The sequence below is a fragment of the Rhinolophus hipposideros genome, assembly GCF_964194185.1.
Source record: "Rhinolophus hipposideros genome assembly, chromosome: 11".
Lineage (NCBI taxonomy): Eukaryota > Metazoa > Chordata > Mammalia > Chiroptera > Rhinolophidae > Rhinolophus > Rhinolophus hipposideros.
In genome coordinates, this window is record NC_138057.1 from 53,333,319 (window position 1) to 53,455,214 (window position 121,896).

Sequence of the window (121,896 nt, forward strand, 5' to 3'; positions counted from 1 at the left end):
GTTGGCATACTTTTGATAAAGAGATGTTTCCCTTCCCTGACTACTGTTTTACTCAGAGATATAGTCAGCCAGCTTATGAGAGCCAATCTCTTGCCAACCTCATATTCACTGATGTCACATTGGTAGCTTGAAATTGACCATGGTAGGGGTATTTACACCATAAAAATTGGCAAATGATACTAATCAGGGCATTCCCCCCAGAAAGCCCCTTGTTAAACATTCACAAGCACACCACTGGGTCTGGTTCATATAGGAAAGACAGGAGAAATATTTTAATTCTTCCTCATTATTTACCAGCTTTCAAGATAATGAATTGGTTCCCTAGCATCCTCCAAAAGGGACCAAATAGGTTTTTCTTAATACGTCATTATGAATTCATGGATTTAAACATGTTGGATGAGTTTCAATCAAGTGCCCTTGTTGTTATTGAGGCTCAGATTGTCTAATCTTGGGCCAATGTGGGGATATGATAGTTGGGGCTCTAGCAGATAGTGACGTTCATCATTTATCTGAGTGTATAGCCACCATCTTCCTATTTGTTTTCCATTGTCCCCCCGTTGTAATATTCTTTTTCCTATCATCATTTACCTTATTTTGAATTAATGAACTGTTTTTTATTCTATTTTTCCCCATTTGAACTTCTTAATTACACATCTTTTATTATTATTTCAGTGGCTACTCTAGCAATTACAACATATATTCTTTATTTCTTACCGATTGATTGCTTTTTACCATTTTTGTTCCACAGTGTTTAGCATAGTTTTCCATCTTCAAGGTCACCTCTTGGTCCCAATGGCTGCTAAAGCTCCAGCTATCATAATCCCATCCCAGGCATAGGAAGAAGGAAAGGGCAAAAAGAAGCACTCCATTAAAGCGCTTTCCTGGGAATCTCTTCCCATGACTTCTTCTTAATTCCTAATGGGCACCTTTATCTGAGTCCAGGCAGGCTAAGAAATGTAGTTTCAGTAGGGCATAATGCCTGGGCTGTGCCAGTAAAGAGGACGTGCAGAATGGGTACTGGGTAGGCGATGAGCAGGTGCTGCCTTACTTCTCTCTTCAGACCTCATCTAAAAAAGCAGGCAGCTGGATTGGATGACACCTAAGGCAGTTCAAGATTCCTAAGTATAGTCAAAAATACTTTTATGTCTCTGCCTTCTCACTAATTTAAAGACAAACAAGCAAACGCTTTTTTCCTTAATGAAAATTTTGTTACTTTTGTGAACCTTTCTAAAACTCTTTTTTTTTTTTTTATGTTGGGAAGAAAATTCAGTGTCAAAATCTAATAGAAAAGTGAACAATTGAACAAAACTCTCCATCTGTCTCTAGGAAAGAAAAATGTCGTATACCCTCTCTCCCCATCTCAAAAAATATCTGAGGCAAGAGATTCTTTGCATAATTTGGACAAAGATTATTAGAGCAGTATTGTTCAAGTGTCTCAGGAATGTGGCAGTCTGAGCAAGTGTGAGCAAGCTGTCTGTGGAGGGAATGGATGGTGTAGGTACAAGTACACAGCATTGTAGGGCCCAGAGGAACCTCGCACATCATATTATCAAATCCTTTCATTTCACAGGTGGATAAACTGAAGCATGAACTGGGCTATGGGGTTATTCTAGAAGACATTATTTAAAAAAAAAAATTTGTGGGTATGATCTTATCAGGTACTTCTTAAAACTCAATCTGGCTGCAGTTTAACTGGGATTTCACTAAGATTGCCAATGGCTCAGGGAAACCTATCTCAGGCAGCGCTGCACTGGATTCTTCACAGGAGAAAGCTAATGAAAGTGAGCATTGTCTTTAGAGCACTGTGCTGGCAAGCAGACCAAGAGAGACAGCGCCCTCTGACCTTCTCCCACACCATCTGACCTTCTCCCACGCCATCTGCTCTCCTAGCTCTACAAATCCTTCACAGGTATCACACAGTTGTTGTTGCTTCAGGGTTCCCTTCCGTGGAGCTGACCTGGCTCTGGGTCTTGGAATGGGTAATGATGGTGGTGAAGACCATCCTTTGAATTGTATAGAGTGCTTCCTTATAAGGTATTTCTACACAGCCGACTTGTGAAGCAGGCAAAGCAGATAGAAAATATTCATATTTTGGGGAGTGAGCCACTTTACATGCATGCAGGTCAAATCCCCTTATTTTACAAATGTGGATAGAGGCCTCATGAATTTAACAAACATTCCTAAAATCTCCAAGTTAGCTAGAGGAAGAGCAAAGCCTGGAATTCAAGGTTTCTAAGTTGGTCTCAGATAAACATCTGAACTGAAGGGCATGCTATATAAATGTTATAGATAAAATCCATTGAGTTTGCTTTAACTCTAATCTCTTAAGAACAAATTGGCTTTTATCATTTATGTTTCCCAGAGGTATGTTACTCATGTGAAGGAAAATAATCTCACTTCTTACTGAAGTGAATAGGTAATGAAATAGAAATTGTTTTAGAAATTGTCACTCTGGGGGCTGTCCCCTAGCCAGCCGTTCCTGGCTAATGTTAACATCATTTATATCTTGTACTTCAGTTGGTCTGGACCACTGTGTCCAAGTAACACACTATACTTGAAATCGCAGCGCTTCCTCGAATGAGATATTAAATGGCCGATCAAAACGAAGATATTAAAAAGAATACAGAAATAGTTAAGAAATTATTTTATCACGGTAAAGGAGATTTGAGATATGTGCTTGACTGGTAAACTTGCATCTCTGAGAGTTTAAAGCTCACTTATGGTTCTGAGCATGGGTAAGTGATACAGAATAATTAGAAGTCATCAGGAGAGAAGAGTCACTTCATGTCTCTGAAGCACAGCTGCCTCACCTGTGAGATGAAGGTGTTCTGATTTTCTGGGCCTGTGTCACAAACCACCCCAGGACATAGTGGCTTCAAACAGTGACTATCAACGTTTTGTTTCCATGTCTGCCATTCAGAGGGAGCTCAGCAGGAAAGGCTCATGAGCTCCACGTGGCATCAGCGAGGTGACTCAATTGAGGACTAGAGGATCCACTTTCAAGATCGCTGGCAAGTTGGTGCTGGCTGTTGCCTGGGAGTTTAGGCAAGTTGAGGACTAAGGGCCTCAATGTCTCTCCATGTGGCCTGAGGTTTCTCACAGCGTAGTGGCTTAGTTCCAAGGACAAATGTCCAAGAATAAGAGAGAGAGAGAGAGACAGACAGACAGACAGACAGACAGACAGACAGAGGTGGAAGCTACATTGCTTTTTATGACCTACCTTTAAAAGTTACATAGTATTACTAGTAGAGTAAAATTCCTGTACCTATCCGATCTGCCACTCACTTTCTCAGGTTCAGAAGAAGCCCCCTTTCCAATGTTTGCAGAGAACATTGCCTCCATGAGGTGCTTCCTTAGATGTCATTTGGAGTGCACAGATGAGAGGAGAGGGAGGCAAAATAAACCAAATATGGAGTCTAAAATGCACAGGTGCTTGGACCCTCAGGCCCAGTTCAGCTGCTATGGACTCTGACCTTCCAGAGCCTCGGCCTAGGAGGTGCTGCCCATGTGGACTTCACAAGTGAACACCTTAAATGCCAGAGGATGGGTATGATAAAGAACTGTGGGAGTCAGTGAAGAAGGAGATTATGTCCACCCTGGTTGGGGAAAGGCATAGAGAAAATCAAGGAAGACTTCATGGAAAATGTTGTGTTACCGCCGGCCCTGAAAGATGGATAAGACTTAGGCATATGTGACACAGGGAGGGAGACAGAGACTAAAGAGAGGTCCCATCACTGACCTGGGCAGGGAGACAGGAATGTGTGGGCCACATTCGAGATACTGCGTGGTTTGGTCTGTCCAGAGCCCAAGGCACAGGAGGCAATAGGTGAGAAGATTAGAATGGTGGTTTGGGCCGTACTGTGGAGAATCATGAATGCCAGACAGAATTCAGTGGACAACATATGGTAAACATCATGAAATCAGAGCAATATCTGCTATATTTACCATTGTATTCCCAATGCTGAGCACACAGAGTTGGTAATCAGCCTATTTGTTGAATGAATGAATGTGAATGAATGAATGAGTGAGTTACTAAAAGGTTTTGGGGAGGGGAGTGGTAAAATTAGAGCTGTGTTTTGGTAAGCACTCCAGCAGCAGTATGGTAGATGGCCCAGGACAGGTAAGATGGGAGGTGGGGAAGCCAGCTAGGACGTTGTACTAGAGCTTCAGGTAAGCAGGAATGAGGACCTTTATCAGGGTAGTGGCAGTGTGATGGAAAAGGGGGAATGGCTGCAAGGCATATTTTAGGGGTAGAGTTGATAAAACTAGTGATTGGCTGTATAAGGCAAGGAAACAGAGGAGTCAAGGATTCTTGGGGACTCAGGTTTGTGTAGAACTGGATACTGATCAAGTCGCTCCACTCTACAGAAAATACTGTGTTGTGTCTACTACTCCACATTTGATGGGGGTCAGTTTTGCTCTCATTGGCTGTAAAGTCAGGCACTAGCACCCAGTCTAGGAGAGGAGGAACCCTAGCGAAGCCCACACCCTCAGAGCCTGGCCATGAGTGTCTGAGATCAAGGCTCAGGAAGCAAGAGGTGACTTTTTCTATGTGTCCCATCATGGAACGGGCACTGGGGAACACAGAAGCCTGACTTAAGTCCTAAAGTTCTTGTTTCTGTTCATTCCAGAGCTGCTTCCCAGCCATCTTGCTGCAGTGATTATGGCTTTGCCTGGTGAGGTACATAGAACAAACCTAATTTGTCTTGTACCACATGCGCCTCCAGTGAGTTGAAAACCGCCGTCATTTTCCCTCACGTGTCTGACTTTTCCCCTCTGAAATAATGCCGTTCTGGACCAGAGGACAGCTGCAGTTCACTGCAGAATGAAACAGCCTCTGGAGTGTTTGATATAAAGCTGTCGCTTCACACGCCACCTAGGAGCATGTCCTCATGAATGGAGGGGGCTAATGTTGCAGTAGCCCCTGCAGAAGCTGAAGGCCCATGGAAGGAGGGTCCCCATACTTTTCTGGGTTTGCTGGACAGGCTCCTTTTGCTGATTTGGGTCTAGATTCTTAAAGTTGCAAGGCGGTTTGTGAGCAATCTTAAAATGCTTACCATAAACTGTGAGGGAGGCACACCAGGAGACAAGCAGAAACTTGCTTGCATTTGTTTTTCTGATAATGGTGAGTAGCTGCATCCAACCATCCACAGACTAGCTGCTCCAGAGACTATAGTCTGTGAAATCTTGCCTTCCCATCAGTGACTCACAGAGTAGCAAGGAGCCATATGTTGCTTTCTGTACAAAGATGTTCATCATAGCATTATTTAGGGAAATTGGAAATAAAATGTTTAAAAATGCGAATGATTAAGTAAATTACAATGCATCTTCATGAAAGAGTATTTTGAAGCATTACCAATCATGCTTTTGAAAAGAGTTAACCTGGAAAAGCATGAGGCTATAATAATCAGTCAAAAGAACAAAATACGAAATTGTATGTCAGGCAGTCAGTTGTGTAAGAAACAAAATAAATGTAAATAGAAAAAAATGGTGGTATGTGGTAAGACTATGGGTTTTCTTTTCTAAACTTTTCCATATTTTCTAAATTTTATACCATGGATGTATATCATTTTTATAATCGGGGGGGGGAGGGGAGGAAAGGCAATATATTTGAAAAGAAAAGAAAGGCCCAAAAAGGGCTAAGGCCCAAGAAGGGCTAAATTCATGCTGGTATCCAGAGTAGAAGTGCTGAGAGAGGCCGTGGAGGGCCACCTGGACCTTCCCAGAGCTGCTCGAAGACTTCCTTAGAAAGCAAGCAGGGCCACAATGGGTAAGAAAAGTTGAGTGTGTGTGAGCACGTCTAGCCAGTTGCGGATCCACCTTGTTCTTCCCCAACACCACATGGGGTTGCTCTCATGAACATAGTCCCTCACCACCGAACCACTATGGCATTTCTCACATTCTTAAGTGTTTCCTGAATTCATGTTTTCAAGCGGGTTACCTTGTGTCCTAAACCACCCCCTCCTGCAGCCACTCTGAATCCAGATTCTGCTGCAGGTAGAAGTAAACAAGATGACCACTGCCCCCTCCCAGAAGAAAGGAAAACCATTTGGCCAGTCTCGCCTCAGTAGTCAGGAGGCAGAGGCACCTCGCAGATGATGTGATCCTGCCATTTCAACTGGCTTAACTCTCCCCCATCCATGGTAGAAACCCCAGAAGGAAGAAGGTCGCAGCAGCAGTGGAGGGATGACAGCAACCTCTACATTGCACGAAAAGCAGTGCTCAGCTTTGGGTAATGCTCTTTCCAAGAAATCCCAGGACCCAAAAGGGTGCAAAGATGGAGACCGGGATGAGGAAGGACCTCTCCTACCACAAATAATGTGGGGCTCTGAGGGAGGTTGGCCGGAGAGGTGAAGACTCAGAGTATTCAAATATCTCAAGAGCACCTAGTAGGAGAGGGGTTAAATCTAGTTTATGTGTGACCCTATAGATAGAACCTGAATCAACAGGCAGAACCCACAGGGAGGCAAATTTCAACTCAATACAGAAAGTCCCCACCCGTGTTTCCCCCAAAATAAGACCTAACCGGACAATCAGCTCTAATGTGTCTTTTGGAGCAAAAATTAATGTAAGACCTGGTCGTATTTTACTATAACACTGGGATAATATAATATAATTTAATATGATGTGATATGATATGATATGATATGATATGATATGATATGATATAATATAATACTGGATCTTATATTAATTTTTGCTTCAAAAGACACATTAGAGCTGATTGTCCAACTAAGTCTTATTTTTGGGGAAACGGTATTTTTTAACATAATGTGTTTAAAATTTTTTGTTGATTAGGTAATATTTGCACATAGTAAAACATTCAAAAGCTACAGAGGGATATACAGTGAAAAGGAAGTTGTCTTCCCATGTGTATCTCTCCCCCAGTCTCTCTGCCCACCCCACCCCCAGCAACCAATATTAGCAGTTTCTTGTATATTTTTCCTGAAATGGTTTATAGTTTTCTATAGGCTATGTACAAGCATACTATAAGCACATGAGACAGACTATTCCACATGTAGTCTTTTTCCATTCAAAACTGTTTAAGATTATTCTATATTACTCCATATAGTGCTACCAACTTATATTTTTCCTTATTCTTTTTAACGAATGTATGCAACTCTTTGTATGTCTGTCTGTACTATAATTTATTAAGCTCTTCTCTATCAGTGAGCATTTAGGATGTCTCCATTCTTTGCTGTTGTAAACACTGCATTGAACATCTTTGTACATATGGAACACATATACAAATATATCTGTAGAGTTAATTCCTAGAATTGGAATTTCTGTGCTAAAAGATATTTTCAACATTAAAGTTAAAAAATATTTAATACCATTACCCAATTCAAAATTCAGAAGACACTAAAGGTACATGGGTTAAGTCACACTTTCATTCTTGTCTTTCAACTTTTTAGTTCTAGTTCCCAAATCAAGCAGTTATCAGTTTCATGGATATTCTTCAAGAACTACTTCCTTCCTTTTTTTAAAAATACAACTGGCAGCACATAATATTCATGATTCTGTGCCTTGTTTTAAAAATAATTTAACAATATACAGTATCATGAAAACTGTTCTCAATCAGTATTACCCATTTTTCTTTTTTATTTTTTACGGTTACATGGCCTTCCATTAAGTGGATGTGCTATAATTTCTCTGTTCTTCAATGATGGACATTTAGGTTGTTTAAAATGTTTTGCCATTGGTACACATTTAAAAATTTTTCATAGATATTGCCAAATTGCTTTTCACAGCGATTGTACCAATTTATAAGAGTTTCTTTCTCCACATCTTCAACAACACAGTGTAGTATAAACCTTTTGATTTTTGCCATTATGATGGGCAACACATAATAGCTCAGTGTTGCCTTTATTTGAATTTCTCTTATGAATGAGGTTGAACATTTCTATAAATGTGGAGAGTCATTTATAATTGCTTTACTATAAATTATCTATTCCTATCTTTTGCTCATTTTTCTATTCAGTGGTTGGTCTTTTAATCATTAATTTTTAGAAACCATATAGAATATTATCCCCTTGTTTGTCATATATATAGCAAATTTCCCCCCTCGCTTTCATGTATCTTTTGACTATGTACATAGTGTTTCCTCCCATTAAGGTTTTTTTATTTTTATGTAATAATATCTACTCATCTTCTATCTAATGCTTATGACTTTCTCTGTGCCAAGATTATCTCATATTCTCTTCTAGTACTTTCATGGTTTTATCACTTAAATATTTGATTAATTTGGATTTTATTTAGGAATAAATAGTAAGATACAGGAAGTAAGATAGGGATTCAGCTCTTTTATTTTTTTCAGATGGTCATATAATTTATTTAAATTTTAGACTCTTTTAAGGGTCAGAACTATGCCTGATGCATCTCTGTGTCCCACATAGCACTTCTCACTAATAATAACTATCACTTGATGAACACTTAGTAGGACCAGGATGTTCATACATGCATGTGCTGCATGACTCCGAAGCCCTTACACTTCCCAGGGTACTACCTTCCTCCTAGCACAGTGCCTTTCCCATAGGATCCCAGTCAATGTTACCTGAATGAATAAATTTGCATATACCTAATTTGGGCCACATCTTGATTAGGGCGAGCAAAAAGCATTTCGTGAAACCCAATCAGGCCAAATAAATGCCTCTACACATCCAGCATGGGGTTGAGAAATTGTATTGGACTAAGCATAGCTCTGCCATTTACCTCTGACCTCCAAACAAATAATTTAATTATTGTATTCTTATGTTTTCCTCATCTGTGAAATGGGATAATTATACCTATCTCAGAGAAGTATTGTGAGTGTCAAATGAGAGGTTGTCTGGCTTTGAAGGACATCAAGGTATTGTACCTTAAGGGATTATGGTTCAAGTGTGGATAGTGCAGATGCCATTAATGAATGGCACACCCCTGATTATACATCTCTTCTTATTAGAACTGAAAGAAGAGGGGAAGGCTGAAGAGGAGACAGAATTGTGGGAGAGGTGAGGGATATACGTAGCTATTTCTGTTGCCCAAGTGTCCGTTCTCTAGGCATAGACTTCAATTCCCTCTGGATCCACACTAATGGACACATTAGTATCAGTTGACAAAAGTACCATATGCTCTGAAATGTTCCCCCATTAAGCTTCATGGGAAGTGGCAGGAATTCACAGTCCATTATAAGAAATCTTCCATGACTTTGGCCTCTAGTAAAGCACACTCTTAGATCTCCTAGGCCCTGGCAGGTCAGCTACATGATGATGCACAAGACATCACTTATTTTAAGACAGAGCGTCTGTAAAGTCAGGTTACATCCTTGCCTGTCAGGATCATAAAAGCATCTTTTATTTTTGAAAAAATAATGTATGTTTTCATAATGGATTATTTTGGTGAATGCTCTTGTTGTTTGGTTTCAAGGTAATCAGCATGTGTAACAGCCATCCATCAGGGTCCAGACTAAGAAAATATGTCATATCTCCAGTGTCATTAATAAGTATGTGGTTTTTCATAATTCACCACCTTAAATTTACAGTACCTGCAGCATTCCTTTGCAAAAAGTGTCATCTCTTTACATGTCAATAAATCTGCATAAAAAAGGGGGAAAAAGAATTAAGACACAAGCTCCATAAATGGTGAAAGAAAAGGCAAACTTAACCAGTCAAGGTCTGGGAGTTCCAAAGTGCATAGTAACAGCTGTCTTTTACAGAAAGTCTAAAATACCCCTGATCATGTACTAGGTACTTCGTCTTTATGATTCAATCGAATCCTTACAACACCCTTCAAGGTCAGTATTATCTTTTTGTTATGATGAGAAAACGGGAAGGTTACATTAGTTGTCCAAGGTCACAAAGCGAGCAAGGGCTAGAACTGGGATTCAAGCCACGTCTGACTCCACAGCCCAGCTCCTTCCCAGAACATCCCTCTGATTCAAAGACAAGACTGAACACAACGTCGCAGTTCACAGTACATAGTAACAAAACATGAATAAAGCCTTGTTTTTTAAAGAAAATCTAGGTCATCCATCTCTCTCCCTAGCCTGCACTGAAGATGGGAGAGAATGCTTCCAAGATTCCTGTCCCTGGGGATGCTTCATGTACTATTTCCAGAATTTAGCATCGCAAAGGAGTGTTTTAACTGAAGAGGGTCCAGGCTAGCTCCGTCCCTACAATCCCCCAGTCCCCTCCAGTGAGACTGGCTCTGCCTTGACCTGTCTTCTAGATTGGGCTTCTGTTTAATAGGATGTGAATGGAATAAAAGTTTCCACTGGTCTCCCCTCTGCCAAAGTTAGAAAAACACTGATATAGCCCAATTCTCCATTTTATAGATGAAGACACTCAGACTCAGGGCTGGCTTGATCAAACGCACACAGAAAGCTGGGACAGATCCTTTTCTCTTTAAGGTTTTAATTGCTGTGTCACCTACAGGGAAACTATTGGGGTGACAAAGGCAACCACCATGAGAAATAGGTTCTAAAAGTCTTTCCAGCCTGTTGGTCTAATAGTGGATGGTGGCTGACCCAGATTTCAATTCTGGCTCCATCACCTACTAGCTGGATTATTTTGAGAAAGTTACTTAAACTTGCTGAGTCTTTTAATCTATAAAACGGCCACCTTATTACCTGCTTGTTGGAGTTCTACTATGATAATTAATAGTATATATTAAAAACCCAGCATATAATAGGTATTGCTTCCTATCCTCAGAACCTTTCCCTGGGCTGCTCGCTCTGTCTGGGAGCTCTGTCTTCCCTCTCCTATTCAGGTAGCTAACTTGTACTCATTCTTTAGCTTCTTTCATTAGGCAACGTAGGTTCAAATCTAAGCTCTGGCACTTACTAATTAAGTGATCTTGAAGAATTTAACCTTAGTTTCATTACCTATAAAATAGAAATACTAATGATACATACCTCCTAGAATTGTTAAAATGAGAACATAAACTGCTTACAGCAATGCCTGGCAAATATCAGGGCTCAATAAATTTTAAAAAGGACAGTTTGTGGGGTCCACAAAATAATTAAGGAGGTTCTCTTTCCTTCATAAGTAAGCAATTCACATTGCCTGGAAGCTCATAACACTTTCTCTTTATTCTTGGAATATAGAAATTTCACCAGGATATGTTTTTAGAAATCCATTCTGCCAATATCAGTTTTTTAATTGGTGTATTTAGACTACTTAGATTTAATGTAATTATTGAAATGTTAGGTCTTAAGCCTGACATTTTATTATTTATTTTCTCTTTGTTTCCTATTTTCCATTCCTCTCTTTCTTTTTTCCACCTTTACCCTGTGAATTACTTGAGTATTTTTTTAGAATTCCAATTTGAATGGCCTATAGTGTTTTTGAGTGTATCTCTTTGTATAGTTTTTTAGTGGTTGGTCAAGTATTAAACTATACATACATAAATTATTATAGCCTACTGATGTTGACATTTTACAACTTCAAGTAAAATGTGCATTTAGGTTCCCTTTACCCTTTCTCTTTTTTAATATACTTGTCTTGAATATCACCTTTACATACATTGAGAACATCTAACAATATTATGATTTTTACTTCCACTACCAAACATACAATTAAAAACTCAAGAGGAAAATGATAATATATTAACTAATATTTTTACCCTTTCGGTTATTCTTTCTTCATTGCTGATATTCCAAGTTTTCCAAGGTTTATCTAAAGAAAGTGGTGACGGAGAGAAGGTGGCATCTGTCCCTCAGGCTGTGGGGACAAGAGCAGTGGTATGAAGCTGCAGTCACCCTGCAGATTCAGAGCAGAATCGAGCCTGTGGGAATTAGAGCAGACATAGTGGTAAAACCAAGACAGGGCCACTCAAGACACTGGCCACAACCTCAAGGGTATGTCTTTGGAGCCGATCTCCCCAAAGCTGAACCAACAGCGGAAAAGAGAATTTTAAAAAGCGATAAAAGGAAAGAGTAAAAAACGCTAAAGCTACTCCTATAATTTCAAAACTGCTCCTCAGAACACTGAAAGATTTATCACCTGAGGAAGGAGATAATTCAAAAAAACTTGTGTGATGGGAGACATAAAGAGCTCAAATATTTTATAAAAATTGTGATAACCATTCCCAAATCTATGCGAATATCCCATCCTTTCCCACTGCTTCCAACCAGGTCATTAAGTTCATTGCGTTAGCAATATTGGAATACCAGTTTTATCAAGGAGCGGAGAATGTGTTTAGGAGCAGGAAAAGAAGTTTAAGCAGACAAGGCTTATATGAGAGCTAAAGAAGCAATCCAGAAAGGAGACATGTTTTCCAAACTTCCACCCTTCCCCCAAAACTAAAATGAGGTCATTGGGAGAATGACTGTAATAAGGGATCAAACAAGACTTGGAGAGTACTGAGAGACTGAGGTGTCTTTACTAATATTCAGATAATGAACTTTCTAGCCCAACTCCCTATTCTTAGTATTGTATAGTGAGTGAACTGGACAGGTGAGCAGTGACATTCTGCTTGTGTATCCTAGAAACTTGGGAGTAAGAACATGCTGTTTTTGTGTCATCATTTCTCTCTGTAAAGCAACACTTTACTTGTCCTCAAAAGGTAATATAATCCTCATGATAAGCACACAGTTTCGTTTGCAGACAACAGGAGAACCTCTCTTTCTGACTACATAATACGCTAGCTTCCTTAATCTCCAAGAATCATTCTGTTTAGAGCTCAAGAAACCTTGGTTGTCATGAGGTCTCATTCTTCCTTTTACAGAAGAGTAACCTATAGCCCAGAGAGGGGATGTGACTTTCCCATAGCCACGCAGAAAGGTAGGGTCAGAACTAGATCCTGCAACTCTAGGGCACAGCTTTTCTATAAGCAGCTGGCATGCATCTCAGACAGGGTTATTCCTAAAGGTCTTCCTAGAATACTCCAGTGGTCCATGAGTCGTGGCTCACCAGAGTCTCAATAAAACTGCCTTTATTGTACTTCAGTATTAAGTAGATCATAAATATTAAAAACATGTAATCAGCTTATGTGGTATAATATACTCTCTTAACCAAACTACTCCATACTCCCCATCCAGTCTGGATTTATATTTAAATCACTACACTTCAAAAGGCATAAGCCCATGGTAGGTACTCACACAACAATGTCGAATGAAGGACCAATGTTGAATGGGGGACCATTAAGGAATCATGTCATTTTATTTCTGAAAGAGACCTTGAAGTTCATTCTGTCCCATTCCTCCTTTCTTCTGTGGCCTGAAGAGTGAGGGGACTTGGACAAGTGACAGAACAGTATTAGAACCCCACCCCCTCACCCCCACCCCCCACCCCGTTTCTCAGACCAGTGTTCTTTTTTTCACCTGCACTGCTTCTCATTAATTTGATGTGAAGGCATTAAAATTGCCAACTTACTTGTGTTCTTGTATACACAATAAATATTTCTAACATCTAATTTAAAAACACTACATACAAAATGACAGGGTCAGGGTTTGGGGTTTTTTTAGCCTATGGAATTTGATCATTTTGAAGAAGAGCAGAAATGTGTCCTTAAATCACTGCAGACAGTAAAACTGAAATTTGAAGCAGTAAACTATTCTATTTTGGGAACAATAGATATGAAGTTCAGGAAGAGTTTGGCATTCTAAGAAGGAAATTGTATAGAAAAGCTAACTATTAAGTCAGCTCTCAGAAGTATTTGAATGCAAAGGAGATTAATACAGATAAGGAGAAGGTATGGGCACTTAGCAAATGACAAATGGCACACTCATGCCATAGAGAAAGCAAACTTTTAGCTGAAATGGTACTTATGGGAAATAAATTCAAACCTCAGATGTTTTAGTCAGGAAGTCTCATTAGGATGTAACACAGCTTCTCATTATGGGTTATTACATAGTGTCACTAAAAAAGGAGACACATCTGAGAGGAACAAGGCATGACCAGATAGCAATATGAGAAATTTTTGGCTTGCTGTATCTTGCTCTCTATTAATATTGGATCATTTGATGCTTTCCACTCACCAAAAAATGACTTCAGAATGACAAAAACAGAGATTAAAAGTGATCTACATTGAAATGACAGCTGCTAGGGTAAAACTCTTTTGAGAATCTTATATATATTTTATTCATTGATTTATTCATTCATTCAACAAATATCTATAGAGTTCTAGGAAGACAAAAATAAATTAGATATGGCCTTTCTCAAGGAGATCTCAAGAAGACAAACATGTAAATAAATCATTATGATGTGATGTGCTTGGTGCTTTATTTGAAGAATAAACCCAGTACAGCACAGGCACAAAGAAGGGACTGGGACGACCTCATAGAGGTGAAGACATTTTTGATCAGGATTTAAATGAGGAACAAGCGTTGTGGTATAGGTGAGGAAATAAGGAAGGCTCTCAGAGCAAGGTAAAAGCTTATGCAAACTATTTGGCAGTATGGGATTTAGAATCCCAGTGCAGTTCCTTTAACACTGTGGAATATTAGATAAATGACTACTTTTTGGAGCCTCAGTTTCCTTCTTTGTAAAAGGAACTTACAGATCCTCACTGCATATACTGATTATAAGTAGGACTCACCGTGCTGGCTAGCAGGTAAAGAACACTGCTGGTAGATAATGAGTACTAGAGTTATTCTAGTAACTCTTTTTAGAACATCCCTGTTTTTATTATATACCCTTTGCAGAGGAAGAAACCTGGAATTGAGAGGTTATGGAACTTTCCCAAGATTACGCAAGTTAACAAGTGGCTGCACTGGGATTTGAACCCAGGCAGGTTGGCTCAAGAGCGTATTTTTTTAGTGCTATGCTCTGTACATTTCATTACATGAAATATTGTGTGTAGAGCACTTAACACAGCGCCTGACAGACAGTAATAAGTTAATAGATTATAGCTATTTTCACTATTGTAAAATATGACGGTGCCCTAGGAACATAAGGTATTTGGTGTGCAGGTATGGGGTGAGGTAGAGATGGAGCTGCAGCAGTAATAGAGGGACAGGTCGGATCCCTCAGGGCTTCATACCATGCTAAGGACTTAGGACTTTATCACAAGGTCAGGAAAGAACAATGGAGTTATCTTCAGCAGAAAGTGACTTGTCAGATTTGTGTTTTAAAAAGATCGCTGGCAGCATGTGGCAGATGAATTGCAAATAGGCAAGATTGGAGGTGTTTATTACAGCTGCACCAAGAAATGATGAGGCTCCAACTAAGGTAAGGACAGCAGGATGAAGAGGAGGGGACGTGTATATGAGATGTTGCAGAGACAGAGTTGACAGGTCTTAATGACCAGTAGAGTATGACGGAAGAGTCTAGAATGTCCCGTTGGTTTCTGGTTTAAGTGCCACTACCAGTTAAGATATGGAAGCAATGTGGAGGGGTAAGATAAAAGAAAGATATCAGTTTGGTTTTGGCTCTCTTGAGACTAGGCCACTGAGGTGCATTCAGGAGATGTCCAGCAGGCAGTTATGTCTCTGGGTTTAGAGAACAGAAGAAGTCTGGGTTGAAGCCGTGCAACCGATAGAATCACTAAGTGAGGATAGGATGAAGAGAGAAAAGAGACCAAGAGAGGGACATGAGGAACCTCGGCATTTAAATAGCCAGCCAGACAAGGATGGCTGAAGGAAAAGAGCAATCAAAATGAGAAAGTGGCCAGCGTGGGCACCCAGAAGCCAAAGATGAAATTATTTACGCAAAAATACTTAAACCACCTGAAGGGGCAGATGCTTCTTGCATGGGCAGCTAGAAAATTGAAAGGAACAGACAAAATTCCATGAGCTAAATTTGTACTCACTGGACAAGAGAGTTGAGTTTTTAATTTTCCTTTCTGAGAAGTGCCCTCTTCTGTCTTTCATCTGCATTAGGGAGAGCAATTTGGTTAATAATCTTTATGTACAACACAACTTTTAAAATTAGACTTTAGAGATAATTGTAGATGTGCATGCAGTTGTAAGAAATAGGGTGGAGAGGCACAACACTTAATTTTTTGAGAAGCTTACTTTATTTCCATCATGGCTTCAGCATTTTCCATTTTGTCCACTTGTAATGATGTTTATCATGGAGCAGAACTTTGTACACTCTATCTAGAGTGGAGACAGGGGAGGGAAGCAGACGGAAAGGAGTGATGGACTAACTCACTAAGTTAGGGGGTTTGGGTGGAAGAGGGGCTGGGACATTGAGAGAAAAAGTGCTTTTGGGGACGGATACCTAGGAGGCCTTTCAAAGACGGAGCCTCTCAGGAGAGTTTTGGGACAGAGGCGTGGATTTGGGAATGAAGGCTACAGGGGCAGTAGGTGCTGGAGCACCTTCCTTCATCGAGGTCAGGTGGGCTGCAATCAATGTTGTTTGTTTGGTTTGTAAATCAAGAACAGGCTTATGCTTGTGCTCCATTTCGTCACCAGAATGATCTAACATGCCCCTTCCCTACTCAAAACTCCTTCCATGGCCCCTGCTGACTCTCAGGCTTCAGCTCTCAGCTCCTGCCCCTTCCTCACTGGGATGCCTGTATCTTTGCTCCTGTGGCCTCTACCTGGAAAGTCTTTCTCCACTCTCCTCCCGTTCATTGGCCAACCCCGTTAGGCTGTCAGGTTTCTGTTTACAGAGCCTCCTCTCCAGGAAGCATCTTCCCTCATTCAGCCAATGCGGGCACCTGCCATGGCCCCCGTGGCACCCCAGGCTCACACTACCTTTACAGGAACTGTGCTGTATTAACAGTCCACTAAACAGCATATTCCATCCCAGCAGGGGTTGGGCTTTATTCGGGACTGTGTCTCTAGTGTTTAACACAGGGCAGGGACCTACTGTGTTTCCCCAAAAATAACACCTAACCGGAAAATATGCCCCAGCATGATTTTTCAGGATGACATCCCCTGAACATAAGCCTTAATGTGTTTTTTGGAGCAAAAATTAATATAAAACCCGGTCCTATTTTCGGAGAAACACGGTTAAGTACTGAATAGATATCTCAGCCATAAAAAGAGTTCTTGGACAGAGGCATGCATGGGGCTATAGAGAGGTGGTCCGAAGGAAACCAGAGAAGTGGGTGAGATAGCCCAGGGAGTCAGAAGAAGGCAGAGTGCACGGTCCTAGGACACTCCAGCATTGTAGGGTTTGGGGTCTGAGGAGCACTCAAAGAGACCCAAAAAAGAGTGGTTAGAGGGGCCAGAGAAAGCCTAAAGAGCCCCAGGTCCCAGCACCGAAGGAGTTTGCAAAGGCAGGGGAGGTGGTCTGTAGTGCCAAATTGGGGCCCACCTCTTTCATCTCCCCTCAGCCCAGGCGCCTGGGGTGGCGGCGGGGGGCCAGTCGGGCTCATCTGCGTCCCCCGGAGTCCCGCGGAGCTGGGTGCTCCTGGAAAGGCCTTGGAAGTAGGACAGCCAGGGGAAGGGAGGCGTGAGAAGGGGTTCCTTTTGGGGGACTATTCTGGGTTCCAGTTCTGGCCCTACCGCCGCGGGTCTGGGTGACCTTGGGGAGCCTCCTTCCTCTCCTGGCCTCAGTCTCCCTGTGGGTACTCGGCGGGCGCTGCGTGCTCAGGCGGGAAGGCCGGCAGAGGCAGGGCCCGGGTGGGAGCAGGACCGCCCACTGCGGCGGGCCGGGACCTCCCGGGCCCGCGGAGGCGGCGCGCGGGGCTCCTCCCCCGGGGCGGGGGTCGCGGCGCCGGCAGCTGGCGGCTCCGCAGCTGCAGCCTCAGCACCTGCCGCGGCCAGACGGCGCGGGCGCGGCCCGGCCCTGCGCCCCCCCTCGGGCTGCAGCCGCGGCGTGGGAGGCGGAGCCCCAGCCGAGCCCAAGCCGAGCCGCTGCCGGAGCCTTGCCCGCGTACGAGCCCGCCGCCCGGTGGGGCAGCCCCTCACCAAGAGCGCCAGGTCCGCGTCCGCGCGGGCGGCGCCTCCTATGCAGGTAAGGGCGAGGTCCCCGCGCCGCAAAGTTTTGGGGGGACTCCCCGTCCCCACGCCCCGGGCCTGCGCGAGCTGCATCCTGCCTGCCGCTTGGCTTCCTCCGGGCCGCCCTCCGCCGTGCGCTCGGCTTGCACCACCAACCCCGGGGGACCCGCGACCGCCTCCAGTGCTGGTGTCCCCACTTCTGGCGGGGCGGTGGTGGCGTCCGCGGGCTCGCTCAGGGTCTGCAACAGTTAAATCTTCACACAGTATCAATGTGTTGCTTAAGTTTTGGAGACCTGCATGGTGTAGTGCAAAGAGCGGCAAACCGGGAGGCAGGAGGTGTGGGTTCAGGTGCGACCTCGGCCAGCGCCAACTTTCTGAGTGACCTCTGACCAGCTTGCCCTGCGGGTCTCAACGGCCACACCGGGACCTGGAGGAATTCACCAGCAACCATCCCCTGAAACGCCATGCCTGTATTGCCATTTTGTGAGTTGAGGGGCACCCCTGGGTGTCCTCAGCTCCAGGGTTCCTTGGGGGTGGAGGGGAATGTTGGGACCCACAGAAGTCAATCTCGGGGGTCATGTCGCTAACCAGCTGCAGCTTTTGACTGAACTTTGGCAGGGGTATTGAGTCAGCCTATGGGGATAGAGGATTCTCCCCTGGCTCCTGGTGGCTCCCCTGCCAGCCACTGACTGTGTGACCTTGGGCAAGTCCCCTCACTGATTTGCAGCCTATAAAATGGAAGGTGTGTGCACTAGGTGATGGCTGGGGTCCTTCCACTGTAAACTCTGGAGAAGTGGAATCTCCAGGTCAATATAGTTAGAGTCAGTGTGGGTAGAGGCAATATTTCACGAAGAACCCACCCAGCACTTACAAATGGGTGTTTAGAAAATAAAGGAGGCATTTGCAGTTTGCTTTGAGAATCCTGAAATAGGCATGGCAAGGATTGGTGAATGCTCGCTTTCCCTCCTTCAGCGCTTTGGACCATCATAAAATATTCAACGGTGTAATGATTTGTTTCCAACGTGGCTTATATATCAGGAAGCCTTTCTGTTTGTAAGTCAGTTATTTTTGTAAAAACCTCAAAATAGTTGTTTGGGGAAAAATAAATGCCCAGTTCTAGGCAGCATCTTTTTGTTTCTAGAGGCCAGCATCTTTTTGTTTCTAGTCTAACGCAATGGTTGACCTGTTTTCCAATCAAGACGATATAAAATCACTCAAGAGCAGGCATCCTTTGGTGGGTGTTCAACATAGGTGTGATTGGAGAGGCCTATCGTTTGCCAAGTGCATATTTTCCAGGAGAGGTGAATTCTGGTGCCGCTATAGCAGAATAAGCAGGAGATAATTAACGGTGACGTCCTAGAAAGTGAACTTTGTTCTTTTGCCCAATCTCTTGTCCCCCTCATGCTGCAATTATGGTTTCCCCAGGGTATGGGCGAAATCCATTACTATGAAAGGATTCTTATGGAAGTGATTTTATTATTTTATTTTCTTCCTTGACTTCCTGGTTTTAAATTTCAAGCTTTATGACATCAGAGGACTAGTGAGAGTGTGCTTCGTTACTGGAGCAGGAAAACAACAGAACTGCAGTACCCAAGTGTGCCTTTCCTGCCTGGGGCTCTGTAGTTGAAAGGTAATTTATCCAGAACCTTTGGTCTCTCAGGTGCCTTCTTTCCCTTCTTCCTTCTTCAGTGGTTCAGCACAAGCACTTTCTCACCACGCATTCCGGAGGAAACAAACAGGGAAACTACTGATAGACTCTACCCTCACCTTGCTCAGGTTCTAGTGAGAGATAAAGAGGATCAGACTGCGGGCCATCCTGGGAGTTACCACCTGAGACCTCTGGGAACACCAAGGAGGGCAAATTCTAACTGGGGAGGTTGAGGAAGCCTGCAGCATGGAAGGCAGAAGGAAGAAGGGGATTTCAACAGGTGGTGAAAAGTGGAAAGGCCGTTTTAGGTAAAGGAACTGATCTGAGGAAAGGTACAGAGACAGGAAAGTGTAGGGCCCAGTTGGAGAACGACACATCTGGTGGAAGCACAGGAGAAGGAGGACACTTCAGAGCAGAGGACAGTGGGCAGAGGTTCAGGAGGCTCTGAACCTGGCCTTGAATCCATACTGGCTTTGGATATTGGGCCTCTGAACCTCACTTTTCTCATTCATGAAAGGGGAATAATAATAATTCCAAACTCACAAGGTTAAATGAGATCATGTGTAAAAGTGCCTAACTGAGTGTTTGCACACAATACGTATTTGATAACAGTTAGTTCCTTTTATTAGTGTGTAAGCTCCATAAATGGTGCTAGACACGCTGAAGTATCTAAATGGTGTTTTTTGTTTAGGCTTGTGTATTGACTTAGAACCTCACCACCAGGATGGCATTTCTGTGACAATGTCATTTGTATTCAGGGTGCCTCCTGATTCAAAGGGCAGGGACTTTTTGTTATCAGATCAGGCACTGACATCAACAGCAGCCAGTGCCCTGCAAATGCTATTCAGTGGTGGGAGCCCAGAGAGGGGCTGATCAGAAGACACAGTCCCTGCCTTATCACTAGATGCTCAAGGACCCAGGTGCAGGGATTCGACTGTGAGATACAGTCATAAATATATCAGCGTTGTCCATATACACTGGGAAATGGGCACTGGCTCCCATGTGTCTTAGTGCAGGTTTCTGGGGACTTGCAGCAGGCAAAGAAGGAGCATAGGACAGGATGTAAAGAACAGTGGTGCAATACTGTATGGCCCTATGTATCACCTCATGGCATCCACGATACTGTCCTTCACTTGTTCATTCAACAGTTATTCATAGAACACCTACTCTGTGCCTGAGAATTGTTCTAGCTCCAGGAATAAAACGGAACAAAAGGGAAGATCCCTGCCTTCTGGATTGATAGTCTAGGTGGAGAAACATAATAAATAATAAGAGAGATAAATAAGATAATTACAGGTTGTGCTCAGCGTGGGAAGGAAATAAGCAGGGTAAGGTGAGAGAAGGTAATGGGGGGGTGCTCCCTCTGAGAGCGGGCAGGGGCGGCATATCTGAGTCACTGAGAGCTAAAGGAGAGGAGCCACTCATGACTAGAGCTGCGGGAGGGGCAGTCCAGCTCTGCAAGAGGCAGCCTTTCTTCGTGAATGAGAAGGCAATGAGGGGCAACACCACCAGGATTTGAAGACTGGCCCCTCCCAACAACTAAATATATTCCATGGTCAGGTTGTTTAATCTTCTGTGCTTCAATTTCTTCATCGGTAAACTGGGGATAACAACCCTACCTAATAGGGTTGTTGTGAGGATTAAATGAGTTGATGTATGTAAAGTACTTAGAATAGTGCCAAGTATGTAAGAAGCACCAAATAAAAGTTAAATTAAGGGGGTGGGAGAACTGTTCCAGGCACAGGGAACAGCACGTGCGAAGGCCTGGAGACCTGAAAGGGCTTGGTGTGTTCTAGAACTAGACAGGCTGTCTGCACAGATAGTATCCCTATGGTTATTGAGGAGACTCCAGAGCAGGTTCTCTGGAGTCTCCCCTTCAATACAACACCGGGGCTTGGGAATTTTGAAAAGAGGAACACCCAGCCTCAGCAATCTCACCTGCGAGATCAGGCCCGAGTAGAGGGGTGAGCTGCTGCTGCTGCTGCTGCGAGGGCATTCCACTGTAGACCCACTTCTTCAGGACCTCTCCCTCCCTCCCTCCATCTCTCTTTCCATCTCCAGCCCCTCCTCCTTCCCTGTCTGTCCTCCTCCCTCCATTCCCCTCCCCTTCCCTCTCTCATTGGCAAGTCCTGAAGAGTACTGCCCCTGGAGGTGTCCATCCACATGCAAAGGGGAAGCATGGGTGGGCTGAGCCCATGGAGCCACCAGAGCGAGCCTTGTACACTGGCTGTGGGATACCTGATGGCCAGTGTCCCCCTCCCACTCCCAGGCTGGAAACTCCATGGCAGAGCAGCAGAGTCGTCTATGACCTTACCCTCTCTCTGAATCCCTCCTTACTGAAATCTTGTCACTCTCTAAGTTCTGTCATTTTTGCTCCCCAAATCTCTCTGAAACATGTCTGCATCTTTCCATTCTCTCTCTGAACCTCAGGCTTCTGCTTTCTCTCAAGTACAGTCCAGAGACCTTCAGGGGGCCCCTTGTGTATGGATAATGAAGTCTGGAGTCCTCAGAGGGGCGGACATGACGGGCTGTCTCCATCTCTTCTCTTCCTCGCCCTCCTCCCTCACCCTGTCCTCCACATAAATCCCTCCTACCCCCAGGTCTCTCGGCCTTTGCTCTTCCATTTGTTCCCTCTGCATAGCCTGTGCCCTGCTGGTCTTGCTCATGCCTGAAGGCCCAGCTTAAATCCTATCTGCCCTAGGAACTGTCTTCTGCATTCCCTTGTACAGGGTTTTCATCTTCCCCTCACCTCCCACTGCACTTAATACCTTTCACAGAGATGCCATCACTGTCAACCTTGAAGAATTTTGTGTGTGGTCACTTGTGTGTGTGTGACCATGACCTTGAGAAGTCCCTGGGAGGGTGGGCACAATGTCTGTCTTACCCTCACCCTCTAACCCTCCTTCCAGAGCCTAGCCCTACTGCAAGCTTAATATGTGTCCGCTGCACTGGATTGATAAAAGCCTGTAATTTTCCCAAGATCTGATTTGAGTCAAACCAGAAACGCTATGCTGATGCTCAGGGAGGGTAATTCTCAGCTGAACTGACTTGCGGCTTGTGGACCCTGAAATGGAGGTCCGTCATCTGATGAAAAGTTGAGGTCACCTCAAAGATGAGTCTGAATTTGAATGTAGCTTTCTAATATGGCCTATTTTAATAAATATTCTGTGTAAAATTTGAAGCTGCAAGCTTGATACACTTGGCCATAATTGTTTATATCATAAAAGGATTCTTTACCAAAAGGTCTGGTATGGAAAGCTTTCAAATACCAAACATGCCTGTGTACTTAACACCCGTCAGTATATAAAATGTTGATTTATGTACAGCTGTTGTAGCTGTCCTTCTACTATGGTCTAAGATATACACCAAACTTAATATATATTCATGGAAGCAGGATAACGTGGTCTTAAATTTGTTTTGGTAACTATAGATTACATTACGTATCTCTGCAGATATCAGTGTTAAAATAAATTAACTATCTGCCTGAAGGACAGTGGGAAGCCCAGTTTGGTGCTTGGCTGATTGATATGAAGGCAGTAAGCCATTATTTGCACTGAAGTGACACTATTTTCAGGGACCCACCTGATGTTTGGAGACCTTTTTGCCATTGGTTAGAAATAGTTCAGGCTTCCAATCTTTTCACAAGCTGGCTGCTAATTGATATGTGCGCTTAATGTTGGTTCTTTGGGTGCGGGGGATGAGGGGGGGAAAAACCCTAATTATAGTCTAGAAAAGATATGGTGGTAAATGTAAAATTATGAAGTATGTTCTTTTGACCTCTCTTGAGGAATGATCTGAGAAGTTCAGACATCTGTAAAAGGGTAACACGGCAAATTTTCAAAATCCTAAACAGAAAGAGCTTCAGAGTAATTCATCCGGATGCAACAGTGCTTAGTTCTTTGAGATTTTGACTTAAGAGAAGAGAGATGTGCAGGCAGGTGAGAAATGCTGCACTTCCTGTTCTCTGAGTATCCAGAACGTAAGGTGTAGTCTGTACCTTGTCACAACCAGCGATAGCAATAACCTTCCCCCCAAACGCCCCCCAAAAGACCTCTCCAAGGCTAACTTGTGAGGATCAATGTCGTTAAGCTTCTGAGCTACTGCTTTGTTTTTTCCTTTGTTCCAAATGTAGAATTCAGAAGGGTGCAAAAGGAACAGCAATTATTAAGATTGAAATGAGGGTGCTATTTATTTGTTCTTATGAGAACACTTCCATTGGTAGCTGGAGCCTGTGTTCTCCGGCTTTCCTTGGAAAACGACGTCAAGCCCAGGCTGTCAAAGGCTTCCCTGCTCCTGGTGCATGTGCTGTTGGTCTGGTTGGACGTCCATATGGAGATATATGCTTTTCCTCTTTCTTCCTTCCTCAGAGCGGGGTACATTTTGAATATAGGAGCAAGAAGGGATGATTTCTTTTCTGAGCTCATTCCTGGGTAATTGCAGTACTTCGTTCTTCACGAAAACTGTGTAGTAAGTTCCTTAGAGAGAACATTCCCTGCCGAAAGTCTAGATTCATGCAGGATATTATACAGGATATTTTTGCCAACAGTCATGGACCTTCAAACAGGGTTGCCAACTCCGGAGATGACCAAGTGCCGCTTTGTCTGGGGCAGGAATTCCCCTAGCATAGCTAGCCTCTCTCTGTTAGACCTGCCAATCCCTGAGGCACTCCTGTTCCATTGTCAGTTGGCTCTGATTATTAGAAAGTTCTTCATTATGCTGAACCAAACTCTTCCTTCAGGCTATGGCTGTCTCATTGGCCTTGATTTTGCCCTTTGAAGCCCCACACAAAAATCCATTTCTTTTTCCCTATGACAGCCGTTTAAGCCACTTGGACATGCAAAGGGCGATCAGGTCCCCAAGTCTTCACTTCTTCAGTCAGAATGCCCTAGTTTATTCAGTCCCCTGAAAAGGACAGAGCTAAGAATGGACACAGCTGTGCAGATGAGACCTGCTCACCATGGATGATCAGTCTGTCTTTTTATTAGCGTAACCGGAGGCCCAGTTAGTCTCTGCAGACCCCCTAGACTTTACTGTCAGGCCCTCTTCTGGGCTCTGCTCAGGGCCCCTGGGGAACCGCATGCATTTTGGTGTCAGAGAGGCCTGGTGGGCTGTGGAAGAGGGTGTCCTGAACCAGTGGCTGATGTGGAGTGACTCTGGCTGAGTCAGCCCCCTCTCTGGGAATCAGATCCTTCATCAGTCCAATTACTTCTAAGACGCTGTATTAGTTTCCTGCGGCTGCTGTAACAAATCACCACAACTTTGGCTTACAATAACAGAATTTTATTCTCCCACTTCTGGAGACCAGACGTCTGAAATCAGGGTGTTGGCAGGACCGTACTCCCTCTGGAGGCTCTAAGGGAGAATCCTTTCGTTGCCTCTCCCAGATTCTGATGGCTGTTGGAATTTCTTGACTTGCGGACACATCATTCCAATCTCTGCCTCCTTGGTAACGTTGCCTCCTTCTCTTCTGTCTGTGTCAAACCTCCCTCCGCCTCACTCATAAAGAACACTTGTCATTGGGTTTAGGGCCTACCTGGATAATCTAGGATAAATGCTGTCTGATAATCCTTAACTTAATTACATTTGCAAATACCCTTTTGCCAAATAAGGTAACATTTACCGGTTCCTGGAATTAGTGCACGGACATGCTTTTTACAGGCCGCCATTCAGCCTTTGGCTGTCTACTTTCTCTACTTATGTGATCGTCTTTCCTCTAAGTTGTCTTTGAAACCAGCTCTCAGGGTCACCGGCCTCAGGTCTTCATTCTGCATGTGTCATGTGCCTTTTTTCCTGCAGGATCATGGCTGAGTGTCCAGAATGTGAGGGTATGGGGCTGCTCTAATCATCCCTATCCCACAGACGTGGGTGGGGCTCGGGGGTTAAGCTGCCCAGGAAAACGCAGGTCTTTCTGGTCCATTCCCCCATTTTTATTAGCTAGCTCTGACTAGTGAGTGGAGTTTTTATCAATGGGAAGGAGAAGCTGGCTCTTAAAATATTCATTAACAGTGCTTAGACTTAGGGGAGATCCACAGTGACTGTGCTCCGGGTAAAGAAGGGACACACAGAGGAAGGCTTCAAGTCTTTGTGTTTTCCCTCTAACTTAGTCCAAGATTGGCTCATTGAACTTGAGGGAAATTATTTATATTCTCAGTGTCCAAGTACATATCTCTTTCAGTAAAAAAAAAAAAAAAAAAATCAGGAAATGTGCTTTGCAGCCTTGAAAGTGCGTTGTAGTATGATCTTCTTGCTCTTTAGCTAGCGTGTTTCAGAAGTCCCGTGGTCCTTTAAGTGGGGTCTTTAGTCTGCTGCTGGCTAATGGGCTTTCCAAATGCAATGCCCAATAAAATGTGCTTTTTCTCCAAAAGGTGTCTGCAGCACTTGGTTTGCAGTTGATATTCCAGAGTGCCTGAAAGGCCTGGGGCAGCAGGAGTGCTGGGTCTGGGGAAGCCGGCAGGAGAGTGTTGGGAAGCAGAGGACGGACAGTGGCCTGAGAGGGTGTGCCACCAAACAGCTACATACTCTGTCATGGTTGTCACTGCTGCTCCAGGATTCCCGCTCACAATTTGCTTTGCTAAAAAAGGCCAGAGAGGGATGGGGGCGGGAGGGGTTGGGAAAAAGGCCGAAGACAGGTGAATCAGACACTCCCTGCCTTACCTGCAGCTGGCAGCAAGTCAGTGCAGGTCAGGGTGCTGCATGTTACAGAGACCCCTGGGAGCCCTGCAGAGGGCTGGCCACGCCTTGGGCGAGATCCAGGAAGGCTTCCAGGAGGGACTGGCATTTGCACGGAGCCCTAATGAGTGAGTAAGAAGAGAGAAAGAGGGGAAAGGTGGATAGAACAGTACATCCCAAAGGACCCTCAGTTGTATCCCTCCCAGGATCCCATGTTGCCCCCTTCCTGATCATGCAACCAGAGTGGAACTGTAAGAAACTCAGCTTTGAAAGATACCTTAAGGATCGTCTAGTAAGGCAGGTATTTCAACTGTACTCCTTGGAGCCCTGAGGACAGGGGAGGAGGAGCCGTTCAGAGATCTCGGCTTCTGCTTTTGCTTCTGGGTTTAAAGAACAGTGTTTTTCCACTTGACAAAGCGTGTTTGATGCTTGGAACTATCCCCACGTCAAAATGTCCTGCTTTGTCTGAGAAGTCTATTCCAGGCTGGGGAAGCTCTCCCACTCCTGCCTCCTTATCCCTCCAAGATAACACTCCCCAGATTATGTGGGCACAGGGTTTTCCATGTAACCTGCCACACTGGACTGTGAGCTTCTCCCGGGCAGGGGCTGCGCCCTGCTGCTCGCCCAATCCGGAGCCCGGAAGAGGCTTGGCAACCAGTGTTGACAGATGAAATGAAGGACTGTGATTCTGATGGATGCCTTACCTGCAGCTGGCTCCCAGCTGCCCTCATTGCTCTTTACTGTCACCAGTGGTCTCCTACCTAAGCGAAGGGCCAATGCAGGCCTCTGTGTTTCTCCATCTTACACCTGCTCCCGAAGTGGGTCTGGCCTATCAGCCTAGTACTAGCGAGGGGTGGTACCTGCTCTCTGTACTTTTAGAGGTTTGGGGAGGCTGCAGACTTAATACTCAGCCTCTGGAGCTGCTGCTTGTTGTCCTGGGACATGGCCAAGCCCACCTGTGATCTTGCTCACTAGGTCGAGTGGCTCTTCCTTGGTATCCTGTAGCCTCAGAGCTAGAGGAAGTGGGGTGCCTCTAGCGGCAGAGCTAGGGTCAGAGAGGCAGTGGGGTGCAGGCAAAGGTGCCTGGGCTTTTGACTCAGTCTGACCCAGTTCACCAGCTGCATGACCTGAGGCACATTATTTACTTGCTTATTTAATTGATTATCTGTGAGTGTTAAACTTACAGAAAAGAAGACACAGGGAGGACACGATCGCTGTTTTCCACCTACACATGGTAAATATTCAATAAATGTTAGTTTCCTTTTTATATGATCTGAAGGACTGTCATGGAGGAGAGAAAAAATGGGTCCCATGCATTAGAGGCTGTGCAGAACCAAACTTAGTTTACCCGACGTGGTCATCCTTTCCAAATGCCACCAAACCCCTCAGCTTCCTAATTCCTCAAGCATTGCTGCCCTTCTTGATTTCTTTCTTTTTTCCACCTATTAATTACCACCAGCCTTCTGTGTGTATTTGGAGAGGCTGCTTCCCCTGTCAGCCTCAGTTTCCTATCTGTGGGCTGGGTTGTTTCTAAGGTCCTTTATAACCCTGGCACTACATTTAATCCCACAATATAGATTGATCATCCACTATGTGGAGGGTGATATTCTAGGCCCCAGAGCAATAAGGACAGAGAAACAGCCCTCAGCCTTGTAGCAGTCACAGCCCAGTGTGGGGACAAACAATCAAAGCAGTGTGATGAATGCTGTGGTAGGGGATGAATCCAGAGCTGGGGGAATCCGAACCAGAACAGGGGAGACTAGCCACTTGGGGCATGTATAGGCTCTCTGCCTTCAGGGAAGAATTTATCTAAAAATGTTTGTTGCCTGCATGAGAGCGTGAATGATGGAGATTGGTTCCTCCCAGGTGGCATTAGGATTTTTGCTTTGAATTGGAATTAGCAGTATGGAAAATCCCAGCAGAGACAGCATGTACTACATTGGGGGCTTTGTTTCCTTTTTGCTCCTCCTTCTTCCTGCAAAGAAAAGAAAAACCCAAATCTCCAGAACATATTGACCTTTATTCACAGAAGCTCTTGGGATGTGCAGCACAGTTTTAACAAGTACTGTTTGGGTGCCTAACTGAGAAATGTCTAGGTAGGTACAGAATTACATGCCTAAAGGGAATTGATCTATTTTTTGCCATGATTGTGTTCAGAATCTAATTTTCAAAGACAGTTTCAATTTTCCCAGTTGTCTGAGTGATAGTTAGATGCTTATACACTGGGCACTCTCGTCCCTTCTCTTGTATTTATTTTGCCCAATTTAATTTGGTTAGATTCTGTAAGCTTTTATTGATTGCCTATTATAAGTTAGCCCAGTGTGGAGAGGCTATGAGAGAATGTATCATTATCTGGAAGTTTCTTCTCTAGCTGGACTGATAAAATGCATACCCAGGAATCAGGGAACGGAGCCATCTATTCATTGGGGTTTGCTGAGTAGATTGGTGTGAGTGCCAAGACTTCTGGCCCAGGCGGAGAAGTGTGGAGAGATGGATGGTAAGAATGGTTCTCCAGAAGGCTTTTTGGAGGAGTCTGCGTTGGAGATGGGCCAGGGCTTGCAAGCAGAGTGGAGGTGCAGGGAAGAGAGCAGAACAGCAGGTGAATTCAGCATGAGCTAACTTTTCAGTCTCATCTTCAGCCCTTCATTCTCATGCCTCCATAATGAAAATATTCCTTCAACACACGACACGTTACACGTTAGCCTGCGTTAGGACCTTTGCTCATGTGGTCCCCTTTGCCTAGCTGTTCTGTCCTTTCACCTACCCGTAAACCTCCAGCTTATCCTGTAATTCTCATGTACTTTTGCTGTTTGAGCTTCATTGATTCTCCCTCTCTAGGATTTTCATAGTGTCATGTTTATGCTTCTCTCTTACTATAGTGCCTGGAGCATTACAGACCCCCAAGAGCTATCAGGTAAATAACAGGATGAGCAAATACATGACTGATTATTGGGTTCTGAGCCTGACTTACTGATGAAACTGTGAAATTGCGAAAGGGATGGAGGGCACCAACGTGAAAATGTGGGTGGCTGATGCTGAGCAGGGGGGTCACTGGGCTGCCCTTGGAGGTGGCAGGCTGGGGGCGGGGGCGGGAAATACCCTTTGGAGAAGGAATAGGATGTTGGCTTTCCAATGAATAGCACACATTAAAAAAAATACTCTGAAAAACATACCGTAGGAACTAAACATATGGGGGGACATCTGCCTCCAGAGTGACCAAAGGACTGCAAATAAAAGCAGCAGCACCCCCCTTTATTCCTAAATTAGGGGTCAGTGAGCACTTGGGGGAAATAGTTTTCCTACTGGCTGAGGGAGTGAGCCTGGGATAACCTTTCTGGAGGGCAATTGGGCCATGTCTAAAGCCTCAAAAACTTGTGCAGTCTTCTGCCCAGCAGTGTCACTCGTTGGAATTGATCCTAAGACAATAACTAGAGATGGATTATGCAAAGATGGTTATCTCAATTTATCTCAACATTGTTTCTCATACAGACATTGCTAAAGTAACCCAAATGTTCAGCAATAGGGACTAGCTTTACAAATGGCACTCCTGTCTATAGGTCATGAAAAATAATGTAGAACACTGGAGACAGGGACTTGTTTACAGAGTATTGTTCCAAGAGGAAAATCAGGCTATAAACCAGTCTATGTAGTAAGTTCCCAATTATGTTGAAAGTGTGTATTTTCAGACAAAAAGGCTAGAAGGGTAATTAGCAACTTGTAGATTATAGTGGATAATTTTCTTCTTTCTAAGAAGAAACATTTTCTACTACGTACATATATGCTTTTACCATCAGAGGGGGAAAATGGGTGTTATTTAAGAAAAGATAAGCTATTGGAGAGCATTGTTTGAGCTTCGTTGGGTTGAAAGCAGTACAGGCACATTGTTTATCTTGCAAATTCCAGACAGGTATGGTTTTCATAAGGAAGAGTGGTCTTAGGTCCATTTGTGGGAGTGTATTTATAGAAGTGAAAGCTTTGGGGGAAGGAAATAGATTGATTTTTTTTCCCCTTGAACTTTTGAAATTATTTTTTCCACTCCATTTGTAATTGAACCCAGGGCGCTGTTCTTATTTCTTCCTTTCTTGGGTACTGTGTTAGACCTAAAAATGTTAATCGGCTTAGGATGTGGGTTTTGCTAAAATGATTCCCCTTGAAGTCTTCACTGGATTCTCTCATGCTTAAAAAATGGGGTCCCACAGAAGACCATCTTTTGAAATCTATTTTGCTCTGTTGTCTGATGCATTTTGTCCCCGCATCCTTGAATAAACCTGGGTAATCCTGGATAACCAAGTTGGAAATCACCCCTGCACTGTTGGGGTGGTTTCGTCAGCCACGTGAAAGGGACTTAGGAAAAGGCCCCTGCTTTGGGCCCTGTCTGTAGGAAAGGTTTATTTGGAGGCCAATCTGGCATCACCTTATCCTGTGGACGTAACATTAGTCTGCAGAAAAAGAGATCAGAGCTGGGTAGAATCTCTTTAAATATTAATTATAGTGATGCCTTTTGCCACACATCTCCAAAGAGCTCTGAACATTTCACAGACATTACGTCATCATTAATTTTCACAATGTTCTTGGGTGAGAAGCTGATGGCAAGTATTATGGTCTCGATTTGGGACAAAATATAGCATATGTTTTGGACAGTTAAAATAAACGTAGGAGTTGTCCTGACTGCATAGCAATTGATTGTAAAAATCGAGGCAGTGTTTTGAGCATCTTCTTTCACAGTTGTCCTGCGTTTCCCATGACTTAACTTGCCTCCTTGCATTTTGCTCCAGTGACATTTATTGAGCGCTTACTGTGAATAAGGTATAGTGCTGAGCACTACGGCCAGGAGTGAAATTTAACCTCCATAGTCCCACACTTACAGCATTTGGGTATATGGCTTCTATGTGCTGTTCCTATCCTAAATCTCTCAAACCTTTGTCCCCCACATCTCTCTTCCTGAGCTTGTCTTCAGGGTAGCCCAGTGCCATCTCGCATCTATGCACTTTCTATGCCATCCCCAGCCACTGCCTGCAGTGCTCTCCTCTCCACCCCTTCAGGTCTCCCTGTCCTATCCTTCATAGCTTGGTCATCTCCTCCACAAGGCCTGCCCTGATCCCACCCTGCTGTATCCATAGCTGGATGTGACCTTCCATCATCAAAGCTCAGACATTTTACCAGCCTCTCTGCTGTGGTCCTTACTATTTTTGACTTTGTATTTTAGAGATTTATGTACACTCCTTGATGACATTTCAAGCTTCTTGACTGCAGGGATACTCCAATTCATCTTTATGTCTCTCAGTGACTTGTGCGCGTTAGATATGCACATACTCGTTGTGTAAAGGAATGAAGTGGATATAATTTCAGGCCAGAACTCCCCAGTTTGTGCAGAGCCCTGTGGACGCAGAGGACAGAGGTCACTGATAGAGCCCCGCTTGGCCTGACCCCTCCTTTGACTCTAGTCACTGAGGCCCCTTGATGCCTACAGGCCTGTTCTGTCCTCTCATTGCATCCACACCCACGCCATCTTTTATCTAATACTTGTGTATTAAAAAATCATTCTTTTCTCATGGCATTCTGGGGAGACACAGGACAAGAGACAACTGGAGTGGTTTTAAGGTTTTCTCTGTGCTTATTTCTTTTTCATCTCTGTCATGTGAATCACCCACGCTGCACGGGACCCTTTCTCCAGAGCATTATCCGTTTATGAGCTGGCATGAGGGCTGGGATTGGCTTCTGCTCCACCTGTGGTAGGCTCTTGAGGCTGGGCAGGTTATTTAATCTTCCCGTGGCGTCATTTCCCCATCTGTTAAGGGGGGATAATGTGCTTGAGGGTGACCTGTCTCGCTGAGATGCTGGGAGGCTTATCGCCTTAATGCCGTTGCTATTAACTTTAACTGAAGATGGCTGGGCAGAACCAGCAGAGGACCAGGCACAGAATAAACTCAACAATGATAAAATGCATGCCCTGTGAGACCTTGGGCTTTATCTTCTTTGTTGCCCTTGGCACAGAGGAAGCCAGGTAGCTAATCAAGGACCTCTAAGGTTTCCTCTCTCTGCTGTTTCAAGTCGCTGAGGTCTTGAGGATGAAAATGGCATCTGAAGGACTTCTGGGCCTATCGTGCTGAAAAGAGAGAAGCCAGACTCCTGTGCAGGGTAAAGGGGCAGCTGCCTAGTATCAGCAGATAAATGGGGCCTGGGCCACAGACAGACCATCCAACTTGGCCCACATGGCCCCGCCATCAGTTTTACTTGGGCTCACTGATGAGCTATGGGAAGGTCATTTGATATTCACATTCTTGTAGCCACAATCTTGGGAATGTGGCCTTTTATCTTTAAAAATAGCTGTGTGTTGGGAGGCTGTGGAGCAGTGTCCTGGGATGGAGGGGAGGTGCCAGCATGAGGAAAAGGGGCAGATTTCTTTCCTGGGAGGATTCCCTTCAGCTCTGCTCTTCTGGTGAGTTGATGTTTTCTCATTCTGTAATACGTCCTGTTTTCTCTAGACTGTTCTCAGAGAGGGAGCTGTTCGTTTTTTGTTTTGTTTTTTAATTGTAATATCTTTGCTATGTATTTAAAAAATCTGTGTCCGCGGTTATTTGTTGGTGAGCTCTTCTTATTTGTGAAACCTATTTAAGTAAAGGTGCTTTCAGTCTCCAGAATTGCAATTTATTTGTTATGGGTTCTCAAATTTAACCGGTCATTATTTCTCATGTTTGTTTTTTGTGTTTTCAAATTGGAGTGTCTTGAATCATTTTATATGTAGATGGGATGGTCATCTAGTTCTGGAACTAAATTGCCAACAGCTTTTCAAACTTGTGAGGTCATAGGATATAAGATCTGACACTGGAGATTTTCAGGTTGAGTACCTGTGTGTTCCTGATGGTGTAATGATGTCCTGAGAGGGTAACGAGCGGTCTGTGATGACACAGCTAACTACTGTTACTTCCCCCAAAATAAGACCTAACTGGACAATTAGCTCTAATGTGTCTTTTGGAGCAAAAATTAATATAAGACCTTGTCTTATTTTACTATAATATAAGACCAGGTCTAATATAATATAATATAATATAATATAATATAATATAATATAATATACCGGGTCTTATATTAATTTTTGCTCCAAAAGGCGCATTAGAGCTGATTGTCCAGCTAGGTCTTATTTTCGGGGAAGCAAGGTAGTAATAGATCAGGACTTGAACCCAGGTCTCCTAACTTCCTTGCCTATAGCTGCTTGGTCTACGCTATAAAATTTAGCTTCTGAATTACAACTGAATTACTGAATTACAAGTAAGGTACATTTTTCCATGTACCCTAGTCTAATTAAAAAACAAATCTTCTAACTCTAGAAATGCCTTTGCCTTATACCACAGCTGATCATCTGACCCTGAATCCCTTGATTCATTTGCCAGTCTGTGTGGATGATCCTGAGTGTGGTCCCAGTCAGCATTACGTAGAGCTTGTTAGAAATGCAACATCTCAGCCCTACCTAAGACATTCAAAAACTCTGGGGCTGGGACCTATCTGTGTTTTAATAGACTTCCAGGTTATCCCATACTCAGTAAGGTCAGAGAAACACTGCCTGACAGGGCTTCAATCATACCCTCCCTGTGTTTGACAGCCAGGAAAGTGACACACCTTGGCTTTTTGGGGGGATTTTGAGTTTTCTTCACTGACGAAGGAGCTTCTCTGCTGCTGCTATCAGTTTTTTATAATAATCCCCCTTCTGCTCTCTGCTTCTTCCCATCACCACCTCTCTCTCTCTCTCTCTCTCTCTCTCTCTCTCTCTCTCTCTCTCTCTTTACCCCACTCCCCATGCGTTCACGTGCACATACACACAGACACCTAGCAGGAGTTCTGTGGGCAAATAATGAAAATATGGGATTCCAATAGAAACAGGTTTGTGGATAAACAAAATGTCCCAAACACTGAGGTATATTTCCTAAGTTTCAAGATTTGCTACCTCTCCAAGCAATTAGACTGCTTCTGACCATATTATACTGTTTTCTATCATTTGTTATTTTAGTCATTCATACAACAAATATTTTAGTACCTTCTATTTGCATGGCATGTGTTAAGTATGAGGGGGACATGTATTCGAGTTTATAGTTTATCAGGAGGCAGAGAATATATTTAGAAGTAACTGTAACACGAGCCAGCCAGTGATGAATACATGAGAATCATCTTTAGTAAAAGGGTTGTGGAAGCCTAGAGGTGGTAGGCATGTTTCATGGAGGAGGGCATCATGGAAGACTTCTTGGAGGAGGTAACATTTGAGTGAGTCTTAAAAGGAGGTAGGATTTTGACATGAGGAGTTTGGGGTAAGTAGAGAACATTCTAGGCAGAGGTAGAAAAAAGATAAAGACATGGCAGGGACTCATGGTGCATTTTGTTTGGATTGGGGATTATTTGAAGGTGATTAGAAGGAAATGAGGCTATATAAGTAGGGCAGTGCCACTAGGAGAAGGACCTTCAAACACCCACTTAGGAATTTGTTCTTTATCCTGAAGGCAATGGGGAGCCATTGAAGGGTTTTGAATGAGGGAAGGCATGAGTAGAGCTGTGCTTTTAGTAAGATTAATTTACCATCAATATATGAAGTAGATTGAAGTGTATGGGGGAGGTGGGGAGGCTTTTGTTTTTATTTTGTAACTATTTTGCAGCAGTATGTTGACATATTGAAAAACAATCTTAATGTTTAATTAGGAGGTAATTGTTTTTCTTATTATGGGCATTGGATTTTGAAATAAACTTCCAGGGCATAGATTGTCTGGGGGAACACAGCTCTAATTTTGTAATGAGGAATCTGCAAGAAAATAGAAATTGCTTAATAGAATGGCTTTATAGGAAATTTCCAGAACGAACTTCTTCCTTCCTTCTTTGTTTTCTTTTCTTTTCTAACATTTTCTTTTAAACGAAAAGTATTTGTAATCATCTTATTGAGTAATGACCTGGTAATGCCTGGCCACACAAAATCCACAAATATCAAATACCTGAAATGTGAATCTTTCTGGCTTCTTCCTACTCAGCCTCCAAAGCTCTTTTCCCTTCTCACTCATGGGTTTGCTTCATTAAAGCACCTGAATCAAACTCATTTTACCAGGATCTGCTTTATTCCAGTTGTGGCTCTATTAGGAATAGTAGGAAATGTGAATGTCATAAATTGTTTAATGTGTTGTTACTTCTAGTATTTGTGGTACAGAGAAGACTCCGTTGCTGTTGATTTCTTTCAGGAGGGCTGTCTTGATAAGGCCTGGGCTTTGGCTACCGAGCACCATTGGTTTCAGTCATTCAATCATTATTTACTGCACATATGTGAAGCACTGAAGAATCCTGGTGACTCAAATAACCGCAACCCTGTTCACGTGGAGCTTGTGTGCCAGCAGGAGATAAACATAAGCGAATAGTCAAATAGAGTTCTGAGAGCGGGCAAACTATGGGTACTATGGAAGCACCTGACCCAGAATTGCAGGTCAGAGAGAACTTAACAAATAGGGTGTAAACTGTGACCTGAAAATCAATTGGGGTAGACTAGTTGTTGCCTAGGACTGGGGGGCATTGTTAGAGGGAAATTGGGGGATGTGTGAGTGCGAGTGGGCATGGAATTCCTTTTGGGGATGAGGCAAATGCTTTAAAATTGATTGTGGTGATGGTTGCACAATTCCACCCATATACCAATAACCATTGACTTGTACACTTTCAGTGGGTGAATTTTATTTTATTTTATTTTATTTTTTTTTTTTCAGTGGGTGAATTTTATGGTGTGTGAAGTATATCTCAATAAAAGTGTTGTTTTTCTTAAATCAGTTGGACAAGACAGGAGCAGGAGTAATGTACCTGGCAGTAAAATGGCACATACAAAGGCTCAGCAACAAGAGCAAAAATGGAAGTTTCCGTAGGACTGAAACACCCTGGGAGGTGGAGAGCAGTGATACAGAGGAAAGCAAAGAGGCTGGAGAGCTGAGTGGGGTCTGCACAGGTAGGGCCCTGAAGGTCTATTACAATTGTAAATGTATAAAAAACAGCAGCTACTATTTATGGAGTCCTTACTGTATGCCAGTAAGTAGTTCACATGCATTAACTCACTAATCCTCACACCGACCCTGCGAGGTAGGTGCTATTGTTATTCACGGTTTACCCATGGGGAAACTGGGGCACCAAGTAGTTAAGTAACCTGCCCATAGTCACAGACCTAGTAAGGGACAGAGCTGTGATATGAGCTCAGGACGTCTGGTGCCAGTGTTCACCCTCTAGACCCTCATGCATTATCCGAAAAGCTACGGGTGACATCGTAGAGTTTTATGCAGGGGAGTGACAAGGTCAGATTTACATCTTAGAAAAAGATCACGCTGTGGTATGGAGAAGAGACAGAAGGAGAGCAAGACTGAAGTGGGGAGACCAGGTGCTGTACGAGCCACACGAGAGAGCGTGCTAGTCTCAGCATGTGTGACGGCAGTGGAGATGGAAAGAAGTGGAAACTTGAGAGATATTTAGGAGGTCACATAAACAGGAGTTGGAGAGAGGTTGGATTTGGAGGAAGGGTACAAAGACTCTCACATGGGTGCCTAGGTTCCGGGCTTGGCAAGTTGGGGGAGCGGGGCATTTAATGGTGCTCGTGATGTCCTTGCCACAGATGTGCCCCAGAGTGGGCTCGTTCGTGTCAGTCACATGTGAGTAGATTAGTCCTCTGACCTCTCTGCCAGCCAGAATCATGGACTCGGAGGTGGCAGGGGCCTTAGAGTCCTTCTGGTTCTGGGGGGGGGATGTGGAGGTACTGGAAGGAGAAAGAGCTAGCTGAGGTGACAGCAGGGGGGCAGTGCCCGGGCTAAATGAGGTGTGCTACTCCTGGTGCTCAGACAGCTGTGCCTTTGCTTGTCATCCTGCTGCTTCCAGGGCGGCACCTTTGTGCCATCCCTCAAAGCTTTGCTTCTTTTCTCAGAGATCGTCCCTGTGATCCTTAGAAGAGGGGCCGTTGTGCACAAACTATAATTATGGGAATCAAAATAAAACCCAAAAGAATTTACTGCTAAATCCAGCATCCATCGGATCAAACTTGTTTTGTGTCTCCTGCCTGTCTCTGCATAGCATCCCTTTCACAGCCGTACTCAAAGCATAAATACAGCTTTATAGCCTCTGGTTTATACCTTACAGTAAACCAACTGCATTTCCTGGCATGTCATATGGTTCTGGTTAGCAGTCTTTAAGGATTCGAGAAGGTGGATGTGCTGTATGTAAGTTACCCATTCTCTCTCAGTTTTGCTTTTCATCCTTAAAGATAGAGCCTCAGTGAGCCTCTTGTTACATAGCCTTTTCCTTCTTTCCTGAGGCAGAACTCCCAGCCAGGATAGTCTCTATGTCCTTTTAAAGTGAGGTGACCCAAACTGGACACTTTCCTCTACTGAGGTCAGGGACAGAAGGCAGAATGCTTAATTAGGGCTGAATTGCAGGGTTTCCGGCCCCTGTGGTTTTCAGTGATCTCTGAATTCAGTTGGCACCCATTCACAGTTGTCAGTACCGCTCCTAATGGCTGCCATCTCCAAACAGCTGACCCGAGTCCTTGCATTGTTTGCTGGAAACCAGGCAATTCTACAGGAGGGAGAAGTTTCTGGACAGAATGTTTAATTAGGGCTTCATTAAGACAGCCAGAGTGGCCCATTGGCTTGACCCCTTGCACAGGGTCCTGATTGGCAGGCGGCACCTGGTGTTCTTGGCTGTCTGACAACCATCAGCCATTCCCAAGCTCCATGCAGAGATGAGCAAGGCACATACCACCCCACTGGTTGGCAGAAGTCATTTCATAGACTTCCTGGAGCATTTTAGAAGTCCCTTTCTCATGGGCCCTGTGTTCTGCCTCATATTGATTAGGAGTTTTTTAATGTGGGTGTCTTCTCTATAACAATGAACTTTCCAAGGGCCCTGGCTGTGTCTGGTTAACCTCAATCTCCTCTACATACCCAACAAAAAGAGGGTGCTTGATAGGAGTTGAATGTAAGGCATCAATGGTTTGGACCAAATCCTCTGACTTGGCATGGCTGTGGACTCTTCAGACTAGTATATGAAGACCCAAGGACCAGACTTGAAAAATGCAGAGATGGGGGACCCACAAGCCCATGGTCAGTGCCAAGTCTATCAGGAGGGTGAGGACTTTCAGAGACCTCGAGATCTCTCTGGCCAGGACAGAGCCTGATGTCACAGGTCATGGGGCAAGAGCTCTGTGAAGTATATCTTGGGCCCAGCTCTGGAAGCCTTTCAGTTTCTCATGCTGCAGTTGTGGTGGTTATTGTTTTGTTTTATTTTGTTTTGTTTTGTTTTAGCATGATAGATTTGGAGTCCTGCCTGCCTTCCCCAGACACAGACAGATGGAGTGAAATCTCAGTCCACCAGGGTGGCAAGATGCTTCCTATGAGCAGCTTTGGGAGTCCTCGGTCTGAATTTCCCAAGCACCACACTTGCTGTGGGTTTTGTTTTGGGTGCATGTAGTAGCAAATGTTCTCAGAGGCTATTGAAAATTAGTCAGCATGTTGGTGCAGCCGCTATGGAAGGCAGTGTGGAGGTTCCTCAAAAAATTACAAATAGAATTACCATATGACCCAGCAAGCCCTCTCCTGGGTATCTACCCAAAGAATTTGAAATCATTTATACATAAAGACACGTGTGCTCCAATGTTCATTGCAGCTTTGTTTACGGTGGCCAAGACACGGAAACAACCAAAATGTCCTTTGATAGACGAATGGATAAAGAAGTTGTGGTATATATACACAATGGAATACTATTCGGCGTTAAGAAAAGATGATATAGGAACATTTGTGACAACATGGATGGATCTTGAGAGTATAATGCTAAGCGAAATAAGTCAGACAGAAAAAGCAGAGAACCCTATGATTTCACTGATGTGTGGTATATAAACCAAAAACAAGACAAACAAATGAGAAACAAAAACTCATAGACACAGACAATAGTTTAGTGGTTACCAGAGGGTAAGGGGGGTGGGGGGAGGGAGATGAGGGTAAAGGGGATCAAATATATGGTGATGGAAGGAGAACTGACTCTGGGTGGTGAACACACAATGGGATTTATAGATGATGTAATACAGAATTGTACACCTGAAATTATGTAATTTCATTAACAAGTGTCACCCCAATAAATAAATTTAAAAAAAAACAAAGAAAATTAGTCAGCATGTAACAACATTTGATGAATCATTTCATAGTTGAAAAAAAAAAAAGAACAAATCTAGGCTTTGAGTTTGCATTGCACAGGGTTGTTGAATTATGCCCAGATGACTGTCAAGAGTATTTTTCTTAATAGGTTCAGGCCATTTGTAACAACCAGCGAGTCTGTGGAGAGGAAAAGAACTTCACATTGAATGTCAAGGGTGTACTAAAGACTGCAGGAGTTTATGCTCTCCGAGCTGGAAAGGCCCTCACAGGCTTCTAGTCCGGCCCCTGATACTTCGTGCAGCGGTGTAGCAGCAGGTGGCACCAGGGTGAATGCGTTATCTCGAAGGTCCGAATCGCCAAGTCTGTGGCCCCTTTTCAGGAAGGATCTTTTGTGGCCCCCTTTTCAGGAAGGCTGTCTTAGCTGTATTTGGCATGATTGATCATATATTCTTTTGTGTTTGTGCATATGGTAAAATACATATAACATTAAATTTACCTCTTAAAAGCCATTTTTAAGTACACAATGTAGAGGCATTAAGTGCATTCACAATGTTGTGCAACCATTACCACCATTACCATCTGGTTCCTGAACTTTTCATCATCCCAAAAAAAAACCCCTTCCCCTATTCCTTCCTCCTGCAAGCCCCTGGCAACCACTACTCTGTTTTCTGTCTCTACAGACTTACCTGTTCTGAATATTTCATACAAATGGACTCATACAATGTGGGACTTTTTGTGTCTGTCTTTTTTCACTTAGCATGATGTCTTAAAGGCTCATCCATGTTGTCATATGCATTTCATTCCTCTTTATATCTGAATGATATTTCAATGTGTGTGTATACCACGATTTGTTTGTCTTTTCATCCATTGATGAACCTTTGTGTTGTTTCCATCTTTTGGCTATTGTGTATAACGTTGCTATGAACCTTCGTGTACAAGTTTTTGTTTGAACATCTGCTTTCAACTCTTTGGGGTATATATGTAGGAGTGGAATTGCTGGGTCAATGATAGCTCTAAGTTTAGCTTATTGAAGAACCAGCAAACTGTTTACATACCACTGTTTGAGCCTTTCTCCTCCCCAAGCTCTTCTGGTTGCTCTCGGGCCTTTCTAACCATTTCTTCTCAGTTTTCTCCATGATTCCCTTGGGTCTTCAGCCCCTGAAATGATAGTACCACCCAGGGCTCATCGCTCCTTCCTTAGTTCTGCTCATGCTACCCCAGTGGTGCTCAACCCTACTTGCACATTACAATTTTAGGGGCTCCTTTAACCCTGCTCAGGCACCACCCCAGACCAGTTCAATAGCATCTCTGGGCAGGTGGAGCCTGGGCATTGGAGTTATTTTAAAGTTCTCAGTGATTCCGATATGCAGCTTCTCTTAGGATAATCATTCATTCTAGTGGTTTCAACCTGATGACACTCCAGGTTTTATTTTCAACTCCAACTGTCTATGGACATATCCACGAATGGTCCTCAAGTGCTTCAATTCAGCTGTTCCCAACCAAACTCTTCACCTTTCCTCTCAGACATGTCCTTCTCCCAGTGTTTCCTCCTCTGGTGAAAGGGACCACCATCTCCAGCCATCCAAACCAGAAACCTGACACTTATCTGTGCCTTCTCTCTCTCTCTTATTCTAATTTCCCCTTAATTGACTCATTTATTCAATAATTCATTGCCCAATAGGTAGGACTGAGGGCAGCTGGAGAGAAATGCAGTCTAGGAATTACATTAGGAAGATAAAAAGACATAGATGAAACAGTTAAGTCACAATATAGACAAGAGGATACCCTGAAATTAACAGCAACATTATTATAGCTACCATTATTGAAGACTTTCTTTGTCTCATGCATTCTGGTAGTACTTCACATATATTATCTGATTTACTATAAGGTAGGTGAAGTCAGTCCACTTCACAGATGACATTACAGGTTCAGGGAGATGAAGGTATTGTCCAAGCATGCGTGGTTAGCACATGGTTACTGAGAGTTGGAATTGGAACTCAAGTCTGTGCTCTTGACAGGAAAGGTCATTGGGGCAGAGCCTTGAGCCCAGCAGCCCTGGGAAAGCACTGAAGGAGGAAGATTGGGATGTGACCACCAAGTGAAGTCATCCATGCCCATCCGTGAGAGTGCTTTGAAAACTGTAGAGGAAGGTGCAAAACCCTGGCAACCTTTCCTCACGTCTAACAAATTGCTTCTTCTCTTCTGCTCTGAATGACAATGAGGTGTTTATATCTCTTATTCCCCGGTGAATCACAGACTCCTGACAGTGAGAGCCCTGCTTGCTCGTCTCAGTGTCCCCCTCAGCCCCTGTACCTGGCACATTGTTGCTGATCAGTAAGTGTTCCTTGAATGAACGAGTGGATGTTAGAGTTGACTCAGAGAGGAAGAAAGGAAAACAGGAGCCCTGGTGATATTGGTCTAGGTGTGTCACAGGTAAGTGCTTGACGAGAGATTTGACTTAGAGAATTGGAAAGAGAGGGCTCTGTGGCCTCTGGAGGTATGAGTGGGAGAACCCATAACACGATCTCAACGTTACTGAACTTCAGCGTGACCCCTGACTCCTGGCTCCACGGCACTGATAATCTGATTCTCTCTTTTTTCTCCCTAGCACTTATCACTTTCTAACATTCTTAATTAATTTCCTTTGTCATGTTCATTGTTTCTTGTCTAGTGAGAGCCTCCACTAGAATATAACCTGCATGAAGACATTCAGTTTTGTCTATTTTGTCATACTCCTCGATCCCCCTAGATCCCCCAGCCTAAGTGAGCACTCATTTCTTTCTGTCACTATGGATTTGCCAATTCTGGACTTTCACATGAATGGAATCCTATAATGTGTGGTCTTTGGTGACTGGCTGCTTTCACTTAGCACAGTGCTTTCAAGGTTCATCCATGCTTACCCCCTTAGCTTTACAGGTAGAAAAAGGGAGACTCAGAGAGGAAAGGGACGTGACTTGGGTCATGGGTCCTTCTGGTAGGAGAGCAGGAACCTGATTGCTGGTCTTCTGTCTCCCTATACCGTGCTTGGTTCCTGCCCAGGGTGGATGCAAGGGGCTCAGCAGCCACAGCCAGCTCAGCAAGGTCATTCTGCCATCCACCTTCGAGGGGCCCCTTTCAAGTAGAGTCGTGCTGAGGGGCTACCTTGACGGTCGCTTCACTGTTAGCGTCAGCCCTTTCTCACGTCCTTTCCAGGGCTCATTGTCCATCTGACAAAGTGGACGGCTTATGTGACCAGCTTCTAGTCTTCTGCTTGCAGTGGCCTGGGTCCCTGTGCCCTCAGATGGCTAGCAAGACAAAGGCACAGCAGAGGTCCCATTAGTGCTGACTGTTCCTGCTGCCGCCCTGCAGCTCCCAGAGGGCCATGCAGAGCTAGATAAGAGGCTTAGCCCTTCTGAAGAGATATCTCATCCTGTTAGGCAAATGTGAAATCTGAGTGGCATGACGATGCCCTGAAGCCATGTTTCCCAAAGGCTTGTATTTGTATCCCATGGCACCCAAGATACATGAATACCCAGTTTTGTTTAAATAGTTGTGTCTTTATTTTAATATGTACCAGGAAAAAAAAACATTTCTGGCATGATCAGACCTGGGATTGAATGAATATTCCTGCCTAGGATGAAGCTAAAGTAGGAGGCACTGTACCATTGGGTGCTTTTACACAGACTGTATGTTACAGGTGTGGTCGTCTGGCAGTTCGCTGACATGGCAAAAGTCATGAGGACAGTTTGAGGTCAACTGTCATTTGGGGACTGCCACTCTGGGGTGAGGATGGTCCAGGGTACTTTCCCATGAACCGCCTCCTGCATCTCTTTTTCACCTTGTGCAAAGTAAAGTGGCAGAGGGTTCTGGTGGCCAGAGTTCCTTTACAGGACTGAGGGTCTTAGAAAACCAAGAGAACCAACTGGAGACACTGGTTGTTCATGATAAATCTTTTTTAGACACTCAGAGTCCTTTCTGTAAAAAAGGGATTCCTGTTAGAGACCGGCTAAAAGACAGAGGAGGAGCAGAGATGATGTGTGGTGCAATTCCAAAAGGAGAAATGAAAATGAAACAGTTTCATTTAGCTTTTGACTCTTTTTATGACCCCGAGTGAAATGACCCGTGAAGTCTGAGTGTCAGAGCCTGGGTTGTAGTGAGAGACGTGACTGGGAACCCTGTGGAGGCAAGAGAGAATCGAAGCTCCTTCATGGGGTCCCGGTTGCAATTCCACTTTGAGGAATGATCATGTGGTATGATAGGTAAGTCCCCCTTCCCCTCCCAGAACTGTCTGTCAGTTTTCTGAGAAAGCATCATCTTGATTTGAATTCCTTTTAGAAAATGAATGCAGATAATCCAGCCCATTATCTCCCACTGAGCTATAATCATGGCAATGAACCAAGGCAACGTCAAATGATTGACCTGAGGAAAATACAAATACGAGTTCCCGTAAAATATTTGCAAGTAACTTTTTTTTTGGCTTAGAACATTTGAAAATGAAAGCTTATTGTTCTAGTGTTCTGATCTTACCATAGCATTTCAGATATCCATAACCTGCCATTATTATGAATGCAACAAATGTTAGCTGAGCTCCAGGCATTCTGCTAGACCCTGCAGGGATTATAAAGAAACAGGACACCTTTCCCCTACCCTCAAGGAGTCTACAATCTAGGTGGCAGAAAAACGAGACCTGAATCTGTCTGAAGTGAGGAAACACAAGACAAGAGCGTGGATGAGGAGGACACGGGCTGGGTGGAGGGGTGACACGGTACCAGAGCCCTGTGACTGGCGAGCTGAGGGCGATCGGGTAGACGGCTGAGCAGGAATGTGTCCTGGATATCATGGAGCTTCAGCTGGGTTTTGAAAGTTACATAGGGCTGGAATACGTCTCAGAGAGTGGGGAGATCTGGAACCAACACACAAGGTGGGGCCACCTAGGGCTGTTTTGAGGAACAGAGAAGCGCATGTATCAGTATTTCATTCCTTTTTATGGCAGAGATAAATTTCTTATACTTCAAACTTTTGCCTCAGTATGACCAAACTTGGTCATACAACAACGGAGCTAACAGCACCTCCGAAAAAGAGGTTTCTCTTGGGCACATTTGCATAGAACTTTAGAGTTTTCAAAGAATTGTCACAACATAATGGAATGTAAGCGTTAAACAGCCTTGGCACACAGCTGGGCAGGGATTATTGTAAATGCTTTTACAGAGAAAACAAGCTGGAGAGAGGAATTCTGAGAAGAGTTCTGTGCTAGCCCCGGGTACTGCCATACACATATGCAAGTGCAAGTAGCACTTGATGGGTGGACGTTCAGGGGTGGGGACTAGGCAGTGGAAAAAGCATCTGCAGAGGCATGAGGGTGTGAGAATTCAGGGCCTGTTTGGGGAACAATAGGTAATTCAGTTCTACTGGAGTGTACAGTGTGAGGGAGACGAGACAGACAGCTAGGCAGGGGCCAGATCACAAAAGACTTTCACTGTTACCTCCAGGCTGGGAGCGAGGCAGTGGGATGGAATGGTTGTTTCCAGCTCCAGAGATAAGCAAGTTCATCTGATGTGGAATTCCACTTCTGCCACTTCCTTGCTGTGTGCTCTTGGCCAAATGACTTCTTCATGCCTTAGTTTCCTTTTTGTAAATGAGGGTTGTAATAAGCATTAAATAAGATAACGCATGTAGATTGCTTAGCCCAGTGCCTGGCACATAGTAAACAGTAGTATTGTTAATATAATTGTTAGGGATCTTGTTGTGATTCCTGAGCTCAGACTGTACTCTAAAGATGAAGGGGAACCACGGAAGGATTTTGAAAATAAAAGTGACATGATTAGAATGACATGTTCTATCACTTTGGCAGCCTATGGAGGATAGCTTGATGGAGGGTATATCTAAAAGCACAGAGACTGGCTAGGGGGTTATGATAGGTTTCAGACAGAATCAAAGTTTGAATTATGGCAGTAGCTTAAGAAAGGAGAAGGAAGGAAGAAATTGAGATCATTGGGAGCAAAGCCAGTAGAACTTGGTGACTGGCCCAATGTGTGGCATGAAACGAGAATGATGGGATGTACACATTTTTGACTTGGGAATTTAGAGGATTACGTAAATGGTACTCTCCTGCAACAAGACGTTCCACTTTTTCTTTTTTTTTTTTTTTTTTTTTTGGTTGGGGGAGCAGATTTGAGGAGTGGAGCAAAGAAAGATGGTGAATTCTGTCTGAGCTATCACTGGCTCAAGTGTTTATAGGACATCTTGGTAGAGATCCTAAAGAGGCAGGCAGTTCTCAAAGCAGCTGAACCTGGGGGAGTAGATGATGTAGCCCAGAGAGAGTGTTTAGAGCAGTGATTCTCAAACTGCTGTACATTGGAATCACTGGAGTGGGGGAGGTGTCTTTACAAACTGCTAGTGTCTGGCTTGCACTCTCAAACATTCTGATTTTACTGGTCTAGAGTTCAACCTAGGGTTGTTAAAAGCTTCTCAAGTGATTCTAATGTGCAGCAATGTTTGGGAACCACTGATTGAGAAATAATAGGTACCATTTATTTAGATGAGAAGGGAGCTGAGAACCAAAAAAGGCTGAGTAGGTGTAATCTGAGAGGTTGGAGAAAAATGAAGAGAGAGATGTCACAGGAGCTAAGGAAGGAAGGTCAAGAAGTTTTTACATTTTAATTTATGTTAGTTTAAGAGAAAATGTCAGTTTGATAGTTTATTTCTCTCATTATTCAAAAGGCTAGATACTTGCCACACATTTTGGTTTCTTGTTTGTGTGTGTTTTTCTTGTGTCAACAGTTGGTTTCTATCCTTGGACTTTGTGTAAATGATTTTTGGCTCCTTAGTTTCTGTCCTATCCTTTGCTGCCTCCACTGATGTTTTCCATTTCTCAATAGCACGTACTAGTTTCTCGAAGTCTTCTATTATTACCTCATCTATCCCATTTGAAGAGTTTTTATCCTTAATTGTGTATCCTGCATTTGCTTTTAAGATAGCTATCACCCTGATGTATTAGTCTTCTTCTCCGTTTGCAGAATCCTTTGAGAGAGTTTGTTCCAGATAACCAGAGAAGTAGTTGGGCATTCAGTTTGGGAATTCATGCCCTTCTTGGGGTTTTGCCAAACTGGTATGTGCCCAGAGGAGGGTTCTCTAAAGTGGTCTTGTCATATGAAGAACTGAAAGCAGCTGAGGATGTTTATTCTGGGGCAGAGGAGACTTCATTGAAGACATGATTGTTATGTTCAAATCCAGAAAGGCTGATGTACACAGAGGGAGCTGATTTATTGTGGATGGTGGTGGTGGGAGGGGGGTGGAGGGCAGCACCACTGGAGAACCAAAGCTTCAGAGAGCTGAAGCAGAGATGAAGCTTTAATGTCTTGGTTGATGTAGTCATTTGTTTGGTCTTCGGGGATCCCTGGATGAAGGCATGTGCCTACTCACAGGCCAGATATAAAATGCAAATTAATTATTTTAATTAGAGTCATATATGTTTATAGAAATCGATTAGCTGAATTGTATTTGGCAGCAGTTTTGTACTAATCCCCTGTAAGTAACCACTGCAGCTCGATGACCTTCAAAAGGAATGAAAAGTCTTCAGGCCTATGGATGTGTCTGAGATCCCTGACAACTCTGCCATCATTGGAAGACTGAAGATTTTGTATCTTCCAGTGCTGTGGTTACTTCAGGACTTCCAGTTACTCCAGGGAGTGCGGGTCTTTGAATTTTAAGACAGAGCACGGCAAATATCATCTGGCCTTGTTCTTAGATCTAGTAGAGACGTCAAGCTGCATGGATAGAAGAACCGCAGAAGTCATCTAGTCCCTGTATTCCATTGGAGTGGCCCTTCTACAGCCATGCAGAGTTCATTATTCAGCCTCTGCTTGACTGCCTTCAATGACCAGGAGCTTGCTAATTCTTGAGAAAACTCATTCCTTCCTTGGATCACTAGGAACCGTAGAGAGGTCTAGCCTTAGCGTGAGCTGGAGTCTCCCTCTCTGTACCATTGCCTCAATTCTGGGTCTGCACCCCAGAATCATGTAGAATATATCTATTCCACGTGGTGGCCTTTGAGCTGTAGGTGAACCATGACCATGTAGGCTTTTGTCGAACAAACGTTCTCTGATTTTTTTTTCAGTGCCTTAGCTTTAAGTCTCCTTATCATCCTAGACCTCCCATGAAAAGGTACTGAAAATGTGATGGTCAGACACAAGACAAACCATGTTAATATCCATATCCTAGAATTGGCAGCTGACTCACTCCTGTTAAGTGCCTAACTGATATTTGAAAACAATATGCTGTGGGTTTTGGTGGACATTTATTCTTCGATGTTTTGTGATTAGTCCTTGTAGTATCAGGACACTAGAACCTACGTTCTTAACCCTCCACGATAAGTCTCACAAAAATATAATGTGGTTTTGTGTCCTCGGCAAAAGGACATTAAATAATCCATATTATGAAAGAGGTTTTACAATAACAAGAAGGCAAACATTCCAGTAGAAACAAAAGGGAAAACCAGAAAAAGGAAAGTAACAAAAAAGAAATATAAATGGCCATAACGCATGAAAAATGTTCAGATGTACTCGTAATCAAATAACTTCAAATCAGAACTATGATGATCTCTGATCTGGAAAGATGTTTGTGATATATTCACAGGTTAAAAAATGCAAAGAGCAGACCACTGAGTACAGCATGAGTCTATTTTTGTGGATTATACATTTTAATATATGTAATATAGGTCTCTATAGATTTAGGGCAAAGTGAGTGTGAATACCCACCAAATTGTTAACAGTGATAACCTCTGAGGGACTGGATTGGATGCTTAAAATAGGATACATTATATACTTTTAATGTGATAGAACTATGTATGACATTTACTTTTGTTCTTTATATTTTAAAATATATATATATATTTAAAGCAATAATTAGGTGTTACTTTCCGTCCCATTAGCAAATATTTTTAAAATTATAAATATCCAGTGTTTATGAGAGCATGGATGATAATTTAATTTCATTCTGTAGTTTTCAAAATATAAATACTTAAGTCAATAATTAGGCAGTGTTTTCCATCCTATTAGCAAAAAATTTTTTAAATGATAATACACAATATTTGGAAAGGTCTGTTCTGGCAGCAGGGCAAATTGGTACCTTCATAATCTGACAGTACACATCCAAATTCTTATAAATGAACATATGCTTAAATCCAGTAGTTTCACTTCTAGGAATTTATCCCAAGAAAATACCTGGCAAGTAGCCATTTACCATGAATAAGGATGTTCATTGTAAAGCTTTTATAATAGTGAAAAATTGGAAACAACACAAATGTCCAGTGATAGATTTATTGAATAAATTATGATATGGCAAAAAAATAATACTATGTAGCAATTTGAAATGATGATGTAAATGCTTAAATATTAATATGGAATGCTGTTCATGAAATATTAAGTGGGAAAAGTATATTATCTCATTTTAATAAAATATATAGCGTGTATAAGCATAAAAAAAGAAAAATTAACAGTTGATAACTCTGAGAGGTAGGCTCATAGGTGATTTTATTTTCATTATATTTTCTATGCATTTTACTATATGCATATATCCAATATGTATATATGCATATATCCAATTTTAAAAATTAAGTTAATTATTTAAAATAGTTGAAATAGAAAATAATAAGGGCTTATAATAGAACTCAGCAATTCTTGCCCCACTCCTCCTCAGGTCTAATTTCTTTTCTTAAAGGCAACCTTTTTCAATTTGTCTAGCTGTTTCCTCTGTCTTTTTCCTCCATATTTCTGAGACATATGCTTGCATTGCCATTTCCTAATTTATTAATTTTAGGCGTTATCTAATTATTATGGTAGATGAGGATTTACCTCTTAAACCACTACCCTGGCTTCCCTTTGCCATATCCTCTCAACATCATTATATCACTGTTTTTGATTGTTTACATTTTCCAGCATTTGTATTATTTTGACAATGTAAATATTGTTCATTGTTGAGCCAAGTAGTGAACTATAATTTTGTTTCCCTTTTTGTACAAATTTTTGTTTTTCTTAGATTTCATAATTCTGTATTTTTGATTTGCTTAGTTTTCCATGTACTTGTTGCTAATTCTTCCTACACTCTCCAACAGCCTTTCAGTGAAATTTTCTGCACAAACACATCAGGTAACCTATCCACTCATACTTCTTTTTCCTAAAACCTGTCTTTATGCACCAGTCTGTACAGGTTGCTCTCTAGGTCTTATATACAGGTTGCTCTCTAGGTCTTATATACAGGTGTTACCATAAAACATCCCTTCAGTCATCCTGGGTATTCCTTTTGCTTCTTGTCTGTATTTCATCCCCAATATCCTGAATCCCATTTCTACTTTATTTACTTTGTTAAGAAGAGCACATCCTCTTAACATCCTGTGAAAGTGTATGTGAGAGGTTAATTTTTTGAGACCTGAACATTTGAAAATGTATTTACTACCTGATTGACAGTTTGTCTGGGTATAGAATTCGAAATTGAAAATTATTTTTCTTCAGTAATTTGAAGACATGGCTTTAATGTCTTCAAGCTTCCATTGTTGTTATTAAGAAATCTAAAGTCATATTTGTTCTCAATTGTTTGTATGGAATCTATTTTTTTTCTCTGGAAGTTTTGAAGATATTCTGTTTCTAGTTTCTGAAATTTTGATGTTATTTGTTGATCTGGGTCCTTTGTCATTCATTGTGGTGGGCAATTAGTAGATGTTCTTATTCTGGAAACTTATGTTTTTCAGGGAAATTTTATTGAATTATTTAACAATTTTCTTACTCCATTTCCCATACTCTCTCTTTATATAATGCATACTGGATGAATATTGGACTTCCAGGATTGATAGTATACATTTTTAATCTTTTCGATTTTCCCTGTCTTTGGCTTTTGATTACTCTTTCTACAATATTTCATTGACTATATTTCTCAACTTTTTAATTGAATTTTTTCCAGCCATCATATTTTTAATTTCCAAGTATTCATTCTTGTTTTCTGATTGTTCTTTTTCAAAGAAATTCCTCTTCTTGTTTCATGGATGTAACATTTTGTCTTTTTTGGGGGGGGTCTAAATTATAGATTAAATTTTTTCTTCTGTTTCCTGCATTGTCTCTGCTTCTTCTGAGTTCTGTTTATTTTCATCTGTTTTTCATAATGAATGCTCTCCTCAAATATCTATTCATATTGATTATGGATGAACCACTGCAGTTTCATGGCCACACTAAAAATAAATGACTGGAAGCTTTGTATGGTGGGTGGGGCTCATTGACTAATAGAATTTAATGCTGGGTGAGCTGGCATCTAGTTGCTAGAAGTACCAGTATCTGAAGGTCTTTTTTCTGGTGTGTTCAGTTCTCCAAAAAAGGATTTTCTAGTCTCTTATTTGGGATATAAAATCCTAGCTGCCAGTATTCTGAGAGCTGGGCAAAGGAAGGAACTGGAGGTCTTATTATTCATTATGAAGAGTTTTACTTAATGCTTCTATTTTCATTCCTGTACCCTCTATTGTGCCAGGTCTTCTCAAGTCTGAAGCCTCTCTTGTTTGATTTCTCCAAAGAATAAGCCCCATGTCTACAGTAGAGTGGGCAAGGGATGGTTGCCTAGGTGTGCAAGTGGGATGGTGCCTGTGAACAATTGCTGCTTATAGAGATCTGTTTCCATGTTTTTAGCCCTATTCTTCATCCCTGCTTTCCCCCGTACCTGTTGCCTCTAATTCTTGAGCCATCTTGGGGCAAATCAGCTCACTTTTCATCAGAATCCCCTTCTGAAAGCACATAGGTTTCTGTTTCTGTTGCTCTGCTCTTACTTCTTATTCAAACAATTTTTATCTTCCAAACATTGTCAGCATCTCTCATCTATTGTCTTCCCTGTTGTTCTCTTTATTCTGTGAGCTCATCCCCATTTTTTATTCCTTTACTGTAATTTATTTTAGGAAAGAGAAGAGATTAAGACATTGTTTCAATTTACCGTATTTTATAGAAGTGTACTCTAAGACATTGTTTCAATTTACCGTATTTTATAGAAGTGTACTCTCTCTTACTTTTATAATTTAGAAAAAGTGAGATGCCTAGAACTGAAGACAGTGTTCAGGTCACGGGTCCTTATTGTAGACAAAAGCTAAACTGACACATCCCTTGATCTAAATGGAATTTATTTTTGGTTGCAACCTATGTTGTTGTTTTTTGTTTGTTTGTTTGTTTGTTTGGTCCTCTAATTTGGCTGCCATTTGACTGCAAATGTGTCTCCAGGCTTTTAAAGTGATGACTTTGGTGTCCTGCTTTCATTTTTATGTGCTCTGGTTAGTGCACTCCTAGGTATAGATCCTATGACTCTGTTGATTGTTGATAGGTTCTCTTTGCTAATATTTTATCTAGGATATTTGCTTTGACATTCACAAGAGAGGTTGTATCTTTACTTTATTGTACTGTTTTTAACAGAATTGGTATCAATATTATACCGGCTGCTTAAAAAGAATTGGGAAGCTTTCCTTCTTTCTGCTCTAGAACAGCTAAACTAGGATTTGGGGGAAAGTAAACTAAGCTAGTGAAAAGCATCATGGTATTCTGGATTGGATCCTGGAACAGAAAAGGAACATTAGCAGAGAAACTGGTAAAATTGGAATAAAGTTTATAGTTCAGTTAATATTATTGGACCAATGTTAATTTCTTAATTTTGACAAAGGTACAATGATTATATAAGATGTTAACATTAAGGAAAGCTGAATGAAGGGCATATGGGAACTCTCTATTATCTTTGCAACCTTTTATACATCTGAAACTATTCCAAAATAAAAAGTTTAAAACAAAAAATTATCAGGGTAAGGTATGCCTTATAGATTTGTTAGAATTCACCTTTGAACCTATCTGTGTGTGGGACTTTTTTTTTTGGGGGGGGGGTTGTAGCTCTTTAGTGAAGTTCTCTTCTATGCTAATTGTCTTTTTAGATTTTCTGTCTCTTTTAGGATCATCTTATATCATTTTATATTTTCCTTGAAAGTCATCTATGTCTTCAATGTTTTCAAATATAGTTGTGTAATGTTAAGTAACATAATCTCTTATAATTCTTTTTTAAATTTTCTCTGTATCCATGGTTATTTCTCAATGTCATATCTTATGTTGTGTGGTTATTTACTGGATTATGAAATTAATTTGGTAACTTGAGACCAGTACTTTAAAAAGTAAAATAGACTAGGATAGAAAAAAAAAAAACAATATCTATCTATCTGTTTATTTATTTATTTATTTATTTATTTATTTATTTATTAAACTTGAATCTCAAGCACATATATATTTTTTTGTAACCTGACAACATCTATCAAAGCACAATGCATATAACTTTTGACCTGTGTAGCAATTTAATATTTGGGAACTTATCGAGATATATAATTGCATACCTGCAGAAATGATACATGTACAACAGTATTACAATATTATTCAGAATAGCAAAAGATTGGCAATAACCCAAACATCTATCAAGAGGGGACTACTTTTTAAATTACAGTACATTCGTACAATGTAATGCTCAGTAGTTGTCAGGAAGAGTGAAGAAGCATTCTATGTATTGATGTGGAAAGATATCATGGATATACTACATTCTAAGGAGTAGAAAGCATGAGGCAGAACAATGTGTATGGTGTACTGTCCTTTGTGTTAAAAGAGGACATATGAAATCTGTATTTATATTTGCTTAAATAGGCATAAAGAAGCTCAGGAAAGACAAATAGAGAAGGAGAGCAGTAGTTATATATGGGTGTGGGAATTGGGTAGATGGGGGCAGATAAGGATAGAGGGAGACCTTTCATTATATATTTTTATTATTGTTGTTGTTGCTGCTGTTGTTGTAAGAACACATTTAAGGTGAGATCTGCCCTTCTAATGAATTTTTAAGTGCACAGTTCAGTAACCATAGATCCTTTTTTACAGTCTAGGGTGTGAAGTATACAAATGAATTACCTAATCAAAAATTAAATAGAAAATATTGAGCAAAAGAAGCAGCACTTGGGAGAATAGGTATGTGCACGCTGTTCCCGATGCAGGCAGAACTAAGCTGCGCTGTCCAGGGATGAACATATAGTTGGGGGCGGGGCCAGTGTCAGTAAGGTATGTCTCTTACAGTGGGTCACAGTCACAGTTTGAGAAACCGTCTCTATTTAACTCCCTAATCCTTATGTTTTACGGGTTAAGGTATAAAGCCAATCTGTTTACCTTAAGACTGGACACTCCTTAGGGCAGAGGGCCGCTAAAGTTGTTCACTCTGTGGACACTGAACGCCTGTTTATGTTCATTTCAGAGAGAAGGATAGTCCTAGTTGTTTGATTAGCATGTCTTAAGATGGGTAAATACAGGAAGCATCATAGTAATTTGTCAGAATCATCTTCAAAATATGTTGGCAAGCTTCTCAAGAACACTCTTCTTCCTTTTAGGTAAATGGAAGAGCTGGAGACCAGTTTATTCCAGACACGGAAAGCACACAGAATAGAACAAATGGTGGCAAGATGGCTTCGGCGCTCCCGGGACAGCTCGGCCCGGTAAGGCTCCTGGGCTAGCAGAGATTTCTGTCTGTTAAGGTTTGGTGCCCCTGTGGGAGGAGGTTTTGCTAATCTTCGCAGAATCTAGGGATCACTGTCTCCAGCTTGCTTTGTTCCTACACCATATGGTGGGAGAAGTATGAACAGGTCAGCAATTTTGCCGGAGTGCCCTTCTCTCTGTCCCCTTTCCAATTCTTCCCTCTGCGTCCCTCAAACATGCATCCACAGATACACTCACCCCCAAACTCATCATTTACAGAGACAAACACACACAAACACACTCATACTCACACGCACATGTGCATATACAATCTCTGGAACACACACTCATACATGCTTGCTCACTCTCTGTCTCTTTCCCTGTCCCACACACACCCCTTGTCTCTGTACTTGATGTTAGGGTCAGGCAATCTGCTGTTTATACTCTTTCCCCTGTCTTTGTTTCTAGCAGCTGTTCCTTCCTTGCAGTCCCTATTTCATTCTAAACAAAACAAAATGAAAGCAAATACAGATCTGATTTGACTGCTACAAGAGAACTTAAAATATGTTCTGTTCCGAAGTGTTCATTTTCCATCTCCGATTTCCCATCTGGCCCTGCCACAGAGATAAAATATCACATGTCAGGTGTTTCTGAAACACATTCTTCTGAAAGAACTGGAAAGAGCTGTTCTGCTGCTGAGCAAGCTGTTCAACCTTGCTCAGGGCTGCACTGCCCTATGGCCAAGTGTTCTGATCCTCACACACTGTGAGGAGATAACGCTAATAGAATTAGCCCCATTTTACAGATGAAACCCCCGGGCTCAGAGAGTTAGGATCATTGCCAACCCCCTGCTTAGAAACCTTTGATGGGTGTTCATTTCTTACAAGATGAGTTCAAACATTTTGGGTTTGACATTTGTGGGGACAGAGTCCCAGAGAGCAATTTCCAGGCTCTTGGCCTCACGTGGAAAGGTGCTGGCTCGGGTAGTAGATGGCCATCAGCTGTAATCAGATGGCCATCAGCTGTAACCAGTTCACCATTGGCCACTGGTATAACTGCTGTGGCTGAGCTAGCAAGGACGGGTTGCAGTTAGCAAGGGGTTGGTTGGTTGGTTGGTTGGTTGGTTGGTTGGTTGGTTGGTTGGCTGGCTGGCTGACAAAGAAGCAGATGGCAGATTGCGGCTAACAAGTGGGGTTAGCAAGCAGATTATATTGCAGATTGTGTTGATCCTACTTCCTGTGTCTCACCCGGCCGCCAGTGAGAGACGGGGGTGCAGGAAGACCCCTTGTTGGGGTACTGGCGGATGTTTGCTTTTGTGTCTCTACCAGTTGCCATCGAGAATATACTGGTATGACTCCCCTATCTATGGCTCTGTTATTGTTCCTTTTTGGCCTCACCATATCCTGCATTCTTTTGCGGGGAGCGGGACCAGAGTCCCCGCATTACAACATTCAAGGGTCTCCATGATCAGCAACCCACTATCCTTACAGCTGTCTTACTGCTCTGCTTCATTCACATCATACACCAACTAAAATGACCTACTCATTGTTCTCTTATGACCAGCACCCCTGCTTCTCCTTCCAGCCTTTGGACCTGGCTCCTGTGTCAGATCCCTTCCTCCCACCTCCAGGTCTCCAGAACCCATGCACAGTTCAAGGTCTGGCTGAAATGCTGCATCTTCCATGAAGTGGTTCCCAGCCCATGGAGCCCCACAGTATTTGATTTGTAGCGTGGGTTGGCGATATGCTTCTCCTAGTGTGTTCAACACATCCCTTTTCTTTCTTGTAGACTATAAGGTCCATGAGGGCAGGGAAAATCTTGGCCTCATCTGAAAGCCAAGAGGTGACTGAGTTCCGGGAGATTGCAAGTGGTTGAGTAGTGCTTGATGAACTAATGGGAAAACTGCTAGGTACATTGTTTTCTAAAGTGGGTTCTGCAAAACCTAGTGTTAGGCTGCTCCACTAAAAAGGGTTCCATGGTCAGATTTGTTTGGGCAGTAATGCAGCCTATATTCCACTCCTACCCACTCACCCACCTTGGTGATTCAGAGTGCATTTTAGCACATTAAAGCCTCTGAGAACTCCTGCGGAAAAGAGATATACATAACCTTAACTTGATGTTACCTAGATATTTGACCTTGGAACTCTCTAATATCCAGCTTCTTACAGAATGTAAATACAAGGTAACAGTGACCTCTAGGAAGTTACATATTTAGTATATTCATAGAATTGTTCAACAATCACCACAATCTAATTTAAGAATTTTTACTTTAGAATTCTAATTTTCAATACCCCAGAAAAAAACAGTCATTCCCCCTTTGCCCCTCCCCTAGCCCCAGGCAACTACTCAGCTACTTTCTGTCTCTATATGGCATTTTAGTATCAGAAGCGCTTGCTGTTGGTTTCCAAATTTACTTGTTTATTATCACCACAGTCTGTTTACTAATTATGGGAATGGCCTTATTTGACCTTTCTACTATTCCTAATGATGTAGAAAGACCATTACAGGGACCAGTTTTTTATTGTACTTTGGCCCATGGGCAAAAGTGGAAAGATTTGAGGGGAACAGGCTGGAAGGCTCCTATACTGCATGTGTGGACTTGCCATTATCTCCTGAATCTCCTTTTTGAAACAAGAATGGAGTGATTTCTCCTCTCAACTGTAAGCCTTCACCCTATAACTATACTCAATATATCTATATATATAGATATATCTATATATCTATATATATAGAGATCTATATATCTATAATATATCTATATATGTAGATATCATAGGACTATGCTTGTGGCTGTGACAGTTTCTAGGGGACCATTGAATATATACCTATCTATCTACATATATCTATATATTAGATATATACATATATAGATACATATAGGTATATAGATATATAGGTATATCAGGTATATAGATATATAGGTGTATAGATAGATAGATAGATGATAGATAGATAGATAGATAGATAGATGATAGATAGATAGATAGATAGATGATAGATAGATAGATGATAGATAGATAGGTATATATTCAATCGTCCCCTAGAAACTGTCACAGCCACAAGCATACTCCTATGATGGTGACTACATGCTAAATTTCTTTCTGTTGTAGACTGCTACTTCTATTTCTGCTTTCTTTGAATAAACTTTATATTAAAAATCCAGCTTATACCAGACTTTAGATTTTGAAATCACTCAAGCTGAACATAATACAGTGTTTAAACAGATTCAAAATAGTTTCTCCACATCCTGCTGTAACTTCAAAGGTGAATTTTTTGTCATTACAAGATAGAGGTAAAATATACGGAGTATGCCCAAAACATGTGTACACATGACTTGTATTCATCTTTTGTTATCGGTATATATTGAGCATTACAATTTTAATACAGGTTTTTCCTTTCTTAAAATGTGTATGCATTTTTTTTGGCACCCTCTGTATATTTATCTCTATCAGAGAGCAGATAAAAAGCCAAGAATATTCGAACCATAATCTGGTATTTTCCCTTTTCAGTGTTACCGATCAGCTCAATATGATTTTATAACCCAGTAACCCATAAAATACAGAATTAGTCTACACAAGACTGTTTTCCTGACAAATGTAACATGTTTTTTTCTAGTTCTGCCTTAAACAAGATCCAGTTATCGGACAGGAATCCCATTAGTGTAACCACAGGTCTTGTGCTGGTCCAATGTAAAATCATAGGAATGACCTCAGATTTAGGATTTGAAACCATTACAAAGTCAGCAGACATAGGTTTTTGGATTAACAGCGCTCAGTTTGATATTTGTAACATGCTTCAGAGGGGGAAATTTTGCCACAGAGATCATTTCCTTCAGCTCCCCGTCAAATATTGAACATTCTTTGTGAGGAGAGGTCACAGTTTGGTCTTGTTCTTAAGCAATGCCTTTCCAAACAAAAACTGAAACGTGGCCTTTGGGGAAAATGTCAGGGCCAAAGCTACTGCACTGTCCACACAGTGGGGCCTTGTTTGTCTGCCATTGTTGAAGAACGCACCCTTCCAAGTGGAAAAGTCAGATAACTGGAGCCTACCCATTTGAAAGGCATCAAAATAGATTCTCTTTTAACCACATAGTAAGGTTTGGTTTTACTTTTGTTTTCCTAATGTTTATCAAGCCTTACTCTATGCCTAGCACTGAGTTCAGCACATGGGACAAAAAAGACATGATTTTTGCCATATGAATTATACGCGTGGTCTAGAGAGGACAAGAAACTTCACACTGGCCATTACAAAAATGATGTATGTTTTGAATAAGGGATGTACAGTTTCTGTGGGTGTGCTCTGCAGGGGGAGCGTGATATTTCTGCAAAACCAGAAGACAGAATAGAAAGTGGACAGATCAAGTGTAGGGGTGTGTTGGGGAAATCTCTAGGGAGTGTGTGTGTGTGAGGGGTGGAGGGGTGGATTCTAGGCAAAGGGAAGAGCTTGTGCAAAGGCCAGTGTGTCTGAGGAACACAAAGGAGACTAGCTTGTAACCCAGCGTAACTTTGACCAATTACTTGGGCTTTGCTTTATTGCATCAGCTCATTCAGAATGCCCACCACACATTCAACTACTCTGGGGTTTTCTTGTTATGAATTTTATCGGGGAATATTGAGGAACAGTGTTTGTCCAGGGCCCATCAGCTCCTAGTCGTCCTTCAATCCAGTTGTGGAGGGCGCAGCTCAGCTCCAAGTCCAGTTGCCATTTTCAATCTTTAGTTGCAGGGACGCAGCCCACCATCCCATGTGGGAATCGAACCGGCAACCTTGTTGTTAAGAGCTCGTGCCCCTCTGGCAGCTCAGCAGCAGCTCGTTGTCTTCAATCTAGTTGTGGAGGGCGCAGCTCACTGGCCCATGTGGGAATCGAACCAGCAACCCTGTTGTTCAGGGTTTGCGCTCTAACCAACTGAGCCATCCAACCGTCCCCATCAACCGATCTGTTTTTAATGAATTGTTGAATGCTTTTTGTGACTGCATTTTGTGTTTTTATCTTGCGGCTCCACCAAACTTATTTTTTTAGCACTAGCAATTCTCTGTGTTCGTCATTTTCTAGGTGTATATCCTCATCCGTTTTTTTCAAAAGGTGGTACTTTTCCATTTCTTCTGCTTATTATGCCTCTTATCTTTTTTCCTTCTGTGAAAACTATTACATTTCCCCTGCTACGTTAATAGGAGTAATATCTAAGGTATCCTTCCTGTTGCTTTTTTAAGGGATGTTGATGTTTGGCTTTCAGTGTAGTATTTATTTATTATATTTAGAAAGGCCCTTTCATAGCTTTAATTTTTTTTAAATTAGGAATAGCTATGGGTTTTAGTCGGTATAAATTTTCACAGCTTTCTGTTTCTTCCCTCTCATTAGGTCTATCTGCTAACACTTCTCAGTATTACCCATGTGCTTGCCTAGAAGAAATCTGTTTGCTTTTAAGCTGTGTGGGTCAGGTCATTTCTATTCAGACAGCCTAAATCTGCTCTAAGCCAGGGTCTGAAGAGCTCCTTGAGGGGTAATATGCAGGAGGCTTTGTACTTGGACTTGTCATGCATGTTGGCTCCATGAGGCAGTTTTTAATATTTCCTTGTCCTTGTTGAAATGGAGATCATTATAAATGACAGAGAGCTGGTTTTCAGATAAGAGAGGTCTTATTGCATTAGTCAGAGTTCCTGACAGTGTTTGGTAAATGGATGAGAATAAATGTTAGACCTTAACTATAGAGCCCTGAGGGAGCTGTTACTCCTCCACATTTCTAGTTTATAATAACAATAAACACCATATCCCATCACTATTTGACCTTCCCCAGAAAGAACCACTGACTCTTAGAGGGAGAAAAATCATTTTCTACAAACAGATGAAAAATAGTTTGTGACTCTCTTTGTGGTTTTGCAAGATAGAAAATACAACTTTCAACCTGATTTTAGCCATGTAGAGAACATATATGTTTTTAAAGATTCATATAGAAGGAGTCTTCCCTATCTGAGGTTTCATATTGGAATCTTCATGGCTACAAAGTTGAAAGGGAAGCGAAACGTATTATAAAGCAAAAAAGTTAAAAAAGGTCACCAAAAGACACAATTCACCTATAAAATTAGTCATCATGAGACATCCATACTAAACAACTCCGTGTTTCTGTTGGCGGTCCATGTTTTTCCTCTTCTGTACCTCTGCTCAGGCAGAGAGCCTCCTGCCTAGAATGCCTGTCTGCATTCGTGCGGCCAGCCAGCCAGCCAGCCATGCATCCATCCACACACCCATCCACGCAGCAACAGTTACTAAAGATCTTCCGTGTGCTAGGGTCTGGGCCGTGAAGGTATACCCTCGACATCTCTCAAATGCCATCTCTTCCAGGTAGCAAATGCATCCCTGATTCCTTCCCCCTCTACCTCGCAAAGTTAAAACTGCTCCCCCTTTCTCTGAATGCCCATAGCAGTTCATGTCTTCTCTTTTAGAGCACGGTGCTATGTTCTACTTGATGTTTTATCTTCTGGTATTGGTATCTTATCTCTGTCAAAGGAGAGTTGGTGTCTGCTTAACTCTGCATCTTCCTCCTCCGGGATGCCTAGAGGTGAACTGATTTGTGGCCACCAGCTAGACTCCCCCCTCTCTCTTTTTCACACACTCCTTCTCTTCCAGGGCTAAAGTTGCTGCAGCTGATGGACCCCCCGGGATCTCAACCCAGACCCTCACCCCTGTGAAACACACAGTAAAAATAGACAAAGACGCCCTCCTGCAGGACTATGGATTTCACATTTCCGAGAGCCTTCCCCTCACAGTGGTGGCCGTCACAGCAGGTGAGAGCTGACTGGGAATGAGAAAGGAGTTTGGCTTCCTGGGGGAAATTGCCCTCGTTCTTTTCCCATCTCTCTGTCCTATAGCATAATGCAGGAAATGCTGCCCTAGGAAGTTAGAAAGGGCATGCCTAATTCTGACCTAATTCCCTCTTGGGCTTTGCACTTTCCTTTGGTTCTGGTAGGGAGGGAACCCCAAGTGCATCTGCTGATCTGAACCCCTGGCTCCTCCTGGCCTCAGGCAGGGCTTTGCCCACACTTGGCTCCCTGGCCAGTCTCAGGGGAGGTGACAGTATTTGGATCAGCCAGCACTCTTCTTTGAACCCTGCATGCTCCGAGCTGGGGTGAGTTTCTACTTAGACAGTAATAGAAATTATCGATTTGTTTTCACTTGAGTCTTTGCAAAATATAGGCTGTATCAGAGTGAAGAGCAGCAGGCTGTCAATGTCTAATGTTTGTTTTCATACTTCAGTTATATATTGATGTTAGGTGTGGGACTAGTTAAAACCTGTTAATTTCAGTTTACACACACCACCACCATCCCCACCAGAGTTCTTTAGAGATGAACATAGTATTAATACGTTCATTGGCCAGCTTTGTTGATTCGGGGGTTCTGCTAGTCATCTTTCCCAACAGTCTCATAACATGCCTTGAAGGTGATGGATGGTAGATAGGTTATGCACGATTTGCAAACAGGAAAATTGAGATCCACGTGAGCCCAAGGCTGGCTGGGGGGTGGGGTTGAGGGGTGAGCCTTTGCCCTGGGGACTGAGTTAGGCTGCCATTTAGGTGTGCTACTGTGTGACACATGAGCTCTGGGCCCTCCTGGGGTGAGCACGAGTTCCTTCTTTTCTGTCCAACAGGAGGCTGTGCTCATGGCAAGCTTTTCCCTGGTGATCAGATACTCCAACTGAACAATGAGTCTGCAGAGGACCTCTCCTATGAACGAGCAGTTGATATTCTGAGGTACTAAGTTTTCTTCTATCACCCAGAGTCACACAGATTATCATAGAAGAGAGATGGGTAGCAGGAATGGCATAACTTGATCTCCCTGTGATCTCGATAGGGTCTGGTCTCTTTCAGAGCAGCTACCACAGCCTCATTTTAGCGTTCCATATTGGTTCCTATCTGTTCTCTTCCAACTGCCTACAGAAGTGATTGGGAGGTGCAAGGGGCTATATTTATCCAACCCCACTATGCCCAAGACACTGCTAGGCACTATGGGGAATGTAATTATGAATAATACACAGACCCTACCTTTTATGGATTTATAGGGTTGTGGTAATATATGCCAAAGAGTGGACACAATTGACCCTCAGTCTGTTTGTTCTTCTTTAACCCTTTTGATACCTTTTCTTAAATGTTCTTGCAGATATAGCTTGGTTGGTGTATATGTAGTTTCATTGATGGGGCATCTACCACTTTCTACCTGGTATCATTGTGATTTGTGTAAATGCCTCAATTCTGCCCTGACCATGATCTCCTTAAGACCAGGCACACAGTGGGTGCTTAATTGAACAAGTGGGTATGGTTGGCACTGACAGTTGGTGACCCTGGGGTGAAGACGAAGGAATGGCAATGATAGGAGTGAAGAGGATGAACAGATGTCTTATCGGCAAACGCAGGCTTTGTCTTTTCAATTTTTCACTCAACCCTGTTTTGATGATTTTACTATAAATAAGGAAAAAGGAGAAATCGAGGTAGATGAAACTTTAGTGTGTGCCTTTTTGTGAGTGGCTGATATGGTTTTGGGGGCGGTTCACTTCTGTGGGCCTATCATGCGCAACACACACTTAATACTAAGTAACAACGTCAGAGAAAGAGACAATGCAAATGAAAGATGCAGTCTTCACCCCCAGGAAGCACACAGTCTCACCACAGAGACACACACACACACACACACACACACAGCTTAAGATTTACGGAGAATCCATCAAAGTATAGAAAGTAGAATCCTTTTAGCCCAATATTGCTTCAGGACTGTCAGAGAATAAGTTGAGTGGGTGGGGCAGTCAGGAAAGGATTTGGTGATTTCATTTAAAAAAAAAAAATATCGTTATAGAAATTATGAAACTTGCTTTCCCAATTATTGGGCGATTTTCTCAAAGATGATCAATTCTTGCAGATGTGTTCGAGACTTTCAGTGCTACAAATATTTCTGCCAGGCTAGAGCAAACCCTGACCAATGAACAAAAATATTTACAGGTTAAAGCAGTAGACCAGAATGTGGATGTTTAGGTAACATTGAACCCATCTATTCACTGAGCACTTGCTCTGGGCAGTGAACCCTGTGGGCAAAGTGGCTCCCCTGCCCAGACACATACAGGCCAGTCGTGCAGAAACAAGTCATGCACAGCCTGCTGAAACTGAGAGCAGATACCGCATCAAGAGAAGCAGAGGAAAGGGGCAGTAAATGCTGGAGATTCCTCACACTTTGGGGGAAGTTGTGGTTTGATAAAACAGAGGAGAGTCCAGAAGTATTTCAGCTGTACCTTCAATGCTGGGTAGAATTTGGCCCACAAAGATGGAGGTGAAGGGTGATTCAGGCAAAGAAATAAGCAGGAGCAAGTGAGTGGGGAGCTGGGTAGGGGGCCCTAAGCATTCCCCACAGTGCCTAGGGCACCGGATGCCTAGAGAAGAGTTCTGTGAAGTGAGGCCCAGGTGATGGAGGGTCTTGGATTCTAACACAGCAAGCTCAGGTGTTACTCACCTCCTATAAGGGTGAGCCATTGAAGACTTCTGAGCAGGGATGTGACTTGATGGGCGCTGCACGTCTGTGCACTCTGCTACATGCTGCCTGTGGGAATCCCAGGACTGCTGATTGTTTTAGCTTAGTTCCCAGTGTCATTGCCACTTATGTGTGTGTGTGGGGGGGGGAAACAAGCAAAGCAAAAATGGCACAACAACGAAACCACTCTAATTCCTCCAAGTATCTGTGAGGCCAAATGTTGTCTTGAGAGCCCTTGGTTTATTGTGAATTATCTTGGAAAGGCCTGTTCTTCTATAAAATGGAAAAGAGGGAATCCCCAGACACTTAGAAACTCCAGGTTGAGTTGATCCATTTCAGGAAGTAACACACCAGCTACAATTAGCCTAAATGTTCATATTGCAAGAAGTCAAATGAAATTATTTTGCCAACTTCTCAGTATAGCAATGGCAAAGAAAAAGGAAAACATGAATCTATTTTTCAATTCCTTTCTCTAATACAAAGTGGAAGTTTGGCAGTTATCTGGTTGATTTGATCACTTTGAGAATCTAAGAGATAATAACAAGAGAAAAATATCTAGTATCTTGATTGTCACACTTGGGCTCGTCACACTGACTTTGTGTGCCCAAACACCATAAACTAGTTGACTTTTATCTGACAAATGATATTAACATTCATTCATTCTATTTAATGAAATGTAAGGCCTAAGTTTTCTGACATAGTAACCTAAGTTGTCTGTGTTATTGCTATGTTTTCTCTTAAAAATTTTTGTACATAAACCTAACTAGTGGTTACAGCAATTGAATGAGTTCTCCATCATATAGATTAAGTTAAGGCTAAGTGACCTAAGGGACTATAGGTATAGACTAGATAGATGGTAGAGGCAGGTATCTGACGATTTCCTCAAGGTAGCAGAGGTGCTTTGGGACAGCTTAAATTCTTTTACTTTCCTTAACGTCCTTCTCAATTTTGCTGAGCCAAAAAAGCTGAGGTGAGAGAGGCTGCTTTGTAATTCTTCGACCCTAACACACACACACATCACCCAGAATGATGCAATATTTTTGTCTTTTTTTTTTTTTTCAGGGAAGCTGAAGATTCTCTTTCAATCACAGTCGTTCGCTGCACATCGGTAAATCTCTTTCTATGTCCTGTGTGTTAGTTTTACTTTTCTCAATTCCAAGCCCCTGTTCCCCCAGTGGGATGTCCCTCAGAGGATAAACAGGGAAGGCAAAGGGCAGAGGGGACAGCTGCCATGCAGTGGGTGGCCAGGCAGTCAGTGTTGCCTGAAGACTGCCTATGTCTGGTGGTGTGGAGGAAAGAGATGTGGGTCCAGGTTTCAAGAACGGGTGGTCCAGCTAAGGAGACAGACCTGTGGGGATTATGCAGAGTGGGATGATGAAAAGAGCACCAAACGAGGGGTCTCAAGATTGGTTTGAGTGGTATGATTTGGGGCACATCATTTCATTTCAGTGTTCACTTATGTAAAACAGTGATGATGACAGTAATTCCCTTGTCTCTCTAATGGGTTGTTATGAGGAACAGATGAGGTGTTGGATGTGAAAGTGTTTTATCAGCTCAGACATTCCTCACAAGGCAAGGTGTGCTTGGATGATGCACAGGGAGAAAATGGCAATCCTAAACCACCACAGGCCAAGGGACCCTTTATATGTGATACAGAGGAAAGTATCTGTTAAATTATAAGAGGAAACTACCAGGGAGGAAAACTTGAAATAACATTCTCATTCTACAAGACTTTAATACATACCTCTTAGCTTTAGCCACATAAAGACAAAAAATAAATAGGGGCATAGAGAATTTTAATAATACATTTAATAATCTACTCTAATTGACCACTACCAAAAATTCTCAACAAACTCCCCAAATATATATAGTTCTCTATAGGTCTCTTTTCCAGAATATAATAAGATAGAAATTAATAACTATCAAAAACTTCATTAAAATCATCCAACCATTTGGAAATAAAAAATGCAAAGTCCTAAGTAAAAATGGAGTCAATAAGAAAAGTAAAACTACCATTATAGACTAGTTAGCAAATAATTAAAAATTAGATCTCTGCTTATAAAAAGTTATGTGTGGGTGAAGCTATACTCTGAGTAAAATTAATAGCCTTAAGTGGTTTTATTATTTAATAAGTAAATAGCTTATTATTTAATAAGTAAACTCAGTGCAAGAAGTTGGAAGAAAAGACCAATAAAACAACCATAAAGCAGAATAAAGAAAATGATAAAAATTAATATCTAAATGATGCTTTGGAAAACAGAAAAAAATTGTAAAATTGATAAATAAATCCAAGAGCTAGTTCTTTAAGGGAAAATATAAAAAAATAGAAAAACTTAAGGGAAAAGAAATATGTGGATCCTATGTGAAGGAAACTAGAATATTATTGAAGATGTAAAAAGAAATATAAAAAGAGATACATACCATTTTCATTGATGCAAAGACTATTATTAATATATATCAATTTTTCTCATATTAATGTACTGTTTACTTAAAGTTAATTACTATAAATGGCCGTGCAGATGTTAAAAGATTCTTTTTTTATTTAGCTGAGTATCATCTCAATAGAGAACATCTTAATCTTAGGTGGTTTTTTTCCCCGCTCTATTTCCAAGAATTGAAAGCAAAAGATAACCCTTATTAAGTAAGGAGAGAGAAATAGCATATAGCTGCATCCTTTAAAAAAAAAAAAAAAAAAAGGAAAAGTATAGGGAGAGGAAAATTAACATGTTCCAGTACCACTCCTGAGATTCCTACTAGGTTCGCATGAAAAGGGGAGTGTGAATGCTGTGCTCTGGAGGTCCTGCAGAGAAAACTGAAATTCACCTAGCCGATGGTCCTCAGTGCCTCCCAGAAATGCCCTGAATATCTCCTCTCCCCAGAGTTATGTGTTCACAAGACAGATGCTCATATATGTCTTGCTTCAGTAAGGACGCTCAGCTTTGCCATAGTAGATTCTTAGAGTCCTCAAATGACTTGATTAGGAATTATAAAATCCAAAGTTGGAATATCAATTACTGCTTCTCTAAGACATAGAATTTTATGGAAACAAAGTTTTTGTTTGTGTAGCTCTGCATTTATATTATTTATACGTACTTGTTATGATGTTAATACTAATACTTCACTTAATTTGTACCAAAAGAAAATCCTTCAAGGCAGATATATTCGTTATCCCCCTTTTACAGATGAGGAAGGACACTGTGGCCTCATACACCCATGGTTTCACATGAAGAAATTGGTGGAGCTGGGTTATTTTCCAAGTAGTTAGACTCCAGAACCCACACGCGTTAGCATTATGCTATTCTACCTCCTAAAATACTGCTGTCTTTATAAAATGGCATTGGCCAGTCCAGGGCATGGGGAGGGGAAGGATTGCAAAAAGATAAAGAAATATCTTCCAACTTGTCCCTTTCAGTTTCCTTTTGAGTATTAACTCTTAGTTCAGCAAAAACATGCGCAGAGAGTTTTTAATCAGCTTAGGTCTGCTGCTGTCTAATGAATTAATTTAGAACCCAGGGAGAGCTTATATGTCCTAGAATAATGGGTAACTCATATCGTTTAAATTGTCTCTTTTTAATATCAGATGGCTCAAGTGAGTGGTTTACAATATGTTTTAGATGCCAAGGTACACAGGTAGCAGAGCTGACATTCAGGTGTAAAAGTGTAGGAGCCGGATGGGGTGGGGGCTGTGGATTGGGCATTACCATGACAGAGAGCATATTCTTTCTAAGAGCAGCTAGTTTTCTGTTGGGTGGTTCCACATGGAAGACAGGCCCTTCTTCCCTGTGACTCCTACCAATTAGTCCTATTTCAGATCAAGTCAGCCTTGTATGAAATAGCTCTTTAAAGATTTGGAAGTGTGGCCTTCTCTTCTCCAGGCTAAATACTGTTCCACCAATTCTTCATTATATATGTTTCTCTGATAACTTTCTGGACAGATTCCAATTGCATGGTGACCCTCACAAGTGGTGGCACCCAGAAAGGAATCTAGTTCCACCTATGGTTAAGCGGTGTGAGTACCATAGGGAATGGAGGGGGTTCAGTTCCAACATGCACCTAGAATGTTAGTGAGGCCTGGGATTAGGTTGACATCTGAGCAGGCCCAATCACACTTTTGACTTGAGTGAAACTTGTGGTTGACCAAAAACAGAGCTGGTTTTCAAATGGATAGCTACCCAGCCAGCCCCCCGCTCCCAATCCTATGCTTGTGCAATTGATGTTTTTGATCTTCAACACCACCCTTCACATTACTTTCCTGTCACATCACATCGCTTGGCCTACTGTTCTGGCATGCCGAGCTTTGGCCAGTCAGGAAGTTGTGGCATATGTGTTTGGCAGTCAGGGAGTTGTGGCATATGTATACCGTCATCAGCTGGAGTCATTTTCCCTTCCTGTCAAGGACCCACCTCTTCCCAAGTCTCCCCCACTTCCTCCATTATCTAGCCAGTTAATTTTCATTAGCCTGGTCTAGCTCTGGGCCACCTTGCAGGATTGCTCTCCCTAGGATGAGAGACAATAGCAGTTGTCTCCGCAGATTCCTTTTCTCTCTGCATCTCTCCTGTTCTACCCCTGGTTTCTCATTCCTTTGAGTCTTGAAGATGGTTGTGGTTGTGACTGCTTCTTTGACCCCTCACTTACTCTGTTCCCTTTAGCTCTTGACAGCCCTGTCCACCTCCATATACCCTCTTATGTTTGTTCATAGTGATTGCCTGGCCTCTGACCCATAGTTGCCCCTGGTCCTAAAGTTTTCCATACACCTCTTTTAGATTCCCAGTTCCTTTACATTTCTTCCCAATTTTCTGCTGCCTGAGATCTGATGACACCTTGCAGCTCTATGTCATTCACAATACCTTTATCCTAGACATTGCTAAACATCATGGATGAGGATTGAGCCAAAGGGAACCTAAGTTACTTAGTCAGAAATCAGGACAATTCTGAGTGTAAGTCAACTAGTTTTGAATCCACCTAATGGCTCTGCCTCTGGCCTTCTCCACAGGGGGATTATAGGAGCCCTTATCAAATACTTTGCAAGAATGAAGGCATACTACTGTATCCACAGGACCCTGGCCTACCAATCTGGAATCCTATCTTCAAAAGAAAAAAGAACTTGGTTGGCTCTGACTTGTTCTTGGTAACTCCATATTGGTTATTAGTGATCAATATCAATATCTACAAGCTCTCTGACCATCTCTTATCTTGGGTTTTGCCAAGAATTAATGACAAGCTTACCAATATGTGTTTTCTTGAATCTTCCATATTCACTTTCTGGGAAACTTGATATTTAACCATTTTTAATCTCCTAATATTTCTTCCAATTTCTGTTTTGTGGAACATGCCAACTGTAACATATAAATGGTCCTTCAGCCCCCTCGATTACTGGTATAGGAGTCCTGAACTCATGCAAATCAGTCTGTTAGCCTCATCACTAATTTTGGGCTTTAATTTCTCTTTCCCGATTCCTTCTATTTCTTCTAGTTGGAAAACCATTCTCCATGAAAAATCAATGTTAAGTAATTTCTCCAGTTGAGGGATTACCACTCCTCTTCTTTTGAACATTGCTGTTCCCTTTTCCTTCTACAAAACTTTTTTTTTTAAGCAAACTATGTTTTTGAGATACTGAATCCTAGTCATGAACCCTGTCACACCAGGATTCTAGTTACCATAAGATCTTATTTGTCTTCTTGCATTAACATTTCAGGGCCAAATGTTACTTTGTGTACTTCATAACATTCATCTGTTGATATCTGAGTCTATGAGCTTTGTTTCTAGCAGTTTCTCTGATTGCTCTTCTGTATCTCTTCCCTTAGCTACACAGAACATGGCCCAGAGTTCCGTCTCGGGGTTCTTATACCCGTAAACACTCTAACGGCAGTCATAAAGGACTATCTAGATTAAGGAAACATAGGATGTCAGGCCAGGAAACAGCATATCAGGATTTCATCCAGGAAGATCCCATCCTGTTGGTCTAGATTATGCAAGTTGCTGTTCATTAACTTTCACAGTTTACCCTGATATGGTCTAGGCCAAGGGCTTTACCACATGCTGATACCAACCTGTGATGACTCTTTTTACCTCTTGGGAAAGAGGGTACCACCCAAAAGATGAGAAGAACAAAGAGAGGCCAAGAATAAATCACAAGGTTCTGTGCTTCAGGGAGCCCTGGAGGTGGTCTGGTCCAACTCCCACATTGTGCAGATGGAAAGACTGAAGACCAAAGAGGAGCAATGACTTGGCCAAAGTCACATGGAGTTATTTTGCTTTGTTTCACATGCACACTCACACAACTGGTTTCTTCTATGAGCATTTGTGTTTGAAGTAGTTCTCATGACGGTTGAGTAGCGGAACTTGGGTTGGAACTGAGGTCTCCTACTTCACAGGCCAGTTCTCTTTGTCTTCCTCCTACCACAACCATTTTGAATCTTTGACTGTCCTCAGACACATAAGAACATTGTGTGAGTTGGGATCCCTAGATTTTATGAAAACGGACCTTGAATGGGATGTTGTCCTTCTCTATGGGTGTTAATTGAATCCTTAGCAGCTGTCAAGAGTTTTTGTTTTTGTTTTCAAGAAACAAGAATGTGCTCATGGCTTTTATGAAAGTCCTGTTCTAAAACGCATCATGTTAATGTTTTGCAGGGAGTCCCCAAGTCCTCCTTCCTGACTGAGGAGAAGAGAGCCAGGCTGAAGACCAACCCCGTGAAGGTGCACTTTGCTGAGGAAGTGCTCGTCAGTGCACACAGCCAGGTGTGTCACTGTCACTAGTCAGGGGATTGACATGACTCGTCATGAAGCTGGTGAGCTGGCACATAGCTCCCCAAGACTCTGGAATCCTGCAGCATGGAGAGGACACATAGGAAGTTCAGTGGGTTTGCTACAGGCTCTGTGCACCCCCAGTAAGATGCCTGGAAACCATGGACAGGGAGAGCAGTGTGGGCTCTGGGTGGGGCCAAGGAGAGAAGCCCTGGGTGTGGTTCTTCTGCTTATGGAATTTCAACAGATTCCTCCTGTTGAGGTCTCATTTTGAGTCTTTAAAATCAGTATTCCCTCTGAAGGTGATATACTGAGAATAGTGATGGTGGTGGTGGGGATGGCTTTTTTTTTTTTAAGTCCATCTATTGAGCCTCTGTTATTGTGTAAACCTAAACTTTTTGTGTACATAATCCTTAGTCACCACAATAACCTGCAAGGGAGGTAGTTTAACAAAAGAGGAAGCAGAGACTTAGAGAGATTAAGAGAATTAACGTCTGGGATCACACAGCAAGAAAATACAGGAGCCCAGATCTCTGTGACTTGAGTTCTTTTGTTTTCCACTGTTATACACTGTCTGGTCCCTTATGATATGAGGAGATCCAGGGTTGGGGGTGTAGAAGACATGTTTTTAAAGGGAAAATATTGGCTGGAATTTGATGTTTTTAATGTGGACTATTGGATAAAAGACTCATTTATTTGTAATTTACACATTTTCCCCTCAATGGTCTATAATTGCCATAATTGATTGCCATAAGTTAGTGGTCAATATTAGATTTTGAAACTTTCAGATAAGAGCTTGTTCTTATCTGACATTCTCAACATAGAGACCAGCGAATGCGGAGTCGTGGCCATTTTAACAAATGATCCACATGGTTCATATCTGGGCAGAACCCTTATTTTCTACCTGTACTGCTACTTAACAGACCACACCTTTGTTAGACTGAGAGTGAAAGATGGATTTGTTCAGGAAGGGGCCAGTGGGAGGCCTAATATGTTAATCAGAGAAGACTTGAGAACCTGTCACTCAGCAATATTTGAGTCTCTGCATGTCCACATTTGTGAAAAGGGATTGAACCTCTTTCACAAATTAAATTTAGATTCAACATGTTTTTTTAATTTAATTAAAGTTTATTGGGGTGACAATAGTTAATAAAGTTACATAGTAGATTCAACATGTTTTTAATAGTAGTACACAGTGATGAGAAGCAGGGGCGAGAACCAGCTAAAAGGACTGGTTCTATCTCAAGTCTTGGGGATTCTAGAACCTCTCACTCATTCTGGAGGACACCAGCCCAAGGGGCCCTCTTTATTTGCAGCTGAACACTTGGAGGTCATTCGTTATAAGAGCTGGCCATGGAGAGATTCTCCAAAGGGAACATTCCCCTGCCCTGCTCCACCCTAGGAATTCTGGCTGGCATGGGGTCACCAAAAACAGACCAGTCCTATGCCTCCTTCTCCAAAAGCCCTCCAAGGACAGCAGAGTCCCTTAGGAGATCCTGCAAGTCCAGGGTGATGGTTGGGATGAGTGGAGGTGGAGAGCAGCCCTCTGCCCTTTGGTGGTGCTTCACTACCAGGAATGCAGCAGTAAAATGGGGCGGGGGGTGGGGCTCTCAAGGGTTTCAGTCCAACCCCACAAGGCAGAGTTTGGGACAGTGTGCATGACTATCATCTGACTTGCTAAACTGCATCCCCTAAGGGTGACAAACAGCAGTGAAGTGTCAGCTGATGATCATGAGATGTCATATAGGCTGGTGCAGTGCTCTCAGAATACTTGTGGCAGGGCTCACTCTTCACCATCTCTCATGTCTCACAGGTCTAGTGGCTATCCCTTGCACAAAGCACGCCTGCGTCTGTGTGGCATAGGCCTCGTCCATTGAAGAAATCTCCAAACGCCAAGAATCAACCCATGGCATGGCGAGGAGGTCAGGGAGGAAGGACCCTGTTCTCCACACCAGGCAGGGCCAGGAGATCTGAGGATGTCATGCTCACGGGCAGGAAGGGCCAGTTTTAATACAACTTGTGTTTTCCAGGGAAATTCTCTGCTGTGTATGCCCAACGTGCTCAAGCTGTACTTGGAGAATGGACAGACCAAAGCTTTCAAGTTTGAGGCAGATACAACGGTGAAGGTATTAAGACTGAACTTGAATCTCTTTCCCAGTGAGAATTTGCTGGCTCCCAGAACCCCCAGCATTTTGCCCTGCAGCTGCCTTGGTGGACTCACAACCAACATAGTCTGAGTTTTTTAGTGGCATAATCACTGGCAAGATAGTATTTTTATTACCATCTTCCAGGGGAGGAAGTCAGGGCTCAAGTGGTGGAGTGACTTGCCCAAGGTCATACAACTCGTAAGCTTTCACCCCTAATGACTGGGTTTCCCTGCCTCTTACATGCAACCCCGCCTGCTACCCAAAAGACTAGAGCAGCTGAAAACACAGGTGAGGTGTCAGGGCAGGCCCAGGCCTTTGCATATTCTGTTCTGAGTGGAAGTCAGTTTAACTTATATTTAACAAGTTTCCCCATACGAGATGCTCTGGGCCAGGATTGGGGTACAGAGCTAGGGAAAGGGTAGACACTGTCCTCTGGGAGCTTACAGCCTAGTGGAGGGAAGATGGGTGTTCAAGGAGCTCCCAATAGTCCAGGTCAGGATGAAATAAGGGTGGTAAAGAAAGGGACGTGGAAGTGCTCTGCATGCAAGAGTAAGAGTGTCATCCATTCCATTCCATCAGGACATCAGAGAAGGCTTTGGAAACAAGCTGGACCTGAGCTGAGCTTTGAAGGACAACTAAGAATTTAACAAGGGCTGTTGGGAGGGTTGGAGAGAGTCACATGAACTAAAGCAGAGGGCCAGTAAGATGGGCATTGCCCAGGAAGTAGTAAACCATCCAGTGGGACTGGCACACTGGCCATTCTCTTGTGAGAGAAGTGGGAGATGGCACAGGCTGGCTGTGGAGGGCCTCAAATGACAGGCAATGGGGTCTGGGTGTTATCTGTAGACAGTAAGGGACCAGCACTCTAGTTCCGAAAGAAGGGAGCAAATAGCGTTCGAGTGAGGCTCCAGGGAAGCAGCAAACAAAGGGGTTGTGCAAACATTGAGATCGGTGTAAGAGCAGGCACTGAGCCCAACTCCTCTGATACTGGGGACGAGCAGGGACAGGAGCGCCAGTGCAGCTCTAGGTGATGTACAGCAGCCTTGGACACACGCGCCTCCACACTCACACAACGCACACACCCATGCGTGCACAGGCACTTCCTCTCTGGCACCTTCCTTTGGCAGTCCCTAGAGCTGCTCCAAATGCCCTACCCCATTCTTTCCTCAGTGTAACTTAGGAGAAGCTGGACACAGCCTTACAGTGAAGCCGAGACGCCCAAGCCCAGAGGAGGATGGGGAGGGAGGACTGGATCTGTGAAGTGTTTACTACCTGTCTCCCGGGCACTTCCTGGTGTACTATCTCATTTAATGCCCCCAGTAAACTTGCGAGGTGGTGAGTGTTATCCTGACTGCAGATAAGAACACAGGCCCGTGAGATCCAAAACTTGTCAAAGTCAGATAGGTCATACTGGCTTCAGATTTGGTCTGTTTCTGAGCCCTGCCCTGAAGCTTGCCACACTGCCATTCCGCATAAAAGGGAAGTTTTGCAAATGAATTAGACAAGGTGCCTACTTCTGTCATCCTTGATCAAAGTGCACTGGGATGGAAGGGATGATTGACTTCAACTGAGACCACTTTGGCAGCCAAAAACTTTGAGGTGATTTACAATAAAAGCACACACCACAGGGGAATGAAACCCAGATGATAATAGATGGAGTTAGGGAAATGAGTAAGGAATTACCTGCTATAATAGGGGTTAATCTTACTTACCTGTAGACGCCAAATTTTTATATTTTTATTTTTTATTATTATTTTTTAGTAGTCAAATTTTTAAAAGCAAATCTTTTAGCTCTTTATGACAGAGAGACAGGGGACATAAACAAATCCTATGGATAAAAAAAGCAATGATCACTGTCAGTTCATCAGTGACTTCTCTCGCTCACTCCCTTACCAAGGAAAACAAAGTTCTTAAACTAGAGAACCCTTTTTCCATAATCAAGAAAAATAGTGTCATTTGACCCAGCAAACATTTACCAACACTTTTTGTGTGCCAGCAAAGCTGTTGGTGATGCAAAATTAAATTACCTAGGGTCATACCCAAAAGGAGCCTGGAATCTTGGGATGGGCTGAGGTGAGGACATGGGACCTGGGGAGAACTCACTGTGAAACTATGAAAAGTACGGTGTGCTCAGGACCGTGAAATCAGGACATGAAAACGGTGTGGTGTGGTCTCGGGGGAAAGAGATCTTCAGCTGGGTGGCCAGAAAAGGCCTCTGGGCAGTGGTGGCCTACAAGACAGACTTGGAATGATAGATGGGTTTTTGACAGGAATGAGTCAGGTGTAGGGTATGAAAACAGTATCCTGGGCATGGGGATTGGCACCAACAAAAACCCAAAGGGGGGAAAGTTTGGCAAGTGTTTGGGGCTTGTGAGCAGAGTGCATTGGGAGAAGCAGCACAAGATAAAGTGGGAGAAGTGGATTGGCACCTGATACTTGAGAGCCTTGAATATTCAGCTAAGTTTGGATTTGGGATAGTGGGCCATGGGGAGCCTTTGAACGTTCTTGAGCAAGGGAGAGCATGACCAGTACAAGGCTTAGGCAAGTTTCTCTAGATCAGGGCTCAGCAAAATTCTTCTGCAAAGGGCCAGATAGTAAATATGTTAGGTTTTTGAGGCTGTTCCTCAACTCTGCATTGTAGCAAATGGGCATGGCTGTGTTCCCATGTAACTTGAATTACAAAAACAAGCAGTGGGCTGAATCTGACCTACGGGCTATGGTTTGCCAACCCCTGCTCTAGAGGCAAGGTAGACAGTGGTCAGATGGGTAGCAGAAGGGTCCATAGGACACCACTCTACAAAGCCAGAGAAATGTGTGAGCTCTTCTGTGGAGAGAAGGGACTGGGTCAAGAGACAGGCGGCCTATCACGGCCAGTGCACCGGAGCCATGGCATTAGTGTTGCTGAGTTACAGAAGCAGGTAGACTCTTCAGGACTTCGTCACTGGGTACTTTTGGAGCGTGATGGGGTCAGTGGAAAGAATATTCAGGGCTGGGAGTCGTAAGGAGCGGTAAGCACTTAATGGTTGACACTAAATCTGAGGTTCTGGCAGGACATCCATGGTGAAGCTATGAGAATTATTCATCAAGTGAAAGTTCACTGAGCATCAGCGAGTGAGCGCCAAGTTTTAGGGATACAGTGGAGCGCAAGACAGGCCCGATTTGTGTTCTAGGGGAGTTTACCATCTAGTGGCGTGAAAGACAGTAAGCAGGACAACAAATATTTGCATCTCTCATGTATGGCACACTTGTCATCTGCCAGCTACTGTTCTATGTTCTAAGTGCATTCTATGGGAAATTAATTGAATGCACACAACAACCCTATGAGATAGGTATTAATATTATTACCATTTTACAGATGAAAACACGGAGGCACAAAGAGAGTAAGCAATTGATCCAGAGACAGAGTTAGTAAGTAGTCTAATTCTAGAACCTCTCTTAGCTTTACTATACTGTCTCTCACTAAAGAACATAGCTGAGATTGAAAAAGATATTAAATAGTGATGAGAGAAATAAACAGGTCCCTGGGACAGAGAATGACAGGGGCAGTCACATTTACACACAGTGACCAGAGAAGGCCTCTCTGAAGAGAAAGAAACAGCCTTGTGAAGAGTAATGGGGAAAATGTGCCAGGCAGAGGGAACATGTGTGAATGCCCTGAGGCAGCAAAGACCTTGTGAAGACAAAAGGCCGCTGTAGGGAACAAGGGGAACGTGGCATGACTCTAGTGGCACAGTATTAATTATCAGTCCATCCATCAGCCTCCACTCTGCCAGAAGAAACTGAGGTTCAGAAACATCTGGTTGATTTTCCCCAGTTGCATAGCAGGTAGGTGGTCGGATTCTGTCTGGTAAGCAGTTGAAGATGCAGAGTCCAGAGAAAGGGTGAATCAGTAGACCTGGCTTCAGCCTTCCAAGTAAAGGAGGAGAGGATGGCCGTATGGGCAGCGGTAGAGCCTTGAAGAGAGGGGAGCAGTGGATGCAGGGCCATGAGGGGCCATTGAGAAGTCCCCCATGTGACCTGTCAAGATTCAGCTGCCTGAGTTGGTAGTGGACCCAGTAAGCACAGGCTTTTCTCTCCTCAGCTGCACCGAGGAGCAGAGAGAAGGCTGGGGAAGCTCTCCCTGCTCTGTGCCTGAGCATGAGGGCCAGTCTGCTCCTCAGGTGACCCTTGTACATCTCTATGCCTGGCAGGACATCATCCTTACGGTGAAGGAGAAGCTGTCAATCCGAAGTACAGACTACTTCGCACTGGTCCTGGAAGAGCAGTACAACATCTCACGGCTGCACCTGCTGCATGAGGAGGAACTCATCCAGCAGGTACAACCTGTTCCTGCTCCTGGTGAGGAGATCCAGGTTGGGCAAGCTGCACAACTCCGCCAGGCCCTTTGGAGACAGGGCTCAGCACATCTGCGGGTGTGATGCACTTTCTCATGCCCAGAAGGCACAGAGCTCACTCAGTCTGGGGATAACAGGATGAGAATCAGGTCTGATGCCCATTGAGATAGGCAGGGCCCCATTTTGCAGATGTGGAGACAAAGGCTTAGGAGGTAAGGTGACTTATTCAAGGTAATGCATCCAGTAGAGCCCCATCTTTTGCTTCCAGCTATGATGTTCTTCCCTTGAACCTGCTGCCTTTGGGACGTCAGGGAAGCATTGGTTGCTGTCTGAGCCCTTTCAGTGAGACGTACTCCCCGAGCTGGTCCCTGATGGCAGGACGGGGCAGACAGTCCACGTATGCTACTGAATCTTCTGGCTGTTCAGTGATTTGTTGTATCGACTTTTTAAATCCAAACACGGGTCAGGTCAACAAATCCTTGTTGAGTGTGTACTATTACAAAGATGAGTAGGAGTTCCACAATTGGAAAAGGAAAAAGGATTTTTTTTAAGCAGGGAAACAGCACGAGCAAGACATGACCTCATGGAAGCCACTCTGAGCATCCCTCACTGCAGATGAATTCTTACGCTACTCACTCGCCTTCTAATACTGCTGCTTGCAAACTTTTTTTAAAAAATCACTTCTATTCCATTAGCATTAGAAAAGAAAATCAAATTAAATCCCTAAGATAGTTGAAGTAAAAAAAAAAAAAAAGGAAGGTGTAAAATATATATAATGTCTACTATGCTATTATTTGTGGGAAATAATATACATATATAAAAGCATGTATAATATATACACATAGACTGTTTCTGGAAGGGTATATAAGAAACTGAAGCAGAGATTTCTTCTGGAAAGAGGAATGGGTTGATGGGGTGAGTGAGAAACTCACTCTTTTGAGCCTTTTACATTTTATACCCATGGGAAAATCCAATGAGGAGCCAAGGTGTGCGCTGTCTTGGGAAGCACTAAAATTGAAATCTCTGGGGACTACCTTTCCTTGTCTTTTTTGTTGAAGTTGTGTTGTGGAATATCTTCGAGAACAAAAGCAGTGAGGAGATGAATGGTATCTCTCTTACTCATTGCAGGTGGTAGAAAGAGAGGAGTCACATGACTACCGCTGCCTCTTCAGAGTGTGTTTTGTTCCCAAAGACCCCCTGGACCTCCTGAAAGAAGACCCCGCGGCCTTTGAATACCTCTATCTGCAGGTGACTGGCTCTGCGCTTCCTAAAATAACAGTGGTTGTTCCCAAAGATGACACACTGGGTTATTTTGAACAGGAGTTTAAGGCAGTTAAGCAACTCCCTGATAAGGATTATCTTTATCTGAAGGAGAAGGGGCCTGATTATCCCTCAGAATTCCTTTTTCCCTCACCCAGTTGCTATGTTAAGAGATTAATAATATATTAATGAAATTTAGGCGTAGTCCTCAATGTAGATGACACATTTAGGATATTTAGAGTTACAGATTTTATTGCTAAAAGAGGCTTTAGTGCTTCAAAAGCCTTATTTTAGAAATGATGAAACTGAGTCTTGGAAAAATCACGTGATTTGCCTGGGTCACTCATTTAGTGGCAGATCCAAAAATGAGTTCCTTGTCCCCTTGCCTGGTACTCCCCCTGCTACTACTCTACCTGCTTAGGTGAGATTTATTATGTTATTTTTATTCTGATGAAAAAGAATCATTTGGGACTCGTCACTATTTTAGGGATGAGATAAGTCAAACGAGGTGGATTGATTTGGCCAAAATCTTACAAAAATAAAAACAACAACACAGCTTTATATTTGTATAATACGGTGTCCCTCATACCTGATTTCATATGCATTGTCTAATGTAAACCTCACAGAAACCATGCAACGTAGACTTGACTATCCTCATTTAGCAATGGGAAAACAGCAGTGTTCAGAGAGCCTTAGTAATTTAACCAAGGTCACACAGCCAGGAGTTGGCAGAGGCAGTCCTCCAAGCTGAGCTCCTGGTCTTGCTCCCTTGCACCATCCATCTGTTCTCATTTCCCTGACCCTCTGATCTGATCTCTCCTAGAGTTGCAGCGACGTGCTCCAGGAACGCTTTGCTGTGGAAATGAAATGCAGCTCAGCCCTGCGACTTGCGGCCCTGCATATCCAGGAGCGGATCTATGCCTGCGCCCAGCCGCAGAAGATCTCTTTGAAGTACATAGAGTGAGTGGCAGGGGACTTCTGGTCCCATCAACAGCAGCTGTGTTGCATTTATAACTTGACTGGGCCCTGGCCAGGATGGCCAGATGTCACAGAAAGCTGATATTCACCCACCTAGCCATCTGTCCGTTGTCTTTCCTTCCCTTTCCCTCTCCACCCTCTCCAACCCAGCCAGGTTCCCCCAGATGTCAGAATCTGGCTGCTCTTCTGGGGCAGAGGCCACCTGCACGTGAAATGACACAGGATCCCTTTGTAAATTCCCAGTTCTTTGGAGAATGTCTTGGGAAATTGTTTGACAACTTCAAGGAAAAGCTCTTCTGAGGGTAGGAATGCCTTGGAGATGGATGTGATGTGAACCAATTATGCTGTATTATACTCCTGCTGGGGAGTTTCAAGTCCTGCGGTTCCATCCGACACCTTCTGATTCTTAGCTTAAAATTTCTTTTTGCTCTTGGCAGTGTTACCCAGGTTTGCTAACCTCTCACCAAATCTCAGCTCTGTTCTATCTGGGCATCAAAATCAGATGGGGAATCATTTTTAAAACATAAAACAGTCCCTGATGTATTACTGAGTCAAGCCTCGAGGGAGTAGGACCTGAGAATCTGTATTTTTAACAAGTTTTTTGGGGGATTTTGAGGCCATTAGGCTGGTATCATTCTCAAGCATGACCTTGGGCCTTCACAGGTGTTATGTGCTGCTATCATGAGTGATCATTATTTGTCACATATACTATCGTGAAGGAAGATTGAGATCTGCTCTGATAACCAGAATTTCACACCACCCCAAGAGTAATGAGGTCCCAGAGGGGGTTTAATTCCTGAATGGCTGTGCTTTGTGTTGGGGGTAGAGAGAGAGAGGAAATATGTATTAAATATATAAATGTATAGTATATAAATTTATAAATATATATATTATGCACACTCGTATGTACATATGTATAAATCTTCTGTTGAGCAAGAGGCTCATAATCGCAGTATTATTCCAGGAACATTAAGTACTGAATCAAATGCAATTACTCTCTTCATTAGAGCCAACTCACTGTAAAAATGGGCCTCTTTGTCTCCGATGTCTCATGGCAGGAAAGACTGGGGAATAGAGAACTTTATATCTCCAACTTTACTGCGAAACATGAAAGGCAAAGACATCAAGAAAGCCATCAGCTTCCACATGAAGAGGAACCAGAATTTGCTGGAACCCCGACAAAAGGTGATACAGCCATAGGGCCTGCCGATCCTCCCAGCTGTCTGTTGTGAAAACGTAGGGACCGCGTTTTCAACACTGCCTGATTTGAGGCAAATGAATAACTCTGACTTAACAGTCTTTTTGTTTTCCTATTTAAGCAACTTATTTCTGCTGCCCAGCTACGGTTAAATTATCTACAGATCCTTGGGGAACTCAAGACATATGGCGGTAAAATCTTCAATGCTACTCTAATGGTACGTTTTAGAGAACTATAGAGTCCCACTCTTTTTCCTTCTCAAATTTTTCAAAAATTATAGTTGATGTTCAATATTATATTAGTTTCCAGGTGTACAGCATACTGATTATAGAGGAATCCCACTCTTACAAGGGACTTTAGAGGTCCTCTGAAGCTCAGTGAATCTTCCAGCCTAAAATTCTTGAGAACTCTCTCCTATACCAGAATTTGTTTGGGAAACTAAATATTATACCATCAGGGAGTGTTTACCATGCCTTTGCTTGGTACCAGCCCTAGGACAGATGCTGGGGGAGGCAGAGCTGAATGAGACATGATTTCTACCCTCAAATGATGGAACAAAGTAGCCAACAAGACAAAGCAAAGCAAAGCTATGAGAGAGGGCTGTTGCTACGGAGTGTGAAGACTGAGGCTACCACTATTAGCCTCAGGTCAAGTATGGGAAGGAGAAGGGATTAAGGAAAGACAAGAAGGTTGGATTTGGCTACCTTTTAGTGTAAAGAAAGGCATTCTGAGGGAAGGGTACTGTAAGCTATTTACTCTAGAGCTTTGGGTGTGTGACAGTGAAGAGGAAAAACGGGAAATCATGAAAGATAAGAATGTTAGACTGACTGCCATGCTGGAGCCCTGATTGTTCCGAAGAAGGGAAGAATGAGGAGTGGTCCTGAGAAGGGAAAAGAGAAGCAAAGGGGCCCTCTGCTCTATGCCTGTTCCTCCTCTGGCTTCCTTCCTAGGCCTAGCCCTGGAGCTATGTGCTTTCCAGCAGTCAATGGCTGGGGAGCGTGGCTAAGGGAACTGTCTCCATGGCTCAGTCAGCCCCAGAATTCTCCAGCACAAAGCTGGACAATTTGCCAATTAGAGATTTTTTTTTCCATATTAACAAATCTTTCAGTGGATTTCATGTACCTCTCAATCATTTACAGTGATTGATTGATTTAATCAGAATGCTGACCTAACAATATAGATGGAAAAAGAGAATCAATCTGTTGAGAACAAGGGAGAGCATCAGATAATTATGGAAAGGGAAAAAATAGATGGAATCTTGTACAAGTAGATGACCAAAAAGCAGAAAAGACACTAGATCACAGAAAGGAAGGCTTGAAGTGACAAGAAAAACTTCCCACTTTTCCCAAGGGCTAATTCTGCCCTCTTCCAGCTGTCCCCGGCCCCATTTTTATCTCTCCAGTCTAAGGAAACAACTGGTAATGGGAGAAGCCAACTTCATTGAATTGGCTCAGGGTGCTTGCTGGTTAGACACGTAGATAAATACAGATCTGTCATCAGAAATTTGGCAGGGACTATGAGACCTAAATACAAAAAGTTACAATAAGAAGTCACAGGAGTCGGCAGAGAGAAGTATCATGTCTTACATGAGCACTGTATTTTCACTAGTTTGTGAATGGAAACTAACTCCGCTTCCGCCCTTCTGTAGTTACAGGATAGAGAATCCTACATTGCCCTTCTAGTTGGAGCCAAGTATGGGATTAGCCAAATTATCAATAGTAAACTCAACATCATGTCCACGTTGGCAGAGTTTGCAAACATCAGCCGTGTCGAACTGACAGAAGAGTCTGAGAAAGTGAGCATGGTCAAAGTGTATCTTCAGGACATCAAGGTAACACGGGGAAGAGATTCTGAATCCAGCTTCTGAAATTTAGGGTTAAATTATTGTAGGGTAGTTTATATGAGTTTGGATATTAACAAAGTCCAATGTCCAACATTTGCTTAAGAGGATAAATTGTCCATCCTGCCCCATCAAAGGGAAAGTGGTAAATAGAGTGCATTTTCCCAGGCAGTTCCTAAAAAGTTGTTTTTTTTAGTTGTTGTTTGGGGTTTTTTTGTATAAACTGAGCTGGACCATGTAACTTCCTGATGGGTTTAGAAACTTAGGTGGGAGCACCAGAGAATTTTGTTACATGTATTTGTATGCAACCAGAATGGCTGCCCAAGAGTTTGGAGTGGCAGCAATTAAAATGGGCTGAGCCTCTCTGGACGGTCCTACATTTATCCTGCCTTAATTTAATCCAAGCATGTTCCAGGATGGTGGTTTATTCTTATCACCCTCTCTCTCCTTCTCCATTTGCTCTTGCTCCTTTTCCTTTTCAGGGTCAAGTCTTAAAGGGGCTCCGTTGTATGAATGAGCAGGGTGGGGTGGGTGGTTAGAATGTGGGGCTGGGGAGGGGGAGGGGATGGAGAGGCAGGAGATATTACAGAGATTCGATGGAAGGAACACTTGTGAGCATGTGTGTTCATGCGTGCATAAGCTCACTTCAAGTCTTGTAGGTAAGAATAGAAGACGTGAGGAGGCCTGCCTGAAGACCATGGCTGGATTTGCTTGGAATCTCTCATTGGTCCCAGAGGGCCTTGTTGTCAGTCTTCAGATGTCCTTTGGCCCTTTATAAGCTTAAGAGTTCTCTTTACCTTCAAAGGTTCTGACTTTGCTGCTGGAATCCAACAGTGCAAAAGACCTAGCCTGCCTGATTGCTGGGTACTACCGGCTGTTTGTCGACCCAGTTACCTGCATTTTCCTCTGGCCGGGGAACAAACAACGGGTGCACCGGGTATCTGCTGAAGAAGGTGAGGTACTGAGGCTTGCCCCAGTAAGGACAGGTCCATTTCACTGCCTTGTAGGTAAGGGCAGCCTAAAGAAAGGGAGGTGGTGGACTGGGTTGAGCTGAGACTTCCACTCGAGTCGACAAGAACTATATCTCCATTTGTTTCCTGGTAAACAGTTGATCTTTCCAAAATCCTAAATAGAGAAGCTTTCTTTGTACTTGAGAGTCCCCTAAAGTGAAAGAAAGCTGTTGAAGGTCCCTGATTCCCTATAGAACTTCCATAAAACAATTTCTAAGAACCACTATATTTTGTCTTTGCCAGCAAAAACAGATGTCACTTATTTGTCCAGAAAGTACAGATGACCCAGCTTCTCACTCTATCCCTATGTACTCTTTTGCATTCTCTTGAATTGTGATAGAAATGTACAACCTTACATGTTTAGAAGGGGATACCTGAAGATAGAAGGGACTCAAAATCACACCATATAAGGAATGGAGCAGTGGAGGCCAACTCCTAGTTTCTAATCAGGCTTTTGCTTCAACACTATTGATACAGCATTTTCCCACTGGTTTGCTGATAAAAGTTTAACCACTGCCTCTGCAGGGAAAAAAAGATAAAAAAGAAAACCCTGATTTGAAGCAATCGTCTACTTCCATGGTATAAACACTCCCACCAGGGCTAATTTCAAGCTGCCAACGTGATGTCCCTGAGCGTGGAGGTGGGGAGAGATGCTCAGTAGCACACCATTATCTAGTATTTCCTCAACAGGGATACAATAGGAATAATCGCAAGAGATTAGATGATAGTAAGATAAAGTAAAATAATTAGGCAGTGACAAGTTTGGGGTATTTGTTATCTTTGTCTTTAACACAATTTATGAGTGAAGGATGATACCTCACAGTCTGGTCAGGGAGACGGCACCGAGTGGGAGCAGAGCTGTCCTGGAATTCTGGTGGCAGAGGGATTGTTTCTGCCAGGAGAGGCGACAGTGGTCAGAGAAGGCGCTCCTGAGGGGGAGGTATTTGAAATAGATCTTGAAGAACATGTTGGACTTAGCCAGACAAAGAAGGGAGGAGAGATCATTTCAAGCAGAAGGGACAAGATGCAGACATGACACAAAGGGCACAATCATAATGTGTGAGAAGCTGTCTGCAGTGGAGCATGGGAAGGTTGCAGGAAGTGAGCAGGCTGCTGAGGAGGGGTCAGGGCCATCCTGGGAGGCCTTAGCTCCTGTGGGAGAGCTTAGGCTCTTCCCTGTAGGCAAGGGAAGCCATCAGAGAGTTTAAAGAGGGCATGATGTGATCAGAAATAAATTTTTAGGAAGATCACCCTGGAGGCTTATGGTGAGGAGATTGGAGAACTGACTCAGTGCCTTCAGCACTCTCTCCATGGATGCCGCCCGAGGACCAGCAGTTGGATGAGTTTTCACTCTCCTAAAAGCCCTATAGCACCAGTGGGTTCTCAAGGCCAGGCTTCAGAATAGTGCCAGCCTAGCAGCCTCAGAATCTCCCATAAAGTTGCTAAAAATACAGATTCATAAGGCCCCATTCCCTAGCTATTTGACTCAGTCCATCAGGGGGAAGGCCAGGAATATGTTTGATATATTTTAAGTATGTTTCCCATCTGATTTTGATGCCCAGGCAGAACAGAACTGAGATTTGGTGAGGGGGTTAGCAAAACTGGGTGATAATGCCCAGAGCAAAGTGAAATCCAATTAAGTATGCACCATGTTTCTATGAAGAGACAACTCTTCTTGGAAGTAGGGATGGAGGGTGACCCTGTGTCCAGTAGGTGATTCAGATAGATGGAGGAAAGGAAGCCTGATGTTGTGGGGAGAACATGCAATTTGGAGTCCTGTGGGTCCTGTGTCAGTCACTATAGCATGACTAAGCCAGGTACCCTTCTGGACCTCAATTTTCTCATCTGGAAAATGGGAGGGACGGCCGCATGGGGGCAGGAGGACACATAGGCATCTGCCAGTCTCAAATGCTGTTTTGTAACGCTTGGTGTTCCCTGTGTTACAGGCTACGAGTCCAGGGCATGCAGCGACTCTGAGGAATCTTCTGAAACGGACTGCGTGCTGGAGCCTCTCTCTGACCGACACCTGCCAAAGCTGTGCCCCTGCAGACCGCTCCTAAAAGAGAATCAGCCTCCTGAGGACAGCCCCACACCCGAGGTGGCCAGGAGAGCCAGCAGCATGACAGACAGTGCCGAGTCCGAAGCATCCGATTCTGCCAACACCGAGAGCCGGGGCTGCAGGACCAGCTGCTCGAGCGAATCCATGGACGCCCTGGAAGAGGACGACCTAGACGCCTGCTCCTCTAGCAGGTCCGGCTTCTTCCTCTTTGGCTCACCAGGCTGCCCAGAGGTGGTTGATTCTGACAATCCAAAGGAGAGGAGCAGGATCGAAACTAGTGGCTTCCTCTGTCTCCTGGACCTGGCCCAGAGCGCCAACCCTCAGTGCCAGAAGACGGAGCTTTCCGAGAGTCTCGCTCCTGGCACATTCAGCTGGGGACCAGAACTGAGTGCTGTCAGACTGGACCCCAGGCTGTACGAGGGCAGCCGAACCGACTACTATAGCCTGTGCTCCAGTGTCTCCCCGGGTAGCCACCTGAGTGACAGCTCAGACAACACGGCTTCCCGGCAGGGTGGGGGCCCACCCATCTGGGGCCAGCAGGGCTGGACTGAGGCCCGGCCCAGCTCCACGCTGGCTGCCCTGGCCCCCGCTTGTGAGGAAGGCAGCTCGGATGAGGAGTACTATGACGCAGCAGACAAGCTGACACCCCCAGACAGTCTCTCAGGTGAGCGCTCCCCAGCAGGTCTGCAGATTCGGCAGGCAGCTCCTCAGTACCCACTGAGGCAGGGACCCAGTTTGAGGGGAAAACACATGAGTCAAGTAGTGTCATGGTCCTCCTTTGAGCCCACTACCCTGGGCTCAGTGGACTAAATTACAAGCGTCGTAACTTCAAGTCAGGTCTACAGGGGAGGTTCAGAGAACTGTGGGCAAGCAGAGGTGGGAGGCATTCCTTCAACAGTGGAAATCAGGAAGGCTTCCCAGAAGAGGCTGGCAAATGGGCTGAGCCTGGTGAGGTGTACACATAATTTACACAGACAGAAAAGGGTTTGACAGGAGTGCCAGCAGAGGGAAGCAGCTGTGTCATTATAGACTGAGAAGCTACATTAAATGAGGCCATTCGTAGCCCCTTAAAGGACATAAGAAGGCAGGGGAGATTTGTTGGTAATGTTCTTCTCAGGTTCCTCATTCCTCCCTCCACACAGCACGTGGGAGTCTTTCCACACGGAATGATTTCCCAGCTGACCTGAGATCCTTGCAGGAGAGAGAGACAGACTGCATGCTGCAGAAAAATAATTGGAAAATAGCGCACAGACATTGAGGGTGACCTGCAAGGATCTTGGGAAGCTACAGCACTCGTATTTCAGTTTCAGACCTTTCCTGTTGCTCCCTGCCCGCCAGTGGTTTCCCATTGCTCAGGAGAGAAAAGCCAACCCCTGGAGGCCCCTTGAGGCCCTCTGTGGCATGGCCTCTGCCTATCTCTCTCCTTCTCCTGAGCCCTCTCTCTGCATTCCTGCCACACAGACCTCCTTGCCATTCTTTAAAAGTGCCCAGCGCTTTCCCACTCTGGCTTTTGCACATGCTGCTCTTTCTGCCTGAAACGCCCCTCCTCCTGATTTTTGGCTGCTGATACCCATCCATCCATCAGGTCCCACTTGGAAATTCACTTCTTCCAGAAACTCTAACCAGAGACCACCAAGACTAGGGTAGACCTGCCATCCCTGTCACATGTTCCTACAGCACCCTAGGTGCTTCCTGCCTGGCACCTAGCACTGCCTGTAATTATACACTTATTTGTGTGATTTGTGTTGCTGTTTCTCTGTCTTACTAGATCGGGAACTCCTTTGAGCGTAGGAGCTATGCATTTCTCACTCATCTCTGTGTTACCAGCACTTGGTGCCTGACAGTTATTGCTAAGTGAATGAATGAACTCTGCACCATCTACCCTAAGTTGATTAATTGACTGTGTCCCTAGGGAAAGCAGAAACCCATGGCCAGATTGTGCACTGCTCCCCAAAGAACCCAGCCAACTGCCATCCACACCCCCAGCCTTGCCCTGTTGGGCCAGCCATGGTGCTGGGAGCATGATGGGGGCATGACAGGCCAGCAGTCAAAGCCGTTGTCTAGACAAGGACAGAGGTCCATATTAGACACTCCCTTTCTTAGAGAGGGCCAGTGTGTTACTGGGGAGATAGTCCAGAACTGGGACTCCGGCCCCTGGCTCTCCGTGGGAGCCCTTTTTAGGCCTTAGTGGCTATTGGTGACCTACAGCAGCAGCTCTAAAACATGACTGGGCATCACAATCAGCCAAGAGACCTGATTTCAATACTATGGATTCTTAGGTCCCAGCCTCCAAGATTCTGAGCTGAGGTCTGAGGAGCAGCCTAGGATTTGATAAGCTGTTTAGTAAAGTGCAGCCAGGTTGGAAACAACTGGTTTGAGCATGTGAGCCCTCTGACTCTCAAGAGTCAGGCTGTGGTCCTCATTCTTTCTAGCTGATTCTCAGGACTTCTTCACGGAAGTGCTTCTCTGCTCAGAAAGAGCCATCCTGGTGTGCACAAAACCCTGCTCACCTGCGACTGAGAGTCGTGGCCACTTTTTGTCAAAAGAAAGCTCCTCCAGAACCCTCACAAAGGTAGTGACAATAGTAACAGCAGCAGCAGTTCCCCTTAGAGTGAACACCTACAGATCTTGTGCTAGGTACCCGATAAGCATGAACTCTCTTACCCTGCGTGGCAGTGCTGCTTGGCACCACGGATATGGATTGACTTGGGTTAACATAGCGCAGCACGAAGAAAACCTGTTAAGGGGTGTTTGATAGCTTAGAGAATTGCCAGCAAAGGTGAAGAACTGCCTTGGACACAGGCAGCAACCAGGCCAGGAGGGTGGGTAGCAAGATTCCTGGTCGCATTGTCAGGATACTGTGGCTGTAAAGAATGCACTCTACTTGTATTATTATGGTGGTTTTTACATTTTATTTATATTTATTTTAATTAATTAATTAATTTTTTTAGTAGGGCTCAGCTCACAGTGGCCCATGCGGGGATCAAACCAGCAACCTTGGTGTTTTTAACACCACACTCTAACCAACTGAGCTAACCGGCCACCTCTATTATAATGTTTTTAAATCAATGTGTTTTGAGTTTGAAATTCTAGGAAATATGTGACTGACTGTCTGGGTCATAAATCTGACCACTTGATAGGATACCTTCATTGATAGTTCTGGCAGACTGTAATCCCCAGGGAGATGTCATTCCCTAAAAGGAAGTTGGGGTACTGGGACCACAAAACAATGAAATGGATCTTGGGCAACCAAGAATCAAAAAAATGTCTACCATAGTTATTATTCCTATCTTTCAGATAAGGAAATTGAGATCATGATTTAACTACAGGTTACACAGCCCAGCCAGGATTTGAACCCAATCCTGAGTCCTGACCTCGAGCTCTGTAAGCCTTTTTGTTTTTCTACTTTTTATGGACGTTTTCCTCTTTTGACTCTCAGGGCCCGTAGCTGTTTCTGCTGCAGAACTGAGTGCCACGAGCTTACAGAGTGAGGCTAGCTCTTGCAGCCCGAAGGACAGCCTGAATCCTGGGCCGGATGGAAGAGAGCCAAGCAGAAGGGGAGGGGTGAAGAAGTATGCCAAGACTCTGAGAAAAAGAAGGTCTTTCCTACAGACCGACTACACCTGTCAGGTCTCATTTCCCCTGGTGCCCTCAGCCTCCCTAGAGAGCATGGACGACGTGTGCTATTACGACAGGGAACCCTACTTGGCCCTTGGTGCACCCTCCCCAACTGTGTCCTCTCTGCAGGACATGCAAGGTGAGCCAGGGCTCCTGGAGACAAAGGCCCTGGGGCTGCTGGCTCCCCTGAGGGAGGCCAAGAGCAAAAACCCGGCCTCCCGGGTTATGGAGATGGAGCCGGAGACTATGGAAACCAAGTCAGTCATCGACTCTCGAGTGTCTTCTATTTCTGCCATTCGCCTCCGGATTGACCCCACTCATAAAGAGAATTCTGGGGGTGCCCCTGTGACTGCCACTGTTGCCAGTTCCTCAGTAAACACCCCTAACTGTTCCAACCCGAGTTTATCTGGCCCAGGGACTGCTCAGTATCAAACATTATCTCCATTTCAAGACTCGGATGGCAGTGCCCCCAAAGAACTTTCCATAGAGCTTGGGGACAGCACCACCTCCCTCTCTAGTGCTGACCCGAACCCAGATAGTGTCTGCTTGACCATCAGCCTGGGGCCACATGTCTCTCGAGGAGACGCTCTAGAGCAGGGAGTCCAGCTTGACACAGGATTGGGATCTTTGTTTACAAATCATATGCAAGAAACTGCCCCCAAATACACAGAGCCTTTGTTGTCTCCTGGAGACAGGCCTAGAAGTGGTGAATGTGGAATAAATTCAGGAGAGAAGGTGGCTTCTTTCCCTCCAAAGGAGGAGCAACAAGAACAGCTATCTTTGGAACATGATGGAGAAGTTACAAACAAAAATGGCACTGACGTAATTCATGATGAATCTGGGAAGGGCTCAGGTGACCCTAAGGGTGACGTGTCGAATGCTATTCCACAGACTATTGGTGTCAGTGCTCCAGATGGTGGAATAATAGCATCCCCCTCCTTGGAGACTCCTGTAACAGGGACTGAGCCGACCCCACCACCCTCCCCCACGGACCCCAAAGGACAAAGCCGAGAAACCCCAGGCCAAGCCTGCCAGGCTCAAGAACAAAAACTACTGGCAGAGCTGGATTTAGACCCTAATTTCTTGCTTGAAAACCAGACCATTCCATCAGCCTTCCCTCCAGAGGAGGTCAAAGCAGAGCCCTTTAACCATGTGACAGGGGAAGACACAGTCCCTAGGGACACTCCTCAGCAGGTCTGTTTTAACCCAGGTCATTCTCTGCTAAAAGCACTACCATGTCCCCAAGAAGAGTCCCACTTAGAAGGTTCAAACCATTGTTTACTGTCAGAAGGCAAAGATAAAAGCCCTAGCATCTGCCTTCCTGCTGAGAAGTCTTTCTTGTGCTTTGCCCCAGAAAGCCATCCTAACGTTTCTGCCCGTCTCAGGATGGCCAGATCTTTGGGGTTTGCTGGGGTGAATGAGACAGTGGCCCCTAGGATTGGGATGGAGCAATGCAGCTGCCAGTTCTCCTATGCCACATGCTTCCGCAGCCTGCAGCCCGAGACAGACGAAGAGGACAGGGACTCAGAAACACACCCCACAGTCCCCCTCACCACACCGCCCTCTGCAGGAAGCCAGCTGGCCCTGCCCTGGAGGCCTGCCCGGGCCCACAGCTGCAGCGCCGAGCCCTTGTTGAGGAACAGCCACATCTGGCCGGAGTACTGCTCCAGAGCTCTGAGACAGCTGAAAGCTGCCCCCACCAGCCCCCCAGAGGGCTTCATCCGACTCACAGAGAGCTTGCTGGAATTACAAGACATTTTAGAAGCTTCCTGGGGGAATGGGAACAAACACCCCCCAGAGAAGTGCACCTGGCACTTTTCTGAAAGCCGGAGCCACCTCTGCATGGGCTCCCAGAAGCTCCTACTGAGCTGTCAGCATGTGATCAGAATGGACCAGTCCCCTGAAGAGATGCAGGGGGCTGTGCGTGACACCTTCCAGCACCTGGTCCAGCTGGCTGGCCTGTGCTTCCAGTTCACAGACTGCAGCCGCTGCTCCGCCCGGCACAGGGAAGCAGCAGGGAACCTGAGGGACGTGGTGTACACCTACCACCAGTTTGTGGAGGCCGCCAAGCTGACCTGCGAGAGAGGCTACCATGACCTGAGTGTGAAACTCTTGGCCCGTCAGTGCACGGCCCTGACGGCTGCCGTGTTCTGTTTGACACAGAAGTTCCGGGCATCCACTGCCCTGTGAGCAGGCTGGCTGCCCAGGCCACCTGTCCTACACTGGACACGTCCCTGAGATGCCCTTTCCATTCCTCCACCCACCCCTCTCAAATGTTTACTATTTAGAGTATTCAAATAAACTGCTGCTTACTCTTGGCCTGAATCATATAGAGTGGTGATAAGTTTGGGTCAAAATGGTCACTCATATTCATTCAACATATATTCACTGACTACCTCCTCTGGGTCAGGCCATGTGCTAGGAGCTTAGGATATAAAGAAAAATAAGATAAGTCCCTCTCTGGTCAGGATGCTCACAGACCCTCTGGAGATACAGATAAGTAGCTTACCATCAGTAAAATGTGTATCCTAAAAGGAGCATACCCTGGGGGTATGGAAGCAAGAAGTCACAAGTGTCCCAAGACAGAGATGAGGGAGGAAGGTGGGAGGTCACTGAAAAACATAATCTCTTACCACACTGATTTGGCAATAACCTTTGCAAATAGGAGTGAATATATGTGATATTTGGTAGATTCTACCTTCACAAGTTTTGGTTCTCCACACCTGCACCAGGGAGCCTGGTACTCTTGGCTGCCTTGCTGTGACAACCACTGGTGACAGTAAGTTCCTTAGCTGCATGGTCACACTTATTCTGGTGTCCACCGTGCTTTATTTGAAATTGACTGTACCCCTCAATCTTGCATCCTATTTTGGTTTTAAATAACTAAAAAGGCAAACATTAAAGCCTTGAATTAGATTTGCCTTTTAAATACTAATACTAGAGCGAAATAAATATATTCAGTACCTTTCTTGAATGCTTTTCCCACCAGAAAGCTATGAAGAGCTATGTAATATTTACGTGAACACAGTCCATATGTTCACAAATTTAGGGAAGGAGCTTAGGACTTCAACTCAATCAGGACTTGAATTCTGGCAGTGTTATTATTAGAGGCACTTCTCTGGGCCTCAGGTTCCCTATCTGACAAAAGAAAATAGTAATCTTCATTTAGTGAGGGCCTACAATACGCCAGATGCCTTGAATACATTTTCTTACCAATAATGCTAAAGTAGAGATTGTTATGTAATATACATTCAGCATTATTGTGAGAAATAATTATGGCAGGCAGTGAAGCCTCCAGCATAAGCACTCAAATGTTTATTCTTTCTTTCTTGGCTTCTTCTCCCCTCAAATCCAGAACTTTCTTAGGTTGCTACAGTACGGAGCTGGTATTTTGCTCTGCAGTTCTCATGAGGAGTACTAAGTCCCAGAAGTTCTGGGAAACTCCTTATTACTTGTTGAGACACTAAAGTGCAGGGGAGTTGTCCTGTTTAGCACTTTCTTTGAGATAACACAACCCCCTACATGAGATAGGCAAGGTGGGACTGCCTACTCCACAATGCAAGAGTCAACTGTTGGATGATAAACTACTAAACATTTACATTCCTCCTTCCTTTTCCCACACCATCATATTGGCTGATTCATTTCTTAAAACAAAACATTGTACACCCATGCCAGGTGATGCCCGATACAGGATTATGGATGTAAATAATTGGGTGAGAATCCTGTCTTCAAGTGCTCTTGGTCCGAGAGATAAGATGACATGTAGAGATAGAGACTTACAACGTCAGGCATGGTGTGCTCAGGGCCACCAAAGAGAACAGACAAAATGTATGAGAGCTCAAAGGAAAGAAGGCACTCTTGGGTGGGGGCACAGTAGTGATCAAGGAAGACTTCCTGTAGGAGGCAGCATTAATTAGAACTAGTTTGTCAGAAGTATTTTTGAGTAGCTACTGTGTGTCAGGTCCTGGATTTGACAGAAAGGAAGGTAAGTCTTGGATGTGTCAAGAAAGAAAAATCATTTATTATGTCAACAAATATTTACTGTGTAGTGGCACTGGGAATACAATCATCAACGTGATAAATGTAATCCCCTCTGAAAAAAATAAAAACGACTGATGGGAGACAAAGAAAATGAAGAGTCCAAAGCTGGGGATGGGATGAGCCAATCTTACCCAGGGTCAGTAAAGGCCTCTCTGAAGAAAGACTGTTTAAGCTGAAGCCTAACAGATAAGAAGGAGTCAGCCATGGAAAAAGTGAGAGGAAAGGGAACAGTATCTTACCCGCAAAGGTTTTTGGTTTGTTTGAAGCATTTGAAGAAGGTAGGTGTGACTGGACCACAGCAAGCTGGTGGAAGAGTGACAGGTGAGGTTGGAGGGGCAGCCAGGAACCAGGTATGCAAGGCCTTGGGAAGGTGCAATTTTACATCCAAGTTCGATGGGAAGCCACTGAGGGGTTTGCAGTAGGGAAGACACATAATCATCTGGCAAATGGATGGGGGCTGGGTGGGATTGGGGGAGTGGGCAGTGAGACCAGCTAGCAGGACTTTGCCATGGGGAAGTAGCCGTGAGCTCATTCAAAAGTGAAGAAACACAAGAACAGTGGCAGACCGGACGAGAGGTATTCAGTATGGCTGAGTGCCAGGTGCAGGGACTGGTAGGTATGGTGGGAGCCACTGAAGACCCTTTGAGTCACTTTGCAAGCCCTGCTGAGTGGAAAGCTAGGGCCAACTTCTGAGCACAGAGACTGTTGGAGCTGGGTTTTAGAAATAGCCTTGTGGGGCAAAATGCTTAGTTTTAGCATTTAAAAATAACTCCAGTAGTAAATAAAGAATTCACTGGAGCATGATTTGGGGTCCTGGTGGGAAGTGCTGAAGGAGCTGTGGAAAGAAAGTCGGGGGGGGGGGGGGGGCAAGGAGGGATCCAACAGGCTGTGGTTTCCTGGGTGGGAGATATTTCCGGCTCATTCATGGTAGGGTCTCTCGGAAAGGGTGAGACCCTTAGAGCTGCAGGAATAAAAGGAAGAATGGCTGATAGTTTTTATTAAGACAAGGCTTGAGCAAGTCGCTTCAGGTCTGTGAGCCTCAGCTTCCCCGTGGATATGTGAGGAGAGATGAAGAAGGGAGAGTGGCCAGAGACTAAGCTCACTCCTCACCTGCTCGAGCTGGGATAGCTCTATTGTGAGCCTGGACAGCTCGCGGTCCCTGCGGGTTGTGGGGAAGCCCGGGGAGGGCAAGGTCCCCAGACTGCAAGAAGAGGGGTGGTTCAAATCTGGTTTCAACCCAGTTTCGCAATGTCCAATCCTTGACAGCCATCAAAGCACCTGGTCACCTGCGGCAGCCCTGGGGTGGGGGGTGGGGGATGGTCAGCAAGTGGCTGGGACTGTAATCCTCACCTAACAAGGGAACAAGCTCAGAGAGGCGCGGCAACCCTTCCGCCGGGACGCACCTCCCTAGGGCCAGGGTCGGGCTGGGAAGCCCAAGCGTCCGCTCCGGCCCCCGCGCACGGAGCCGCGGGGCGGGAAAACTACAATACCCAGAATGCCATTCCGAGAGGGGCAGGAATCGGAAGTGAGGCCAGAGGCGGGGTCTGATGTGCGCCGCCGCTGCGGGAGGTGTCGGGATCAGGTACCCCCGGGGCTCGTTGGGGGGCGCGGGCGGGACTCGGGGGCTGTAGGCAGGTGCTGCCGCCGCATTCGCGGGCGGGGAACACGCTGGGGAAGCGGCGTCTAACAGCCGTGCGGCCTGGGGTCCCACACCTTCCTGCTGCTTTCCCTTCCTGCCTCCCCTCGCTCGCAGCCCGTGCGGCAGGCGGGGCCCGCAGGTGGGGTCCTGCCAGCCGGGGGTCTGGGTGTTCCAGCGCTGAAGGTGCCTGAGGCCTGGAGCCAGGGTCGGGAGACTAACATTGAGAACGAGAAAATGAGAGAAGCGCGCAGAGACTGGTCCTGCCCTTGGCGTCTAGGGATCGGCTCATCACGTGGGATTTGGGTTAGAAAGCTCAGAAATGGGGGTAGGTGCGAGATTTATTAATCAAGCAAGTAGCGAGCCTTATCCTGTCCCAAGTCCTTTTCTAGGCGGAGAGGCCGTAGGGAACAAAACAAACAGAACACCTGCTTACGGTATAGGAATGGGGAAGTTCCAACAAAAAAATAAGTAAAATGTGTGCCGTGTTGGGTAGTGAAAAATCTGAATGAAGTGAAAAAGGTAATCATGTAATTATCTAGAGGAAGAGCATTGGAGGTACAGAGAACAGCAAGTGCCAAGGCCCTGAGGTGGGAACACCCTTGATATGTTTGAGGAACAGCAAGTGGACCAGACAGTGCAGAGGAGATAGAAGGACGAGGTAGACCTTAATGATCAGTATAGGCCATTGGAAGGATTTTGACTATTTACTGCAAGGGAAATGGAGAATACTGCATGGTTCTGAGCAGAAGAGACATCATTGTCAATCATTTAGGATGCTTTTCTTCTGTGAGGCTCGGTACTGAGTCCTGGGGGTGTGCATGTGAATTCTTTACCCTCTGTGCCCTGGAAGGGTTTGTAATCTGCTGGGCAACCAGGCAGCCCAGCTGTCCTGCAAGGCTGAGTCTGATCATTGCAGCCCTATGAAGACAGAATGAACATTTCCCCCAAATCCTCAGCATGTGCTGTTATGTCAGGTACTTGGTAACTGTTAAATGATTAAGTAATTAATGGAGTAACCCCGCTACCCAGCCCTGGACCTGTAATGGAGCCTCAGAAAACATTTTTTTAATGAAGAAATGAAATGCTAAATCTGGGCATATATAACGTCTCACACAGATTGATACGTTCCTGCTTCTTTGACGCCCAACTTCACCTTTGCTTTCTGAGGATCGCTAGATGGCAAGCTCTGAGTCAGTATTCACTGAGCTTCCATTCTGTACCAGGCCTTGTCCTGCCACTAAAGATACAAAGGTGACAAAGATGTGGTCCCTGTCCTCATGAGTGCCCAGTCTGCTCTCGTACAGACTCTTTCGGTAGTGGTTGCAGTTGCCTTCATTTGCTTTCCACGATCTCTGTATCCCAAGTTCCTGGTCTGAACAACATTCTCAGGGACTATAAGAATTTGGAGAGGTCGGAGATCCAAGGAGTGGAATAGGAAGGAAGGGAATAGGGGTGGTGGGGGTAAAATCAGTTAATTCAAAAAAACAGTTATTCAACCACTACTGTTTGCAAGTCTCTATGAACTGTTCAGTGTTTAGGTAAATGTAGGTACATGGTCCCTCCTGAAAAGGAATTCAGTTCAATAGGAGAGGAAAAAATAAGCACTGACCTCCCAATTTTTTAAACAGCAATGGAAAGCTCTGCAGCCCCTCTTGCTACTCCAACTTTGTGGGGACAAAACCCCAAAAAAACAGTTTCCAGGCTCTCGGCCTCACATAGAAAGGTGCTGGCTCGGGTAGTAAATGGCCATCAACTGTGATCAGATGCCAGCAGCTGTGGCTAGTTGGCCGTTAGCTGTAACCCGTAGGCCATTGGCCACTAATATAACGGCTGTGGCTACGCTAGAAGGAAAATGGGGGCTAGCAAGAAGATGGTGGCTGGCAAGTGCGGACTGCTGTTAGGCAGATTATGTAGATCCTGCTTCCTGTGTCTCCAGCCCAGCCGCCAGCGAGAATATATTGGTTTGATTCCCCTACTTATGGCTCCATGGGTGTTCCTTTTTGGCCTTACCGTGTCCTGCGTTCTTGGGCAGGGAGTGGGAGCTGAGACCCTGCATGACAAACTTCTAATCCAGATTTCTCCAATGAAACATCTACATTAATTGCCTCCCAGTCATTCCCCAAAAGGGCCTGACCCAGAGGAGGAGCTCAATGAATATTTATTGACTGAATGAATGGACAGACACAAATACGAAGAATACACAATGCTGTAGAGTTCAGAGGAGGAAGAGGTCTGTCGTGCGGGGTGTCCGGCGGGGCGGCCTGCGGGGTCTCTGCTCCCACTCCCCACATAAGAACGCAGGACATGGTGAGGCCAAAAAGGAACACCCACGGAGCCATAGATAGGGAAGTCATACCACTATGGTCTCACTGGAGGCTGGGTTTACAGGACGTGCGACCTGCTGTCCGCTTTGCTGCCAACCGACCAACTCTCCTCGACTCTCCTTCAGTCTCCTCGGCTCCCCTCCGTAGCCGCGGCAGTTATATCAGTGACCAATGGCTTAATGGCTACAGCTGATGGCCAACCAGCCACAGCTGACGGCCATCCACTATCTGAGCCAGCACCTCTCCACATGAGGCCGAGAGCCTGGAAACCGCTCTCTGGGGCTCTGCCCCCACAAGGTCACATTGCACATTGACTGTTAACAAACTAGCATTCATTTAACAAATTTATGTTTGTTTCCCCTAATAAAATGAGGTTGTTAGGTATTGGACCAGCTTACCTTAAAGTTTTCGTTTGTTCTTTTTGGAGTGTCTAAATGTAGAAAAATGCAGATGACACTGATGGTTGGCATAACAAAGTTCAGTCATCTAAAGGAACTATCTTAACAGGTCTGGATATCTTTTGTTAAAAACGGTATTTATATTCAACATCGCTGTTCATATGTGAACAGGGCAACACTTTTGAAATGTTTAAGCATAACTTGGTATTTTCCTCATTTCTCTAGAAATGTTATGTACACTATTAAATTTCGTGTATGCCATAAACTCATAGTGCCACAGTGGTATAAATAAATATGTTAACATTTGTACTGACTATTAAAGGAAAGATTTCTAAGCGAAAGTAAACTTTAGCCTAGTCAAGAAAATGAACACAAATTTCAAATCTTAAAATCTGTGCATTTTACTGTAAGTAAATTATACCTCAGAAAGAAATTTAAAGGTCAAAGTAACTGACAGAAAAAAAAAAAATAAAAGGGGTTAATTTAAGTCATTTGAATTCAAGTGTTCGATAGGGAGTCAGTAAAATTCAAACTTGATGAATCAAGAAGTAATGGTGCCAGTTATAAAAAGTCACAAGGGTGTAAAGTACAGCATAGGGAATATAGTCAGTAATGTTGTAAGAACTGTGTATCATGCCAGGTGGGCACTAGACTCATCAGGGTGATCGCTTCCTAAGTTATGTAAATGTCTACTCACTATGTTGTACACCTGAAACGAATATAATGTTGTCTGTCAACTGTAATTGGAAAAAAATTTTTAATAATTCTTTTTTTAATTAAAAAAAAAAAGTAATGGTGTAAACCAGAAGAACTAAAGACACCTGGTTAAGGGTTGCCATTAGATGTGGAAGGGATCAGAGTGAGTGTCATTACTTTTCATGATAAGAGGTCTTTTCACCATACGCATGGATCATATTACATAGATTTGCTTTTTCAAAGATGTACTTTTCCTAAAATGGTGGTAGGGCACTAGACTCAGGAGCAGCCGTGAGCAATGGTTAGACCATTCTTTGTCTGTGATACTTAACTGTAGACTGGAGCATTTTATACTCACATCTTTCTCAAGGATTTTGAACGCCACTCTGAAATGGTGACATTTGTTAAGTGTGTTGCCACAGTGCTGCTCTATATTTTTCTACCTCAGCACTTCTGAGAGAAAGGCTGATGACTGGCTTTCTGCTGTAGTGATGCTTAACTCAGTTGGGGGCAGGAATATATAGTTTGAAAAAAATTCTGATACCTCACCAGCAACCTGGAAGAATTCTTAGTTGGTTTTGGGCCACTCTTTACCATATTTTTTGGCTAGCTATTCATCCTCCAAGGATATTTCTAGTGCAGGACTTTACATACAATAGGTGCTCAATAAATATTTGCTACTGGAATGGTTTTGAAAATAAACTGAAACGTAAGGGAGGTGGCTTTTGCGTCTCTGTCCCACCCTCAACTTATGCATGCATTTCAAAGCACACCATAAATGACTTGGTTTCCTGTATCACAATTAGGTAATGTCTCACGTAATTGTGCCTTTTTCTAATCTGGGTGAAAAGGCCAGAGGACTAAGCACATGGACTGGAAATTGGAAGGGAGTGCTCGGGAAACAGAGTCAGACGTGCTGCAGGAGCAAGAAGTGATCCTCGAGGACACAGGTGAAGATGGTCTCTCTGACAGCTTCCGGCTTCTGCAGATTGATATGGAATGTGAGCATCAGGAGGGAGAGACCCGGCCCACGGGCGCTGCAGTGTGGTGCTCGGTGAGTGCTGCGGGTGGCCATGGGCTCTGAGATGATGGGATGCCCCAGAGACCCCTATTCAGAAACGGGTACAAAAAGACTGGGAATGACTTTGGTGTATTCCAAGGGTTGCATATCCTGCTAACTGGTATAAGTCTTCAGTTCCATTTGAGTCATAAGGAAAGTAAATACAGTTCAATAGGAATTTTTGATATACCTCAGAAGGGTGAGGAAATCTAAACTGCTTTAGGTTGACATGTCACACTTCTTTTCTGGGGCTCTGCTGTCTCTAAACACAATCTAGTCTACTTTTGTTTCTAAGACTAATACCGTTTTTCTCTCCTAACTTTATATCTAATTTTAAAAAGTAAGTAACTGTTTCTAATATTCATTTTCCTTTTTGGTGCTTATGAAGTTCTCAAACAATTTTGTTTTCTGGATAACCTAAGAAAAATGTCCAAAGAAAACAGAGACACTGGGAAAAAATAGTTGCAGCAAAGAAGAGCAAAAGAAAGCAAGAGAAAGAAAGAAGAAAAGCCAATCGTGTAGAAAATTCAGGTAATAATAAATCAGATTGTTGGTATAATTACATTTATTTCTTAGGAAATTGGTATCTGTATGTTCCTAGGAGAGTAGGAATATTGTTTTTAAGTAAAAACAAACATCTGGGAGGTAAAGCCTATTGTCCTATTTTGTTGGGAATCAAAGTATCAAAGAAAACAAAATTGAAGTCTGCCTTTCAAATATAAGCTATCTAGTGTATTTATGTGTCAGAAGTAGAAGGAATTATACCAACAACAACTAACGTTTATTCAGTGCTACGTGCTAGGTTCAGTGCTGAGAATCTTACGTGGATTACCCAAAGAAATAGGACCTTTTATTATTCTCATTTTGAAGGTGAAGAAACTGAGGCTCAGAGAAATTAAATAACATAGTTAAGCTGATACTGGTAATAAATGAACACACTGCACTTAGATTTAGACCCAGCAGTGTGCTCCAGAGCCCACGCTCTTCACCACTCTGCTGCACCTAACCTGCCTGATGAATGGATACCTTGCATGAGTTTCAAGTTTTTCTTCACATGCAACTAGCATTCACCTGCCTGGGGATATTTGTTTCTTACTGAATATTATTCCTCTGTTTTCCCACTTCTGTTTTCTGATATTTCTACTCTAGGCATCTGCCCCCAGCACAGCAAACGCTTTCTGAGATCCTTAACCAAGGAGAAACTTTTGGAAGCCAAACACTCGGGACCAAGACTCTGTATCGATTTGAGTATGACCCACCACATGTCTAAGAAGGTAGAACATCCGCTAAGCTCCAAATTCCTACTCACATGAGGGAGGCCCAGAAGGGCGCAGCTTTCATGAAGAGCGTAACCAGCTCTAGCTTCTGTGATTCTGTAGTAAACCAGCCAAAGTGTTTAGTTTCCTAGACATGGCTAAGTTCCAAGATGGCTGTTGTGAAGAAACAGGAAGAGACTAGATATCCTCTGGTTTAGTTTGGAAATTTTTACCTTATCTTCTGTTTTGAGATCAACCCTTTTCCTTTGTGTTCATGGTATCTCCAGTCTAGATGGAGCCTTTCGAGTTCAATTCTCCAGAGACGAAATCTTTGGCCTTCTGCTGGGGAGAGAAATATTTGCCTTGTTGCTTGTTGTGGGGAGATTCCCTGGTGGGAGTTCTTCCTGAAATGTATTTTAGTGGTCTCTCATTCACCCTATTGGTGAAGGAGGGATTTCCATCCTGGGGTCCTAGGTGGGGCTGAACACATGACACCTGACACTGGACAGGTAAGATTGATAGTCACATATACTCAGCCTGGGGGAGGATGAACCTGCCTGCTATGCAGGGCCACATGAAGTTGCACTCAGGAACAGACTGAACAACCAGGGGCTGTGGGAGACAGGCTTTGTAGTATTAAGAGGGTGGCGTGTCTGCTTCCTGCAGGAAGATGTGATTGGTTTGTTGGAATACTTTAGTGGATTGGCATAAAATTGAAGCCTACTGCCCAGGGATAAACAGGAACTACACCTGGTCCCTTTGAATGAGAGGATTGTTTAGCTAGGGGACCTTATCTATGGGAACAGAATTGGGAGAGGAATTTGTAGTTAGGTCATTCAAACCTCTCTGTTTCACCAGACGTCAAAGCAGCACACAATATTGAGCCTTAATTTTTGGCCTCACACTGCAAAACAAGTCTTTCCGTTTTTCAAGATCTCTGTTGTATGTGCTAGTGTTTGCATGTTTTTCAGAGAAATTAGGAAAACAGAAGCTCTGCAGTTTTTACACAGTACCTCTACCTATAGCCCTCTGAAAAGGTCACCAAGAATTTCCTATTATTTATATTAAGATATCAGCTTAAAGCAAACTCAAAGCCTTTTTTTTCTCTACTGAAGAAATTAGGCCAGCTTGTGAAACTACCTTTCTATTAGGGTACGGACTCTGAATCAGGATGGAAAGTTAAAATTACCAATCCTATTACAACTCCTGGAGTTAGGGAGAAGGTGCCAAGCTTATGTGATGGTGTTTATACATAGTAATCTAACTTCTTTTTAATAAATTGTAAACATCACATGGTAGGATTTTAGATGAAAGCTAAAAGCACAATTTCACGTATCATGTTAGATATATAATGGCAGGTCCACAAGGAGGGAGAATCCTCAGTTTTTCCACTAACTCACTGTTTCTGGGCTAGTATCGTTCATTACCTTACCTTTCACCTATAAGGTGTAATGCCATGGGGTGTAACACGCACTCACGTGCTTGTACTCACTACTGCAGTAAAAGGGGTTGTTCTGTTCATGAGATTTTCCAGAATCGCTCTCAGTGAACTCACTGAGTACCATTTGTTGATAATGAACGTAGAAAGAGAGGGCATGTTTCCACCCTAAGTCATCCTTATGTCTTTGAAGGAATTAAGTAGATTGGCTGGACAGATCCGAAGGTTGTATGGTTCAAATAAAAAAGCAGACAGGCCATTTTGGATCTGCCTCGCTGGATTCGCAACAGACAGTCCCCTGTATGAAGAGTGTTTGAGGATAAATGATGGATTTTCTAGTTACCTGGTAAGCCTCATGTTGCATATTATTTGAATTGTTGTCCAAAGAGTAGACTTTTTACTTTTTCATATTTTGATGTAAAAACATACATATACTGGGGGTGCCAAAAAAAATGTATACAAGTGGACACCTTGGTCAGTGTTGCTCAAGCAGTAGTTCGCCATAATCAGAAGTGTCTGGACATTGATAGTAGCCACTTTGAGCACCTCTTGTAATTGCAGGAGTCAAACATGACTTGTATTCATCTTTTGTTATTGGTATATATTGAGTATTACAATTTTAATAGTTTTCCTTTCTTAACATGTGTATGCTTTTTTTGGTACCCTCTGTATATATAAATTATGTTTTCACTATTACAATCTTAAAAAAATAAAACTTCTCATCAGTTCTTATACTTAAAAAATTTTATTCTTCCACTGCATTGGCAAATAAATATTACCATTACCTAGGACTGTATTTTGTATCCTGTCTATTATATGCTAGACTGTATACTCCAGTCAATGCCATAACTCCTTGCTTGTTTTCAGCAATACAGAATTAGGAAACAGGAGTTTTGGAGGAAGAGAAAGAATCCTTATGGAAGTAATGTGGATTTAAGATGAGTTTTAGAGGGTACTAAGTTACTTTCCAACTCTTTCTCTCAGATCTCATAAATGTAGTGATTGCTATACAAGCAAGAATCCAGATCGGTTCCTGAGAAATGCCACTAAAAATGTCCTTGTCCCTGCATTATGTAGCTGAGTGTGGGCAGTGTGGTCTTTTCTAGGGAGGTCCACGGAGGCAATGAGTGTGAAAAGCGCCCTGTGGTGCTGCGCAGTTGGTAATGGTCCCGTTTCTGTTTTAACAGTCCTTCCTGTACGACAGCCATTTCCAGCCTTGTTTTTCTCTGTTTCACGATTCCTGTGTGTGAGCCAGACAGCCCCACTGTCAGGGCCACATAGTCCCTTTGTTTTCCTGTCTTCATGCCTTTCTTAGGTGATTCCCTCCACTTTGAGTGCTTCTGCCTTGTGTACGTGGCAATCTTATCTCCTTCAGAAACCCAGTTCCAGCATTCCCTTCACTAGAAGGTATTGTCACTCCCTCATCGTTAGAGACATGCTCCTTGTAGATCTGTTAGGGCCTCCCCTCTTCCTGTCTCATTTTGTAGGGCTGAATGTCTGTGCCTTTCTACTTCCCCATCTCCAGTCGAGCACTTTCTGAGAACAGGTTGTCAGACATGTATCCCCTCGATGCACTAGAGCCATGCCTGGTGGAAACTAGGTGTCCGGTAAGTGCACTGTGGACTGTTAACCTACTGCACACCACATTGGATTATTTGCATTTTTTTCAGCTAGACGTAACGGAAGAAGACTGCTTTAGTTTATTTCCCCTGGAAACCCTTGTGTACCTGACTCCTGACTCAGAACATGGTATGTATTTTACTGCATGGATTCATGCAGCACATTGTGCCTAGCTCTTTTGCGGCTCATTGTGCCGCTCATTGTGCGGCAGAATTTGTTAAAGCCACCCAAGGAGTATCACCCCCTCACCAAAAAAAAGGGAATGTACATGAATTGCACACCTCTTATGACAGATACCTCACTGGATGCTGTGTCCTACTTTGTGTGCACAGCTGCACAGATGTAGTGTCTCCCTCCTGAGCGGGACCTGTGAGCTACCTGGAACCTTCCCGGTTTCCCTGGTCAGCTCCCCCCACTGACCCTTCTTGGATCAGTGTTAGATATATATACTCTTTTTTTTCTTCAGAAAAGTATCTTTCATGTAATTTTCAAATTTATTGGTATTAAGTTAATTTTCATATTCTCTTCTAATTATTCTAATTATTTCACATTCCTTTGTAATTTTAATTTTGTCTTCTTTCTGCATCCTAATATCAATTGGAGTCTACTACCCTTTTTCGTGATTAGATTTGCCAAAGGTTTATCTGTTTAATTGGTCTTTTCAGAGAACTAGCAAATCTACCTTTTTGGTTTCGATTTCATTAAATTTCTACTTTGATCATTCTTCCGTTTTACTTTCTTTGGATTTAGAAATTATAAAACAGATTTGAACTAATAGAAAAAGAAGAAATCTTAAAAAAAACAAAACATAAAAATAAAACAGATTTGATCTCAGTGGCCTTCATTTTTTTCCCTAGCTCTTGAAGGTGTTGATCTGAACAAAGTTTACATCCTTGGTGGACTTGTGGATGAAAGCATTCAGAAAGTAAGTGTACATTTTAGGACTAAAAACTGTATTTCGAAAAGTGCTTAACTTTTTAGACACACCTGCCCGGTTATAATCTTACCCAAAAGGCCTAAAAACTCAGAGGGAATAGGAAGTCGGAACCTGTTCTGTCTGCGTTCGCCCTCACACTGGGCCCTCCCTCGCTCCTCATCAGCAGTGTCAGAGTCCTGACCTGACAGAATCCAGGTGTTGGGGAATTACACCAGTAGCCATTGCTGAACTCCTTTCTTCTCTCTCTTCGTTTCTGGAAAGAGAACTCTGATCTTGACCAAGGAAGCATTGACTCAGCTTTCTTACCAGCTGTGTGTTCGTGGTGAGAGAATCGTTTTGCTGCTTCTTAGTCCATCTTCCCTGCTGACATGTCTTATAAGCTCAGTGTCCATAGTACCGTCCCGATTTCTTTTGTTGAATTAGAATTTTATTGGAATAATTGTGGAATGTTTCAATATCCTATCATATAAGTATTTGTTGATTATTTTACTGGTTTATATTTACTAATGAACATTGACTAGATAATAAAAATGCGGTAATAGTTAAAATGTATAACACAGAATACAGTGAGAAATAAGTCTCCCTCCCATCCTTGATCCACAGTGTCCCCCCTTGAGGCAACCACTGTTTTCTTGTGTATCCCTCTTGATAGACTCTGTGATCACACAAGTATCTGTTTGTGAGTATATCTATATATGTGGTTTTCATATATGTGACTATATTTTATATATTCATATATGTATAAGATACACATATTTAGCACAGATGATATTTAACTGAATTGCATTTCTTCTAAAAAAGTCAGTGTTTCATGACTCCATAGTGATAATCTAAAACAAATGGCGGGGGCATATTCTTAAGAATGCCAGGTAATAAATGAGAAATGCAGAATAGAATTAAAAAATCATTATTTTGTCACTCCTGGGGTAATCCTTGATTCAGGGAATTGATTGAACAAAGGCTATTGGGGAATCGACTCTCCACATGGTCTCAAAGTACCACCTGACAGATTACAAAGGCAAAAATGTACCATTGCAGTGAAGTGATCTGAAGGTCACCATCTTAACCAAATGACCAAACTTAGAATCACCAGTAGTGACATTAGATACCTCCTGAAGTGATGGAATCTCACCTGTGAAGCATTCTTACTAGAAAATGTTTAAATTTAATCAAGAGGAAACAGATCCAGGATATGAAGCATTCTGCAAGTCAACTGGACCAGACTTTCAAAAAAGTCAATGTAATAAAAACTAAGATAGTCAGGGAGGTTTAGATTAAAAGATTAAAAAGACATAACAGCTAAATGCTGTCTCCCACAGTGGAGTGATAGCCCCTTTTTTGAGGCAGAAAAGTCTAGAGGGTCAGTGAGCAGCGTATCTCTCTAGATGTAGTTTTGACACATTCTCTTATTTCTCTACCAACATTTAAACTGAAAAACAGCTGGCACAAAGATTTGTCAGATGTATACTCGTAGAACTTTTGAGTTGTTTCTGGAGAGTTTGACTTCTTCCCAGAAATATGCTAAGGACAACATTTCCTCAAGAGGAGTCATTTTATCTTTACATGTTTGGAGAACAGAAACTAGACTGTAAGCTCCTCCAGAGCAATATCCTACTAACTTTGAATTCAAAGTGATTGTAAAGGAGTAAACTAAAAAAAAAAACACCATCTCACATGTGCAAAGAGTGTTATCCTTCAAAGAAGTTCTCTGAGTAGTTGTACCCTTATCTCATCTGAATTACATCACTTAAAACATTTTTGGAAGTTCTCTCTTGGAATTGTGCTTCATGTGAGCCTGAGAGGGAGGTAATCCAGGGATCAGAACAAAGAAGGTGCTAGGTCTGCTTCACGCTACTCCAGTTGGTTAGACCATCCTCATGGTGACCAGTCAGTCACGGGACTGTCAATGAAAGGACCCGGATAAGCTAGAACAAGTTCAGAAGAGGTTGACCTGAATGGTGAAGGAACTCAAAACTAAATCATACTCAAGGAACGGAGACTATGAGTCTGGAGACGAGAGGATGCGTAGTGGCATGATCACTACCTCCCAGGACCTGAAGGGCTGTCTTGGAGAAGGGTGTGGCCCTGGGGTGATAGAGCTAGGACAGTGAGTGGAAGTCTCAGATAAAACAGAAAGTTGGGCTCAATATCAAGAATTTCTTAGTTTAGGTATTGTCAATCCCCAGGATGCATGAACTCCCTGTCACGAGGGTTGTGCATTTAAAGCCAGAGAACACGTGGGAGACAGGTCATAGAGGACAAACATGCGTGATGGGTGGTAGAAGTGGAATTCTTCATTATTGAGGTCCCGAGTATGTTAATTACCCCAGTAATCTAAACCTTTCTCTTTAAACCTGAAATTGCAAATAGAGCTTCTTACAAGGTAGCAAATATAAATTCATGACTCGGGGACATCAGTTACTGTACTCTGACCCTAAATGGCCTCAGATTGTTGGACTTTTTGAGTTGTCACCGCTTTCTGCAGTTTTCAGAGCCCTTCCTTTTAATTGGGCAGTGTGCTTTCACACTTTAATGTTGTCATGCTGCTAGTGTTGTACCTGACCTAAATGTACCTGACCTAAATCCTGTCTCCTTCCTCTCTCTCATTTGCTACCAATTGGCTCTGAGCTGAAAACTCCAGGTATCCAGAACTGGGTTTCACTGAGTTAGGGCCAAGCTTGTTCTCCCAACTGCTTAGACTTTTGGATGCAAATTGTCTCTGTAGATATGCCTCCTTTTACTTCTTTCCTTCTTGGTTGTAAGTAGTAGTGAGTGGAAGCTCGTGGATAAACGACTCCCAAGTAAGATGTTGCCACACAAGCCATTTCTTGGCACAAACACTCTTCATGATCAGCAGGACTCTTAATTATCTGCAGTTTCTTCTTTCTGCCATAGGCTACTTGTTTTTAATACACTTATCATTAATTATGATTATAGATGGCAATTGGAGTGGTGGTAAATGGGGATTCTTACAATTTGTTAGGCATATTATAGTGATATCTTTGTGTATTATTTATTTTTTTGAAGGGGAACAGGACTTTATTGGGGAACAGTGTATACTTCCAGGCCGTTTTTCCAAGTCAAGTTGTCCTTTCAATCTTAGTTGTGGAGGGCGCAGCTCAGCTCCAGGTCCAGTTGCTGTTTCTAGTTGCAGGAGGCACTGCCCACCATCCTTGCAGGACTCGAGGTGTCCAACCGGTAACCTTGTGGTTGAGAGGACGCGCTCCAACCAACTGAGCCATCTGGGAGCTCAGCGGCAGCTCAGCTCAAGGTGCCGTGTTCAACCTTAGTTGCAGGGGGCGCTGCCCATCATCTGTTGCGGTATTCGAGGAGTGGAACTGGCAACCTTGTGGCTGAGAGCCCACTGGCCCATGTGGGAATCGAACTGGCAGCCTTCGGAGTTAGGAGCATGGAGCTCTAACCACCTGAGCCACCGGGCCGGCCCCTTTGTGTATTATTTTTAAAAGAAAAATAATCTAACTGTGATTTGCAGAAGGTGACGTTTCAAAAGGCCCGAGAACATTCTGTCAAGACAGCCCGCTTACCAATCCAGGAATACATGGTCAGACGCAAGAATGGGAAAAACTATCATTCAGAGATACTGGCCATCAATCAAGGTACTGTTCACATGGCTCACTCTTAACATGTTAGCTTTGGTGCTGCTGCTTTGCATCGTGTTTAAGTATGAATGGCCCTTGAAGCAATCTCCCGTCACTGATGTGCTTGGATTTCACCACATGCACTTTATGGCATGTATTCTGGCCTCTCGGAGGCATTTTTCATTTTCTTCCTGATTCCCAACTATGTTAAATATAGTTGAAATTGTTCCTTTGGCCTAGAATACCCTGCCTTTAACCCATCATTGACCAGAGATTTCGTATTTGTTCTTTAGGATTCAGTTCACAGGCATCTTGGCTGATCCCCTCCCCCTCCCAGGCCATGTCAGGGTCCCCCCCTTTGTGTTCCCGTTGCAGCAGTGTCCGTTCACAGGCCTGTATCTCTGTGTAGGCTGAGGTCCTTGGGAGCTAGCAGGGCCTGTCTCTTTGCCTGTCTCCCAGGATCTAGTACCATGTGTGGTGTGGAGTAGCTTTGTTGAATGAAATATCCCAAAATACCTTTTTTCTCATTAGTCATATACTAGTTTTTTCCCAGTGTGTGGTCACTGTATTTTCTGTTTACCCTTCTAACAGTATTTGATATCCTGTCCACTTACTTTGAGACTCAAAACTGGCCTGAAGCACTGAAGAAAGGAGTTTCTTCCAGAAAAGGCTACGTACTTCAGAACTCAGTGGAATGATGGGCAGCCTAAGATTGCAGCTACAGGAGGCGAAGTTGCTGGAGGGGCCTTGACCAAAGAGCAGAGCAAACAGGGGTGATGGCACACATTTGCCTTTACTTGCCATCCTAGATCTTCACTAGAATATAGATAACTAATAACAGGGACCACATTTTATGTATGTTCTTTTATATCTCCCATAGTGCCTGGCTCACAGGAAGTGCCCAGATATATGTTACCTAAGTAAAAAAGTTTACATAACAAGGAATTAACCTTTAAACTACATGGCTTTGGATGTGTTAATTCATTTTTTTGTACATCTATTTGTAAAAAACCTCTTTAAAGGTAGGTTAAATTAATCACTACTTTATCAAGAGTTGTTCACTAAACTGGTATCATAAAGTTGTATGATTTTTCTCCAGTCTCCTTTGATTTTCCCGAACTCAGTAATACGCTGTACATGTGCTTTGCAAAATCAGCTTGTCCTAACCTAGCCCTGCTTTGAGTTCCCATAGCAGTTTGTTCCCACCTGTGGCTCCTACCCTGTCTCCGCTGAGTATGGGTGTGGAGGACTTCTCTCTTCCTAACTGTAGCCTCCTAACTGGGTAATTTGTGGGAGTATCTTTGTGTCCTTCTGAGCCTTGTACAAACTAGATTTTTCAAGTATATTTGTAACAGGTCAAATTGAAAAGCAAAAACACAGTACTGGTAAGTCTTAACTTGAAAATAGCCAGAAAATACACTGCATCTTATACAAGCATGTTAGAGAACCTCCCATTACAAATCTCAGTGATTCCTTTTTTCATGTCCTAGTTAAATACCGTTGTTTCAGTTATTCTGACCAGTTTGGGTTAGTCAACTTGATAGCTAAGCTGCTAGCAAATTCAGAAATGTATTCTGTATCTCAAAAGAACGAATAGGTTACTTCTCTGTCCTGTCCCCTCCCCTTCACAACTTAATCCTTCAGGAGCTATGATCACTTGATAAATTACATCAGTGTCTTTTTTTACTTCAAAACAGCCCAGTCTTCAGGAAACATCTTTAGGAACACATAATATTCCTTGGTTTTTATCAACATATTGAATGAGTTCTGTAATGCCATCCAAAAGGGAGCTCCTATGAATAGACTGCAGGGGTCTGTAATTCTTATGTTCTCATGGAGATCTATGACCCCACAACCACTGACCTGGATCACCTGGCAGGCTTCATTTCCACCTCTAAAGGCTTTGCTTAAAATGCCAAACACCAAATTCCTCTCCAACTCCATCACAAACCTCCCCAATTTTTTCAAAACCTGGCAAGTAGTTTTTTTGTTTGGCTTCTAGGAAATGATCTTAGTAAAATAAGACTTGGGATTCAGAGATCCTCATCAGTGTTATTTATAGAACAAAAAATTGGACATATCCAAAATATCCTATAACATGAAAATGAAATATACAACTACTAAATTTTTAATAGCAAACATGAAATATATTAAATGTTGTTTGAAGTGGACAAAGTCTATTACAAGTAGTATATAAAGTATAATCCTGTAATTCTAATTTGAAAAACATGCACTCACATATAATTGGTTGAGAATGTAGGCCAAGTTAAAGTCTGTGCCTCAGTTTCTTCCACTAGGAGGATAAGTGTCATTTGCAGTTACTAAGAATAAATGAGTTAATCCAAGCAAAATACTTGGAACAATACTTGATACCATGTATCAATAACCATTAACTATTACTTACTCACCACTGAATAATAGGATTACAGGTGGTTTTTGTATGTATTCTACATTTTCTTTGGTTAACGTGTTTTATTATTACCAGCAAATAATTATTTTAATGCTTACTTCCAATTTATTATAGAAGCTGCATTCTAGCAAAAACTAAGGGACTTAATATGAAATAAACCATAATGCTAACTTTTAGTAAACTTTATTGTAAAAAACTAAAAACCCACACCATTATTTTATGATTTTTCTCACCCACAAGAACATGGGTGGCAATCAGTGACACTTTTATAAAAATATTTTAAGACTCATAAAACAACATTTACATTTTTGTCTTCTGAAGATTTAATGGAGAGAGGTTCACCTGAAAAAAATTTTCCCCAGGAAATCCATAGTCTCTTGGCTCAAGTGACCCATAAAAAAGTCCACATATATCAACTTTCTGCCAATCTAGAGAAGATTTGTTTTCTTTGATCTGTTGTCATGTGTTCACAAGCTTCTAAAATGTTTGCCAAAATTAAGGTCTGCTGAATGGTTTTTGCTTTAACCCATATTCTTCCATTCATTCCAAATACTATCTCCAGTGGGTAGAGTTTTCCCACTTCCTGTAGTATTTCACAATCTGGAGCTAGCAGCCTGGTGAGGAAGAGGAAAAGAAATGAAATTTAATAAAGTGACAGGGTGAGACCTGACTCCTTTAGGAGGGGACTCTTTTTCTAGGCAGTTCTCCATAGTTACTCAAAGTCCCACCAACATCAAGCCAAGAACAAAGCATATGACAACATTTGCCGCCCCCTTTCTTCCAGGAAGCTTTACTCTTACCAGTATACTAGAGGCACAACAGTGGGCTATCCTTTACAAAGAAATCAAACTCCCTGTGTCACCAACTTCACCAAAAATGTGTAACGTTCTTCCTCTACATTGTCAGAGCACCTTAATTCTAGGCTTTAGAATCGTAGCTTCTGAAAGTGCTATAAGAACACTTCAAACTTATTTTCCTGACCATGTAAGTCTGGAATTAAATTAACTGCTTGGAGAGAAGCATTACCTTTTTCAAACCACAAGGGTGCTACTTAGTTAACATGCTTCTTTAATGTCCTGAACTAGTTCTCCAAATCTGCAGAATAAGTAGCAAAGACAGGCATGCAAGATAGTGCTGAACTTCAGGATCTAGAAGTAAAGCCCTTTGATAGGACACAGCTTTGGGTAAGTAAAGGTCTACTAAACACCTAACAAAATCTGCCTCTGGGAACTATTAAATCTACCAGGACAGAACAGCAGGAGCTTCCTGTGAATATCTACATAAGCTAAGGATCACATCAGCCTAGCTGTACTGGCTCCCATTATTAGAGAAATTTGGTGATTTTGTACAATTGTAAATTGCATTTGTATTCAAGTGACTTAGAAGGGGGAAAGGCCAGTTTTTACATTTGGGCTAAGTATATTGGCTGTAAGGAACAGCAGACCTTCTGGAAGAGAAGACTCCATGTCAACACAGAAACTACACTGCCAAGTACATCTGAATTTGTATTTGAATTAAGAGGTTGGGACTAAATGCATGAGTTTACAACTGTGCTAAAATTAATACTGATTTTTTAGCTCTGAGGAGATTCAGACATAACGGAGAATCCAAATCGTAAAGAACAGCCAGCTTTTCAAGACGGTGTAATTAATTATAAAAAACATGCAAACCGGCCAGCCCACTGGCTCAGGCAGTTGGAGCTCCATGCTCCTAACGCCGAAGGCTGCTTGTTTGATTCCCACATGGGCCAGTGGGCTCTCAACCACAAGGCTGCCAGTTTGACTCCTGCAAGGGATGGTGGGCTGTGTCCCCTGCAACTAACAATGGCAACTGGCCCTGGAGCTGAGCTGTACCCTCCACAACTAAGACTGAAAGAATAACTTGGAAAAAGTCCTAGAAGTACAGACTGTCCCCCAATAAAGTCCTGTTCCCCTTCTCCCCCCCCCAAAACCATGCAAACCAGAAGGCATCAGGACTTACTTTCTAATTAAGCCCAAAGTCACTTTAAAAAGCAGACCATCCTGTCCAATCACACCCATTCCGTTGGCTCGTCCACAGCTGTCAATACAGACCATCTCTGGTTCCATATCTTTATTAGCAACCACAAATTGTCCATAGATGAGATCTCCAACCTACAATAATTAAAAAGTTTATTTCCTCTGAGCAAACCATTTTATAGGTGCTACTATTGGTTCTTTCCCACAGGCAGCAATGCCAATCACCTACAGTTCTGTGGCTAAGGGACTGACTACACTCCAAAATTCCCAGAGTCACTCTGGAGTTGGGTCTTAAAAGAAGGCAACATTAACACATGTACCCTCCCGCTTTACCCACCAGTAAATATCCAGACTGGGAGCCATCTCAAGCCAGGAAACATATTCTAGGGTTACACTGTCCAATCTGGTAGCTGTTACCCACATGTAGTTATTTACACTTACTTTTAAGTTAGTTCAAATCAGACACTTAAAATTCATTTCCTTAGCTGCATTAGCCACATTTCAAGGTCTCAACAGACTCTTATGGCTAGGGGCACCCATACTAATCAGTGTGGATGTAAAACATTAGCATCATCACAGAAAGTTCTATTAGCACTGCTCTCGGGAATTACAGAAGATTGACAGAAAAGTTATGGCCATGTGTATTATTCAAAGCAAAATGGAAAATGGTAATACACTGACACTTCTCCATGCAAGATTTACTCGAAAACCCCAGACTTGAACTACAAAATGATGAAACTAAGGAAATTGAGAATGAACTTATTCTGTTAGTACTACTATTTGTTGGTGACTATAGGAACTAGAAAGGAACAAAACATTCTCTGCCTTTCAGAAGCATTTGGTTTTGGAGGGCAGTGGAGATGTACATATAGACAACAAACTTCATCAAAGGCTGAATGCAGTAAGTGCTAGAGCAAAGTTATAAGAAAAAGTGACTGAAGATTACAGATGGTTTTACAGAAGTGTTGGTGTTTTCCTGGGTCTTAAAAGATGAGTTTGTATTCCACAGGCTGAAAAGGGGACAAAACAATCCAGATAGAGAGAACAGCCTGAGTAAATGTACATGGGCAGGAAATTATGAGTTCATTAGTGCTGTTACATAGTTTGATGTGATTCAAGCATAGCTGTATGAAGATATAATTATGGATGAGGGAAGACAAGAGTATAACCAAGGAAATATGTACGCTTTGAAGAAAGCATACAGAGTGTGTGAGGCTCTCAGTGCTCACCTCTCAAAATCCTGGATGGAAGGGCAAAGAGTACAGGCAGGGATGTTAATGAGGAGGTAATTGACCAACTCCAATCAAGAGGTACCTAAGGCCTGAACTTGCAAAATGGAGATGCAGGGGTGGACTTAAAGAGCTAGAATCAAATAGGATCAATAGGATTAAGCAACAAAAGATATATGTAAGGTGAGAAGGGGCAAAGAAACCAAAATTCTGGTTTGGTTGTATAAGAAATGTGACTATGCTACCTGAAAAGCCCAAACAGAAAACTTGAGGAAACATGACTACTCCTCTGTCAACTCCAGGAAGATTCTTGGGAAACAGTGATGTGACTGAAGTTGTGAGATGACAGTCCCAGGACCTACAATCAGGATGGATGGATGGCGGATAAGGCAATTTGCACCATTTATCCCTCCTTCCTTCCTAAGCCCATGGCTTGCTTACTTCCATGTCCAGTAGATATGGACATAACAGATAACGGAGAGAACAGGTATAACCTTTCAACACAGTTGAGATGAAACAACCCCCAATGTAGCAAATGTAATATAAGTATGTGGCTCTGGTCCCAGAGCTGAAGCATCAAAAGGAACTCTTGGAGCATGGAGTGATCACAGATGCTCAAAGATCATCCTATACAACTGGGGGAAAAGGTCATGCTTTGGAGACAATTCAGGTAGGCTTCTGGATATGTGGGTGCCTTTCTTTTTTTGAAACCAAAGGTTGCCATCTTTACCTGCACATTTGGTCTGTTTCTTTTAGTTGCACCTTCAAATGCCAAGTAAGACAAAGAAGCTGGCTCACTCCCTCCGACATCAACTTTGAATGTATCTCCAGATTTAGCTGTCACTATGCCAATCACATGGTCTCCCTTCACTGGAACGTACTACGAAAGAAATCAGAATGAGAGAACAACCATAAATGACAATCCTTTTCAAGATATCTTTGACGATACCGTCAGCAAATCCTCAGTGGTTACTTTATTATGTTTGTCACTAGGGATGTTTAGAAAATATTTGGAAATCCTGGTTTACAAATTAATACAAATCTTACAACAAACTTGATCATGTGCCACTTTCAGTAAAAGAAAACCAATCACATCATACAACGCTCAAGTTTACAGCTTCTAAGAGTCTGTTCACTTGAGCAGGTATCCCATGCCTCTTCAGTACCCTGATCGTGAAGTCCCTAGCTTCTGTCTGCACGTAAGTCCAGTGGCAAAGGGCGTCTTCACAACCAAGAAAGGCCATTTCATCGTCAGACAAATTTTCGCGTATGGAATTCTTACTTATTCTAAGAGACACGACTCCCTGTGACATCCTCCTTGAGCCTAGTTATACACTTTGGGACAGCCTAACGATAAGCTTGGTTCTCTCCGACTTTTGGGAGTTTGAAGACTACGACCATGTCTCACAGTCCTTATCCCTTGTAGGCCAACATTTCCAGACTCCTCTCCTCCCGGGCGCCCTTCGAGGGCCCCGTACCAGTTGTTCAGTCTCTCTCCAGGAGACGCCGAGATGGACCCAGACACGGTGGGCCCTCGGCTATAGCCTTAACACAGGAGGCTCCAGCGCCCCTTCCCGGGCTCCTCCGAGACGTCTTCGCAGAGTGAGGACACCACTCCCAGGGCCGCAGCACTGCTCCGCAGTCCCAACTCACCCGTTTCTGCTGCGAGTCCACCCAGTACACGCCGCCGCCGCTACCGCCGCTGGGCTCCTTATGTCGGAGGCGGCCACACTTGGTGACCAGCAGGCGGTCGCCACAGCGTCGCAGGCCCGGACCGCACACAACGCGCACCCGGGAGCGCGCCCCGGCATTTAGGCGCAGCGGCTGCTCCCCTGCACCTCCCGGACCTTCTGCATCCTCCTGCTCCGGCAGCAGAAGCTCCTCACCCGGGAGCACCACCTGACCTAGCACAGTGCGCGCCGCCCGCGCTCTGCCACCCCCAAGGGACTCGGACGCGACAGCCGCCGCCTCAGCCATCCCGGGCGCCACCAAACAGTTTCCGGCTTCCGCTTCGGGCACCGCGTTTGTCCAACCGCAGCCCGCCCAAGGCTTTCCGTGTTCGGCAGTAGCGGTCTGTTGGACTTGAATCTATGTCTGTGCAGCCTGATCCCTGTGGGCCGGCGCGTCCCCCCAAGGTAGCCGTTGTGTCTCTAGCCGGCTGCCGACCCTGCATCCGCAGGTCAGGACAGGAAACACGCAGCTCGAGTTGCGCGCAGAGCCTCTACTTCCGGGTCGCACGCTGGGATACCAAACGCTCCCACTTAGGGTTCCGAGGGAACTTTGGGAACCGAGTGGAGTGGCTTCCGGAGTTGGCCCTACCTTCCGACTCCGCCCTCAGAAGGGAAAAGTATCTTTCTTTTCCAAAGTAAAACCTTTCCTGTTGTTGCTAGAGAAGATACCTATTCACACTACGGAAAACAGAGAAGAATAAAAAGAAAATAAAAATAAAACATACTAGGCTTGCACCCATTTGTCTCCCTTGCTAGACTGTCATCTACTTCTCCTTCTTTGTAGCCCAGGGTTTGGCTCAAAATAGGTGGTACCTGATGAATGAGTGGATGTTAACATTTTGGTATGTATTTCTCCCTAGACTTTTTTTTCTGCAAATATAAACATATCACATGCACATTTCCACGTAATTTAGCGACCCTTACAAGGCCTGGGAAAATCAGTAACTGCAGTTGCGTCCTCGCGTCTCCTCTCCCGGGAGCACACTTTAGTTGCCCACGTAGAAATAGCTGAATTCCAAATCCACAGCACTTCAGGTCTGCTCTTCTGACTTTTAGAGCTCTTCCTTGAAATCATCATTTCCGCTGTCAACTGGCACCTCCAATTAGAGCTTCATCAGATGCCCAGCAGGGGTGAAAACTCTTGGTGAGTCGCTTGCCTCTGCTCATCTTTTTGAGGCATCTGCTTCCAACGCAAATTTTTAGATTTTTTAGGATGTTTCAGACAGACCATCTATAACATGCCCCCCAAAATCTGGCAAGATATTGGTGAGCCAACTCAAGAAGAAGTCAACTGAAATGTAACTTTTGTTTTGCAGATTTTAAGAACTGTCCTTGGTCACTTACCCTGGCAGAAGGGGTGGTGTAAATTCTTTCTGTCCTTCCCACTCCAACCCCGCTCCAGAGGGCCTGGAACCGGTAGGTATCGGTGACCAAAACTGCTTCGAGTGTGGCTGCCCCAAGACGGTGCCCGAAAGGTGCTCCATGACTAGGATCAGGGCCAGGCAGAAAGGGGGATGGTGAAGTGATCCCGGGATTGTCCGTCAAGCACCCCACATCAGTAGAGGAGACTCTGGAAGAAACTGCCCAAACCTGTCGAAGGAGCTGCATCAAGTCCACTTCCCTGTAGGGGCGGCACACAGGCATCCATCCGGCTCTCTCCCAAACCAACAGATGAAACCAGAGGCCAATAGTAAGTCCTTTCCCTGAAGACCGGAAGTTCCGGTCCCGAGGGGCAGGTCGTCAGGACCACGTGGGCCAAACCTTTCCCGACGCACCCGGAGGGGCGGGGCAGAGGGCTGACCGCGCGGGGAAGGCAGCCTGGCCTCTGCGTCGCGTGCCGCCATGCCCGTGCTTCGCAGCCTGGGCGTCTTGCGGCCTCTGGTAAGTAAGTGAGAGAGCACCACCGGGGTTGATGTGCCGGTTTCTGGGGATGCGAGGTGGGAAGCCAAGATCGTGAGCGAGGGCGTGGAGACGCGTGGGCTTCGGCCACCCGCGGTCTGGTCCCAGGGTCCCGGGCGGGTGGGGGGGGGGGTGGGGGGGGAGGGTGTTGCAGTTATGAACTTGGCGTTTCCGAACTGTGGGTGTTACCTTTTCGGGGTGTGAAAGTGGCCGCAGCAATGGAGGAATGGCAGTGGCAGGCGCACTTCCGGAGTCGAGACCGCGCCCCGCCCTCAGCCCGCGCGTGGGGGCTTCCTGGGGGATCGGCCTTGTGTGGGCGCTTGCTGGCTGGGAGGCAGTGCGATGGGGGCGCCATTCGCGACTCCCGCTGGAGCGCACCTCCTCATTGCTGAGTATGTTCTTCGGGAAGCTACCAGCTTGCCCTTCAGAAAAACGTTGGACGGGAACGCGGCCTTCTGGACTCCTCAGAACCTCCTCTTTAGTAATCTTTCTACTTAAGGAGTTGGCACAGTGGCAGCTCACGGTTGCTTTTCTTTGCTGATCGGTGAGGCTAGGCGATGGTTTTCCTTTCAGTCTGCAACACTGGTTGAGCCTTTGCTGGATGATGGTTCTTGCCCTGACGGGGTTCTCTGTCTTCACGGGAAAACACCAAGCGTTACCGTGGCTGTTAGCAGCCCGATTAGTGGCAGCTCTAAAATTACAAAGGATAAAATCGTTGCAGTACGTCTGTGTGGGAGGAAGGTAGGGGTCAGGGGAGGTGTGCCGAAGGAGGTACTATTTGAGTGACCCTTTAACATTTTTAAGTTCACTGGTTTCTAAAAACTACAAATTAACTGCATGCTGATTAAATTAATAGCAGAAGACTCCGTGGAAATAATGTTAATATCTCTATGCAAGTAAACGATGTAAACGTAAATGCTCAGAATTATTACTGCACAAGTGAGCATCTACTTGCTACAGATGCTTTTAATCACGAAGAATTCTGTCTATGAAGAACTAAAGAGAGCTTTAAAGAGTGTAAGAGTAGATCTGAGAACCATCTATTACCCCGAGTACTGAGCTAGAGCCCCCAAGAAGAGCCCCGCCCCCTTGGCGGGCCTGACTGAGACCTTGTTGGAGAGGGCATGGCCATGGCTCGTTAAGTGGCAAGAAGTCACTGGTAATCTGTGCCAGTGGAACTTGCTAGAAATCCACCCTCCAGAACTTGCTGGCACTTCGAGGATGCTGGGGAAAGCTATTCCTGTGGAGGTGTCTCCTGAAAGCCTGTTACAAAACTGCCTCACGGGTTGGTAGGTAAAATGGCTGGCTGCTGGGTTCTTCTGGCCACCGAGCAAAACAGGAGCAGATACTGGAGAAGCTGCCCGGCAGCTCCCGTGGAAGTATACCAGAGAGCACACTGGAGCCAGGAAGCAAAACCTATTCTTTCTGCAATGCCTCTGCCGGGCCTTCTACTTATAAAGCTTATCTTCATGATAGATCGCAAAGGAAAAATATTTTAAAGGCCCAGATCCATTTTCTCAGAGCAGGCAGTGAAGGGTGAGTTTAGAGCTGAGTGGCAATATGTTGATAACTGGCCCAAGGTCTCATGAGCTTGTGAGATCAACAAACTGGTCAGTAACAGCAATAAGATAGATTCTAATCAGCTCCGGATGGCTTCACTGACAAATTCTGCCAAACATTTGAAGAATTAATGCCCATTCTTCATAAACTCTTCCAAAAAAACAACAAAAACAATTAGAATAGGGAATTATATTCCAATTCATGCTATGAAGCCGGAATTACCAATATCAAACCAAAGATACCACACGAAAAGAAAACTATAGATCAATATCCCTTATGAATATAGGCACAGAAATTCTCAATACAATACTAGCAAACTGAATTCAGCAACGTATATAAAGGATTATACACCAAGACCAAATGGTCCCAGGATTGCAAGGTCTTTTAACATCTGAAATCAATTAATGTAATATACCATATTAAAGGACATTAAAGAATTCCATTAAAGAATAAAGAACAAAAACCACATTATCATCTCAACAAATGCAGGAAAAAGCATTTGAAAAAGTCCAATACCCTGTCATGATTAAAAATACTTAAACTACGATTAGAAAGGAACTTAAAAAAAGGGCATCTGTAAAAAACCTACAGCTAACATCATACTTCATGGCAAAAGACTGAAAGCTTTTCCCCAAAGATAGGAAAAAGACAAGGAAATCTGCTCTCTGCACTTCCATTCAACATTGTACTGGAGATTCTATCCCAGGCAATTTGGCAAGAAAAAGAAATAAAAGGTATCCAGATTGCAATGGAAGAAGTAAAATTCTCTATATGTAGGTGATACAATCTGATATATAGAAAAACCCTGAGGAGTTCATTTAAAAAAACATTAGAACTAACAAAATGAGTTTAGCATGGTTGCTAAATTTAAGAACAATAGACAAAAATAAATTGTATTTCTGTACACTTAAAATGAACAGCCGAAAAATGAAATTAAGATAACCATTCCATTTACAGTAGCATCAAAAAGAATAAAACATTTGAGAATAAATTTAACAGAAGAAATGCCAAACTTAAACTATAAACATTGTTAAAAGAAGTTAAAGATCTAAATAATTGGAAAGGTACCTCATGTTCATGGATCAGAAAATTTAATATTGTTAAGATAATAATTCCTATCAAAATCCCTACTGTTCTCATTGCAGAAATTGACAAACTGATCCTAAAACTCAAAGGGAAATTCAAGGGACTCTACTGTGTGTGTGTATACACACATATATACACCAATATGTGTGTGTGTTTATATACATACATATGTTTGTATATATATGTGTGTGTGTGTTTATATATATACACATACATATAAATATAAATATTGGAGGTGCCCAAAAAACGTATACAAGTGGACACTTTGGTCAGCGTTGCTCAAGCAGTAGTTTGCCATAATCAGAAGTGTCTGGACACTGATGGTAACCACTTTGAGCACCTCTTATAATTGCAGAAGTCAAACATGACTTGTGTTCATCTTTTGTTATTGGTATATATTGAGAATTACAATTTTAATAGTTTTCCTTTCTTACAATGTGTATACATTTTTTGGCACCCTCTTTTGGCACATGATATATATGTATATATATCATATATACGTATATACGAAGTTGGAGGACTTATGATTTCACATCTTACTACAAGTCTTACAGTAATCAAAGCAGTGCAGTACTGGCATAAAGATAGAAGTAGATCAATTGAAAATATAGAAGTAAACCCTCACATTTGCGGTCACCTGAGTTTCAACAGGGGAGCCTGGCAAGGCAATTCAATGAGGAAAGAAAAAATCTTTCAACAAATGGTATTGGGACAACTGGATATCCACATGCAAAAGAATGAAGTTGGATCCCCCCCCCTCAAACTATATACAAAAATTAACTCCAAGTGGATCAAAGACATTTCTTCAAAAAAGATATATGAATGGCCAATAAGCACATGAAAAGATGCTCAATGTCATTAGTCCAGGAAATGCAAAGTACAACCACAATGAGATACTTCATCCCCATTAGTAGGGCTATAATCAAAAGATAATAACAAATGTTGGTGAGGACTTGGAGAAATTGGAACCTTCATATTACTGCTAGGAGTGTAAAATGATGCAGCCATTTTGGAAAACAATTTGACAGTTCCTCAAAAAGTTAAACACAGAGTTACCATATAACATGGCGATCCACTCCTAGGATACACCCAAGAGAATCGAAAACCTTTGTCTACACAAAAACCACATGAATGTTCATAGCAGAATTATTCATAATAGCTTAGATGTGAAAACAACATAAATGTCTATCAGCTGATAAATGGGTAAACAATTCCATACAATAGAAAGTTATTCAAGACTGAAAAGGAACAAAGTATTGATACATGCTACAACGTGGATGGAGCTAGAAAACAGTATGCTAAGTGAAAGAAACCAGATACAAAAGGCCACATTTTGTATGATTCTGTTTATATCAAATGTCCAGAATAGACTTTAGAGACAAAAAGTTGATTAGTGGTTGCCAGAGGGGAGAATGGAAGTTATTGTTTAAAGGATAAGAGTTTCAGCTTGGGAAGACTAAAAAAAAAAAAACATTCTGGAGATGGATGGTGGTGATGGTTCCACAACACTATGAATATCCTTAATGCCACTAACATGGTAAATTTTATGTTTATTTTACCACAATAAGACGAACTATTTCCACAGAAAAAGAAGGATAGATGAATCAAGTATGGCAAAATTCTAATTAATAATCATTGAATCTGGGTAATGGGCACATGGTTGGTTTTTTAATTCTATTCTCTCATTTTGTTTGAAATTTTTCATAATTAAAAAAATAGTGTGGAGATGGGCAAAATAGATATCTTTTCAATGACAGTTCAGCCTGATGGAGCAAATAATTGTTATGAAAAATTATTGCAAAACAAAAAATAAACACAGCTTTGACCATGCTTTTCTCCTGTGTGAAAATCCTCCAGGGACATCTTATCACCTATAGGAAAAAAAGCCAAGGTTCTCCGTGACCCTGGTCTTTGCTCACCTTGTCACCCTCATCCTGCTTGTCCCTGACTTTCATTTCCTCTAAGTAATACCAGATCACTTGTAATGTGTCACATACGTGCCCTGATCTGTCCTATTCCTCATGCCATGTATGCACTCTGCTTAAAATTCCTTTTAAGGTAATAAACCAATCTCCCTCCTTCTTCTGAACCTCTCCTTCAACACTGGGCTGGATCACGAGCTCATCCCTGGAATATCTTCTGATCCCAGGTTGGACCTAACTGTCCCTCATGTATTTCCATAGTTCACCCTAGCATGACACATCAGGTTGAAACTTACAAATTTATATACATGCACGCGCACACCCCTGGAACGTAGAGACTGGGATATCAAAACATTGCACGAAAGTCTGTGAGTGAGTTTCTATACCAGGAAGAGCCCCACCAACTTAAACTTGGCTGGATAGTTTTGTCCAGCTTTATGAATATTTTATGTCACATCCCTGCAGGGACTACTTAGTTTAATTTTACTCTAGGCTAAAAACAACGTTTGAGGAAAACAGTAACATGACTCCCACCCTTGAAAATAGCCACTCTAATTTATTGGCAAGTAATGTAGGTAAATAGTTTTAAAGTCTACAAGTCTTTTG

At 43.4% G+C, this 121,896-nt stretch overlaps 3 protein-coding genes across 5 annotated transcripts; 2 read left to right on the plus strand and 1 right to left on the minus strand.

Annotated features, from left to right (window-relative positions):
* Positions 1-17,696: 17,696 nt before the first annotated feature.
* FRMPD1 (FERM and PDZ domain containing 1) lies at positions 17,697-90,772 on the plus strand. Its single transcript, XM_081066452.1, has 16 exons — positions 17,697-17,828; positions 53,667-53,771; positions 60,376-60,533; positions 61,394-61,496; positions 64,321-64,366; positions 69,892-69,999; positions 72,036-72,131; positions 76,343-76,468; positions 77,615-77,734; positions 78,570-78,706; positions 79,783-79,909; positions 80,044-80,139; positions 81,571-81,753; positions 82,568-82,715; positions 84,719-85,495; positions 88,271-90,772. The coding sequence occupies exons 2-16, from the start codon at positions 53,671-53,673 to the stop codon at positions 90,637-90,639; spliced, it is 4,695 nt and encodes a 1,564-aa protein (XP_080922578.1). The 5' UTR covers positions 17,697-17,828; positions 53,667-53,670; the 3' UTR covers positions 90,640-90,772.
* Positions 90,773-94,004: 3,232 nt separating this feature from the next.
* TRMT10B (tRNA methyltransferase 10B) lies at positions 94,005-110,358 on the plus strand. 2 transcript variants are annotated; one of them, XM_081067653.1, is made up of 9 exons: positions 94,005-94,072; positions 98,399-98,601; positions 99,030-99,138; positions 99,757-99,881; positions 101,495-101,647; positions 102,972-103,050; positions 103,779-103,846; positions 107,352-107,475; positions 108,049-110,358. In XM_081067653.1, the coding sequence occupies exons 2-9, from the start codon at positions 98,416-98,418 to the stop codon at positions 108,153-108,155; spliced, it is 951 nt and encodes a 316-aa protein (XP_080923779.1). In that variant the 5' UTR covers positions 94,005-94,072; positions 98,399-98,415; the 3' UTR covers positions 108,156-110,358. The 2 variants fall into 2 exon arrangements, with proteins under 2 accessions (XP_080923779.1, XP_080923778.1); XM_081067652.1 differs by lacking the exon at positions 94,005-94,072 and adding an exon at positions 94,981-95,103 and having other exon boundaries at positions 108,049-108,554.
* On the minus strand, positions 108,449-115,315 carry EXOSC3 (exosome component 3). 2 transcript variants are annotated; one of them, XR_013994560.1, is made up of 5 exons: positions 114,747-115,291; positions 113,824-113,973; positions 113,339-113,451; positions 111,848-111,999; positions 110,333-110,481 (listed from the first exon to the last, which is right to left on the minus strand). XR_013994560.1 is itself a non-coding variant. In XM_081067654.1 (4 exons), exons 1-4 carry the CDS (start codon positions 115,068-115,070, stop codon positions 110,280-110,282), a joined length of 828 nt encoding a protein of 275 aa, XP_080923780.1. In that variant the 5' UTR covers positions 115,071-115,315; the 3' UTR covers positions 108,449-110,279. The 2 variants fall into 2 exon arrangements, 1 of the variants encoding a protein (XP_080923780.1); XM_081067654.1 differs by lacking the exon at positions 113,339-113,451 and having other exon boundaries at positions 108,449-110,481; positions 114,747-115,315.
* Positions 115,316-121,896: the final 6,581 nt, after the last annotated feature.

Coding starts and splice junctions, on each gene's coding strand:
- FRMPD1 (XM_081066452.1), top strand. CDS start 53,671: ATGGAAGAGCTGGAGACCAGTTTATTCCAGACACGGAAAGCACACAGA. Junction 70,000..72,035: donor TCGTCAGTGCACACAGCCAG/GTGTGTCACTGT, acceptor TGTGTTTTCCAG/GGAAATTCTCTGCTGTGTAT. Junction 85,496..88,270: donor ACCCCCAGACAGTCTCTCAG/GTGAGCGCTCCC, acceptor TTTGACTCTCAG/GGCCCGTAGCTGTTTCTGCT.
- TRMT10B (XM_081067652.1), top strand. CDS start 95,061: ATGAACATTTCCCCCAAATCCTCAGCATGTGCTGTTATGTCAG. Junction 98,602..99,029: donor GCGCTGCAGTGTGGTGCTCG/GTGAGTGCTGCG, acceptor GGATAACCTAAG/AAAAATGTCCAAAGAAAACA. Junction 101,648..102,971: donor ATGGATTTTCTAGTTACCTG/GTAAGCCTCATG, acceptor CATTTTTTTCAG/CTAGACGTAACGGAAGAAGA.
- EXOSC3 (XM_081067654.1), bottom strand. CDS start 115,070: ATGGCTGAGGCGGCGGCTGTCGCGTCCGAGTCCCTTGGGGGTGGCAGA. Junction 112,000..113,823: donor GAAACAGACCAAATGTGCAG/GTAAAGATGGCA, acceptor TAATTATTGTAG/GTTGGAGATCTCATCTATGG. Junction 110,482..111,847: donor ACTTTGGGCTTAATTAGAAA/GTAAGTCCTGAT, acceptor CTTCCTCACCAG/GCTGCTAGCTCCAGATTGTG.